Source organism: Panthera onca, chromosome C1 (genome assembly GCF_046562875.1).
Source record: "Panthera onca isolate mPanOnc1 chromosome C1, mPanOnc1 haplotype 2, whole genome shotgun sequence".
NCBI classification, from domain to species: domain Eukaryota; kingdom Metazoa; phylum Chordata; class Mammalia; order Carnivora; family Felidae; genus Panthera; species Panthera onca.
Window position 1 is genome coordinate 66921782 of NC_138346.1, and position 144179 is coordinate 67065960.

The following is a 144179-nucleotide window of genomic DNA, read 5'->3' on the forward strand; positions in this document are numbered from 1 at the left end:
TCTATGAGAAAGTACATTACTGGAGATTTTGTTGGGAAATTCCAACAAAGATAGCTCCTAACCGTAGGGATGGTAAATATATGTATTCATTTTTTTAAGTTTATTTATTTATTTTAAGAGAGATAGAGACAGCACAAGTGGGGGAGAGGCAGAGAGAAATGGAGAGAGAGAATCCCAAGCAGCTGGAAGCGAGGCTCAAACTCAGGAAACTGAGATCACACCCTGAGCTGAAAACAAGAGTTGGATGCTTAACACACTGAGCTACCCAGGCTCCCTTATGTGTTCGTTTTTTAAATCTAAGTTCAGATTTTACATTGATATCTTAACTGCTACATGTCTTCTTTTCCTCCTCCTCCTCCTCCTCCTCCTCCTCCTTCTTCTTCCATGTGATGGGCATGGAGATTTACCACCCAAATTCATATCAGGGCTGACTTATCTCTCTTTTGGGGATGACCTTAGCTGCAGAGAGATGCCTTGCTCAAAAGCACGCCCTACCTGAGGTACTCACATCCAATGACTGATCATGGCAGGGACATAAAGATCTAACATTTTGGGCTCATTACAGAACAACTCCAGTGAGCGATATTGGTTCTGGAGCTCCCTGTGAGTTGGGCTGAGGCTTCGTCAGACCTGCGTCACCATTCAACATATCCCTCTGTTCGATTGCTTTTCATCCTTGCTCCCACAGGTGTTCATACCTAATAAATATCCTGCATGTCAATCTCCATTTTAGAGTCAGCTTCTAGAAAACTCAATCTGACATTTGGTACCAGGAATGGTCCAAAAAATCAGTTAATAAGATGGAGTTTTGGAGTTGCACTTACCCCTTGGCTGGTAATGTGGATTCCTTAACTGATGCTATATGGAGCATAGACATTTCCTTCCTAAAGTAGTAGGCCAATGGGGATGATAGAATGTAAAACAATAGAGGATAGGTGGTGACAGATAAGTGCTAAAAGCAAGGAGGATGCAATTATAATGAGCAACAGAGTTAGACTAGCAGCCGAGAAATCCTGACCCACAGAGAGTTATGGAAACAGTTAATAGAAATTGGTATACCTACAAAGTAGATGGGCAACCAGCAGGGGATCTTTTCAGTTTATATCAAGGCATAGCTTCCTTCCACAGGGTGAAAGCAGAAGTGGACCCATTTAACATGACCCGTTGGGGAAAACTGCGCTTTCTACCCTACCATTCTATAGGGTCTGCCAGATTGAAGATCCTGTTCTCAGGGCACACTTTTATTAGGGGGCTAAAGATTCCCACAGTACTTAAGCTCCTGTTGCTGCCTGGGCATTTTGGACAGGGAGAAGAATCACCGTCTTGGTAGAGGTAACCGACCTTGATCATCAAGAAGAGGTAGGGAAGATGTTCTACAATGGGAGCCAGAAGGAATAACCATTTAGATGCCTCTTGGGTCTGGGTCATACCACTAGGTAAGCCACCAAGACCAGAAGAAGTGGTTGCTGAAGCTGAAGAGAATGTAGAATTTATAGTGAAAGATGGAGATGATGAGTATCAGTTCTGGTTCTAAGACCGGCTAGAGTGGCAGGGGCTGTAGTTTATTCCACTAACCAAACTCTTCTAAGTTTTCCAGAATCCTGGAAGACCTGCTTACTGAAATTTAAATGAAGCAGGGGATCTGAGGGATGGAATGTGGAAGACATAGAGCTATGCCAGCTTCAAGGGTTTCTCTTCAAAGAAGGACTTTCCCAGCTTCTGAGAGTGCTCCTCTACTATAGAGTGCCAAGTCACCCCAGAGCACTCCCTTTCTGGGGTGGACTATACCCAGTGACTGATTGCAACTCTCTGTAACGGTCCCGTCATTTTCAGCCCACCAGGCTCATAGGAGCCACTTATGCTCTGTAGCAACCGAGTGCGGGTAGCCGGGCTGGGGCTTTGTCGGGTCTGCATCATAGCTTGATTTCTCCCTCTTCCTGATCTGCTTCCTGCCCCTAGCTTCCACAAGTATTGCTCCCTAATAAACACATGGCTTGCTAACCTCCATCTCAGCATCCATTTCTGGAGAACACAACCTGCAACACCTCTGAAATGTTCCGTCCTCTCCATCATACTCTTTTTTCTCTATATATACAGGTTTCCCCCACTCTCTGAAAGTTCTACGTCATTTCTGTGAAAGACCTATACTAGTATCTGTTTTTGATAACCAAGAGAACTCTGAAGAGGTATTTGATTTTATGAAATGGCAATTACTTCTTCATGTCCTGCCATTCCAGCTTATGAAAGGTTTCATGGGAATGCTCTACTTTCAGATAGCAGGGGAAACCTGTATTCTCCTCTAAACAAACACTTATTCACCAATCTTATATCTTTATTTAAGCTCTGGACTCCTATTTCCTTCTGTCATTTGTTATGTTCATTAAGTATTCCAGGATCAATGCAACGTCCAAGAGGAACATGTCTTCCTTCTTGCTAACTTCTGTAAATGATATATCTATGCTCTTAAATCTTTTCTCTTACTTCACCTACAGTATTTAAACTCATAATCTTGTTACTCTCTCACACCTAAATAGGCTTTGAAATAACTGACCTTTTCTTCACCATAATCACCAAACTTCTATACTTGTCTGTCTAGAGGGACCCTGTCTGTCTTGTGCACCATTGCCCCCTCATTCTCTAGCACTGGGTTCTGGACAGAGTAGGTCCTCAACAACTATTTTTTGAAGAATAGGAACTGCAATCACTACAGAGATTTTTACTCTGGCATTCCCATCTTCCCAAACCAACTATGTACTGCAACCACTCTGATTCCATGATATTTTTAGATTTTCTTATTTCCCTAAGGATACAAGTCAGATTCTTTGGACTGGTCCTTAGAGCTTTGTAGTATCTGAATTGATTCTCATCTGATTGCTCATTTGTTCCAAAGGTAAATCGTCTGTTCTTAGCAATGTCCCTCTGCTCTGCACAGAAGGGGGTGACTTGGTCCTGACTCAGACTGAACCATAAAGTAGAATCTGGAATGTCTCTTACCAGCTTAAATCTTCCCTCCCCTTAAATCTAACTCCTTCTCCTCTCTTTCAGCCAGCCATCTTCCCCTCATCCGAACTCTTATAAATGCACCCTTCATTATTGTACTGCAAATATATCAGGAAACATTTTAAGTATCTATTATGTTCCAGGCACTAAACTGAAAGCCAAAGATATGGCGAGTAGAGACAAATTTTCTGTTCTCAAGGAGTCCTGTAGAGGGAGTAGGTACATAAATGAGTGCAGTGGGACTTGAAAGGAAATGTCTGCATTGGGTATAAAATAGCAGGTAATCCAGTCTCAGAATCAACAGAAAGGAAGACACATTTGAGTTTTCTCTTGAAAAACAAGCAGACAGTCATTAGAATTATGCTGTCAGGATAGGGCTGTGGGGTGTATGTTCTAGACAAAAAGGGCGTGCTGAACAGAGGCAGTGGTGAAAAATGGAGTAGCAGACAAGGTCTAAGCAGTCTGTCTTGTGGGCAGAGGAAGGGTTGAGAAGCAAAGAGAGTTTGATGGGGGTACCTGGTGGCTCAGTCAGATAAGCAGCCAACCCGATTTTGGCCCAGGTCACAAGCTCAAGCCCCGCACTGTTAGTGCGGAGACTGCTCAGGATCCTCTCTCTCCTCTCTCTCTGCCCCTCCCCTGCTCGTGTTTTCTTTTTTGTTCTCTCTGTCTCAAAATAAATGAACAGGCAATAAAGAGAGAGAATTTGATGAGCGAAAAGGGTGGAAACGCTTGTTGTACCCAGATTTCAGGCGACCTTGTGTTCACAGGGTTTGGATTTTATCTGGTGGCAGTGAGGAAGGACGATCACAGGAGATACTTTAAGTAAGGGAGCAACACGATCAAATTTGAGCTTGTATGATGTTCATACAATCACGTATTATTATTGCACTTTCAAAAATATAAATCTAGTGTCCAGAAGTAAGAAAACAAGTTGTTTGAGGACTGTGACTCGCATACAATAGACAAGGAAGGTTCCATTTTCTCTTCGTTCTATTGCCAATAGAAGGTTACCTTAATTCAGCATTACCAAACAGGTAGCATTTATATGCACCTATGTGTACACAAATAGCCTAAACACCAAATCAGACAGATTCTGCTTTAAGCAAAGTGAAACAAAACTACTACCAAACAGGTATATTACAGGATACTACTTACAGGAGACTGGGTTTGTCTTTGTCAAAACATCCTCCCAAATTTCATTTGTTTACACATCATTACTTGATGAAGAAGCTGAATAGTTGAGGAGGAAAAATGTTGTGTGTCTCCACTTAGGGATCAATCAAATAAAAAGTTAACACATCATTGAGATGATAATAATGTAATAGGCCATTCACAGGAACTGGTTTCACACAACCTTCAAGACTGTATCTGTTACACAGAGGGAGGTATTATGTGTTTTGTGACAGCTCAGTATGAAAGAACAAAGGGCTTACATGACATGTAAAAGAATGCAACAGTAGATACAACTTAGAAACCGGTTTTACTCTGCTGCAAACAAATGGACAAGATATTGTACAATATATAATAAAAAGTACAGCATAATACAAGTGCCACTAATAAAAGAAACTTAAGGATAAGACTTAAAAATGCTTATTTGTGATATATATATATATATATACACACTGCAATAAAAAGCCACAATAAATACACGAATTTCCATGTCATTCATAATAAATACTGAAAATATAAATACAGAAGACTACATCTAATATGAATAAATTATTACAACATAAGGTCCAGGTTAAGTTCTGTTGAATATTATTGTAGCTTATTTAATATACCCTTTGGCATCTTTGATGTTATAACTTATACACAAGAGAAATCAATCTAGAAACTGTGTGACACACAATATGACATTTTAGTGTAAAGTGATTGTATGTATGAACTGTTGTTTGATTTTTTTCCCTTTCAACCTTTCTAAGTGATTAAATTGGACATAACAGTAATAAAATGTCTATTGAAATACTGTTGAAGTTGAGTAAAAGTCGTAACAGAAATCAACTAAGAGATAAAACCAATCACAATGTCAAAAAATATGTTACAGTGAGTTTACCTCACTGAGTTTTTAAATTGTTTTTTTGTCAGCAAAAAAACAAAAAACCAAACCAAACCAAAAAACACTCTCAAAAGACTTCCCTTGTGTAAAGACCATTCCCAATGTCCGAATGGTTCAACACAGACTGAAGGATAACACTCAAGTCCTTTGGATTATTTGATCTACCATTACATTCAGCTCACTCGATTTCACCAGAATTTGCAAATGTTCCAAATTTCTATGGCAGCTGGAAAGTGGAGACACAGTTGACATCTACGACTATGATCAAGATAAAGATACTGCAAAAGGTGCCATTTGTCTACGCAACCAATCATACATATATATTTTAAATGGGGAAAATGCATTTTTGACCAATGTCAAATGACCTTTTCCTATCAAATTGATATACCCTGTGACACTGAGGGAAACACATTGAAATAACAAAGTGCCATTTTCTGCATTAACAGGCATTAACCAGTACATATGTATTAATAGTTCTATCTTAAGAGGCTATTACACCAGAAATGCAATAAACTAAAATGAAAGCAGATCAACTTTACTAAGACACAATAAAGGCTGAGGTTCTTAGGAACAGAGTTGTAATCTACAGGTTTTTAATTTTTTAAACTATGTCTGTACTGCAAATGTCTAGCATTTATTTTACATCAAACACTTTTGAAACATGTTTCACAAACTACGCCTCAGACTTATTTCCATAGAGGTGTCTAGAGTCAATTAAAACATGGGCCAAATTATTCAACATTCTTTACATAAACATTCTATAGTTTTTTTTTTTTTTTAAAGCAAAAAGGGTTATTTCCCCTAGTAGTTTTTGTGGGGAACAACCACACTGATGTGGCTGTCATTTCACAAGAGCATCCGAGTTGGGGAGATAAGCAGCTGTATCTGGATTGAAAAAAATCCCATGGAGAAAAGAAACATTGGTTTCAGGAGTGCTCCTCATCTTCCAGTTAGTTCTGACTCTGAGTTGGAAACAACTCTGAGCAAACAGAAGATGCTCTGAAAGCTGCAGTGCTTGGGTGCTTGGGTCAAGTGATGTAATCAGGAAAAAAAAAAAATCACCCTCCTCCCAGACTCCTCCCTTCGATTTCAGGCCTTGTCAAGGTGACAAACTTTTAATTCAGAATTCTGCTGATCCCTGAGAAGGCAGGCAACTATTGTTTAAATAGCACGGGGACAAAGGCTGGGATCAAATGGTGGCTGAGTAATTCTCTGGAGGCATTTTATGCCACAGCAGACTCTCCAAAACTAGTCACATCTTCCCCAGAAGGAGTGGAAAAGCTTGAGATTCTCATTTGTCATTTTAGGGTAAAGAAAGATTAACAAGAAGGTACTTATTTAGAAGCAAGAAGGTAGAAAATGCTCTCTTATGTAATTGTAACTTCTCAGAAAATTAAGCAAGTCAAGTCATTTGGTCCTAACTCTGATGTCTGTCACTGGGGATCTGAAATAGTCATTTTCTTGACATTACGTCCTGACATTACGGCAATGGTGAACACAGATAAAATAAAAATAAAATAAAAAGAAAAAACAATGACTGTCATATTTGTTGGAGGCAGGTTATATTATTGAGCATTGTCTCAATACTCATATCTGTAGTTTTTAAAAATCTGATTTCTTGGGAGACTTATGGAGTCATCAAATACAGTAATCATCAAAGTAAGGGAAAACCCAATGTCCTTTGAGTCTGCCAGTACAATGGCCCAAATCACCACAACTGTTGCCAGGTGCCTAGCCCACAAAGACTGGCCAAGATATTTTCTTATTGTGAGAAAAACCCAAGAGAACTGGATTGTGTTGCCAAGGAAACTGCTTTCCCTAGAGATGTTAAGAATAGATGGGTATCTATCCTGTGGGGCATGCCTGAATGACAGTCCTCCCTGGAGAGAGATGGATGAGCCAGATGACCTCAGGAGATCTCTTCTAGTCTCAGGACTATAAAATTTGAATACACAAGAATCTCAAACTTTTCATTATTCAGACGCAGTTGGCCATTGTGAGTATCCTTGAAAAGATTAAACTAGTCTAAGATACCCATTTAGCATGACTAGTCCCTAATGAATCAAGATTCAGACCATAACCTTTGGCAGTGGAGGCTATTTGATTATGGCACAAAAAAATTCACTGTGCCAACTACTAAAATGTAAAATCTATCAAGTTCAGATATTATTTGGGTATCATTACATCATCTGAGGATCAACACTTAATTAAAAAAATAATAACCTCAGGCAATTCATTTCTTAGGTTTTGATATTTAGGTTTTCCCTCTTTAGGGGAATTCAGATTTTGGTTTTATTTTATTCCTTCTTTTCCTTTTATATTTAAATACAATTTCAAAGTGGCATATAGATCTTTGAATTTGTTTTAAAGATGGGTGGCTTTCTTTGCAGCTAAGAAGAAAAGCCTGGTGACCGACATAAAAAGGAGAAGCAAAACAAAATTGGATAAATTATGTTAAAGTTGAAAAATTCTACCTAGTTTTTAATAGGTTTCCCATGTAGAGACAACAGCAAAACCATTTTTGGTGGCCACATCCCTGACAAGGGTGTTTGTGGTCTTACCTAGCATGGCAGTAAGACTTGATAAAGATCTCTGGTGACAGAAGCTCCTGGATAATTTTTAAAGAGATATTTTCTAAATCAGTTTCCTTCCAAATACTCATTGATAAATAACTTTTAAGATCCTCCCAAGTCAGATAAAAATATTAGGAGAAAGCCAAAAGCAGAAGGAAAGGGATAGCTAACAAAAAAGTTATTCCAAAATTACAACTAGAAGCATTCAATCAGGTCACATAAATTAACTTAGACACAGGCAAGGCAAATTTCTACCATAAATTTGTCTTTTCCTAAATCCTTTGAATCAATATACATTATCTTAGAATATTTAAATGGCCTCATACATGTCACTAAAATGAGTTATTGAACTGATTTGATTATCACTGTGGTAGTGAGTAATCCAAAGAAAGGAATGACATCATTAGCACATTCAATGCAAATATTGTCCAAAATAAATTCTGTCATATTCTCTTGAAACTTTAGTTCTGCCAGAAACTTATGAGATAAAATAAAATGACACACTAGAGTTGGCTTTTCTTGAATTATAAGCAAGTATAAAGTATCAAAGAAGAAACAATTTTACCCTGTATGTATTTATCACGAGTGAAAGAAAGTAGTCAACGATATGACTTACATTTTTGAAATTACTTCATTTTCCATGAAAGCTACATGTACCTGTATTTACTAAAACTCCAGGCTATATGTTAATTATATTACAGTAATTGCATATAAAGAATGAACTGTTTTAGGCTTTGAATCTGGTCGTATTCACCTTCCTGCTTCCAATTATTCTGTCTGAATTACCACCATCAGGCAGCGCGCCAAGTTAGATAGACTGACCCCAAGACCACTCACCAGGCAAAACCCAGGTCATACCAACTTTTGAATGTGAATTTCTGATAAGAAAGAAAACAAACGAACCCCCTCCCCCACTTTCACTGGTTGGTTGGAAGGGGGTCTCATGGTCTAGTATGAAAGCTGAGAGCAGTTGAAGTGAAACTTAGAAGTGACTATTTTAAAAAGTCACATTAAATATGCAGATTTGACAGGTAAAATATTAAAGAGCTCTTTTATTTCCATATTCATCACTTTTGACAATAGTCTGTCAGTCATTTTAATATAAAATGTGTCTAAATCTTAAAAATAGTTTCTTTAGCATATTACAGCTCAGTGCTTTTATTTTTTAAAGCAAGCATCAAATGATTTTTAGATAGGAAGACGTAATCGATGAGGTTGGTGGACAGCCCATATGAACACCAACTGGCCTCTGAGTTTCCACATTGTCACTGTCCCTTCTAGGTTTCAGGCTGCCATCTGCCATCTAGTTTTCTGGTTAAACTTCTAGCTGTTCAGCTTTGCTGAAACTTTATGGTTCCTGGGAGACACCACCACTTATTTATTATGCTTATATTCCATTCTCATCCCGCCCTGACACTTTCATAATTTTAGTGGGCTTTTAAATTGCTGATATTCAGTTAAATTAAGTCAATTAAATGCTTTAATGGTACAGAAAACATCTGTTGAGCAGTGGTATTTGTGCAAAGCTGTGGTATTTGGCTTAGGCATATGAGTTACTTGAGCACAAGTTAGCAGATCTCAGAAAGAATAATGTAATCAGAAGTTGCAAATTTGTGTTAGAACTAAGAGTGATTAAGGCTTTAAACTTCCCATGTTGGTTGTGGTAAGAATACATAGCTCTGGTTTCAAACTACAGTGAAGTCTTGCCTTTGAAAGCAAGAAGGTACTTCCCACTCAAGGTTGGTATTTTATACACTGACTACAGTAATGACTCTTCTGTGAGAGAATAAGGAACAGATGTCGTTTTTAGTCCTATCTGGAGAAATGGACGGCTTCATGGTACCTTTTTGAAAAGTAGTCTCTGACTTCTGAGAATGTCCACTTTCCACCTGCTGGCGATGGTTTTGTAACCCCAGCTACAAGTGAGGTGGGTTGAATGACCTCTCTTTTCTACAGGCTATACAAGGCAATACCTTTGGAATTTGGAACTATGGTTTTGCTAATTTTTTAAGCTGTATATAAATAGAAGTAAAAGTGATTGTGTTCCACATCATTGTCTCAAAGTTTTCCTGAAATGTTTCCTGGTTTATGTATGAGTCAACCAGCTCTTGAAACTATCTGGTAGGAGTTTGCTAGTATAAATTTAGTCTCACTTATAGAGACCTAACACCGAAGAAGCAATTAGCTGAAAATCTCTTTTTCATTCGATTCAGTTCTTCTAGCTGAGTCTATTTAATTCAGAAATTTCGGATAGGGGAAGAGGAAAAAAGATCATCCAGTGAGTTGCATTAATTTAGGAAAAAGAAGTATCCTTTTAGTTACAGTTTGCACACAATGAGACAAGAATTGATTTCACTTTTTCTAAGATCACATTATAAAAGCACACGTTAAAAGAATTACAGTGAGGCTTGATTATTTCATGCCACTCCTCTTCGTCATCATGATCTCTTAGAATGTGGAGTGTTTTACCGCCTCTTTTTACCACTTAGAACACTTCTTCTAACAGTCAGCATTCTATAAATATTTGTTGAAAGACAGAGTTGATACTTAGTAAATTCTAAGTATTAAGACCAAAGGATTATAAATTTGTGCAATATCAGAAGTTTGATCAAAGAGCCAATGATGTATCAAACTTCTAGGGAATAAATCATGATGTATTTTCCTGTTTAATGATAACCCAACCAGAATTTTGCCTACAAGTCACCTGTTAGAGTGCAAAAATATAAAGAACCACTTATCATCTCTTTGCTTCTTGATTGTTTTGTGGCCAATGTTTCTATAACTCCTAGTTTTTTTTTTTGGGGGGGGGGAAGGGTTATTGCTGGGCCATATATGTTTGTGAAGATCTTATGACTCTAATAAATATTAATTTCACATTTCATATGTGGCTGGAGCACTGGGAAAATATAGTTTTATCACAAAGAAAAGACTGATTTTTGAAAAGTACCTATATTACCCAACTAACAAAAGACACGAACAAATTTTACTTATGTCTTAATAATCAAGGACTAAGAGATGGGGGGTGGGGAATTTAGGTTAATCCCTTTCAGTGATTCTTTCTCCCAAAGGAAACCTAGGATGACAAAGGAAAGGCAAGCTGCTCCAGCCACTTGATTTGCACATCAATCTGGCCAGGATTATAACTGGGATTTAAGCCCTAATAAAAAGTATAGGGCTGATGCTAAAACAACAGGACCAAAGCACGAAGCTTTGCCATTGGCAGGGAACAACTAAAAAGCTGTGTGTCAAAAAAAAAAAGACAATAATTTGGTTAGATATACTACGGGGGAAATACAACAGCTGAAGGTCAGGTGTCATTGTGTCTTAGTATAAAGATCTTAAGTATCCCAACTGGCTGCATCTAGCTTGATCCCCATTTTAAAAAGCTTAGAAAAAACGGCAGCGCTCTCCTGGCATGTGGGCAGTTTTTGTTGAATAGAAGGGCTATTAATGGAAAAAAAAAAGTCAGATGGAACACTGTGCTCTCTCAGCTTTTCTGGGAAAGGAAGTAACAATGAAACGATTCCATCATTAGTATTATACGCAACTTTGACCCAACATTTTCAAACTATAGCTTTACAAATCATCCTCTTTTCTAGACCTTATTTTTAGATCATAAAACCCAATCAGATTCTAGGATGGGAAAAACATACAGCATTCATTACTGGCCATTGCCTAAAATCTCTCATTCTCCAGGGTGTGATATACATCTAGCGTGTGTTTGTGTGAGTGTGTGTATGTGCGTGTGTGCGTGTGCATTTGTGTTATAAGGGAGTGTTTTAATAGGTAATTTGTGTACGTAGTTTGTGGGAGATGTTTAGGGGTTAGGTTATACATATATGTGAATCTGGAATGGAATTCATGCTTGGAAGGTTAATCCTTCTGTGCACAGTGACTTTCAACCCCAATTGGAAAAAATAGGGAGAGAGCTCTGATTTTTTTATTTGTCCGTTTCAAGGTTAAGCATCCTTTTGGAAATGAAGCTACAAAACAGAGACCTAGCCAAACATAAGCAAGTAGGCGTCGACCTTCCAGTGAATATAAAGCTGTACTAAATTAAATATCTATCCTTTCAGAAACTGGACTGACATTCTACCCTTCACCTTTGCCCCACCCAGAGTCACTTTTTCCCCATTCTGCCACAGTCTGTGTTCCAAGAAGCTGACTGCTTCACGGGTAAATCCTTCAAGGGCTTGTAGGGTCCAGCAAATACAGCACGTGTGATTTTTTTTTTTCACATGCCTACATGAAGAACAATAGGCTTTTGTCATTTTTCTTTGGGCCGGTGCTCTTTAGATTGTATTGGTAAAAGAAACAATTTTGGAAATCAAGCACTAAAAAGTGTAACTTTGTAGACAACATGAGATACACTACCGAGATCGGAGCTAAACTCAAACTGATTAGCCCAAAGGGCTTATCATTCAAAAGGAACATCCCTGCCCTCATTACTGCTACTTCCGTAGGGACAAACCCAAAGTTCCTTTAATGTTAGTATGAACGGTTATACATTTGGCCCTGTGGTGGGGGAGAGAAAGGGCAGGAGCCAACTGCACATTGGAAGAGCTACCAAGTAAACATGTTTTCCCCAAATCAAGTTTTAGTAGAAACTTTTCCATTGGAGGACTTTCTCTAGATCAAACATTTTTAAGTTCAATTAAATAAAATAGTAATTTTTAAGGAATCGAGATCTACAATATATTTATATCCCTATTTCTAAACATCTAAATCTAAAAGACATAAGAATTAGCGATGCAGTCACTGAATAGCAAGGCATGTCCACATTTCAAAGAGGCAGAAAATGTGAAACGGTGTAACAACAGAAGGTCAAAAATATGAAACGGATTTAGCATAGTCATATTGCATTGGGAAAAAAAAAGGTAGAACACACTATTTAGTTACCTAAATTAATGTACAGGAAAACGGGATCTTAGAAGTCCTCCGACGAACCAAGTGCAGATAATCTAAAGGTGGGGAGTGCATGTTTTATTTCTATCTGTCCCCTTTAATAAGAGAACGTGAGGTAATTAGGAAGTATTCAATGCATTCTGGACTGTTCTGCTAATTGTCCCAGGCAAGAGAAATCAAAATGCTTCAGAAAAGTAAGGCCTAGTTGAGTATTTGGGTAGAGGCCCCCCCTTCAATCGGCTAGTCACTAAAAGGAAATCTCCTTACATACTCATCTTGTAGAGATGGATTGATCACGCTGTAGAAAAGGCTGGTTGCTGAGGATGTGTCTCTTCCATGTTTCCTCTGCCTCCTCTGCTTTTACCGAGTTAGGTCTTCAGAGTGGCGAAGGAAAATAGGTCATTTTCCCTTCATAAAGTTATCATTGGATGATTCCTCTATATTAATTCTATGAACCTTATAATAGTTACAGATTAAAAAAATTTTTTTCTAAATTTTTCATCTCAAAGAGTTCTCAGTCCCCACCCCTCACAAGGTACCATGAAGGGGCACTAAAGTGCATTTTGATGTAGGGGAGTAGAGTTTAAAGGTGCTGTGTCCAAGCTAAGAACCAAGATGATGCTGTTTTAAAAAGAAAGGCAATTCCTTCCACCTCCATCTCTGGAGTCAACTGAGGGAGGGCAGTGAACTAGACCCTCACCAGAGGATTGTCCTAACTCTTAACTTTAGAGAAAACTGTGTAAGGACCTGCACATATAGACTCATTTATTTGTCCAAAATAGCAAAAATAGGCCTATTTCACCCTTAAGAAAGTATTTGCAAATCTGATCAGTCATGATCATAAAAACGTGAATGGATTCCAGATGCAATCCATGTGGGCATGCTCAGTGGTGCTAACTATGCATCTTCAGCTTAAAAGAACATGCTGCTGTTCATTTTCATCAAAACATGACTCCTAACTACCATAAATAAAATACACATGGAACGATTAACTCTTTTTCTTACAGTAATTACTTTTACATTAAAAAGTCACCGTCATCTTCAGATTTATCGAAAATTAGGACTCTAAATCTTATTATTTCCCAGTCTTAGTCAACAATCTTGCACAGGCCCGATAATCCAGAACTTGAAGCTCTGATCTACACAGCTTGGCAGGTTTCACACAGTTTGACAGGTAGGCAACTGTGAGATATGCTTTTTTTTTTTTTTTTTAATTAGCATTTTCTATCAAAACAGTCTGAAATCTTTTAAAATCCTCACAGAGACTGTATTTGTGCAACGCCACAGTCGTGTGGCCTGAAAGGAGAAAACAAAATACAGTCTGGAAGATTCACCACAGTCCGGGTTTTCTTGGTCCTCAGTTTAAACAACCATGGGCCCAGGAAATCCAATTAAATACAGTGCTTTTAAATAAGAGAAGAGTTGGTCCTAGAATAATTTACGCTACTAAACAGGGACGGTCTCCACCACGGGTGATTTGATGCACTCTTCGTGCAATCTGCTTTTCTCCGCCAGGCTCAAAGAACTTTCAGCGGGGTGTTCGGCAATGTGACTGTCACCATTCAGTGTAGAGACAAACCCTTCCTGGGAGGGGCCTTTCAAGTACGAGTGAAATTCCACCTGCGGATGACTGGACCTGTGCTCGGGATACAAGCTACTGCAGGGCACGCCGCCGTCACTCTCCGCAGAGGAGCAGCACACGATGACCGAGGGGTTGGTGGCGGGGTAGTGGGAGGGGCCGTAGGCCTCTTCCGCTTGCCGGGCATAGTCCACAAATTGCTCCGGGGTCATGGTGTAAGGCACCAGCGACAGGGTACCGTTCTTAACAGGATCTCTTTCGGCATAGCTGTCGGAGATCTGGTTAGGAGTTCCTGGAATGTGGCTGTCTATTTGGTAATACAGGGTCGACGAGTTGGCATAAAAAGAAGCGTTTTTCGCGTGGCTCTCGTGAACCGCCGTGCCGTCGGAATAGCAGAGGACGGAAGGAAGAGGCACGACTTCCGCATGGGTCCCCAAGCCTTCCACGAAGCTGTCCCCCTTCTCGTCGTCATCGTCGTCGTCGTCGTCCTCCTCCTCCTCCTCTTCCTCCTCCTCCTCCTCCTCGTCTGACTCGCTGGGGGCCAAGCTCTGTGTGCTGGAGTCGGTGACGCCGCTGCAGAAGCTGCTGCCGTCCTCCTCCTCCTCCTCCTCCTCTCCCTGGCAGTCTAGTTCCTCGGCCGACTGCAGGTGCAGCACTGCGGCCTGGGGCTCGGTTTCAATCTCAAAGTTGTCCGCGATGGAATACTCTACGGAGTGCGCGACGGGGCCCATGGAGCTACTGGGAGCGCTTATCTCACCGTGGCAGCCGTTCAGCGCGGGGATTTGCTGCTCTCGGTTTTTCTCCAGTTCAAGTTTCATTATTGTGTGCAAAAAGTGAGTCCGGACACGGATAGGATTAAATTCAATTCTACCTGCTGTGTTACTACATCCTTCTTTAGTGCAGCCACATGGGAAAGACATTCGATCCACCTTGGAAGGAAGAACACAGATTAGCCCCACGGAACTCTTACAAGCCAAATAAAAATCCGGTACCTCCGGGCAACCCCTTCGAATCTGGGATTGCTTAATCCCACTTGTGCCGGAACCAATGACAATGAGACTGCAAAGAGACTTTGCAAAGGGGAAGTGAAGACTTCAAACGTAACAGTTAACCTACAGCTTTAAAACCTATATTCAAGATACAAATGTGCTATGGTTGTTTAAGTGTGGAGTTTTAGTTCATTGACCCAGCCCGTGCTTCCTTCTTTCTCCATTCTCCCCTCCCCTCCTCCCCTCCCTTCTCTCCATCCGATTATTTTTGCTCCCATTTTTTCCAAGTCCATTCTTTCCCCCAGGCTCCCTTCACTTCTACTGCATGCCGGCTCACATGCCCACTTTAAACTACACAAACTTACCCCCCTGCATCCCCACCTGCTATTTTTAATCATCTAAATTATATGACATTTTCCATACTAGCCATCCCCCCCTCCTCTTTTGCTTATTATAAAATGAACTCTTTTGCCTGCGGTGTCCAGATTGACACCACTTAGTATCACGCAGCCTAATTCGTTCTCATTGGTTTTTCTTTTCATTTGTTTGGATCCTTGGTACATGGTGCACGAATGTGTACTGCAGGGCTGTGACAGTCACGCACATTTATGACTGTGACTAGTGGACCCATGCATTTAGGTCCTGGATTTCCCCCACTCCTCCCCACTCCAGTAGACTATAAGCTTCTTGAGGGAAAGGGATGTTCATGTAATCAATATCCCAGAATGAGAGACACTGGACTCTGCCGCCTAAGTGTTTGCATTCAGCTAGCGTCACTGGACCGAACTCGTCAGTCAGGTGATAGGCGGAGTTATCAGCAATCCAAGGGCACTCCCAAGATATTACCAATTAACCTATATGCAGATCAGAGCACAGGCACCCAGAAGAATTTGCCCTGCTTGCCCCTTCTCCAGGTGCAGGGAATCTCCTTTACTACAGAGGAGAAGGCAGGCTCCAGCAGTCATCCTGGATTCAGTAAAAACTAGAGGCAGAGGTCAGAGCCAGATTCTATAGCTTTTTCTTACTCATGAATTTCTTCTCTATTAATCCACCTTAAGCAACTGTTTAGCTGATGACAACTATCCTCTCTTTTTGCCTGCCAGAGTGGCTGTTCTTATCAAAAAAAGCCAAGTTTTCTCGTAAAATAAAGACAACTAACTAATCATGGGGCATCAATGGTATAGATGTATGGGAACTTGAGAATCTAGTCCAGGGGTTGGTAAAGTCTTCTTTTGCATCTTTTCTTTTCTCTTCTTTTTTCTTTCCTTTCCTTTCCTCTCCTCTCCTTTCCTTCCTTCCCTCCCTTCCCTTCTTCTTTCCCTCCTTTCTTCCTTTCCTTTTTTCCTTTCTTGCCTCCTTCCTTCCTTCTTTCCTCCCTCCCTCTTTCCTTCTTTTCTTCCTTCCTTCCTCTCTCTCCCACTCTTTCCCCCCTCCTTCCATTCTTTTCTTTCTCTTTCTTTCCTTTCCTTCCTTCCTTTCTTTCTTCTTTCTTTCTTTTTTTCTTTCTTTCTTCTCTTTCTTTCTCTCTCTCTCCCTCTTTCTTTCTTTCTCTTCCCCCTTTTTAATAAAGGGTGAGAATAAATTATCTTAGGCTTTGTTGGCCATAAAGTGTCTCTGGCAACTATTCACTGTTGCTGTAAAAACATGAAAACAGTCATGGACAACACCAAAACAAACAAAGAAACACAAAGTGACCAGGCTTCACTAAAATGTTACTTATACAAACAGGTGTGGCAGGCCCGATTTGGCCTGTGAACTATATAGTTTGCCAAACTCTGATCTAGTCCAGCCCTTTCACTTGAGACGAGGAAACCGAGCCCAGAAAGTTTACCTGACTTGGCAATTTCACAAAGCTGGCAAAAAGCAGAGCCAGGAGTAGAACTCCGTTTTCGTAAGTCCCAGTCTTGTAATTTTTCCACCAATGTATGCTGCCTCTCACCTACCACCATTTGATACCCCATAGTTGGATCAGAAAATACAAACTCAAATGTCAGAGATGTCATGATCAGAGTGCTTGCGAAAACCCACAAGAAGCTTAGTGCAATAAATGAATCCAGGAGGAAATAATTCTGATCGACTTAGCTACGGTCGATCTCACATTGTGTTTTATACGTGTCAGCATCTTATGTATACCCATAAATGTCCCTGAATTAGTTTTTCTCCCTTGAACCATATGTCTTGCCTTGTCCCAAAGTTTTTTTCTATATGTGAGAAACTTCATTGTCTGTCACATGGGGGGTGGTGTATAATGTCTCATCTTTGGAGTCCTTGAAATCCAAGTCCTTACCTGGCACTTAATGCCTGCCAGGCTGCAGGTACACGTTTCTGGATCACAGAACACTCGGCAGTCACAGCCACAGTCCTCCCTCGATAGACGGATGGCGCGCAGCTCATGCTTTTCTTCCACATCAATCTTTTTCACCCCAGAGGCCCGCAGCAGTGCTCTCCGTTTTTTTGTTGGCAGGGGTTGTAGAAAGAAGTACTCATCTACCTCCGTGTTGTCTAAATCAATATCATCATCAGAAATGTCATCCACTGTAAGAGTGCTAGCTTCTTCAGATTCCACTGTGCCATTCTTGGTCATCTAGAAATACAAAGCAGCAAATAGACTTAGCATCGGCAGGGGCTCAACTCCCTACTTTTACACTTGATAAGAATAAAACTATTATAATTCTTTTAATGTTTACCTATTTTTGAGAGACATAGAGTGTGAGCAGCAGAAGGGGCAGAGAGGGAGACACAGAATAAGAAGCAGGCTCCAGGCTCTGAGCTGTCAGCACAGAGCCTGAGACAGGGTTCAAGCCCACGAACCATGAGATCATGACCTGAGCCGAAGTCGGAAGCTTAACTGACCGAGCCACCCAGGTGCCCCAAGAATAAAACTAGTATAAAACATCATGTCCCCGTAATCCATAAATGTTTGTGGGTCATATTATTTCCTTTTATTTTTCTCTTTAGAGAAGTCACAGGAAAGAAAAAGGAAGACATCCAAATGATAGGCTTTTAAATGTACTGGTAACAGAAGACTTAATTGGAACTTTTAACCTCCTAATGTAAGGAGCTATAGTTGTTAGAGTTTTTAGCCAGTACGATGTGAAAAAGACCAAAGGTTACAGAGGCTCATCAGTGAAAGCTATCTTTAGACTCGGTTTGTGATGGACAGCTCTGATGGTGGAATAAATGTGTCCTTGTTCAGAGGTGATAGCATCTTAGTGGAAGCCACTGCCACCTAAATCAGCAAACGTGTCCTTGAAATAACGACTCTGTCTTTTGGGCGCCAGCAAAACCATGAACTAGGAAATAACATTGTGCTGCACTGTGCTATTGGGATTCCAAACATGGTCACTCTACAGAACATTCCAAGAATGAGGGCTTGATATGAAGTCATCAGTCAGGTCAGCATGCTATCCAAAAGACAAGGAGCAGAGGGCAGTGCCGGCAGGCTCTCGCCAATGGGCAACTGAAACAATAAACTTGGCCCTCAAAGGAGTTCATGTGAACCCATGCCCAAAGCAATACCTTCTGCATCATAGCTCATGTGGACAGCTATGTCTCCTATACCCATAACTATTCTGCTTCTATTAATATGTCCGTTCTAAATGAATTTCATCCATCAGTAAACCCTGAATCAGTATTTTACTTCTCACTGTTATATCAGCACACTGAGATTCCTTCATAAAGAAGCACTTAGAAACAGACGTTTTTCTCTGAATAGGAGCAAGAAACATATCCTGAGAAACAGCACAGGAATAAATGTAGAAGCTCTGTAAGGGCTTATTTTAAATATAGAGGCTATTTTGATTCTTTAATTTTTAAATTTGTTACTTCATAAACTTCATTAATTGTAATCATCACCATGCTATTCTTTATCTTTTTTTTTTTTTTTAATTTTTTTTTTCAACGTTTTTTTTATTTATTTTTGGGACAGAGAGAGACAGAGCATGAACGGGGGAGGGGCAGAGAGAGAGGGAGACACAGAATCGGAAAGAGGCTCCAGGCTCCGAGCTGTCAGCCCAGAGCCTGACGCGGGGCTCGAACTCACGGACCGCGAGATCGTGACCTGGCTGAAGTCGGACGCTTAACCGACTGCGCCACCCAGGCGCCCCCATGCTATTCTTTATCTTAACAACAGTTCATTTATTACACAGTTAAAATACTCTGGTGACATCAGACATCATTCTCTTGTCTTCATAGGAAAAATTCCAACGTTTAGATAAAAATATTTATTATTGACCAAAAATCACAAACCGGAAAACTCTGAATACAATAAAACATTGGTTTGTGAGCATAATTCATTCCGGAAACATGCTTATAATACAAAGCACTTGATAACAAAGCGAACTTCAAGAACCACTGGCTCAGGTGTGGTCATGTGATGTCCAGCGTCACGTACTATTCGTATTGCAAGACATGCCTCATTCATCAAGTTAAGATTTATTAAAAATGTCTGCTCGTCTTGCACAACATTTGTAGAACAAGTTACTCTAAAACAGGTAGAAGACTGGTCTTTGCCCTCAAGAAGAGGAAACAACCCAGTAGCAAGTATGTATTAAAGTCTATTACAGTGGGTCTCTAAACTGTGTTTTTAAAAGCCACTAATTATATTTTTCTGAATAATTCAGAGCTTAAATCTGTGTTCTTGCAAAGATGGGCCTCCCCCTTTATTGGGTTTTGTTTCTCAGTGTGATCTGCAATGCATTTCCTTTGTTGGCATTTCTTTATGTGTGTCTTGGTTAAGCTGTTTCCATGTTTCTGTAATGTCCTGTACTAGGATGTTACTCTGACTGATTGCTATTATCATTTTTGTTAATTCTTATTTGCTAACAGAAACAGCTTTCTTCTGTGAAGATCTGATTTTCTAGGAGATTCAAATGCGTAATTACCTAGCACATACTCAATCTTCTGTGATAGGTAAAGCTGTATTAACAAACAAGAGGCATTACTTTTCCCATCTTGTCACCTTGTGTCATTTAGATTTGTTTTCACTAATTCTTGGCCTATGTGAACCTTATCAAGATTTGACTCCACAGCCCATGGAGAACACCCAGGACTTGGTTAACGTGACTCATTTAATATTTCCTTCCTATTTAATCTCTGTGTTCTTAAATTATGCTCCCTTGTGTAAGTGGTTAACATCAAAAAATAATGAAAACACTTTCATTTTATATCAACAGAGTTTGATTTTTTAAAAATATAAATGGCTGCTAACATATCAATGAAAACTGTTCGGGGAACATGAATTACCAGTTGGAATCTAAAAATTTTTAAAAATCAAACTATAGATGATGATTATTCCAAATAGAAGTGCTCTTAGAAATATGATCTGTGTCTCTTATTCCTATATATTTAAACTACAATAAAGAATTTCATTTCAAGATAAAAATTCAATTAAGAATCTAAAACCTCTTCACACAGAGCTACATACTGTTTTCACTTTTGTTGAGGAACCCACAGGGGCCCTAATCCAGATTTCAAAATATCATTTTTTTTATTAAATTTTTTTTTCTTAATGTTTATTTACTTTTAAGAGAGAGAAAGACAAAGTATGAGCAGGGGAGGGGCAGAGAGAGAGGGAGACACAGAATCCGAAGCAGGCTCCAGGCTCCAAGCTGTCAGCACAGTGCCGGACGCGGGGCTCGAACTCAAGGACTGTGAGATCATGACCTGAGTCAAAGCCGGACGCTTAACTGACTGAGCCACCCAGGCGTCCCTCAAAGTATCATTTTAATGTTGAAGTGATCTGGCAAGGTTTTCTCCTCACCTCCCCACTGTCATCTCTGCCATTTCTCTTTAAAAATTTTTAATGTTTATTTATTTTTGAGAGAGAGAGGAAGAGAGACAGAGTGTGAGTGGGGGACGGGCAGAGAGAGAGAGGGAGACACAGAATCTGAAGCAGGCTCCAGGTTCTGAGCTGTCAGCACAGAGCCCAACGTGGGGCTCGAACTCACAAACTGTAAGATCATGACCTGGGCCAAACTTGGATGCTTAACCAACTGAGCCAGCCAGGTGCCCATCTCTGCCATTTCTTTTTTTTTTTTAATTAAAAAAAAATTTTTTTTTAACGTTTATTTATTTTTGAGACAGAGAGAGACACAGCATGAACGGGGGAGGGGCAGAGAGAGAGGGAGACACAGAATCGGAAGCAGGCTCCAGGCTCTGAGCCATCAGCCCAGAGCCCGATGCGGGGCTCGAACTCGCGGACCGCGAGATTGTGACCTGAGCTGAAGTCGGACGCTTAAACGACTGAGCCACCCAGGCGCTCCCCATCTCTGCCATTTCTAATGAAGATTGGAAATACTCAAGTTCATTCTAGTCAGTTGCCTTCTCTCCCCTTCCTCACAGTTTCTGGTGTGGTATGTAGTCATTGAGAGACACTCTGCTTCCCCAGCCCCTCTTGCACTCTTATTCATTTGCTCCTTTAAAACCCAGGCCAAACCTACTGAGTTTAAATGCTCTTTAAAATCCATATATTACAGTGGCACTGGGGTGGCTCAATCAGTTAAGTGACTGACTCTTGATTTCAGCTCAGGGCATGATGTCATGGTTCGTGAGGTTGGGCCCCATGTTGGGCGCATGTGAACAGCACAGAGCCTGCTTGGGATTCTCTCTCTTCCTCTCTCTCTGTCCCTCCCCCACTCGTGCTTGCTCGCTCACTCTCTCTCTCAAAATGAATAAATAAACTTAAAAAAAAAAACGAATAAATTCTGGAGATATAATGTACAGCATGATGACTGTGGCTCACAAAACTGCTACACACTTGAAAGTTGCTGAGAGTACATTTTAAATGTTCCCATCATGAAAAAGAAATGGTAATTATGTGATATGATGGAAATATCAGTTAATGCTGATTGAACAGCATTGTTCATTGAAACTATTGAACAACAATAGCTTCAAAGGTGTGAGATGGGACAGAGCATGGTCCTTTTATTGGCCTGCAAATTATCCAGATGAGCGAATTTGTACAGGATCACTTCCTGTCTTGGTCCATAAGCAAAGAACAAAAAGTAAATAAACTGTAGGCATCTAGAGAATAGCTCCTGTATTCTGGCTTTGTCACTTTACAGGTGATAAGTAAGACTTAACTCATGATTCGATTAAATGATCTTTACCTTATTTTAGATTTATCCTACATTTGTGTGCATTTTTTTGTATGATATTAGAAGAATCTCAAGGCCAAGGACTTGGGTGTGTGAGTGTGTGTTTGCTTGCTTTGTTCCAAGAATGATAATTAAAATGAGACTTAAATCTTGAGTCACCATGTAACTTGTCCAGACTTATTCTACAATTGTAAGGACTATAACTTTCTTTAAAGAGACAGAATTTAAACATATCAATTTTACAAAGCTGTCTGATTTGTACTGATAAATATGAACAAATAGTTCGCAAAGCCCAGTAGAGTAAAACCCTTGCCCATCTAAATACACATACAGGATGGGATACATAACTGTCAGAATCAGTGGAATGATTCTCAGACTGCTTTAGGTCAAGTACAGGAAAAGGGGGGCTCAAGTGAAAGTCAGCATTCAATTCCCTACCTTTTTTTTTGTCATGTCATGTAGTGAATGAATTCCACCATAAATTCCAATGAGATGAAATTTTGGGTGGATTAAGTTCCTGAAAAAACTAATTCAATGCAAAGTGAATATGGAGAGGGAAATAGTACTGAAAATGTGGATTGACTTAAATGCTAAAAACAAAACAAAACCCCACAAAAATGAAAACACTTCCTTTTCGCAGTCAAAAGGTACTTTTAGTAAGAAAGAGTTATTACAAAGTTATTAACACATGTAAAAATGACAGTGGAAAGAAATAAGGTGAAAAAAAATTCAATTCCATAAACACTGATTACCGCCTATTATAGTGATGATAATGATGTTGAGTATGACCAACACAACCATATAATGAAAACCAGTCATTGGGCTCCATACTTTATATAGATTATCTCACCTAATTTGTACAACAATTTTATGAAGTATTTTTTTTTAATAGTTGAGAAAGCTGAAGCCTTGAGAAGATAATTTGACAGAGTCTAGCTTATTAGTGATTGTATTAAGAATCAAACTCAGGTCTATTTGACCTCAAAGGAAAAGCCAGGCTTTCAAGACAGTTTAGAGTAAACATTCTTCGAGGAATAGTGAAATCTTATACAGAAGGGAAAAAAAGATATGGTTGCAGCCACATTCCAAGAGCCGGTCTCAGTGCTGTGGCATAGCAGACGAAAGAGCAGTACAAGCTTCCTTAGATTTAGCTCATTCAGAAATGAAAAATATGATTCAGACACAGAGAATAAGAGCTCGGAAAAGAAGAAAACAGGAAACAAGCTGAAACTATAGCATTTCTTTTGGGTACCTATTTTGTGAGCATGTGGTGGTGGACTTTCTTTTCTTTTTTCAAGTTTATTTATTCATTTCGAGAGAGACAGAGCAAGCAGGAGAGGGGCAGAGAGAGAGGGAGAGGGAGAATCCCAAGCAGGCTCCACACTGCCAGCACGGAACCTGACACAGGGCTTGAACTCATGAAATGTGAGATCATGACCTGGGCCCAAACCGAGTCAGATGCTTAACCAACTGAGCTAACCAGCCCCTGCCCCTTAGTGGTAGACTTTCTAATGGAAATGCCAGCAGAAGCAGCTAACATATCAGTCTTGATTATCTCAGCTGACTTTTAATTCATTAACTCTGGCCTGAATTTAATCAGCATAGTATGCTGCCCAATTTTGTATTAATATATTATTTTTGGTGATTAGTTTCATGTGTATCTCCCCCATCACAATGTGCACACAATGAGGAGAGAGACCAAGTCTGTCTTGTTCACCACTGTACCCCAAGCACTTTGTTAACTGCAGTTCCACGGTAATTGATAAAGAAATATTTTTGAATGAATGAATGAATGAATGCTTAATCATTATGCTACACTGCCAGCCATTGTACTAGGTGTCAGGATTTACAGATGTATGAGAGTTCTGCCATCTAGAGCTTCCAGCCTGGTGGAGAGATGATCATCCAATAAATAAGATACAGTGTGGGAAGGGCAACAAAATACATGTGCAAGTTACAGAAGTAGCAGGGAGGAGGAAATGATAGACAACTAAAAGGAAGGGTAGATACAAAGGCACAAAGAAGAATTATTTAGCTCCTATTCTGATTCCATAGTCTCTATCAAGGAGAAAACCTTCAAACCAGAAGGGAGATCAGATATGTTAGCAAGGATTTAACATATAAAAAAGAGATGGGGGGGCTCCTGGGTGGCTCAGTTGGTTGAGTATCTGAATCTTGGTTTTCAGCTCAGGTCATGATCCCAGGGTTGTGGGATTGAGCCCCACATAGGGCTCTCTGCTGAGAATGGAACCTGCTTAAGATTCTCTCTCTTCCTCTGCCCTTCTCCTCTGCTCATGCTTTCTCCCTCTCTCTAAAATAAAATAAAATAAAATAAAATAAGAGAAGGGGGGACAGTGAGATAGTACTCAGCTGTTTTATGTAAGCATGCCCAGGTCCAGGCCATTCATGCTATGGAGCAATGAAAAAGCTTAAAGCTATGGTTGCTCAGTCTAATATGTGTGAAGAGCTATGGGGAAAGGAAACAAAAGATGATCAAAATGGGAGTGAATTGTTTAAAAAAAAGCTAATTCTAGGTAATATTCTAGAAAGGATTATTTAAACAGATGGTTTCTGTACATCTGAAGAGAAAGAGCAGTGCAGTGACTACTAGAGTCATCGCTTGGGTTCACTAACGAGAGAATGTCCATTTGTCAAATTAAACTCCATTCAAAATCTCAAGCTATAAAATAGATGAAAGCTGGAGTGAGATACAGAGTCCTGACCCCATGGAACCCAACTGGAATACCACTGATCTCGTTTTGAGTTTCTTGGACAAAGTTTTTTATGTTCTACACATGGAAGGACAAAATGTGAACTCATTAATAAGAGTATGGTTAGATACATGAATTTTTAGTTATCTGAGAAGTTGAAAATGTCTCTAATAACAGTTATGCTTAGCTCTTTTGGACACCAGTGAGGCTGGGAATGAGGGATGTGCCACATATACCAACAAGTTTCAGGTGGAGTTCATTGTGGCATGAAGGGGAAACTCCCTCCTTTCCTCTTGAGGATCTCTACTCTGAGAGAATACCCTGAACTGGACTTTGTCTTGTTAAATATAATTTTTAAGTCATACCTTTTTTTAATTTTATTTTTTATTTTTTAAAATTTACATCCAAATTAGTTAGCATATAGTGAAACAATGATTTCAGGAGTAGATTCCTTAATGCCCTTTACCCATTTAGCCTATGCTGCCTCCCACAACTCCTCCCATAACCCTCAGTTTGTTCTCCATATTTATGAGTCTCTTACGCTTTGTCCCCCTCCCTGTTTTTATATTACTTTTGTTTCCCTTCCCTTATGTTCATCAAGTGAAGTCATATGATATTCGTCTTTCTCTGACTGACTAATTTCACTTAGCACAATACCCTCCAGTTCCACCCACGTAGTTGCAAATGGCAAGATTTCATTCTTTTCGATTACCGAGTAATACTCCATTGTATATATATACCACATCTTCTTTATCCACTCATCCATCGATGGGCATTTGGGCTCTTTCCATACTTTGGCTATTGTTGATAGTGCTGCTATAAACAGGGGGTGCATATGTCCCTTTGAAACAGCACACCTTTGGATGCCTAGTAGTGCAATTGCTGGGTTGTAGGGTAGTTCTATTTTTAGTTTTTTGAGGAACCTCCATACTGTTTTCCAGAGTGGCTGCACCAGCTTGCATTCCCATTAAGTCATATCTTGAATGAAGACTAAGGGGTAGGCTTATCACATTTGAGTATGACAAGATGAAGTTTATTCAAATTAAAGAACAAACTTCATTGATCACAGGTCATGTTCAGCACTAAAGAGAATTCTTGCCCTGGAGATGTATAAAGTTTCGATTTACAGGATGAAGCTGAATTGATTTACCTGGGCTTTGTTTGTCTGCTTGCTTTTTGTTGCTCTTTTATTTACTATCAGTTTAATATGAACAAACAAATTGATCAAGGTCTAAAAAGCTACTGTATCTTTTAGTGTATTCTCAGGGATAGGGCATCCCCAACTTGGGAGAGGATATTATAACACATTCCTATACACCAGATAGATCCCATCTGGAGTACAATGTCCAGATCAAGTACCATATTTTGAGGTAGACATTAACAAACAGCATTATATCCAGGAGAACTTAACCGAGCTGATAAAAGGTCTGAAATCCATGCCCTAGGAGGATTAGTAGAAAGAACTAAGGATGTTTAATCCTATAGAACTGAAACACAAGGAACCCACATAGCCTACTGTCAAACATTTGCATATTCATCACTACTGCTTTCAAACAATTGGAGTTTAGAGAACAGGGACAGGATTTATTCTGTGTGCCTGGAGGGCAGAATTAGGGTGAAAAGATAGAATTAGATGGGAGCATACTGGTCAATGTAAAGAAGAACTTTCTAACAATTATAGCTGGATAAATAGAATTGGTTATCTCAAAAAGCAGTGTGCTCTGGGCATCAAAGATGTGGAGTAAGTGGCTTTGTACTGGACATATACTTGATAGAAAGAATTTTTGGTTTTGCGGTATGAGTTGGATAGACAAGGTAGTCACTAATTCTCTGGCAAACTAAAGAGAAATATTCATGTTATTTTGATATTCAGTCAAATCCTATAGTATAATTCTTCTGCTCATTAGTTGCTAACAGCAGGTGGCAAAATGGAACCAATTTAATTATGCCCCCAAAGAACCAGGAAGATTTGATTACTGTCTCAGCCTATAAGAAATTCAACAACCTGGATTCACAATGTGTCTGTGGCTTTTGTACCACCACAAAAATCACCAGAAAGGAGGATAATATCAACATACAAGACACATAAACTTTCATATGTTCCATTATCCCCCTTTCTGGTTTAGGTCAACATTGCTTCTTCTAGTGGTGGCTATTAAGCCAAATGAATCCAGCAGTGTGCTGGTAGATATTTAACAATGATGTCTCTGGGGAGAAAAAAAAAGTTCTAATATGTTGTGTTTGTCAAGTCCCATGGTGTAAATAGTCTCATCATGGCTGATTTTAAACTACTATTGGGAAGATATATGCACAATACACCTCAGTGAGCAACTTTTGTGGCTCTAGCACACCACTGGATGCATTCCATAGTTTGATAAGGAGAATCTGTTAAATCGATTACTCCTGAACCAGAGGATCAATGTGTATTGCACAAGAATATAAAGATTTGATTACATATGCTTAATTGTTCCATTAAAGTTAAAATATCAGCAGTATTTTAAGAGAACATATTCTTTAATGTATTGCATTTGCCCAGAGCTGAAGCCCAGTCTGTCAGTCTCCATCACTTTGGTTAGGTATATTTTTTCTGTACTTGTTAAAATAGGTTGTGCACATGACACAACAGGTGTTTGGCAGGTATCAAAGTTTTTCATTTGGTGTTGGAGCAGGGCTCCATTTAAGGATACATTCTGGAAGCACTGGCACTAAGTATGCTCTTGAGCAAGTTCTATGGAGTCCAACAGTGAAGTTCCATAAGGATAAATGGAGTTAAAATATACCATGGCCAGCAGACTCTGACTCATCTAATAGAGAACTATAGAACCAGGATGTGGTTAAAGACATATCCAAAAATTTAGAAACTACAGACTTGAGATAATAGCCTATGTCAACCACTTCTTACAACCCCCCAATCCTTTACATCTTCCAGAGCATGTAGGATATTTACCTAGAGGTTAGTAAATCATGAGGCTGTTGAAGGGATATGAGGAACAAGGCTGGAGGTGAAGGGGGGAGAATTATGGTGCATGGGTAAGTCACTAAGTGAATAAAGCACAGCCTTAAATATGAGATTTGGGATGAAGAAAATTTAAATAGAGAGTTTTAAAAGGTTGATTATTAAAGGAAGTTATCAACTGGCAACTTTTTTTTTTTAAGAAAGAGCATACAACCAAGCATTACTCAAGGAACACATGACTGAAAAATTGAGAAAACTATATAACCCTTGGAAGTAACTGGAAATGGTACCAGAGTGGCGATAGGCCTTTGATCTTAGAAAGGAGAAAAAGAACAAGGTTGGAAAAACATTGAGAAAGAGAAGCCAGTCAAAGCTGTGAAAGCTAAATTAAATTTCCTAGAACAAGGTAGTAGAATCCAGTAAGATATAACCCAGAGGCAATTGGAATGCCAAGGCTCTTTGAAACATAAATGGCTGCCTAATGCATTTTACAGATACATGTGAAATGGTAATAAAGGCTAATGTAATTGTTCAACAATGTGGTGCAGATGATGAAATATAAGCACTTAATTTGGAAAAGAGTACAGTATTAACATGACTGCCTTGATTACTGTGAAGAGTATGACATGTTTGAATGGGCTTGACAGGGAAGACGGACTATTCTCTGCAATGCAGAAATCTCAAACTAGTTATTTCTTCTAGGAACAACCATTTTATTCAATCAGCTTTGTGTATTGATGGTTTTTTGACAATGTTTTGAGCACCACCACCACCAACAAAAAAGACGCTTGAACCCCCAAACAGAATTGGATGTGTTCTACAAATCTAATTGCATATATTATTTCCCAACGTGTCTAATTTATAATTTGATTAAGAGATGGATTACTAAATAAGAATCAGTTTTACAAGGAAAAACTAAATTCCTATTCTTATTCTGCTTCCAAAATATTTATTATAAGAGAACATCAAGAAGTATGTAGTGAGTGTTTCTGTTTACTGATCTTTCACTATTAAGGGCCCATTGGAAGAGGTGTCATTGCATTAGTGGGTTCTCTGTTTGGAACGTAGAGAAACACCCTGTAAAGACATGAGGCACAGTGGAGGGAGAACTTCTCATTACTGTTCTAGGCTGTTGGTTCTCAAATAAGGAAAAGGGAAACTACCCAGTTCCAGGTCCAATGAATTTCCTGTGGTGTTTTATCTGGTCTCCATGGAGAGGGCCTTGGGAAATGTTTATCTTGTCAGATGGGCCTTTTCTGTCCTCACTCAATAGCCAGCTTGCTGCTACTCACAGAGAACCACCACCAGTCAAAGCCAGAGTTGAAGTTTGTCTTTAATAATCCTTACTTTCCTTTTTCAGTCCTTCTCTGTGCCAGGGACCTTCCTGCTGCCCCAGTCAAAATAATGGAATCAATTTAGCTACACTTATTTTGTATTAATGTTTCAAGACAAAATGTTACATTAGAAGTGAAATTCCAAGTACCAAAGTGAAATTTTTGGATAGTTAATGTTTTTGGATAGCTAATTTTAGATTTGGGATAGCTAAACCTTAGGTAAATATAGTTGATATTTTAAAAATCATAAAACTTAATATACTAGAGGAATTATAATTAAAGTATACAACTGTTTCTCCATTCAGTCTTCTCAGATTTTTTTTAGCAAACTAGTCCACATTACTATGATCTTTTATTAGGTTCATGTGATATGGTTCTGAGTTTCTAAATATTTTCAGTACAATGAAGCTACGATGAGATCGCCTTAGAATACCATTATCTTTTTGCTTGGTATTCATCTGAAAGGAGCAATGACATCCAAATATCTTCTTTTTATATCTTCACCAAAAGGGAAATCTGCATATTTTCACTTATCAATGACAAACCTTGGCTTGCCATAACACCCACTCGAATGACTGCCTCTCCAACTTCCAACACTAAGAACAATAAAAAGGAAATATGGGGGTGCCTGGGTGCTCAGTCAGTTAAGTGCCTGACTCTTGATTTTGGGTCAGGTCATGATCTCATGGTTTGTGGGTTCAAGCCCTGCACTGGGCTCCACACTGCCAGTGTGGAGCCTGTTTAGGATTCTTTCTTTCTCACTCTCTCTTAGTCCCACCCTTGCTCTGTCTCTCTCTCAAAATAAATAAATAAGCTTTAAAAAAAAATTAAAAAATGAATAAATAGTGGGATGCTTTTTCTTCTTCTTCTTCTTTTCTTCTTCAGCTTAGTAAAGAAAACAGCATAAAAGCAGCTGAATATAAATTATAATATCAGAATAAATTACTGCCTTATATGGAAGGTTCCTGTGGGTGTGTGGCTCTTCCTAACATTCATCACATGTATAATGTGCCTCAAAGTTCACCATAATAAATCTTTTGGTTCTCAGAATTATAGTCTCCCAGCTGTTAAAAACCACTTCACACAGTACCAAACTCTAGAAAGGTATGACACCCTATAGGTACAGAGATTGTCTTTCCCAATGCCTAGAGGGGGTGATCAATTAATTTTAGAATAGGAAGTAACAGGATAATATAACCGATTTTCTATTGAGTGAGTCAGTGTTTAACATCATTGTGCTTCTTTTTCTTCAGTACACATGGCCTCATAATTTACCTATCCCGCTGGGTCTTTGTTAAGATTAAATTAAATAATGTTTATAGAATGCCTGGGAAATAAAAATCACTTAATGAATGGCAGCTATTAGTATTGTTTGAGTTTAGAGAATGACTTTGTTCTTTGAGGAGGGTGTAGAGTTGGTTTGCAGTAGGTTAGAAAGGCAGAGGGTGGATTTCAGAAGAAAATTTAGAATTATTATTAAATTAAGCTATATGCAAAGTGATCATGAAAAACAACAATAATAGCAGATTGCTACCAAAAAAGATCCTAAGGGACTTTCAGTGAAACTTGTCAAAAATACCATCAAAGGAAATAGAGACATACTCTAGGCTAGGGTTGTGTCTAGGTTAATTTGAACAACTGCCTTCTTATACAATTGGGAACAAGGCAGATATACAAACTGCAGATATACAAACAAGGTATTTTAAAACACACAGCACACCTCTGCGCCTGGAAGCTAAAGGTACAGGTAACGCAGGTGTACTTATGGTCTTCAGCTATTTAACAAGAGGCTCTTTATGTTAAGTATCCTGGATTACCTAAAAAAGATTTCCTTTGTCATTAGATAATGATGAGAGAGCATTTCCTATATATTGATAGGCTGATGGATCAGCACATATTTAAAGATTGTCTTGGTTGATGAAAGACAGTTTCTGAGCTATGTTTCTCTCTACTTCATCTCTAATGTGGCCTGGACACCTCTTTGACATCTCTTTAATGACTCAAAAGCCTCTCAAAAATCAGTATGTCCAAAAATAATCTCATTATCTACCTCTTCCCTTCTGATCCCAGCCCCAACCTGCTCCTCTTCCCAGATTCCTTGCCATACCCTCGTCATAGAGAAAGGTACTATTACCCACAACCTGTTCAGTTTTGTAAGCCAGAAATTTAGGAATCATTCTTGACTGTACCCCTCTTTTCCTTTCAAATCCAGTCTGTCATCAGGAACTGTTGACTTTACTTCCCAAATTTCTCCCTCTGTCCATTTCTCTTCATCTTTCCCACCATCAGTCTAGCTAATCTATCAACATCTCTCCTGAACTGTGATAGCCTCTTAACTGTCTAACTCTGTATGTTCCCCTACCAACATGGCAACCCTTAACCCCAAACTATACTCACATCACAGCACAAACCAGATCTTATTATTCTACCACTCTGTACCCTGACCCACGCTTAAAACTCTTGGATGACTTTTGATGTTCTTAGTATGAAGAGAAAAAAAAATGCCTTAGCATGATCTACAAAGCCCTGTCCTGCCTTCTTCATGTATAATCTACTTCATGAATAATCTATTCTTTTTGTCTCTGCTCCAGCCACACTAGCCTTTCTGTGCTCACTGTGCTTCCTCTGGCACAAGGCAGTTCTGGCTCTGCCTGCTGCCTGGACCACTCTTGCCAACCCTTTGGCCTAGTTATCTGTTCAGATTTCAGTTCAGTCGTCACTTCCTTGAAGAAACCTTCCTTGACCTCTGGACCATATCAGTTCCCTGTTACTACTTTCAGAACCCCTTGCAACTCTCCTTTATAGCTCTTAATGAAGCTGTGAGTTTATTTTGTTTACATGATTGATGTTTTTCTTTCCTATTAATATGGAAATTCCAGGAGATAAGGGACCACATCTATTTTTGAGACCATTTGGCCCCAACCCCAGTATAGGGTGCATGACCTAGTAGCACACAATAACAAATATTTATTGAATGAATAAATAAATGATGTCAGGTAAGTTTTCCACATTGTTTGCAGTGAAGACACTTTACTGTTTTTGCGTAAAAGGAAAAAAAAAGCCTTAGCAGGCAGTCTGTTGTGTAAAATGTCGTTTGGTCAGTGAATATAAATATGAAAATGGTTAATTCAACCAAATCAAGGTAAGGTTATAAGGTTTTGCAAAAAGTGAGTTCCTAACGTTTTTTTTTTTTACCTTTAGTTTTAAAGAGTTCAGTTTTTCCTCCCTGAGGTGTTCTCTCAACATCTCCCGGTGGAGCCTCTCCTGTTCTCTTGCAAATTCACCAAGAGTGTACTGGCGCACACTGTTATGGCGGCTGGACATGCCCAGGGTGCTACCCCCTTGACTGGGCACGCTCGTGAAGCCTTGCCTCCTGGTGAAGTAGTACACGGTGACACAGCTAAAATGCACATTCTTTGTCCTTAGCCGCTTCTCCCTTTTGAGGATGGAGGAAGCTGAAAGAGAAAGAAACAGTTCAGTGAACACCTAGGGCAGCAGTCTTCAGATGAGGTGAAGAATTAAAAAAATGCCATTTGATGCTATTGAATCTATTGTCAACCCTTTCTGGCTAGGAGACACTAAAAATGTTCTGAGAGCTGGCACAGATTTCTATTTCCTTTCTTAAATTTTCCTCCAGCTGTAGTGGAGTAGACTTTTAAGTCCTCTATAATGGTAGTCTAAGCAAACTTTCAGGAAAGTTGCCAATAGTCTGTGAGTCAGTGGCAGAATTTAATTTATTTCCCCTAACATCTTAAGTTTGGATTTTATGGTTCTTCACATGAGTTGCATCATACTATAATCAGAAAAGACATACTACAAGCTCCTATATTTTGGATATTGTTTTGATATTGAGGGCCCTTGGCAAAAAAATGTCTATCAATTTTAGAAAATTTTAAAAAGCAATAAAAACCTTACAAAAAAGGTTTGCTGGCACTATGAAGACATTTTCACAACCTAAATTTAACAAAGTTTTCATCTGATAAGAACCCTACTAACTAGCATTACAGACAGTAGGATTTTAATATAAGTGTACATTGAGACAACTGAAAATGGCTATGAAATACATTAGAATCTTTATTATTAGTTGGGGACATCAAGATGTATTAAGCATCATGGAAGTTTGAGATATATACCATAGTTGAGAAAAAGAGAGGCACACATTACAAACATGAACTTTTTAGAGTTAGAAGACATGCTAGACATCATCTCACCCCGTCTATTTTATAAAGTAACCCAGACTTGCAGAATTTGAGTTTTTTTCAATGTAGGTAGTTAGTGGAAAAGCTAAACTTAAACCAACAATTCCCCAATCTGGTGCCATATTATATGATATTTCTCCATTGCAGAAAGAAAAGTACACTGAATTGAGAAAAATATAGAATCAGGATCTTATGGATCATTTCACCTACTCCCCTACCAATATGTTGAAGTTCTAACGCTCAACACCCCAGGATGTAACCTTATTAGGGTTACACAGGTGATTTTTACACAGGTGATTGAGTTGAGGTAAGGTCATTAGGGTGGGTGTCAATGCAGTACAACTGGTGTCCATATAAAAAGGGAGAATTTAAACACACATACATGGAGGGATGATGTAAAGAGACAAAGGGAGAAGTCCATGTGAAGGTGGATACAAAGATTAGGAGTATACTGCAAAAAGCCGAGATGCCTTGGGCTACCAAAAGCTGGAAATGCAAGGAAAGTACAGTTTTCAGAGAGAGAGCGTGGTTCTGCTAACACGCTGAGTTCAATCTAGTCTCCAGAATGGTGAGACAAGAAATTTCTGTTGTCCTAAGCCACTGAGTTAGCGGAACTTTGTTTCAGCAGCCTTAGGAAACTAATACGCATGCTCAGGTAGACAAATAGACAGAAACAATGCACTGAGCAAAAATCCTTGGATAGCCACCAGTAATATAAGCTAACATTTATGGAGTGCTTCCCATGAATTATCTCATTTTATCCTTACAACTCCTTGGGTTGATATTACCTGTGTCTCCATTTGAGGAAACCAAGTCACCAAAGAGTTAATAACATTGCCAAAGTCATATAAGGAGAAGTGAAGCTGGAATTTATTATTCCAAGGTCCAGGGAGTTGAACAAGGCTGAGTCTTGGTGTCATACTACTTCTGGTAGATGTCAACTGCTGCTGCTTTCAAAGATGATTTTGATTTGGAAGGTTGCATAAGCAATGAAAGAAAAGGGACTACAATATCACTTTGCATTTGTATAAGAATCTTCTTCCAAAAGGGTTCAAGTTCCTTTGCCTCATACCCTCCCCCCCCTCTTTAAAACATTCAAACCAAATACAGAGAGGCTGTTATGATTAATCACATTTCATGAATTGACTTATTCAATAAATATAAACAAAGGGCCTACTACGTGCCAGGCACTTTCCAGATGATTGGATATATTGGTGAAAAAAACCCACATGGTGATTCCTGCCCACACGGAACTTCCATTTCCAGTGATGAGAAACTCAGACAGAATAACAGACTGAGAAGTTCATAGAGTAAGAGAAATAATGACATTTGGGCAAGAATTTCATCTTCCCAACTTCCCCCTCTTCTCTACTGTTCTACTTCTCCACAGGAGACCGCCAGAAAGCAAATACTTTCAAACGTGTACACAATTTTCCCATTTATTTATGTACATGTTCACTGCACATATTTGTACTCCTGCCAGCAGAGACAATTTTCAACTTTGATTTAGAAGCTCTGATCTGCTTCATAATGGTATGTTTAAATCATCTCAAAACAGGGAAGAATTTGTCAAAATGTAAAAGATTACCCTAGAAAGAAAAATTCAGCAACCTGCCTAGTAATCTGCCACCCTATCTGACAGGCTCATCTGTCACCACCTTACAGCAGGCAAGAGCCTCTGGTTTTGGGTGATAGCCTTTAACCTTTTTCACTTTTGTTATTATTAAATGATGCCCTGAGACATTATCTTTCAAGGCCATGAATTTACAGATTAAAAAAGAAAGGTTTTAATGAACTCTTTAAAATAATTATTATAAACACATCTGGTGATTTTATTACTAATCTTTAAAATATAATTCATGGTAGTCTAGACAAATTTCATTTTTAACATTTATTTAGACTTTTAGATTATAAGGATTCTCCAGTCTTCTGGATGGATCTATTGTGATATGAATCTACCATTTCCTAAAAAGCCAGATTACTTTTTTCCAAAAAGACAATTTTCTAAGGCTTCCAGAATAACAATAGTGGCAGGTTGCAGAGTCCCTTCACCTGGGCTCTTGGCTTTGCTAACATTGTCAAAGTGTGTTAGGATTGGATTGGTGTCAGTTCGTATCCATGGGGGTTTATAATTCAAACCTGTGCTTATCCTTTTTCTAGAATTTGCATATTATAAATAGCACCGTAAAAATAATGATCGAAACGCCTATGGATATATTTAAAAGAAAGGCTTTGAAATACTATAAGATCAGCCTCCTGGGAGATATTTTAAATGTAGCTTTCCTGGATATAGGAGCCACCCACGTCTCTCTTCTGATGATTGAATTGGAGCACTAGAATGGGCCTTTATGGGCTATCTCCTGCCTCCAGGCTCCAATTTGACTAACATCACAAAATGAAGTCATAAAAAAAGAGTGTGTGTTCTTCAAGCCTGGGACAAACAGGCCAAATTCACTCAGCACATCTGCCTTAGGGAATCTGAAACCTCCCTCATATGTCTACCTAGTAATTTGTGCCCTTTGCAGAATGACTGAACTCTACTTTGTGTCTCTGCAGAGTCCAGAATTCACTTTACCACTGTGAGGTCAAGAATGAGTAAAAAAAGGGAGAAGGTGCCTTTCACTACTGCTTTGAAAAATAATTAGTCTATTTTCATACACACTAATTTTTTTGGTGTCTTTAAACTTGTTTCCTTTTATCCTATTCACAGTTACCACCCTGAAGCTCAGCGTCTAAATGCAACAGTACTCTGTGTGCTGCACAAGACCCAGCTCCTGAGAACACCACTATGGTTTCCATCAGGGTATGCTGGTTACTGTACAACGATCACATATAATGGAGATGATATTGATCTTGGTAAACTAAAGGAATAAACAGCACAGAGTGACTGATGTTAGCTATCTGCAGAAGCTATCTTTCCTAAAGCAATGCTTTGGAAATGAATGGAGAAGAGAATTAGAGAATTGCCTAATTCACAATTCCAGGATGAGAATGTAAGTAGATAAAATAAAATAATCTCTACCATAAATCACATAAAGAGTCCATGAACAGAGTGGATTAAAAATGGAAGCCAAAACTAATAAGTTTTGATCAATATATCAAGGTATCACAACTGAATCAAATTAAGCTCTAAGAAAATTCAACTGAATTTGCTTCATTTCCACACTTATAAACGAACCTGTTCATACAAATTGGAATACACCTTCAGATCAACAAGAGTATCTAGTTGACTCATTAATTTTATTTCTTGCTGAAAATAATCAAATTTGTTTCAGATTTATAAGTCAGTCATTTCTGAATGTGGTTAGATGTGTTATTCCATCTGAGATTGCCTTCTATGCATGCAAGAAATCATCACGTGTCTGGGCCTGAAAAATTGAAGACCAGATCTTAGACTACTGATTCCACTATAGGGCAGCCACTCTGGAGCTAATGTTTGTTTGTTTTTTGTTAATTTTTTAAAATGTTTATTTATTTTTGAGAGAGAGAGAGAGAGAGAGAGACAGAGAGAGACACAGAGAGAGACAGAGTATGAGCAGGGGAGGGGCAGAGAAAGAGGGAGACAACAGAATCTGATGAAGGCTCCAGGCTCTGAGCTGTCAGCGCAGAGCCCAACACAGGGCTGAACTCACCAACTGCGAGATCATGACCTGAGCTGAAGTTGGACGCTTAAATGACTGAGCCACCCAGGCACCCGTGGAACTAATGTTTGAACAGCAAACTAGTTACCCTCACAAGGCACTTGTTCTTTGTAGTGTCAGCAACTATCAGCAAAGCCCTGGTATAGCCAGAAATGCAGAGAGCAGTAAACAGAATTATATTTTCTGGCACTAAATTTAGTACATAGAAGTTGAGAGTTTGTGGTCCAGTCTGTGGAAAATATTAATTCTACCATTTGGGTCTAAATTCAATAATATACTTCTCTCTCCTATGCACTATTCTCAGAAGGAAAATACCAGATGATCTGTAAGTCTATATATTGTGTTTATTTTTCATTTATTTGGGGGGAATTTAGTCTAAGCAAAATGAGATTACTGAAATTAACTTGTTTAGCTGGTAAGTCCTGGGCAAGAAAAACTCCCGTTTTTAGAAACATACACAGCAAACTAATCAGGGATTCTGAAAGTATGCATATTGCTTCTTACCTCTTGAGGAACAAATCAAGATCAAATCAGTTATGAAGTCATGAAACCTAGCTTACAAACAGAAAAATCCGGTTTCATCAGAAATATTTTATATAAAAAATTATCCTAATAGCTTAGATATTACATCAATTTCCAATGGTTAAAGTTATTAAGATTACAAAAAATATGTCCTTAACCTTTACAAGTGACTTCTGTAAATGTTCTGTGATCATATTCTCCTGTACTTTACAGCTTGACATGATTGTCCAGGTTGGCCTTTCTTGATCAGGTGTCAACCACATGGTCTCAGACCCTAAACCACAAGAGTGAAAATGAATCCAACAGCCAAGGAATATAGGAGTAGTTTCTTTGAAAGTGAAGCCTGTTTTGCTATTGAAAGCAATCCTTCCTTCTTCTAATTCTACCCTTTTATTCTTTTAAGTTACATCCTCAAGTTTTCTGAATATACTTGCCTTAGTCATATCTTTCATCATTAAAAAAAAACTTTTTAAAATGTTTATTTATTTTAGAGAGAGACAGAGAGTGGGCAGGGGAGGGGCAGAGAGAGAGGGAGACACAGAATCTGAAGCAGCGTCCAGGTTCTGAGCTGTCAGCACAGAGCCTGAAAGGGGCTCGAACCCACGAACCATGAGATCATGACCTGAGCTGAAGTCAGACCTTAACTGACTGAGCCACCCAGGTGTCCCATATCTTTCAATCTTTTGCTCAAGTAATATATTTAGGGCAGCAGTAAATCATTCAAGTGGGAGAAACTCCAAAAGATTGATAATAAGGAAATACCATGTGGCATGAGTGAATGAGAGGCAAAATGAAAGTAAAGACTAATTGGGGATATTTTCTTTCCAACCATGAACAGAATCCAAATTACCTCAAGTATGGGATGTAAAGTGATCTATTAACTACGGCCAAATCAGTGTTACATTATTGTATATTCAGTATGTTATTTTATACTCAGTTTTGAAGGATATAACACATACACACACACACACACACACACACACACACACACACACACACAGTTATAAACAAAATAGAGAGACTCTCCCAAACACTGGACAGGCAATACTGGGATACACCCAGTATTTTGGAACTGAAGTGCTTTGCATTTCCAAAGAAGTAATCAGAACTGAGACAGAGTCAGTAAATGTAAGAAAATATCAGAATTCTCCAAAGAGACAGCAAATCATGGTTTTTTTCCTCCCCGTTTTATTACTGCCCTTTTACTATGAAATAGCATTCAAAGACAAAAATCAAGGAAAAATAGCTCCCACTTACAGTGATGCTTGTGATGTCAAATCCAAGTTTGTATCTGGCTCCCTACAGAGTGGATGATAGCTCTAAATGCTTTTCAAATTATAGCACATCTCTCTCCTTAGGCTCTGAATGTCACTCTTCCCCGTCGCAAACCAACCAAACAATCCATGTGCTAATAAAGGGACCACGAGACCACACCATATAAAATATGATAGACATACATAAGAATCAGTCATCATTCTGATTTCAGTCCTTCTGTAGAGAAGGAAAAGCTTTAAAATTCTTAGGCAAGATTAGGTAGTTTAATCATTTAGCTGCACAAATTTTCCATTCTAATATTAAGTTGGAAATATTCGCAGTGCATTGCCCTCGAGACTAATAATGTCTTTTGTGAATTGCAGCTTCTAAGTTAAAAAATTCAAGATGACACCCTTTTGTTTAAGTCACCAGTTTGCAAAAACAAAACAAAACCAAAAACCCTCTCATATAAGACTGTAAGAAGTTAAGTATTCTGTCAAGATTTATCCAAATACTGCATATGCATTTAAACAAATAAAAAAAATCAGCAAAAATAGAAATAATATAAAAAGATGGCCCTTGGGGCTGGATGACTAAAGCTTTGTTTTGGATCATGAACATGCATGTCACGTCGTCGTCCATTCAGTCTGTCAACTACATCCACACAAGCAAGCGAGAGAGCTGCACAGAGGGGACAAGCTTTCTCCTGAACCTCTCCAGACAGCTACAACCCAGGCTGCTGAGACGCTGCAAGCTGGCTTTGACATTACAGAGGTGCTTTAACAGCATACTCATCTATTTGCAATTCTCAGCATAGAAAAAATGTAAGATTTACCACCCAAGATTCTGATGTGAATTTAGGATGCCGCATATGAAAACTGTGTCTGGGTATAAACTTTGACCTCCCAGCTTTGATGTCATTGATAATTAAAATGATTAACTAACAAAGAGTGATCATTTTTCAGAACTAGCTATTTTTTATGCACACATTTCCATTTTATTAAAGATATCCCCTATGCTTTCCCCCTAATTCTTCTGAATAAAAAAAAGGAAGAAATCATTTGTTCTAATATATGTTGGATATAAGGAATAAATACTATATTTTAAAGTTATAAAATTGAAATTGAAAAATTGAAGGGTCAAAAATTTTAAAAAGAAATCATGTTCTCTTTTATATATAATCTTTTTTTTATGTTCTATATGTCTATATATATGTCTATATGTCTAATATGTCTATTTATTTTTGAGAGAGAGAGAGAGAAAGAGAGAGAACAAGCAGAGGAGGGTAGAGAGAGAGACACACACAAAATCTGAAGCAGGCTCCAGGCTCCAACCTGTCAGCACAGAGCCCAATGTGGGGCTTGAACCCACAAACTGGGAGACCATGACCTAGCTGAAGTCAGATGCTTAACTGACTGAGCCACCCAGGTGCCCCTCTTTTATATATAATCTTAATATATAGTTGACTTAACGCCCCCTTGCATTAATTTGACATTCTACTGCAAATGTGCTATGACTGCAGAGTGCCCCAGCCATCAATAGAAAACGCGACTGATATGGATGATGGTGAGTTGCCAAATTAGAACACATTTAGATTAAACTAGAGATTAAATAATACCACTTAATTGGGAATGCAAGCTGGTGCAGCCACTCTGGAAAACAGTATGGAGGTTACTCAAAAAACTAAAAATAGAACTACCCTATGACCCAGGAATTGCACTACTAGGCATTTATCCATGGGATATCCACAGGTGTGCTGTTTCGAAGGGACATATGCACCCCCCTGTTTATAGCAGCACTATCAACAATAGCCAAAGTATGGAAAGAGCCCAAATGTCCGTCGATGGATGAGTGGATAAAGAAGATGTGGTATGTATATATACCACATACATACACGTGGTATGTATGTATGTATATATATGGTATGTATATATACGTATATAGTATATATACGTATATATACATATATATACTATATATACGTATATATACGTATATATAGTATATATATGTGGTATGTATATATACCACATACATACATGTGGTATGTATGTATGTATATATATATATATATATATATATATATACACAGACACACAATCAAAAAGAATGAAATCTTGCCATTTGCAACTACGTCAGTGGAACTGGAGGGTATTGTGCTAAGTGAAATTAGTCAGAGAAAGACGAATATCATATGACTTCACTCATGAGGACTTTAAGAGACAAAACAAATGAACATAAGGGAAGGGAAACAAAAATAATATAAAAACAGGGAGGGGGACAAAGCATAAGAGACTCATAAATATGGAGAACAAACAGGGTTAATGCAGGGGTTGTGGGAGGGGGGATGGGCTAAATGGGTAAGGGGCACTAAGGAATCTACTCCTGAAATCATTGCTGCACTATATGCTAACTAATTTGGATGTAAATTAAAAGAAATAAAATTAAATTTATAAAAATACCACTGAGTGATAGACTGATTTTCATTCTAATTTTCCTTTTTCATCAAGTTAATCCCTCAAATTTACAGTAACTCGTATCATGAATTTTGTTGTTTCAATTCTCTGTTGGACAAACAGTTTTACTTCTGGTTCAACTTTGTTGTTATGGAGTACATCACTTAAATAAAATTTATAAATTCAAATCCATGCGTAACATATGTGAAACACAATGGGATATGAAAGTGTTTGCTAAATCTAGGCCATGTATTCTGCTCAGTTTTGCCCAAAGCAGATTGGAAATTGGGAATATTTTTCCCCCTGGTCCAGAAACTCATTTAGTCATCTGACATTACTGGTAAGAACTATTTTTTATAGAATTTTCATCAAATCAATTCTTTTCTCTTTTCATCCTATGTACTTTTCTTTAGATAATATTAAAATTTTCCAAGGAATCTTGAAGATTTCTACGGAGTCAATGTTCACACATGCTCCATTCACACATGGAGCATGTAGAACATATATTGTTACTCAGGTATTTATTTGTCTTCTCCTTTTTAAAGAGTATTTCTTTATTGTAAGCATATTATATTACTAATGAATTACAGAAAACATTATTATCCTGTCCCTGGACCTGGACAATAATATTTAAGAAAATAATTTTTAAATAAAGTAATCAATTAAAAATATGTATTCTAATAATTGCTAAAATCCATTGTACATATTACATCCATGAGCGTCTCAGTTCCATTAATATTTTCAGAATTATGTTATCTACCTCATAGGAATATTACCAGGAATAATTACCTTTGTAAAAAGCCTTAAGAATCACAGATGGAAAACATTACATATGCAGGGTACTATCTTGGTGATGCTGTTAAACCAAATAAAAAGCATGTTCCTTTATTATCAGTGAGAAAATAAGGACTGTCTACTTCCCAGCTTGTTTCCTTAATTTCTCATACGTGCAATTAAACCCTAAAACTTCATGCTTAAGAAACACATTTCACTACTACTAAAGTAACAGTCATTTCCAAAATATATAAATTTACACTCCCATTTCATTAAAATCTCAACATGGATACCATCTTAAGACCAAACTGTTTCTTATTGGGGAAAAAAGGTACTCGTTACTACACATAAATAATCGTAGTTCTGGCTGCAGTCCAAGATGTAAGCACTTTCCTCTGCTGTCTCAGCAATTCTCCTGATGTCAAAGACACATTAAAATAAATGGGAACCATATGGCTCTGCAGAATACTCGTACTCTTACAACGGAGAGGGCAATGCAATTCATTACCACCATCGGAGAAATATTTTGGGGACATGGAATATCTCAATGCAAAATAAAGCTGCATGAGGCAGGCCATTTGATTAAAATTCTCACACAATGACAGAGGAGACATTTGCTGTTCTTTAGCTCTGCTAACCTGTTTCTCTGCTCTTTACGTTTTTCAAAACGACCATGAGCCTCTCCTGTTGGAAGAATTAAACGGCACTTTCCACCTGCTCAGTGACTTTCCCACACAGTATTTCATCTGGTCAAATAATATAGTCCTATAAAGCCTAATATATGATGGTAATCCAGGTCAGAACATCACTTAACAATAACAAAAAACAAAACAAAGCCGTCAAAAATAAGAGCAACAAAACTTTTCTAAGATCCAGTCATTCTGGAGAGCAACACTGGATCAAAGATTATACACTGAACTTCGACCTCTGCCAGGAAGGATAAAATCTGGAAGCATTTAAAAAAAAATATGTTACTCTAAAAAGCCTTTACCATATTTATCTCAAATAGAAATCCAAATCATTGAGAAACATAAAAGGAAGAAATTCATCAGTGCTGTATTACTGGCTCCATATGTCAGAAATCTAAGTTTAAAAAAGAGATGTAGGACTTTAGAATTGGGATGAAAGATGAGGTTGGGAAGGCAGTGGGAGGAGGCAGCTGGGGTTACCGAGGTGCCTTCTGTTTCTTGGAAGTCAGTGAGTGATTTGAGATGGCTGGTAAATATCAAAAAACAAAGCAAAACAAAACAAAAAAAAAAACAAGAAACTTTTAACTATGATTTTTTTCTATAAATGTACTTTTAAAAATAATTTTAAAGTTCATTTATTTATTTTTTGAGACAGAGACAGCATGAGTGGGGGAGGGGCAGAGAGAGAGGGAGACCAAGAATCCCAAGCAGGCTCTATACCGTCAGTGCAGAGTCTGACGCAGGGCTCAAAACCACGAAACCAGGAGATCACAACCTGAGCTAAAACCAAGAGTCAGACACTTAATCAACTGAACCACCCAGGCACCCCTATAAATGTACATATTTTTTGATTGAGAATATGCTTTTTAAAATATTGCCCTTATTGTTTTAACATTTTTTTAAAACTATGAATTCTGCACAATGTCTGACATAGAATTACTACCCAATATCTAATAGAAAAATAAAAAATGTCTACTCCAGATAGCCTTTCATAGACCCTCTAGAATGAGGTTGAGGAGGTGAGTGCTCTGTCTGCACATCTCCAGGTCATCCCTGCCTTGGTACTGATACCATGAGTGTGGGTTTCTACTCCATTACCAGCTTAGCATCTAGGATACAAGGACCATATCTTACTCCCTGGGGAACTCTCAGTGCACAACACACAGCTGGGCACCTAGACCTAGGACTTAGTTGATAAGTGTTTGTTTAACAAATTAGATGGATGAATAACTGAACTCTGGGCTAAGTAAATATTTACATTTCTTAAATATATTTTCCTTAATTTTAAATGGTAAGATGACATTTAACAGCTTTCCCCTGAAGCTTCAGGATCAATACATATTCCTTCCTCCCTCCCTCCCTCCCTCCCTTCCTGCTAGTCACTTTATTTTCTCAGGGTACTTTTCAGTGAAAAAAATTATGTATTGGAAAGAGGACACATTGACCTTATAACTTGAGGGTACACATAACTTTTGTATTAGAAGCCATTTGAAATATGCTATATTTTACATATCAGAAGATCTAACCTAACAAACCAACCCTGGCATCATAATAAACTTCTAAACAATCCATCAAGAATGAGCTTGTAAGTCCAATTCTAAAAAGCAAGTAGCTGGTAGGGGGAAGAGTTACCTGAATATTATAAAATGATTTTGAAAGAGAAATCCTGCTGATAAAATACTAATTAGTATTGACCTCCAGCAAAAATGTGACTGAAATTCCTGCCTTTAGCAGTCCATCAGTGACAGATCTACAAAATGATTCTATCTCTTAGTATTTAAATTGTCATCTTTGCCTTAGAGCAGTGACTGTCCTATAAAAATAAAGTCATGTTGCTCAAGATTTATTAAATTCCTATGAAATTTTATAATATATTGGCATGTTGTAAGACAGATAATTTTTCTCTTTTTGGTGGTAGTGGTGATGAGACAAAAGCTAAAAAAGGCCCAGTTGATGGCTTCCTGAGACAAGGAGCAGAAATAAGCAAGAAGAATTCTAAAATTTTATTAAAATATAAGAGCAAGACAGAACTGAAGCCAGGCACGCTAGAACAGAAGTGGAATGAGGGTATAGATTTTTCACGTGTGGGACTGATTTTACCCAAAAGCTAAAAAGTTATCCTGTTGATGTTTCACAGATGGGGGACAAAAGACACGAGACTATTGGGTCTGAAATACACTTTACTGTTCACAGCACAACAAACAACATAAGCATCATGTTTCTGTTGGTGTTCTGTGTCCCCCAAATTGTCCCCAGGAGCAATACATAGGGATCACAGAAATGGCACACATAGTAGGTCTGCATTGTACCAAAGGCCTACTGAGCTTGGGAACCCACTGGTTTTTGGCATTCAGTAAGCAATCTTGTTCTTTGTCCCAGGAAGAGCCATAACCCCACCCCTCAAGGTTGCTTCCTACAAACATTGAGAAATAGCCCATGTAAAGAGCAGTGCATTCTTGGCATCCTCAGAAAGACAAATAGCAATGCAAAATCCTATGGAGGAGTGTCTCTGAACAGAATTTGCATTTATTTTGCTTATTCATATATCTCAAACACCTGGAATAGGGTCTGGCATACAGTAGATATTCAACACCAAGCTGTTTAATGAATGAGTGGGACTTATTGATAGGCTTCTACTCTTATTAAACACTGTAATTCTTGTGAGATGATCATTTCACAGGCATGTATATTGTAACTATCACTTAGTATGGGAAAGCAGTATGTATAACACATCAAGAAACAATCTTCCCTGCAAAGTGTCTATGAACTAAAGAGTTTCCTAAAGAATGCTAAATGAGGTATTTCGATTCTTATGAAGTATAGCATTTTCCCTCTAGATCTCTTCATAGCTCACAGATACTTCCCTTTGCAAACCTCTTGCCAAAGGAGAGAATCAGTCCAAAGATCTTTAGAAGGATTTTGGCAGCTTCCAGGAGTGGTATCAGCTACAACGTTACTATCACACCTATGTGGCTTGTAGGGAAATATATACATTCTTAGCTATCTCCTGGATGCATAGCAGTCCCAAAGGATCTATGTTGTCCTTTTCTTGGCTACTTTTGTGACACATGGGCTATTTGTTACAAGAAGTATTTTTTTTCCAAAGTCAAATGTAATCTTGGGTTTGGACTATATAAAGAAGAAGGAAAAAATAAAGAGGTTTCTTTTCCCTCTACATTTTAAGAGTTTGTATTTCTTGGGATGGAAGAAAAATAAATGAACAGAGTCATGAGCATACTGCATTTTATAAAGGCAGGATTCAACCTCTTCTACCTTTACAGGGCATTACTTCTCAATGATTTATTTGTTTTATCATCTGGAGCAAACTCAAATTCCAAAACTTGGTCCTTAGCATTCTCCACTAACCAGTTCCTCGGACCTTGTTCTCACGTACATACGGTCTTCATTGCCTCTGAGTCCAATATTTAAGTGACTAACACCAGCAAAATAGTCATCACTGACCCCGTCAGAGACCAGTGCACTCACCAAAGGGGCACCTGGAGTTTCGAGTTGGAAAAAGTGAGAAGCATAATCAATTGAAGTCAGACCCTGCCTTGGCCCCCAGACTTTGGCCTTTGATGAAGGATTCAGTAAGGATAACACAGGATGTTTTTTGAGTGTGTGAATAATCTTGGGAGAGTTAAGGAACTACTATTATTCCCAGATGGTAATGGATATAATTAATTTCCTCAACAGCTACCCTTTTTTCTTTAGTAAGTCACTGGAATTGAGAAAGACCAGAGGAGGCCGTAGGTGGCTTTGAACAAAGAATTCCTTGGGGAGGGGAAGTGCAGCAATCCAGGGGTGCCCCAGGGCAGCTCAGGGGTACTGGGAAAAGATAAAAGAGGACTTGGGGAATCTGCGGTCTAGTTTAAAACTGCATGAAATTCATTACTATAGCAATGTAATTTTCATAATGTACACATAAAATGAGGATGTTGGTATACACGTCAACTGAACTGATAGAACTGTGTGACCACAAAAGTTTGGAAAACTACTAGTGCACAAGAGGTGAAACTGTCTAAGAGACAAATGTGGATACTTTTAAAGTATTGCATCTATCTGTGAAATTTTATTTGTATGTTTGTCATGTGCCAAACATTTTTCTCATTCCTTTGTAAGTAATAATTCACTGAATCCTCAAATCAATGCAATCACAGTTTGAATGGGTAGAACTGTACAAACTTTATAAATGAAACTGAGGTCCAGAGAGGTGAAGTCATCTCCCAAAACTCCACAGCTGGTAGCAGAGCAGCCTGATTTGAATGCAGACGGTGTCAGTCCATACATAGCTCAAGTTGTTAATCTTGATGATATACTGCCTCCCTTTCTTAGTTCTAGAATGGACTAATAATACTCTTATTTCTTGTATCTCATGAACACCTGCTCCCAGAACCCAGACAAAAATCTAGAATTATAGCAATGAAAATCTAGCTGCATTATTAAGAGAACAGGGAAAGAGAAAGCAAGTTGCCCATGCCTTAGAAGCAGTTGGAAGCAGCATAAGTAATAAACCATTGTGAGCGTCTGTCATTTTTATTACCAGAGTGCTAGTGACCTGGAGCCATAAATCCTAAAGACACAGGCTTTGGAATCAGACACACCAGTAGGTTCACTGCCACTTTAGGTCAGTTGCTTAACCCCTGTCTCCTTGTCTGGAATCTCCTAGGACTATTGTGAAGAAGTTGAGTTTATAAACATGAACTTTGCTGCCAAAGCATTTAGTTCAAACCTGGGTCTGCCATTTACTTGTTGTGTGACCTTGGACAAGTTATTTACTCTTTCTATGCCTCATGTTATAAAATGGTTTTAGGGGGCGCCTGGGTGGCTCAGTCGGTTAAGCGTCCAACTTCAGCTCAGGTCATGATCTCATGGACCGTGAGTTCGAGCCCCGCATCGGGCTCTGGGCTGATGGCTCAGAGCCTGGAGCCTGCTTCCGGTTCTGTGTCTCCTTCTCTCTCTGCCCCTCCCCCGTTCATGCTCTGTCTCTCTCTGTCTCAAAAATAAATAAACGTTAAAAAAATTTTTTTAAATGGTTTTAGTAATAATACCTACTATACAGTGTTGTTACAAGAATTATAAATTAATATTTATAAAGTGTTAAACAATGCTTGGTGCATAGTACTCTATAAGTGTTTGTTAATTAAAAATAAAGAAATCAATAAATCATTCACATAATTTGAATTCACATAAATCATTTATATAAAGCAGCAGAGTGTCTGAAACAGAACGATCAATATGTGTAAACTATTTATTGGCGGAGACTAGTCCCACATGAAAGGCTTTACAATAAGAGGCTTTACAATAAAAATGTTTTATTCTGTACTTTAAATGTACAACATTCTGGGGCGCCTGGGTGGCTCAGTTGGTTAAGCATCCGACTTTGGCTCAGGTCATGATCTCACACTCCGTGAGTTCGAGCCCTGTGTCAGACTCTGTGCTGACAGCTCAGAGCTTTGGATTCTGTGTCTCCCTCTCTCTCTGTCCCTCCCCTGCTTGTGCTCTGTCTCTCTCTGTCTCAAAAATAAGTAAAAACATTAAAAAAATTTTTTTAATAAATAAATAAATGTACAACATTCTGGACTTTAACAACTGTTTTTGGGGGGTGTCCTTGCATTCATTTTTGGTACATTTTGGGCATTGAGTATCCAACATATATATCTGATAGATAATTGACATACACATATAGGGACTTTTTGAAAATCCTAGGGTTATAACTGTGAATAAGGGATAACATGTACCCCTAAGAGACAGTTAGCCTGAGGAGGATATGTTAATATTGATTTTGTGGAGAAGAAAATGGAGGCTGGGAGTGGTTCTCACCAAGGTCACAAGCTGGTGATACTCACATTCGTCTCTGTCTGCCTTCACCTGCTTTCATGTTCCTGCCCTTTCCATTTCCCCGTGGGCTATTTCTCCTCAGTTGTCAGCATGTTGACTTTCCCAGTCTCCGTTTTGCACTTTCCTTGCTGTGGGTATAGCAATTCCTGCCTTATTTCAAAATTATAGGATTTAAAGGACACTTCTTTTTACTTGTTCCCTTTACAATGAATTGATTTATATTTATCAGTCCATTCATTCATTTCTTTACTGACCCCATGTTTGTCACCATTTACTTGTGGCCAGACTACTAAGATCTAAAGATACAGGGAATCCTCACTGTTCATGGACTCCATATTTGTACATTTGCTTACCTGCTAAAACTGATTTGTTAAATAACCCCCAGATCAATATTCGCAGCACTTTCCTGGTCATTCACGGACATGCCCAGAGCAGTGAAAAATTTAGCCTCACATTCCCAGCTGAGGCCAAACAAAGTGACTACCTGCCTTCTTGTTTTAGCTCTCTTAGCATAAAAAGCATCCTTTATGCAGTATGTTTACTGTCACATTATTTGCACTTTTGGGCTTTTATTGGTCATTTTGCTGTTTTAAAATGGACCCAAAGTGTAGTGCTGATGTGCTGCCTAGTGTTCTCAAGTGTGGGAAGGCTGTGATGTGTCTTACTGAGAAAACAGATGTGTTATGTTAGATAAGCTTTGTTCAAACATGAGTCACAGTGCTTTTGGCATGAGTATAATAACGCTAATCAATCAGCAATATATACTAAATCAGGTGCCTTCAAGAAAGAAATACACTAAACAAGGTATGTATTGATCAGTGGGTGAAAACATTATGACCAGAAGCTCCCAGAAACCTGACCCTATATTCCTCCTAGGAGCAGTGGTTCAGTATTTAGTAATTTTGGGTTCACTGCAAACTTACAGAACATAAGTACCATGAATAGTAAGAATCAGCTGTATGTACTTTTTCTCTTCTCATAAGCCATTTTTCTAACAATTGATTGATGAGTCAAGTCAATAAACAGAAAGGTGACATAAAATGATATCCAAGTGCTTAAAAAATGTAAAGTGCTCAGCTGCACTAATAATCAAAAAATAAAAATAAAAACAATAACAACACTCAAGTTTCTCCCATCTAATTAGTAAATAATACAAAATTATAATCATGTTAAATTATGGTAATAGTACAAAGAGATGAGTACTTTTTTATACCACTATACAACATTTTCAGAAAGCAATTTCTCAATGTATGCTAAGAACCTTAGAAAATCTTCATCTTTTTTGAATACAAATAATTCTGAATCTAGGAACAAGCCTTAAGGATATAATCAGTACTGGAGTGCCTGGGTGGCTCAGTCAGTTAAGCGTCTGACATCAGCTCAGGTCATGATCTCATGGTTTGTGGGTTCAAGCCCCACATCAGGCTCACTGCTATCAGTGCAGAGCCTGCTTGGGATCCTCTGTCCTCCTCTTTCTCTGTCCCTCCTCTGCTCACTCATGCTCTCTCTCAAAAATAAATATACATTAAAAAAAAGAAGATTGGGGAAAAATACTGGAACCTTTAAAAAAAAGAGGATATAATTAGTGCTGGGGCGCCTGGGTGGCTCAGTTGGTTAGGCGGCAGACTTCGGCTCAGGTCATGACCTCACCATTTATGGGTTCAAGCCCCACGTCGGGCTCTGTGCTGATAGCTCGGAGCCTGGAGCCTGTTTCAGATTCTGTGTCTCCCTCGCTCTCTCTCTGCCCTTCCCCTGCTCATGCTCTCTCTCTCTCTCAAAAATAAATAAAACATTTTAAAAAAAGGATATAATCAGTGCTTTAGAAAATTATATATATCAAAGCATGTCCATCATTAAGTTATAATAATAATGACAAACTGAAAACCATCTAAATGCCTGACATTGTAGAAATGGTTGAGTGAGATGAGGCTCTATCTATATGAAGACATATTTTTATAGCCAATAAAAGTAATAAGATTTTGCAGATTTTTTTTAACAATACTAGACGATGCTTGCTATCATGTCTAGTAAAAAAATAGATTGGAAAAAAATGCTGAACAATATGTAGCCACTATATAATACACAAAGGAAATATTAGGGCAGTATACCAAAATGCAATACTGGTTGTTTCAGAGTGATAGGATTATACATTATTTTTATTTTCTTAATATGAAATTTATTGTCAAATTGGTTTCCATACAACACCCAGTGCTCATCCCAACAGGTGCCCTCCTCAATGCCCATCACCCACCCTCTTCTCCCTCCTACCCCCCATCAACCCTCAGTTTGCTCTCAGTTTTTAAGAGTCTCTTATGGTTTGGCTCCCTCCCTCTCTTTTTTGTTTTTCCTTCCCCTCCCCCATGGTCTTCTGTTAAGTTTCTCAAGATCCACGTAAGAATGAAAACATATGGTATCTGTCTTTCTCTGTATGGCTTATTTCACTTAGCATCACACTCTCCAGTTCCATCCACATTGCTACAAAAGGCCAGATTTCATTCTTTCTCATTGTCAAGTAGCATTCCATTGTGTATATAAACCACAATTTCTTTATCCATTCATCAGTTGATGGACATTTAGGCTCTTTCCATAATTTGGCTATTGTTGAGAGTGCTGCTATAAACATTGGGGTACAAGTGCCCCTATGCATCAGCCCTCCTGTATCCCTTGGGTAAATTCCTAGCAGTGCTACTGCTGGGTCATAGGGTAGATCTATTTTTAATTTTTTGAGGAACCTCCACACTGTTTTCCAGAGTGGCTGCACCAGTTTGCATTCCCACCAACAGTGCAAGAGGGTTCCCGTTTCTCCACATCCTCTCCAGCATCTATAGTCTCCTGATTTGTTCATTTTGGCCACTCCAACTGGCGTGAGGTGATATCTGAGTGTGGTTTTGATTTGTATTTCCCTGATGATGAGTGACATTGAGCATCTTTTCATGTGCCTGTTGGCCATCTGGATGTCTTCTTTAGAGAAGTGTCTATTCATGTTTTCTGCCCATTTCTTCACTGGATTATTTGTTTTTCGGGTGTGGAGTTTGGTGAGTTCTTTATAGATTTTGGATACTAGCCCTTTGTCCAATATACCATTTGCAAATATCTTTTCCCATTCTGTTGGTTGCCTTTTAGTTTTGTTGATTGTTTCCTTTGCAGTGCTATACATGTATTTTTAAATCTCCTTCTTTATATCGTTTTTAATTTTCCAACTATTATAAAATTAACATGACAAAGAGCAGATATTTTTTTTTTCCATTTTGTATTTTGAGAAACACTTCTATAGCTTTCTGAGCATAAGACAATGAAATTGTTTAATACATCCATGAAGTGGTAATAGTAAAAATGACTCATCTTATACCCTAGTACTTATGACCATATGTTTTCCATTTTCAAAATTTCATTAAACATAGGTACAAGTCCTGATATACAGAATTCCATAAATGTGTTCAGGAGCCTAAACCACTCTATAATGGTTATGAACCATTGTGTGTCATTCCTTGCCTGTCGCATCATGACCAACTGTAAGTAGTAATTCTGAGCCAATGAGAATGAGCCTGGAAATACATTAATAGTTCCATCTCCATTATCATTACCATACCAGGTATACTAATTAGTCTGTTCTTTTTCTCAAGGCACACTCACATTGATCGGATAGTGGCATCTCTGCCAAATGTGTATATAAAGACCCAGACAGTTTGAAGAGGGCAAGAGCCAAGAGCCCTAGTCTCTTTTACCTCTTTCCTCCTACTCAACACTTGGTCTTGTTCTTTAATTCCAAGCTATCTTATGAGTTCCTGCTATAGCTTTATCAAATCATCCTAAAATCATAGCTTTGTGATCTGCCTAGTTCTTTGATCCAGCAATACTCTCTGTCATACTTCTTTCCACCATATCAGACATTTTCTCTAACGATTAAAAAACAAACAAACAAACAGAAAATTTGCCTAGATCAGAACTGAATATGCCATAATACCTGTGGTACTGTGAATAGGATTGCCAGTTGTCTTACATGGGGGTCAACCCTACTGCCCAGTGACTGCTCTCAGTCCCTATCCACCGATATCTCTGTGTGCTCTGCTCCAGCACTGATAAAAGCCAAAAGCATTTTAGGCTAATGAGTTAGCTAATGCTTAATGTCCTACTTTTTAAAAAACTAGTAAAAGTGTAGCAGTATTAGCATGATGGAATTTGAGAATGGGTGGGAAAATAGCCACAGAGTCTAAGTTTCCTAGAATTTAAATATGCATGTGATTTACATATACAGATATCACATATTTATGTCTTACAGGGATATATCCATTTATGATAAGTATATCTGGTTGATTTGCTAACTTGGTTCTAGTGAAGCCAAGGTTACATGATGATAGCGGTCACCTGCTTGTCTTGCACATCAGTGCTATTAGTTATGAAAACTTAATGGGAGAGACGTATTTGAATGACACAAAAACATCAACATTACTGGGAAAGCATCTTAAGACACGTATCTTATCAAATGAATTAGAATAATTTTCCTCATACACAGATCTCTAAAAACACACAGATTACCTTCCTATGTTATTTACTTTTTCAAAGAGTTCCTCACCTTTACACTTCTAATTTATGCATCCAATTATGCATGTATGCATTCATATTTAGCCATTCACTGAATAAATATCTATTAAGTGCCTGTAACCCAAGCAATTCCTAGGTGGCTTCTGCATAAATTGTCAATCAGCTTACATATGAGCTTGTCACTGGCCACAGCTGATAAGAACAAGTAAGTCCACCTGACCCAACAGAAGACATTGTTTCTCTCCATGTTAACAGCAATTCTATTAAAACAGTATCATATGTTTACATAGATTCAGAAAACAGAATAAAACAAAACACAAGTTTTTTTTATTTTACCCTTAAGTCTGCTAGTTGCCATGTGTGTTTGGCTATGTGAGATTGGGAGCAGAAGCTGCAGGGGGAGAAACTGCTTTGCCTAATGGAAGTAGGTGACTTGTAGCTCTCAGGGTAGCAATTTGGGAGGGAAAACAGAATGGATATGGAGTGAGGAAGAGCAGTGTCAGGGAGGTGGAGGAAGGATTCTACAGAATCACGTTAATTCTGGTCTGCGATCCTGGTTAGCTGCACTGGGCCATGACCACAACACCTAGATGATTACATCATCTAACATAAAATCTAGACCCACGCAGACTAGTCTTACAGTTAGGTAAGATACTGTGTGTAAACAAGACAATATTGTCTCATGTGTAAATTACATACAAATAAGATTAGGTATTTAAAATAGGTATTTGTCCTGTGTGTACGAACAGTCTATGATGCCATGTTCTTACCTGAGCACAAATTACTCACTTGCCCTTTCTCACTTGCTCTCTTTCTTTTTGCCTCACCAAACACCAACTCCCTTATTAAAGCAACCGATTATCCCAGAGAGCAAAGTCTCAAATGTGCCTCTGAGAGCGAGTTTCTGAACACTCTGGAATTTAAAGTTTCCACTTAAAAATTCCCTCTTTTCCTGGGAGGAAAACAGAGGCAAGCTTTCGTCAACCAAGATGTCCTGTGTGGCGTTGGGGTACGTTTCTGATATTCATGGAGAGAAATGAATGAGTTTCTCCAGGTTCTGTCCACTCCTCTCCACTATGATCACAGTAAGACTTTCAAACAGAAAAGAAGAGGATGACTTCACAGGCGTCCCAGGGGCCCCGCCTGGCCGCACTGCTCTGTCAGCTCTCACTGATCCCATGTGCTGCCACAGGGCTTCTGGGTGTGTATAGTAATTCACAGGGGGAGAGCAGTCAGCTCCCTCTGCTGAGAACCCGGAGACAGTACCTCCAGGCGGCTCCTCCCACAGCTCCAGCTTAAGTGCCTGGACAGCTCTCTTCAGGATGCAGGGGCTGAATTCAAAAGCCTGCTGGGCCTAGAACACATGGGGACTGTAAGCACTCGGGGAAAACCAAGATGAACAAGACACAGCTCTGGATGAGATTACCATAAGGAACACAGAAGCACAGCAAGGCAACCATAAAAGGTGTTAGAATGGCTTTTGTCCACAGGTTGTGTTACCTTTCCACACCCTAGAATGCAATCATTGTCACCTAACAGGTAGCATGCTCCTGTTGTGAGCTAGGAGTATGCTCCACTAGCCTTTATGTTCTCAGCACCTAGCACAAGACCTAGCATACTTCCTCATGAAAGCTATGTCTTTACTCACAGAGGCCTTCTTTAACTTCCCTGGGGAGGAGAGCTGTCTACCCAACCTTTCCTCCATTCCTTCCACTCATTCATTTCCTTTCCTTCTTTTTATTTTTTTGTCAGTCCATATCCCTGTTTGATGTTATGTATCTGTCAACTATCCATCTTGACCATCAATACATATGCTTTGCTGGGATGAGGTCTTTGTCAGTCTTACCACTGTATCTTTGGTGGGTGGTTTGCTGAAGAGGGTCTGTTTATACTTCGGTTACTAGTTAAATTAACAGATATTTACTGAGTACCTACTATGTGTCAGGCATTATTCTCAGCCCTGAGGAAATGAACAAAGGAGTAAAACACAAGACCGGGTATTCAAGAGAAAATAGGTGAACAGGCCAGTCTGGGTTTAAATTTAAGTCTTGTTACCAGGAGACTGGTGTTTTATTCTGTACTCAGTGGGGAGGCTTGGAAAGCTTGTGAGCTAGGGGATTGAAGTGATTATGTGGAAAACAAAGGCATGTGAATGTTGAATAAAGCAAGACTGAGAGAGCTACAAATCTCAGAAGGGATTTCTTTCTTTCTTTTTTTCTTTCTTTCTTTCTTTCTTAATTAATTAAAAATACTGAATATTTCCCATGCAGATTCATAAGAAATCCTAGAAAAAGAGTAAGATCAAAATATTATTAATGGCAGAATTTGAGGCTTTATGATAGGCCATTGCATTCTCTCTTAAAGACAGAGTCTCAGAATCTGCTGGCTCCAGGATGTTAGTACTCCTATTCCAACAGTTACAGGTGATTTAAATGACAGAAGGAAACAATAAAGGACAGTCCTGGCTGCCTTCCATTGAAGGATACTATTGCATTATCGGTCCTCTGGAGTAGGGCATCCCTAGGTTTAAGTCACTTGATGGTTAACTGGTAATGACTGGGATGAATGCTTTAAGAGACATTAAACAAACTGAACCACAGTAATCAGCATCTGGCTCACTCAGGTGGCCCCTTTCCTAAGTTTAAGGTGATAGGAACATTAACATTAAATATGACAGAAAAATGTTCAAATATTACAAAATATATCAAAAAAGGGAAGGACACTAATATTTTTCACATGTCTACCACAGTGCAAAGCATTTTTCAAGTTTTATCTCATTTATTCTTGGTGCAGCCCTACAAATGAGATAAAGGATTTTGCAGATAGGAAGTGGAAATTGATAGCTGGTAAGTCACTTAGCTTAGTTGTTGTTCAATCAATCCTGAGAATGCAAAGTTCTGATAAAAACAGTAGCAAAATAAAGATGTGGGTGAATCATGGGGTGTGTCCTAATTATATGTGTTGGAAAAATTCCATGAAAAAAATATTCATTTAATCCAAGGTTTTTCTTTATGAATCAAAATGAGATATTCTGATGAAGAATTTATTAAACTATAAATTATTTAGGGGTGCCTGGGAGGCTCAGTTAAGTGTCCAGCTCTTGATTTTGGCTCAGGTCATGATCTCATGGTTTGTGAGTTCAAGCCCTGCTTCAGTCTCTGCACTGTGGAACCTGCATGGGATTCTCTCTTTCCTTCTCTTTCTGCTGCTCCTCCTTTCTCTTTCTCCTCCTCTCTTTCTCTCTCACACAAAATAAATAAATAAACTTAAAAAAATGATTTAGATTTCTTGAGTTTTATTATTTTTATTTTTAAATGTTTTATTTATTTTTGAGAGAGAGAGAGAGAGAGAGAGAGAGAGGGAGGCAGAGAGGGGTGGGGGGGATAGAGAATCCCAAGCGGGCTCTGCACTGACAACAGTCCAATGCAGGGCTCAAACTCACGAACCATGAGATCATGACCTGAGGAGCCAAAGTCAGATGCTCAACCAACCAAGACACTCAGGTGCCTCTGATATAGATTTTTAAAATGTAGATGTAAGGCTCTAAAGACCTAATGCAGGGATAGACTGTTCATGAAGGGAGACAGAACATTTGATTTATTTTACTTTTTTTTTCTTAAAAGGGTGACAGATTTGTGACATTGATAAGAAAATAAAAAAAGAACATTTCTTCACTAAATTCAGAATACCTACGCTGTATTCTAAGCACTCATTAAATGTTTTATGGTTTTCTATTACCATTAGTGCAATGATGGTCATATTTCATTTTGTTTCTGGGCCTGGCTACTTAGCACAGAAATTGTGAAAATACTACAAACAAGTCTTGAGTGAATGCTTTAAATTAAAAAAAATTTTTTTTAATAATTATTTATTTTTGAGAGAGAGAGCGTGAATTGGGGAGAGGCAGAGAGAGAGAGAGGGAGACACAGAATCCAAAGCAGGCTCCAGGCTCTGAGCTGTCAGCTGAGAGCCCAATGTGGGGCTTGAACTCATGAACCAAGAGATCATGACCTGAACTGAAGTCAAACACTTAACCGACTGAGCCACCCAGGTGCCCCTTGAGTCAACACTTTAAATGCCAATAGTAGTTGAACTCATCCTTTTGAAACAGGTTCACACACATTTTGTTGCAGGTGTCAACAAACTTATTCTGTAAAGAGCCAGATAGTAAACATTTTGGTTTTGTGGGCCCTCCAGTCTCTTGTAACTATTCAACTCTGTCATTATAGTGCAAGACAAGCCACAGACAATATGCAATATGTACATGAATGAGCATAGTTGTATTCTAATACAACTTTACTTATAAAGCATGATGACAGGATGGGTTTGGTTTGCAAGGATTGTAGTCTTACTGAACTCTAATTTATGAAACAGTTCATTTCTCTAAAAATATCACTTAAACACAATGACATACTCTGGTTGTCTAATAACTGATTTGTGTACTTTATCTGTACTTGTGTATTTGTGTACTTTATCCTCTTCTGCTAGACTGAGGTCTTTTGGGGCATGGAGTGCCTCTTGCTTTTCTTTCATATCCCTAATACATTAAGGGCAGGATAGCTGGGCAGTGGCAAAGGGCTTCTAGAGGGGCCATCCATCATGGGTTACAGAAATATCACTGGAATAAATAAAAGATATGTGCCAGTAAAAGTGGATTTCCACAGAATGCTAGCAACTTATAAATTGGTCTTGTTCCCACCAAAGTTAACAGCTCCCGCGAGTGAGAACATAAAAAGACTTCACTGGCATCACTAATCTCTGTTGAGGATACACATGGCACGGGCACCAGCCGCTCCTTGCACAGCAGGCAGAATCACGTTCCTGCACAGATACTGCCCCCAGCCTGAGTCAGGTGCCTCAAGTCGCAGTCACTGGAAACTGAAATTCTGAAAGTGCAAGATGCATGGCATAACTGCTGTTTACCAGGAACGTGTGATTTATTTTATCATTTAAATTTAAAACCCTCTTATGTGCCTCCTCAGAAGTTATCTGGTTCAGAAAATTGCAATAGCAAGGCAATTACAATTAAGTTATAATGTTACATAATGTTTAGTGCAGGTAATAAATCTTTCATTTTGAACATAATGAAAAAGGTACACAAATAATTGAAAACCCTGGCCCTAATAAGAAAATGTTGAACAAATAATTAGCCTCCCTGGGGCATTCATATATCTCTGTATATCCCTGGGTAGGCTTTTAATAAATGTTTGTTGAGTGAATGCATGCAATAAGGTCTTTGCTCCACCAGCTCTGAAGAACTGAAGGGCTGACTTTGAACATGCTGAATATAAGCAATTTTATGATATGAGAAATAAAAAGAAATAAAAAAGATTTCTGATAAAATCCCCATGATGGATAGCGATACAAGGTCAGTATTTCCTCAAATGGTGTTAAGGTTCACGATGAGTGAGAGATATATTCACGTACAGAGTAAATATTAAATGTCTATTTTGTCTGTCATCTGTTATCTGGGAAAGAAGGAGATGCAATGAGAGACCCTGGAGATCCAGGCTGGAGAGTTATTGGTGTCCAGCTGGGAGGAGTACAGTTCCAGGATAGGCTCTCATGGGTACCTAAAATGTATCCACCACTCACTAGAGTTAATGCCCTGTGGAGGTTGGGGGGTTGGGATGGGGTAATAGACAGGAAAAAATATGGTGGATTTCAAAATGATTAAGGAGAAGGTGGGAAAGGCAATAAAGGAGGGTGAATAAACAGTTGGAGGAAGGAAGTCAGATTTAGGTGTAGAAGAAATAAGAATCGCAATTATAAATGCTGCCTTAGAAAATGAAAAGACCGGGGCGCCTGGGTGGCGCAGTCGGTTAAGCGTCCGACTTCAGCCAGGTCACGATCTCGCGGTCCGTGAGTTCGAGCCCCGCGTCAGGCTCTGGGCTGATGGTTCGGAGCCTGGAGCCTGTTTCCGATTCTGTGTCTCCCTCTCTCTCTGCCCCTCCCCCATTCATGCTCTGTCTCTCTCTGTCCCAAAAATAAAAATAAAAAAAAAAAAAAAAAAAAATGAAAAGACCAATTCAAAATATATATGCATGCTTTTAGGATTAATGCATTGTTCACTAAGAATACTAGAATTTAATTTTTCAGGCAGAAAAGGAGACAAAAAGGAGCTTTTTTTATTTCTTCAAATATCAAAGAATAGGCACCCTTGGGTGGTGTGCCCTAGGTCTTATTTTAGTCTACATACAGAAACGATGATTAAGCTTTTGTAGAGTCTGTTGAGATTCTTTGAAAGCGAGCTTGTTTTAAACAATCAAATTCACCTGACTACAAAAGCAAACGCTGCAACCTTTCTTTTAAGTGGTTGAGAACTGAACCACAGGAAATCAGCTTGGGGTCCTCTAGATCTGAGAGAAGGAATGATTTGCTGAATGCTGCAGGCAGGGCATCCAGGGATAAAAGAGGAAATCAATGAAAGGTAGAATGCAAAATGAAGATAAATAAAGATGAAAACTTTTAAAGGGGGATAAAAGAGGGTGGTAGAATGCAACTAATGCTGGGGTGCTGCTTTAGGTTTTCACAAACCGTAATTTGATGGTTCTGGAGTTTACTGTTCACTAATCTGAAACAAACACACCCAGAGATATCTTCATTTGTCACTTGGTTGAATATTTCATGAGGAATGCCAAAGGGAGAACATGACACTCTGCATCTGATTCTAGCCTCTCTCCTGACTTGACAGGCCACCCAACGACCTTGGACAAGTCACATATCTGTGGTGCTTTGGCCGCTTCACAGAGATGGGGAGATCACATGTGCACTCCGGAATTCATAGCTTTTTGAAGAAAAAAATCATGGGAGCTTTCTTAATGTGTGTGAATGAGATGCATGAACCAGGAGATAGTAAGTACAGAAAGACATTGAAAAGTGGTGGCACACTGCTAAGCCAAGAGGACAAGAGAAGTAGAGTAGGGAGTGAAGGGCATATAATGGTGTCTCACGAATAAAGGAGGTCTGAAAGAAGAGTACGTTTGTGGTTGGGAGTGGAGACATATCTAGAGCATAGCCCCCTGGACTGATTGGTAACACGAGTCTACTACCCAAGAATGGGAGTAACCGCCAGGAGATCCAGGGTAGGGCTTACTAATAAATGATACCAGAATAGAGTTGCAGGAAATTTTGAAGGAATTCCATTGAATAGGCTGAGGTTAAAAACTACCCATTCTCTTTAGGAGAATTATTTAGGAATTCAACAATGGCTCCAAGAGGATCTGTAACTCAGTTAGTTGGCTTTAGCAAGCATTGTAAGGCACCAGGTTCTAGTGCAATTGGCTGGGGCATGTGTAATAGGGCAGTGGAGACAGGTCTACAGACGATGGGGTCCAAGTAGCAGCTGTTTATTGGCTGTGTACTTGATGGGGAGGGGGTGGAATTTCATAGCCTCTCAGATCATAGTTTTGCATCCAAGGAGGAACGAGCATCATTCCCTGACCATGTCCCTGGGTGGTGAGGATCAAATAAAGATACTGTATTCAATTGCATTTACTCATGGGAGGGTCAATATTTGTGAAAACTAAGTAAGGTCATGTGACAAGAGGAAGAAAGTGTTACTTACAGGAAAAAATTTTTTAATGTTTATTTTTGACACATAGAGAGAGAGATAGAGAGAGAGACAGAGCATGAGTGGGGGAAGGGCAGAGAGAGAGAAAGAATCTGAAACAGGCTCTAGGCTCCGAGCTGTCAGCACAGAGCCTGATGTGGGGTCTGAACTCGCAGACAGTGGGATCATGATCTGAGCCGAAGTTGGACGCTCAACCGACTGAGCCACCCAGGCACCCCTGGAAAGTTTCCTTTTAGGTGGAAAGTAGTTATAACTAATAAAGGAGGGCACCAAAAACAAAGTTTGTGTGTTGTTCCAATAATCACTGCAATGTGAAGGGAGAAGAGGGGTTTCAAAGAGAATACCAGTGCATTCATTTTTAAAGGAGGCAGAGAGGGGCGCCTGGGTTGTTCAATCAGTTAAGCGGCCAACTTTGGCTCAGGTCATGATCTCATGGCTTGTAAGTTTGAGGCCCGTGTCGGGTTCTGTGCTGACAGCTCAGAGCTTGGAGCCTGCAGCCTGCGTAGGATTCTGTGTCTACCCCTCTCTCTGCCCCTCCCCCACTAACACACACACACACACACACACACACACACACACTCTCTCTCTCTCTCTCTCAAAAATAAACTAACATTAGAAAAATATTTTTAAAAAAAAGGAGGCAGAGAAAGATATTTCAAAGAGATTGCCACAAATCACTTCTCAATAAAGCTAGGCTATGCCTACTTCAAGGGGCCAGAATGAAAGAGAACAGAACTCAAGAACACTACTTGTGGCTATACTGGGAAAAGCAGCTAGTGCAAAAGGGTTTGCAGGAGAAATGGCAAAGGATTTCAGGTAATGGGAAGAAAAACAAACTAGCTCAAACAAACAAACTACACAATGGGGAAATCAAGAAAATGCAAGGAAAATTATTGCACCTGTGAAGAGAGGAGATTGGTGGGCTTGCATCAGAGGTGAAGGTCTTCTCAGGCCTGGAGTAGAGGGAGAATATCAAGGGGGAACATCAAACCCAGTTAAATGGTTCCCACAAGATCTCAGTGCCATCGAATATTGGGCCCGAAGAAGACTGACTAACAGAAGAGCTGGGGTAACCAGCAGGAGCTAAAAGAGAACAGTGAGATAGGAGGTGAAGGAGTTCAAAGGAAGCCCTAAAGAAATAACCTCCTCTAAAGTGCATGAAAGCATAAAGCCACACAAAAAACACATGTATCTCACAAGGACGAAGGAGGCCAGTGACAAGGCTGCATGATCGTGAAGGAAGTGCAACTACAGAAGGGAAAAAGAATCTGTTCATTGCATTGGTGGGAAACGGGATGGAATTGAGGGTGTGGAGTGGGTATTTTCTTTGGTTGGAGACTATTATAAGTAAATTTACCTGTGGGAGAGAATGGTGCACACTCTGGTGAAGCCACTTGGCCACTGGGTATAAAGAAGAGACAGCAGCAGGATGGAAGTTGCCAGAACATAAGTGGCAGCAGCAGGCACCTTGGGCTAACTTGTTTGAAGGGTGGTAAAAGACCCTGCATGTCATAGCAATGAGGCAAAACAGTAGGGTTTTTTTTAATGTTTTATTTATTTGTTTTGAGAGAGAGAGAAAGAGAGAGAGAGAACAAGCAGGTAGGGGCACAGAAAGAGGGGGAGAGAATCTCGAGCAGGCTAGGAGATATCAGCATAGAGCCCAATGTGGGGCTGGATCTCACAAACTGTGAGATCTGAGCCAAGTCAAGAGATGTTTAACCAACTGAGCCACCCAAGAGCCCCAAAACAATAGGTTTTTAAATGTGTTCAGCTCTCAAATATGCTTTGGACAAGGAAATATTAAGGGTTAGTAATACATTGAAACTTTGAAGGGAGAAAGAAGACATTCATGTGCCTGAAATATACCAATCTATGTACTGTGAGGAGTCACTTAATTGTTACAAGCTTTTGAGTCAGTTACTATTAAATTCAGCCTTTAGGATTTTGCACTTTTCCTTTTGCTTAGAATATTCTTATCCCAGATGTCCATGTGGCTACCCCCTTACTTTGCATTTCTGCTCAAGTTTCACCTTCTTGGAGAAGCCTTTACTTATCCTTTCTTTCCTTGTCTTATTTTTCTTTAGAGAACTTACAACTACGTGATACATATACTTATTATGTCTCTCCACTAACACCTTGATTCTTTGAGAACAGAGTAGCATTGGTCTTATTCACTGCCATACTCTAAATGCCTAGAACAGTAGCTGGCACAAAAGAGGTGCTCAGTAAATATTTATTGAACGAAAGAATGGATCACTGATCCCATTTTACAGGTGAGAAAACGAACTCAGAAGTTTCGTGATTTGCCTAGGATACAACCAAAATGATGGGGTCAGGATTTGAAATCGGATCTTTTGGACTGTCACATTGTTTTAATTATTCTGCACGATCTCTCTAAACAGACAAATGTGGGATGCCTGGGTGGCTCAGCCCGTGGAATGTCCAGCTTTGGCTCAGGTCATGATCTCACAGTTCGTGACTTCAAGCCCCGTGTCGGGCTCTGTGCTGACAGCTCAGAGCCTGGAGCCTGCTTCAGATTCTGTCTCCCTCTCTCTCTGCTCCTCCCCCGCTCATGCTTTCTCTCTCTCTCTCTCCTTGAAAAATAAATAAAAACATTTAAAAGAAAACTAAAAAAAACAACAGACAAATGTGTCTGAAGGGCAGTGTGACATAGTGTTGGCTTCACAGTCACAATGGGATTTCGATCCTGGCTTAGCCACTATTTGTTTTCCCACCTTCTTGAGACTTCATAACTGCTCTCTGCCTGTTTCCTCTTTGTAAAATGAGAATATTTCCCCCACCGGGTTGTGGAGATTAACAAGTATAACATCTGGCACCTAAGAGAATCCTAGTGAATGGTAGGTGAGACCACTGGAGTGGACAGAATAAATAAAGGAATGAGGTGTTAGGGAAAAGGAGGAAATATGGAGAGGCAGGGGAAGGAAAGGTGAGAACTTTGGCTTTCTAAAGTATATTTGGCTTTCCTCGGGGCTGTAGGATGAACAGAAGGCTTCTTAGTTAAGAGAAGAAAACCTAGGCAGCTTTTGTGAAGAGAAAGGACATCTAGGCAGAAATTTATGAGGTGCCAGTTTAACAATGGATGAGAGCAGCTGGCCAGCAAGAGACTCTGTAGATACCATGGTACCTCTAAATGGAGGAACACTTACAAAGTTGTACTTAGGTAGGATGAGTAAGTCCAGAGAGCTAATGGACAGCATGATGATTCTAGTCAATAACACTGTATCATAAACTGGAAATTTACTAAGAGAGTAGATTTCAGGCGCTCTCACCCAACCCCACACAAACGATAACAACGTGGAGATGAATGTTAATTAGCTTGACTTAGTCATCATTATATACTTCAAATGTATACATTTTTTATTAAAAAAAAATAGTCATCAAACACATTTCGTGATCCTTCATGGTAAATGAAGAAAATCAAGCCTAATTTAAAAAAAATATTCTTTGAAATATATATATTGAATTGTACACTGTCAAAATGTTGATTTTGTGTGTTTCACCTCAGAGGAAAAAATTCAAGGAGAAAAAAGTGGATGAACCCACAGAACATTTGTAGTAATTTAAATCCCTGAAAGTGAGGAAATTGTAAGCTCACATCAAAGGAAAAAAAAAAAAAGACTGACTTTGGAGAAGGTTTTAGTAAGAAAAAAGGGCCAGCCTAATGGAAGCCCTCTGTGGTGATTCTATACAGCAGGCACTGAGGCCTTTGTTCCTTCCCCCAGGAGGCCCCATGGCACCAGGGTAGGGCGTACATATCCAGAATCCAAACCTGGGCCTGTGTTTTGATAGAGATTATTTTACCCTTTAGCTTCCGAACATACATGAAAAAGTTGAAATAAAATTAAGATTCCTCTATTAAAAAGTCTTTTATTAAAATTATGTAAATTAAAGACTATAGTCCTTCTTTCCCCCACAAAAATTCCAGGATGGTTTTCCTGAATCTTCCTTAGGATCCACGATGAAAGAAGACACAAAGTAAGTGAGCAGGACTAACAGGACAGGGTAGCTGGGACTCTGTTGTTACTGTATGTACAGGCTGGGGCAGCAAGAGGAAAGTCCAGAGAAAAATGAAGCTGACAGACTTCCTGAACCACTGGGGCAAGATGAGCCAGAAGAAGCCAGGCAAGGAGGCAGCTGCTTTTGTGGAGAGAAGGAGACAAGAGTCACCCCACTTGAGAGTGCTCTAAAAGGGAAGAGGAGGGCATCAGAAAAAGTAATGGCAGGGGACAAAAAAACTTAAGACAACAGCCATCTAGAAGTGGAATCCAAGCGTCAGAAGTGGGAATTCAGGAGGGAGGGAAAGAGCCCATGAGTGACTGCACACCCTCAAAATATCTGAGGGCTGAAGTCTCTGCAGTAGAAACACATCAAAGCACCAATAAGTGTAAAGGTAGTAAAGGGTCTGATTATATCAAAAGGCATGGGGATCTTCAGGGAGGTGGAACACCAATGGATTTAAAGACAGGAGGTCTGAGCTGGAGAACAAAGTAGAATGTCCGAGTATACCCTGGCACTGGTAGGTCTTTCTCTAATATCTTGACTTCTTCTTTAGTCACACCGTTTTAAGCTAGTCACCCAGCTTCCCTGGCACATAAGTGGGGTCATGAAGTGACTAGATTGTGACCCATATCCATGAGTAACTTCTGCGTCTTGTTCTAAAGGAACTGTTTTTTCCCCCAGCTTTTTCCTTACCGTCTCCTCACTGGCAGGAATATGAACATGGTAGCAGGTGACCAAATAGCAACCTTAAACACAAGATGGAAACTGTGCATTAAGTATGGTAAATCAATAGGATAGAAGTAACCTGAGTGCCCAAAAACAGGGAGCTGCCATATGGCAGTAGGCTGTCTATGATTAGACCCTTATGTTTTGAGAGAAATAAACTTCCATTTTGTTTAAGGGACATAATAAGCTTGAGCACAAGCTATATTCTGCAATGTAGCTAAAATGACTATAATTTTGTTACAGCAGCCAAACAAATAATACATAGACACCAAAGAAAAAGCTATTTAAATATATGTCTCTCTTTAATATATTATTTTTTTAAGTACATATTTTGACTCTTACAAAAAAAAAGTACAGACCCAGAACTAATCCCTCTAGAGATCTTTAAAGCCAAATAAGAATTAAGGAGGATTTGCTGGACAATAACATGGTGGAAGAAATACACATATAAAAGGAGGGAAATGGGCTGCTAGAATTTAAAGTATTCATTTGCAAGGAAGAACTTTTAAAATTCAATTACAGACATTCTCTTTTCTGAGTGCCACAGTAACTTCGTAAGTCATTTTTTTAAGGTGGAAAATACAGCAGAAATATAGTAGGATGTTTATTAGAAAGGAAAGAAAGAAACAAAAACAGATGAACATAGGGAAAGGAAGGAAAAATAAAATAAGATAAAAACAGAAAGAGGGGTAAACCATAAGAGCCTCTTAAATACAGAGGACAAACTGAGGGTTGCTAGAGGGGAAGTGGATGGGGGGATGGGCTAAATGGGTGATGGGCATTAAGGAGGGCACTTTTGGGATGAGCACTGGGTGTGTTATATGTGAGCGATGAATCACTAAATTCTACTCCTGAAACTAATACTATACTATATGTTAAACAACTTGAATTTAAGTTAAAAAAAAAAAAGGGGCACATTTCAAAACAGAATAAAACACCAGCACAAAGAGGGAAGTTCTGCCTTCCTTTTAGGATTTGTAAGAGTAGGGGAACATGTTCAATGATCTGAAGAAAATTCTCTAAGTAGTAAAGCCAAAGGTTCTGATGGACAAAATAAACATTCTCATCTGTAGAAACATTCAATATCACACATAAATAGAAATATCAAGTGGGAAGTCAGAATATCAAGTGGGAAAGCAAGGAATAGATGGGGCCAAAATAGGGGAAGCAAGACAACGTGTGTGAGGTGTGTGTGTATGTACACACACAGGTAAGTAGAGCAAATATAGAGAGACTGTTTAAGATGGATTGATTTTTTTCTTTTTTCTTTTTTTTTAAATATAATTTATTGTCAGATTGGCTAACATACAGTTTGTACAGTAGCTAAAAGTAGGGCTCTTGGTTTTGAGGGTAGAATCCCTATGGTTCATCGCTACCCCACACCCCACGATTTGTTTTCAACAAGAAAAGACAGAGAGGGACAATGATGAGAACCTGTACTGAACTCACATTCATACAGAAATAATATGATTTGTAATTAAATGAGACAAAAAGGTCAAACGTCCCCTCATCTGTAACACCTTCTTGGTCCATATCCCTTTTAAACAGTAACACTCTGCTTCAGTGCTGCTTCACAGACTTGCCCTTATTTCCACAGACTCATTTTATGCTCTACTGAAAACTGTTTGCACTTCCTTTCCCATCAGTGAAACTAGGAGTTCCTTAAGGGCCAGGCCATGTTTTGTCCCTTTGTGTCTTCCATTCTCATAAAATGGAAGGATACCGGCAGAAGACTGTGCCTGCTGGGAGGACAGTGAGATGAAAAGCCAGACAAGAAAGCTGGAGTTGGCATCAAGGGTATTTCAAAAACAGGACTGAGGGAGGCAAGCAGGACACAAAAAATAATATTTTGGTAGGACGCCTGCAGTAGAAGCTGCCAAGAGCACCTGTGGTCGGACAAGACTCGGCCTAACACCCAGGAGGACTATAGTGACCCAAGACCGCTTACCAAGAACTAGTATTTCTTTACTTTGGCTTCTGATTTCCAGCCTAAGATGTATCATAATGTGACCCTACCTTTATGTTCTTTTACAATGAGGAAAGAAATTAAAATAAGGTTAAGAAAAGTGAGGTGACTATGCGGTGGCCATTTCTCTTATAAGTGTAAATTTGAAGAAGAGCATATATATATATATATATATATATATATATACACACACACAATATTTTATTATATTAAGTATATTAATCATAATAAATAATATGTGTTTATTATCATATATAATCCTATCTCACATACACAAACATGGGGTATGGTAAACAAAATTTGAGGCCCTTCAATCCATAGGCAGTATTGACATTTCAGTTGTAGAAAGGAATTAAAATGTAATATCCTTCATTTAAAAAAAATGTTTATTTATTTATTTTGAGAGAGAGAGAATGTGAGGGGGAGGGTTAGAGAGGGAAGGAGAGACAGAATCCCAAGCAGGCTCCGTGCTGTCAGTGCAGAGCCTGACATGGGGCTCAACCTAATGAACCGTGAGATCATGACCTGAGTCAAAATCAAGAGCCGGATACTTAACCGACTGAGCCCCCAGGAGCCCCTGCAATATCTTTCAGGTAGGTTCCTTCTATGAAAATATGGAAGCATCCGCTGAGTGAGGATGCACCTTATAAAAACCAAATGTGAGATTTCAGTCACTGCAATTATGGGATTTCAATACTCACACTACTCACGATGGGCTTGTATTACAGAATACGAAGGAAAATCAGTCGCAATTTATCAAGGGCATGCTTACAATTTTTCACAAATTCTATGGTAATATTTAAAAGCTTTTCTGCTTTATTAACCTAGATGATTCTTAAAATAAACATCTATGTAATGTTAATCTGAACAAAGTAATTTTATAGGAAGTGACAGACATCTATGAGATACTAGTAAGTCTTGAATGGTCTATTTTATGAACTCCATTGGACATATCCTTACTTCTGAATAAATCATACTTTAATATCTAGAGCAGTGGTTTTTCAATTTTTTCAAGACTGAGGCTCCCTTTTACTATCAAAATTACAACTGCCCCATTATCTTTTAATAGAGAAATACATGAAAAGAAAAGCCACTTTGGACTGGTAATTATTGTAACTGAATATTTTATTTAACTATATGTAATAGCATCTGCATAGATTTCCAAAAAAAATTAGAAAATTAAAAATATTTATTCACTTTACAGATGTTTCATTTTTTTCTTTTTTTGAACAGTAGATGATCAGATACCTTAGATAAGTTTTAGAAGGTTTATATAGGCATAAACTCTGGCTGGATCAAATTGATCAAAAAGAAAAACTGTACAAATATAAATTGTTTAAATGCTTTATCCTGTAACATTTATAGAAAACCATATTATTAGTAATTTTTAACCATAAAGGTGCCTTTGACTTTTAAAAATTTTTTGCAGTAAAATATTTTTGCTTATGTGATTTACAGCTGACCCTTAAACAACAGTGGAACTGCACAGGTCCACTTACAGATTGATTTTTTAAAAATAAATACAGTACTTTAAAGATATTTTCTTTTATGGTTTTAATAACTTATTTTCTCTAGTTTATTTTATTGTAATAATACAGAATATAATATATATAACAGAAAATACATGTTAATCAACTATATGTTATCAGTAAAGCTTTCAGTCAACAGTAGGCTATCAGTAATTAAGTTTTGGGGGAGTCAACAGTTACATGTGAGTTTTGACTGACAAGGGGTCAACACCCTTAACCTTCATATTGTTCAAGGGTCAACTGTATAAAATTTCTAGAAATAGGAGAGGAAAAAAGTTTGGATTTCCTTTGGGTGCCCCCTTCAGATATATGCCTTTCATTTGAGAATTTTCTTTGATTTTCAATCCTTACTCTTATAGGCTCTTCATCCAACCAGAGTAGTAAGTTTAGCCTAATAATTAAATGAGTGATTTCCCTATTAAGTTTAAAAGAACTCATTAAACTCTTTATCTTTGGAATCTGAATCCTCCTAACGTAGGTGGCTGTATAACAATTCAGTGTCTTTATCAGATTGAGCTAGTGGGGAAATACCCTAGGTCAAAATTACCTATAGTAGGACAAGCCAACAAATAAATTCTAGGCTATAAGGCAAGAATTTCTGAGCCTCCAACTCTTTTCTTTTTGATAATGCTTTGCGCATTGCGAGTGCAGAACTTTATAACTGATTTAAAAAGATAACGTGTCTTCTCTCTCTCTCTCTAGTATGTTCTCTTGATATTTCTGATGCTTTCTTGATTTTCCTAGCGGCTCTGAGGTACCATATGGGTGGGGGGGATCACATGTGGCCACCAACAACCCAACTCACCAAGAAGCACTGTTAGCTCGCTAGGGTCACTACTAATGTAATGAAATTACTGTGTTAGTAAAAAAGAGTGAATGTGATCCCATACTGGTAATCTTCAGATTACAATTTGAGTCAAAAGAAGTTTAGATAAGAAGAAAAAGATATCATGGGATTTTTAATTTCACAACACAATAAATAGAAAATTAGGAGATCAAAGAGGGGATTTTCCTAATAAATCTCTCACCTACTCTGTATTCTCCTAGGAACAATCTCAGGTAAAATTATAAATTAGAAGAGATTTGGCTTTAGTTTTTTTTTATTGTTATTTTTCTTGACTTTATTGTAGTTCTTCTATAATTCAGATACACAGAATACTACCGGGACCCCATACACCTTCTATTAAAAACAAAGTCACTCTTGCTACCTTGGGTGTGATTGATAGCTTTGTGACTGTAATGTCCTAATGTTAACGATCCCAAAAGAAAGAAAGGGAAAAGTGGGTCTAAATGACAAGAGATGTGTTCCTAACATGTAATAGCACTTTTGAATACCCTCCCAACCTCACACCATATAAATAACAATATTCATAAGGATAATCTTGCTATACTTCTTTTTCCAATTTGCAATACATTACCACATCATTCTTTAGGCCCAACTCAAAATTTGTTTCCCCTTTATAATTAACCTCAGAGGATTTCACATCCCTGTGATGGCTGTTATTTCTGGCACTCCATAATCCTTCCACATATATAATTTGCTCTGTATGGACAGGGGAAAGATGTGAATGGATATCAAATATTTCAAGTAAACCATTATAAAAATGGTCTACTCGGTGTAAATGGCAATTTATTTGGTTTTGGTTCATACTGTCTTCCTGCTGCTATTGTTTCTCAATAGCAAAGGTGCCTAACTTTGTGAATTTCATAGAGTCCAATTAATGACAGAACCATTTGGGTGTTAGTTAATGTTAGCTAATGGTCATGACAATGAAAGCTATGTTAATAAAATAAGACACTACAACCTGTTGGGATGAGCACTGGGTATTGTATGGAAACCAATTTGACAATAAATTTAATATTAAAAAAAGTACACTTCAATTTCCAAGAAAGAATAAAAGACCCTCATAGTTTTTCAAGCAACTGCTGGAAGACAGCACAGCAAAAAGACCAGTCACATCTGTGTTGAAAAGTCATAGATGGAATATATTTGTTGGTATATCCTTTGTGACTGTGGTCTGTATACAAAGATCATGGAGCACCACACATTTTGTACTGTTTTTTTTCTGTTACTGTGATACATTTTCATCTACTTATTTATCCTCTAGCCAGTTTCTATAGTATTGAAGAATAGACATTGTAGCTATCTGATCATAATTAGGGTTTAACCTCCACAGTGGAAGAGAATGAAGCTGATCCAGTGGTCAGTCTGGGATTAAGCTTGATATTAACATTCAGATTCTAACTAACTGAGCTAACTGACCACAAATCAGACAAATGCTTATAGCAAAAGAGGACTGGATACAGAAACATAAAAGAGAAGTTGGAATTAAAAAAAAATACTTAAATGCAAAATATCTATGAACTATCACCCAAATTCTTTTTTTCATTTCACTGTAATGAATAGCATGTAATTATTTTTTCTCCCAAATTCTTATAGTTTTAAGAATTTTTAATGAGTTAATATTTATAAAAGTTGACAAAATATCATTTTATCAGTTAAAAAACACCAAAATTATATACCTAGGGTATTCAAAAGAATAAAAGTGCAGAAAAATTTAAAAACACAAAAATTCTCGTGAGTTCACATATGATCAAAGTGAACCCAGTGGTATTCTGGTAAATCAACTGGCTCCCCACAAAATGCATATATTTATTATAAATTTTACTTACATAAAGAATGCATAGCTCGTGATTTACAAATAATAATAAAATATAAATATTCTTTATTATAATTCTATTTAATATTTTGGTTCTCATGGAATCAAATGTCAATTGATTTTTGCTTAATTTATGTATCCATCACCAACCTCTTGTGGCAATTGACAGATATGTGTAGTTTAGATATAAATATTGGTTGACATTTTCATTTAAGTAAATGAGTGAAAGGAAAACAAAGCATTGAAGGCATATTAAAATAATTCATTCATTAATAACATGAATGACTTCTTTGCTAGGTGAGATAATTTTTGACTATTAGAAGAATATTTTTGGGACACCTGGGTGGCTCGGTCAGTTAAACGTCCAACTTCAGCTCAGGTCATGATCTCACAGTTCAGGAGTTCAAGCCCTGTGTCAGGCTCTGTACTGACAGCTCAGAGCCTGGAGCCTGCTTTAGAGTCTGTGTCTCCCCTTCTCTCTGCCCCTCCCCTGCTTGCACTCTTTTTTTCTCTCAAAAATAAACATTAAAAAAAATTTTTTAAAGAATATGTTTTCATCTCTTTATGCTACGTACAGTGCAAAAGCTATAAAAATGACATAATTTTAATTTGTACTAATATTTTTTCTCATCGCTTTCTTAATTCTACACAATCTACAAAACAATAAATTGATCATTCTAATGTGTGGTGTTCACCAATTTCCATGGTGCAAATACCCGTACCATGGCTGAAAAATTAAATTAATATAATTTTATGTTAATATAATTTTTATGGAAATGACTCAAAGTACAAAATACATACTGACAAAAGCAAAAATGCTATTTGATTATGTAAAATAACCTTTTTGGAATTAAAAAAACTGTTTTGATGGTTATAACTGATATTTTCACGTATATATCCTTAAACCTTTGAAGAAAAGAATGCAGGTCATATAGTACTCTTATTCTTCCTTACATATGCATAGTTCTTTCATTCAGAAATTCTAAGATAATTAATTTTGCTACTCTATACAAAACACAACTTTGAAAAATTGGAGAACTAATTGATTACCAAGAATAACAGCAAAAATAATGTTTTTAAGAAATGCAAATAGCATTTAATAATTTGGAAAGCATCTTGTGGTTTTACAAATATTTCCTAGACAATATAGAGGTGATTGTTATCTAAAAGAGTTAAAGGCAAGAACAAATAAAGAGTTAAAGGCAAGAGCAAGCACGTTAAATTATGGACGTTTTTACTTTTAGGCAATACATAAAAGCTGTACCACAAAGACTTTTTAATTAAATAATTTGAATGATTTTATTTTATACTTAGAAAATTAAACCACACCCACATAGGTTTCTACAAGCGTTAAACTGCAAATTTCTAAAAGCAATTCAGAACTTCATACCAGAGATTAAAAGTTTTCATTGACTAGGTCCTTTGAGACTTCCATAAGGAGGTGTTTTTAAGAGTTCCAACACCAGAGTGAAGCTGGCCATGGTCTGAATCTGGTTCCACCCCTTACTAACAGTAAGATCTTAGAAAAGTCACTAACCTTCTCTGAACTCCCATTTTATCATCTGTAAAATTAGGATTAAAAGTGGGGCGCCTGGGTGGCGCAGTTGGGTTAAGCGTCCGACTTCAGCCAGGTTACGATCTCGCGGTCCGTGAGTTCGAGCCCCGCGTCAGGCTCTGGGCTGATGGCTCGGAGCCTGGAGCCTGTTTCCGATTCTGTGTCTCCCTCTCTCCCTGCCCCTCCCCCGTTCATGCTCTGTCTCTCTCTGTCCCAAAAATAAATTAAAAACGTTGAAAAAAAAAATTAAAAAAAAAAATTAGGATTAAAAGTAATACCTATTTCAGGGGCACCTGGGTGGCAAAGTTGTCCGACTTTGGCTCACGTCATAATCTCGAGGTTCTGAGTTCGACCCCATATGGGGCTCTGTGCTGACAGCTTGGAGCCTGGAGCCTGCTTTGGATTCAGTGTCTCTCTCTCTCTCTCTCTCTCTGCCCCTCCCCCACTCACGTTGTGTCTCTCTCCCTCTCTCAAAAATAAACATTAAAAAATTAAAAAATAATAATACCCATTTCCTAGGATTGCTGTGGCAATTACATGTGTTAATGCAGGTAAAGTGTAGTAATAAATATTTTTTAAACCTCACATTTCTTTTGCCATTTGAAGAAACCCACCTTCTTAGGAGTTTGCAACAGATTTGGTGTCTTAACTGAAAACTTTGAGAGATGCTAATTGGAACGAAACAATTGGTATCATAATGCATATGTTTATTTACCAGCCATGTACTTGCTATCTATGCTGTGTGCTTCGGCAACCACAGCCCTCGTCCCCCACAATCCTCTTTCTGTTGAGTACCCTTTCCCCTCCCTAATCCCGTTTTCTGAGTATATAAGTACACATCTTCAATCCAATTGACCACATTATCTTCTCTCCCTCTCCCTTCCTCCCTCCCTCCTTTCTTCCCTCTACTTGATTTTTAAGTCTTAAGTTACTACCCATTTCTTCTAGTAAATTCTCCTGGATAACTGTTATAGAAAATTTTCCAGAAATACCTGTGCCAACACTTATTTCTCTGTCCTGATATTTACGCAAAACTCATGCTTTATTGATGTTCCGATGGTGCCCAGAGTTTAGGAGGATAGGTCCAAAAGACATTGAACACTTGCTGTGACTATTTCCCATAAATCTTACCCCGGAGTACACTCATAAAAGCTCTCACATGTTTCCATTAGGATGGTCTACAGAAGAGCTCTGCAAATGGCTGATGCTAATGAGCCCATAGATGTTTTTAAAACCTGATGTGGTCAATCAAAGGGGAGGCGGCTGCCAAGACATCCCCTCCTCTGTAGCTGTAAAGCACTTCCCGAAGGAAAGTGGCCTGGCTGGGAGGTGCCACAAGGCCTGTCTTACCCCCTCAGTCATAACAATGTCAGCACCTCTTCATCCATGCTCCTTCACTCAGAAAAGAAAATACCATTCAGAAAGAGACTAAGTGGTTCAACTTCAGAAAATTCTAAGAGGACAAAGCTCTATCAACCAAGGAATTTGAATACAAAGATTTATGATACCAGTGCAAAAAGCCGTATGCAGGAAAGAGTTAGTAAGCAAATAGAGCGTATTATCTTTGAGCTCAACCTATGCACTATTTATTGAGATTCTCTCATTTAAAATGGAATCTATGTGCTATTTGATTAATTAGCAGAAGACTTTACTGTATTTTCTGAATTAGATGCAAACTGATACGAGATGTTTTCAGAAGTCTGAAAAGTGATGCAAGAATGAGAAAGGTTGATAATGCTGTTTTCAACATTGATTATAGGAAACAATAGTATAAATTACAGGATTCAGAGTCAAAATGATGCAAAGATGAAAAGCTTATTAGCTTTGTGATTCTGGGTACCTACTTAAAATCAGTGACAGATGCTTCATAGGTTGTGCTAATTAAGAGAACACACATAAAATGTAAGTGCAATTCCTAGCACGGAATGTGTAAAGAAAGTTCAATAAATGCCAGTTATTACTGCTATGATTATTATTCTGAATTCTTACAATTTTTTAAGACTCATGCTGCCAAGAATGGTGAATATACTCTGAAAATTCTACCTTCTGCAGCAGCTATGATAAAATCTCATGTCACTTGAATAATGTTCCACTACCTGGACGAGGGGTAGCAAACAGGTAGATAGTAAACTGAATGTAACTTTAAGAAGAATTTCACTGGATTAGATAGGTTTATTATTATTATTATTATTATTATTATTATTACTATTATTAAATATAAAACCTTTTAGGAAGGAATACTCTAGGTCCACCATGCCCTCTTGTCATACACTTGGCTGCTTTCTCAGAGTTCTAGGGCTTGACTGGATCTGAAGATATTTGGATTTGCATCTGTAATCTGGATCTTTCCAGTCTTCTCTCCCACTCTATCAAAAACATAACTGTAATATGTCTCTTTCCTCTGGAGACCTACTCTCTCTACAGGTAGTTTTCCAGAATAATTATTTTTTTATGATTTTTAAAAATTTTTAAGTAATCTCTATACCCAACAGGGGGCTTGAACTCACAACCCCAAGATCAAGAGTCACATGCTCTACCAACTGAACCAGCCAGGCGGCCCTACCAGAATAATTATTAATAAAATTTGTGTTGTCCCTCACTGGAAACATCATCACCATAGCTAATACTTTTGGGCATTTACTAAATATCAAGTACAGTATAAAGCAATTTGCCTATATTCACTCATTTCAGTCACCATCAAGTTTACAATAGGGTAGTATTTTTTTCTATTGCTATTGATAGATGAGGAAGTCAAATATCAGAGATAATACATTACCTGCCTCTGAGTAGAGAATCTTTGATGAGAATCTAGGCAGTTTCAGTCCAGACATTACATTTTAAACTACTAGATAGACCACATATATGTAGATTTAATAGTCATCCCAATGGGATTACATTAATGACAAAATTTTCAGTCATATGGTAGAAGATATTTTAGGACAGAAATTCCTCTCAAAATATACTGCCTTATGCTTGACAAGTAAGGTTGACCTCACCAATTTTTAAAACACAATTAGCACATAAATGAGACAAATGTGGATATTCAGTTATAAATAACATTTCATGATATCAAATGACTATGCATTTTAAAAATATTCCAGATAAATCATTGCTGCTAATGCTTCATCCTTTTGTGAATTTCTTCAGAAATTTTCAGTTACATTATTCTTTTGTAGTAATGAGACGTTCCAAAGTGTGCACTTATACATTTCAGCTAAGTACAGCTTTGAAAATAAGTTTTAAAAATCATTAGGTACGTGAATATTCTATTTATTTCTCCAATATTTCTCTATCAATAGACCAACATTTACAACATCTTACTCTAAATATCATCATTTATTTTCACTCAGTCTTATATTGTTGTTTTTTAAGTTTTATTTATTTATTTTGAGAGAGAGAGAGAGAGAGCACATGAGCACGTGCTTATGCAAGTGGGGGAGGAGGGGGAGAGAGAGAGAGAGAGAGAGAGAGAGAGAGAGAGAGAATCCCAAGCAGGCTCTGCACTGTCAGCACAGAGCCCAACACAGGGCTCAAACTCACAAACTGTGAAATCATGACCTAAGCTGAAATCAAGAGTTGGACGTTTAACCAACAGTCCTATTATTATTAATCAAAAATCTGCCTGTTCAACAAGTAGTTTTAATACACTATACTTTAAGTATATTATCTACTTAATCAAGACACCCCCAAACAAAACCAATTAAAATAACTCACGACTTTCATTTCCTTATGTGGAAACTACAAGCCAAAATCACCAAATGGAATATTCCATTGTGTATATGTGTGTGTATGTATGTGTGTGTGTGTGTGTGTATATATATATATATATATATATATATATATATATATATTCTAATGGACACAAGCATAAACACTGAAAACACAGAGATATCCTCAAATATAATATAAATAACTCAAGCAAGGAGGACTATCAGTAGCATGTTATATTTGGATGGAATTTATGCAAATTACCATACTTTGAATATCAATCTATTCTCACATTTTCCAAATGAAGAAACAGGTTAAATGGTTAAACCACAGTCAGAGTTACTTGTAATAGAACTAAAACTACATTGAAGATCTTATAGCTCCTTGGTTGTGGCTTTTCCACTTAAAACACACTGGAGAAATTTGCAATACAGTAGTCCCATTTTCACAAATTCAACTGAAGTACTAGGGGAAAGAAATCATAGCAAACTTAAATATTTCTCTTTCACAATGGCTCCCAAACACAAGCAACTACTTCACCGATGATCAACTAAAGAGACAATATTCTACCTTAACACCATAATGGGGAGAAAGGTCTTGTGGGATGTACTGTATATCCTGCAACAGTTTACAGTGAATTTTAAAAGCACAAGAAGCAGTTTCCAATGGTGATTTTTGTAAACATCACTGTGCATCCTAGAGCCAAACATCTGGGGAAGATGCTGCTCCCTACATTTTAGGACTTGGGCACTGAATGTGTATGAAAGGATTTCAGAAGAATATTTGGCAATAACACTTGGCGATCATTGTGGACAAGATGAAGAATCTCAATGAACAGATTAAATTTAGTTCTAGTTAATGAACAAATTTGGCCTGGAAGTTTTTAATGTGCTACAGGGATCTTCTGCCTTTTTTTTTTTTTTAATGTTTGTTTATTTTTAAGAGAGACACAGAACAGGAATGGGGGAGGGGCAGAGAAAGAGGGAGACACAAAATCCGAAGCAGGCTCTAGGTTCTGGGCACAGAGCCTGATGTGGGGTTCAAACTCACAAACCCTGAGCTCATGACCTGAGCTGAAGTTGGACACTTAACCGATTGAGCCACTCAGGTGCCCCCATTCTGCCTTTTTCTATCAGGAATACAATGTTAAACAAAACAGATTCCCAAATATAAACAAATACAAAAACATACAAGTATAATCAAATCCACTATAAAATAGATCCAAATTGTGATACGTACTGAGGAAAAAAAAAAGGGTACTGAGAAAGAAAATAAAGGGGAAGAGAATAGTGGGGTAATCCAGGGACTTTTATCTCAAGTGAAAAATATGTAAAACTTGCTAAAAATTATAAAATACTTCAAACTTCCAAAAATAGTATGTATTTACTATCCATATTTAATGGATGTTAATATTTTACCATATTGACTTCAGCTTGTTACTTTTACAATATAAGCAAAGTGAGAAAGTACAGTAAACCCCCACCGCCCATTCTTCTACTCTTCATCTCTACAGGTATCTTCACAATGTCATGTATCATCCTTTCCTATGCATATTTTTACTTCAATAAAATACAGTGTCGTTTGATGTGTTTTAATTACATACGTGTATCATATAGAGCTTTGCAACTTGTGTATTTCACTCAATAGTGCATACATGTAAACTTGACTATTCAGTTCAATCTGTTATCCATTTTATCATCATATGAGCAAACTACAGTTATCCAATCCTATACTGGCCCACAGTTAATCTTTCTTTTAACTTTCAATACTGGGTTTTCTAGGTAATTGAGTCATCTGACACTCACAGTGGCATTATGAGGGTTCCTGCTTCAGCACAGGTTTGTCAATACATGATGTTGTCAAACTTTAAAATTTTGCCAATCTGGGGCTCCTGGGTGTTTCAGTCGGTTAAGCATCTGATTTCGGCTCAGGTCATGATCTTACGGTTCGTGAGTTCGAGCCCCGCATCGGGCTCCGTGCTGACAGCTCAGAGCCTGGAGCCTGTTTCAGATTCTGTGTCTCCCTCTCTCTCTGTCCCTCCCCTGTTCACACTCTGTCTCTGTCTCAAAAATAAATAAATATTTAAAAAAAATTTTAAATTTTGCCAATCTGATGATATGATACATGTGAAATGGTGTCTTTTTGCAATTTTAATTTCCCTACTTAGTAACAGAGTTGAACATCTGTTCATATTTGTATCAGCCTTTTCTCTGTGTATTATCTGTTCATATTCTATAACTTTTTTATTACATTGGCTCTTTATTTTTGTAAGAGTTCTTTTTATATTCAAATACTATTTTCTTGTCAGTTAATGAACTGCAAATATTTTTTCTAGTATGCAGCTCATCTTTTCACTTTCTTGATGCTGTATTTGATCATATAAACAAGTTTAATGTACCCAAGTGTATTTTCTTATGCTTTGTCTTTTTGGCATCATATCTGACATAAAGATATTTTCCTATATTTTTTCTTCAAGTTTTATAGTTTTGATTTGTTTTTTTTACATTTACGTACTTAGTTCACTGGGAATTAATTTTCATGTATGATATGAGGTAGGGACCTAATTTTATCTTTTTAAATGTGGCTGGCCAGTTGTTAAAAGGTCATTATTAGAACAGTCCCTCCTTTTCCAACTCAGTCTCCTCTGTCACATACCAAGTTGCATATTTAATCACCATTAAATATGAGTCTGTTTCTAAGCTCTCTTTTATTCCATGTGTTGTCTGTCTGAGCTAATTTTATGTGTTTTAACTATTTTAGCATTTGAAGTATTGAAATCTGTAATGGTAAGCATGCCTTCCCTTTTCCTTATTCTTTTTCAAAATTTTTTTAGCCCTGACCCTTCCACAGAAGTTTTAGGATAAGCTGAATAGTTTTAAAATGCATTATGTAAATTTTTAATTTTATAAAATACAGAATAATATATATATTTTTCAGCCTCATTTTCTGTCTCTCTTTCTCTTTTTGCTGCGTTATTTGAAAGTAACTCCAAGATATCTATTATTTTTCCTGTAAAACGTCCACATACATCTCTAAGAGATGAGGACTTTGGGCCTGCATATGTTGGATGGGTGATCAGGGACAGTTCCAGAACCTGAAATCTAAAGAGTCAATCAATCATGCACAGACTGTTCCAGACATGATCTTAGGGCAAGAAAGGTTTGTTATGTTACACCTGACACTAATATTACACTGCATGTTAACTAACAGGAATTTAAATAAAAACTTAAAAAAAGAAAACTGAGTCAAGATCGATGTGGCTGAATTTTTGAGATGGAGGGAAGAAGGAGGGGGAGGTTGGGGAGGAGGGCAAAGGCTCAATCATGGAGCTGTACAGGGTTTTGGAGGTCATAGTAATGAGTACATCTGAAAGCAACTTAAGGATTTAAGCAGGAAAGTGGAGATCCAATATACTCCTGCACAGAGATAAGACTGAGGCTCCAACAAGAGAGGAGGCAGAAAACAGCTGGAAGTCTCCTGAAGGGGTCCAGGAGAGAGATGAAAGACAGATGTCCTTGGCTGGCAACACAAATGGAGGTAAGTGGACAGATTTGAGACATATTTATAGAACACATGACTGTGCTAGGAAAAGCAAATAAGGAAACAAAACCAGAATTCTCAATACGTTGGAATAAAGAGCTACGCTTAATGGTACCATTTATTATGGCTCAACCTGAGGTCCTGATGCTGAATTTAAAGCAAACCAAACCAAACTAAATGAACTGTATTTATATAATGTTAGTGGTCTGACTTGGTAATCCCTTTTTTTCTTAGTTGATTCAAAGGATGGTGAAGGTGAAAGCAACTTGGATTCCCTCAAGTGTGCTGTACAGCTACTGCATAAATAGCTGCACAGCATCCAATTAAACAGTGATGTTTCTGCCTAGGAAAGCTATATATAAGCAAATGAAACCAGAAAGGTACATGCTGGGAATACAGAATTACAGTGGGGCCCTATTTAAAACACAGCTCGCCATTAGATGTATTTGGACATAATAACTGTTATATCAGAATCCTGATATATCACAATGATACCCATCAAAATCATAAATTACACAGTTAGCTTGTAAATCTGTATGTATTTCCACTGATGTCCATGCCCTTATAAAGTCCTACAATAAATGCATTCTTTTTTTGTTTGTATGGTTTAGTTGTACTAAAACAAGACAACGCTTTACAAAGCTAACTGTCATTTATCAAGTATGTAACAGTAATTGTACCTACACCAGTATAAGTCCTAAGAACACACGTTTCAGCTCTGTAAATCTCCAGAAAAGATAAGGTGTGTGTACAAATAACTACAATGTAAGACAGAATACAGTCAGCATTGGAGACATGCTTTAGTGTTAATAGACTATGAGTTTCTACAGAAGCTGAATCATGTCTCATTTACTTTTATATTTCTGGCTCCTAGGACTAGTGCAATGAATAGCAAAGAGTACATGCTTAATAAGTGTCTATTCATTCATCCATTTATCTAAATATTTATTAAGTGCTTACTGGAAGTTAGGCGTACAGAGACCTGTTCCTGACTTTGATGAGCTTACACTCATTCCTTCCAAACTCATTTTGAGTGCCCCGCTTAAAGGGAGAAGGATATATATGGAGGCAGGGTCCTCAATGACAAGAAGGAGCTGCTGTGTATGAGGGAGAAGGTGGCGTGACTTCAGTCTGACACACTCAGTGCTGTGAAATGGGAGAGAAAACTGGGGGCACCAAGCAGGATGGTAGTAGGGCAATAATGAGCAGCTGAATCTGAAAACACAGTGTTTGTCATTTTCTTTAAAACTTCTTTAAAGTTTTTACATATTTGGGGGCACCTGGGTGGCTCAGTCAGTTAACTTTCCGGCTTCAGCTCAGTTCATGATCTTGAAGTTTCTGGGTTTGAACCCCGTGTCGGGTTCTGTGCTGACAGCTCAGAGCCTGGAGCCTGCTTCAGGTTCTGTGTCTACCTCTCTCTCTGCCTCTCCCCTGCTCTCACTCTGTCTCTCTCTCTCATAAATAAACACTTAAAAATTTTAAAAATAAATAAATAAAGTTTTCATGTATTTGCATAAAAAGGAAATATGGAGTGAAGAATATGGGAGGAAAATGGTTAAAAGTCCTGGCCTCCAAATTAAAAAAAAAAAAAAAAAAAAAAAAAAAAAAAAAAAACAAAAGAAAAAAACCAAATAATGAAGTAAATGGTAAAGGGTAGAAAGATATGTAAAAACAAGAGGTGGGTGCTTTACTGGGGAAAACAAGAGGATGAGGTAAAAAAAAGGAGTTGGGGAGGAAGGACATGGAAGGAAAAGGGGTTGTGGTCTGAGTGTGGAACACTGAAATTTGATTGGTGGTAGAGCTGTTCTAATTTGTAACAATATTCTGGATGAGGCTGTGGACATAAACAGCTGACTGAAATGGAGGTAAAGGACATAAATAGAATAGAAATAAAGACTTCAGAATAGAGGTGGTCAAGGAAATATGAGGCTAATGGTTCAGTGAGCCATCATATGCCTACTGACATCATGGTTTGGGGGGAAATACTGGGATGGAAAGAATATAGAAAACCACTGCCAAAGTTTTGAATGTTGGTGAAATACCAAAAGACTTAGTAAAGAGCAGGGTAAAATGAGAGACGTGGTAAAGTTTTCATGGAGAAAGAAGTATTTGATGTGAACCTTAAAGCGGGTATAGAACTTCATAGAGATTGGGAGGCAGAGAAGACATTTCAGCCTGAAGGATTGTCTAAATGCCAGAGGAGGCAGCAATGGTTAACTATCTCTGATTCATCACACTGGATCTCTCAGATCTCTCAGATGAAATGATCTGAAAACAACTCCATTGTATTGGAATTGGACTTTACAGTGCATTCCTATGAGTATTTTCTAAATGGACCACTAACTCATATCTATCTTCCTACACTCCAAATTCTCCCAACTACTTAACTTTCATATCCCCAACCAACTAAATACCTACAGATTCAACTGCTCTATGTCTGCTGTTTGGATGGGGACACTGACCTCGTATAAGCACATCTGCAACTGGTTCCAGGTCTGATCTTCCAAGGCCATGCTAAAAGGTTCTTCTTCAACATAAGGGGATGCAGAGGGTCTGGAGATCTCTTATTTTAACAGTAGCTTTGCAGAGGTGTCTTGACCTATGCTGCTTATTTTTTCTTACTTGGTCTCAGCTCTAACTTAAGATGCTATTTTGATCCTTGTTCTTTGAATCATATTATCACAGAGTAGACAGGAGATTTTGAGGGTCACGTGACCCTACCTCCTGCTTAATCAAAGACTTCCCTTGATACGCCTGTGTTAGGTTTCTGCCTGAACACTCCTCTATTGTTTGAAAAATCAAAGATTCAGGGATAGATTGCTACATTTATCTATGGGATAGTAAGTTCTCAAAGTAAACCACACTGCTGGATAGACATGATCTGCTCCTGTATCTTAAATTGTATTTACTACTTGTAGTCTATTATTTTGTCATGTCTGAAAGCACTTAACTCAGAGCCTGTAACATAAGATATACTCTATTTGTTGAAACTGAAACTAAATTTTCAATGCATTTTAACTCCTAGGTTAAGAGAATAGGTTACTTCTAGTACAAAGTTTCATGTCAAAATCTGTTTTCTGTGGATTCTTTATCTCAAACCTCTTTAAGAAATGTGCAGTCAGTGGGACGGAAGAGATACTGGAGAAACAGGCTGACTTGGGTGCACATGGTAGCATATGTATGTCTGTGTATTCATAGAGAAAAGGGAGACAAGTAAGAAAAGAAAGAGGGAGGGAGGGAAACAGATTATAATCTCAGCCCTTGGGTAAATTAGGAATATATCTCTGAATGGTGATTTCTACTTTTAGAATATAGTTACAATAATAGCTTCTAATCAGACAACAATTCTTGGATAGAAATGAACTCAAGAATGTGAAAGTGTTTTTTAAATGAAAAAATCACAACCCTATGTAAAACGTCTACTACCTGCTTTCATATGTAGCTTAGAAGATCTATCCTTTTACCTCTTGATATTTTCACTTCCTAAATACTGTACATATATTTGTAGAAACACTGTTTCGGGAAAAATAATGTGTTCCTTTCGGGAGGATGTTTCATCACATAGCTTCTCATTACTCGTGTGAAGTGCCAAGAACCTTGAAAGGGCAGGAAAAAAATCATTCCTCTCTAGCTTCTCTGCAGCTTTCCTTTCGACAGTGCTCAAGTACAGGCTGATTGGCTATGGAGCCACAGGGATTTGATGAAACAAAGCGTTCCACAGCAATACAGAATCCAGATGCTTCTATCTCAAGGGAAGTACACGATGTGACCTTGGTTGATGGCTGGTAAGCATGCTAGTTGCCTAGCAAAACTCAGAAGTCCATGAAAAGAGGCCTAATTTCCTTATTGATTTATATTTTGAAGCTTTTATTGTTATAATGTGATGTGCTACAAATTGAATATCTAAGAATGCTTAGAATAGCATGGAATTTTTTACTACTATAGCTGCTGACACATACCAATCTTATCAATGCCTGTATTTGTAATGATAACAAAATGTTGTTACACAATATGTTAATCCCTGCAAAGTACTGAGTACATGGGATATTTTTAATTTGAAAGATGAGCTCATGATGGTGAGATTTAAATAACCACATTACAAAAAATCTCAATGTGAAACTAAATTTGGTTTCCTAATGCCACACAAATTTGATAGTCATCAAAAATCATTCTTTACTCTAAGACAGGTTTTTTTCTGAAAGTAGAGACATATATTAAAGAAACAGGATTCACCACTAATAATATTCCTAAAAGTTTAGATCCACAGATTTACATGCAGATAAGACCACTGCTGATAAGTACATATTTTAATCTAGATGAAAAAAGAAATAAAACATATTTTTAAAATTTGCATATCAATTTTAGGACTAGTGAATAATCTGAAATACATTTCTAGAAACAAGAAACCCTTTTAACTACCCCTTTCACATTAGTTAATATGCCCAGGTCTTTCATACAGTAAATATTCTAGGCAGAATTTTTATCTCTTGATTCTTTGCTTTTCCTACTATTCTTCTCCCTCTCCATAATAAAAATATGGTAAACTAAGCAGACTATTAAATGACAAGGGCATTGTTTAATTAAATCAATTAAATTTCTAAAAATTGTGAAAAATCTCTGCCAGGTTTCATTTAATACAGTTAAATCAGCAATTTAGTAAACGAACACATTGCCAGCCACCACTGATAATAAACAATGAGCTGAAACATTTTGATAAGTTTTTGGACATCATTAAATATGTCTATTTTCTTCAATAGAAAAATCACTTCGATTACACATAACTTATTAAAGCCTTTACAAGTTAGCGAAGAAACTGGATGATTTAGCGGATCACGCCATTTCAATCAATCTGCTGTCCACATACATAAACACAATTTGAATGACAGTCATCATATTAGGTTAAGTTTAAGATTTATTTGTTGAGGGAGACATAAAATATCAACAGAAATGAAAATTAATAAATACGAAAATTCATTCATCTTTTTAATACCTCAAAAAATCAAATCATTTTCAGTGCTAAGGTGCCATACCATTTCTTGCCTTTATGACAATAGAAGTAAAATTTTGTATTCTGGTTTCTTTCTTTCTTTCTCTCTTTCTTTCTTGAGAGAGGGTTCAAGTGAGCTAGGGGCAGAGAGAGAGAGAGAGAGAGAGGGAGGGAGAGAGAGAGAGAGAATCCCACGAGAGGCAGAGAGAGACAGAGAGAAGTGGGGCTCACCCGAAGCAAGGCTCGAGCTCACCCGATACGGGGCTTACTCACGAACTGTGAGATCATGACCTGAGCTGAAGTCAGATGCTTAACGGACTGAGCCACTCAGGCACCCATGTTTTTCTTAATTTTATCTCATGAGCATTTTATATACTGCCAGAAGATCTTCACAACTATTATGAAAATAATTGTGTAAGTCACCATAATTTAATGGATCATTTCCCTGCTCTTAGACATGTTACTTTTCTCTTCCCCACCTCCTACTCCCATTTTTTGATACTACCACTAACCACCAACATTTTCATTGATGTAGTTTTCCCCTCATTTTTGATGTTTCTCCCTTCAGGTAAATTATCTGAAGTACAGACTCATAGATATGAATATTATTATGGCCCTTATATTTCCCAAGTGCTTTCTAAATTTCACTACCATCAAAATAAAAAGCTTCTGCACAGCAAAGGAAACAATCAACAAAACTAAAAGGCAACCAACGGAATGGGAAAAGATATTTGCAAATGACATATCAGACAAAGGGCTGGTATCCAAAATCTATAAAGAACTCACCAAACTCCACACCCGAAAAACAAATAACCCAGTGAAGAAATGGGCAGAAAACATGAATAGACACTTCTCTAAAGAAGACAACCAGATGGCCAACAGGCACATGAAAAGATGCTCAACATTGCTCCTCATCAGAGAAATACAAATCAAAACCACACTCAGATATCACCTCACGCCAGTCAGAGTGACCAAAATGAACAAATCAGGAGACTATAGATGCTGGAGAGGATGTGGAGAAACGGGAACCCTCTTGCACTGTTGGTGGGAATGCAAACTGGTGCAGCGACTCTGGAAAACAGTGTGGAGGTTCCTCAAAAAATTAAAAATAGACCTACCCTATGACCCAGCAATAGCACTGCTAGGAATTTACCCAAGGGATACAGGAGTGCTGATGCATAGGGGCACTTGTACCCCAATGTTTATAGCAGCACTCTCAACAATAGCCAAATTATGGAAAGAGCCGAAATGTCCATCAACTGATGAATGGATAAAGAAATTGTGGTTTATATACACAATGGAGTACTACGTGGCAATGAGAAAGAATGAAATATGGCCCTTTGTAGCAACGTGGATGGAACTGGAGAGTGTGATGCTAAGTGAAATAAGCCATACAGAGAAAGACAGATACCATATGCTTTCACTCTTATGTGGATCCTGAGAAACTTAACAGAAACCCATCGGGGAAGGGAAGGGAAAAAAACCCTAAAAAACAAAGAGGTTAGAGTGGGAGAGAGCCAAAGCATAAGAGACTCTTAAAAACTTAGAACAAACTGAGGGTTGATGGGGGGTGGGAGGGAGGGAAGGGGAGGTGATGGGTATTGAAGAGGGCATCTTTTGGGATGAGCACTGGGTATTGTATGGAAACCAATTTGACAATAAATTTCATATATTAAAATAAATAAATAAATAAATAAATAAATAAATAAATAAATAAATTTCACTACCATCAGTAGCAATGTATGTACCTATGATTTATACAGTGACTTTCACCAGCACTTAGGTATCAGCAGTTTTTACTGGAGAGGAGTGCTAATCTCACAGAGATAAAATTTCTGTGATTTCATACTAACAGAATCTCATTAGTATTATTTTAATCTGCATTATTATTACTATTGTTACATGCTTTAAAATTTTGCTAATCATATTTCCTATTGTTTGGATTGCCTCTGGAGGTTATCTAAAAGATTCATATGTGTTTTTAAATTAAATATAATAAATAATATATTTAATATCAGTATTTTGCAATGTGACTTTTTTTGTTACTTCAAAACTCGGGTAATGATCCCATGTCTGACAAATAAACAATATCCCCAAAATTTGATTTTTTTTAATCTATTTAATCCACCTGGAATATATTTTGGCATATGTTGTGAGATGTGTATCTAAATTACTTCTATTTCAAACTCTAACACCATCACCATTTATTACATACTTCTTCCCTTCCCCATTGCTCTATAAGGCTCTATTCTTTTTTTTTTTTTTAATGTTTTTACTTATTTTGAGAGAGACAGAGCATATACTTTTGGGATGTGGGGGAGGGAGAGAGAGAGAGGGAGAGGGAGAATCCCAAGCAGGCTCTGTGTTGTCTGCATAGAACCTGACGTGGGTCTCAATCTCACAGTGAGAGATCATGACCTGAGCCAAAATCAAGAGTTGGACACTCAATTGACTGAGTCACCCAGGCACCCCTGTAAAACTGTATTCTTACACATTAAACTCTTATATATAACATGCTGAGACTTTCTATACTTTCCTAGATCTAGCACAGTATCAAAAAAGTTAAATTAATAATTTTCTACTATGATTTGATATCTGGAATGGCTTTTCAACATTTATACTGTCTTTTTAAAAATATACCTTTATTCTCATTAGCTTATTTTCCCAAATAGATTTTTATCATTCTATCACCTTCTAAGAAAATCCAATTGAGGCTTTTGAGACTACACTAATATTTATAAATTAATATGGAAAGCTTTAATAACTTTATTTATCTTTATATCTGGAAACATAACCTACCTCTTTACTAATTCAAAATAAACAACATTTATTTTTTATTCTTTATTTTAGAGAAAGAGAGTGCATGCAAGCAGGGGAGCAGGGCAAAGGGAAAAAGAGAGAGAGAGAATCTCAAGCAGTCTTCATGCTCAGCGTGGAGCTTGACTTAGGGTTCGATCCCACAACCCTGGGATCATGACCTCAGCCGATGTCAAGAGTCAGATGCTCAAACAACTGAGCCACCCAAGCGCCCCACAATAAACAATATTTTAAAGATATATTCAATGCTATATAATTAAAGGGCAGTATGAGATCATGGAAAAAGTGAAGACTATGGAGTGAGGTACACACATACACACATATATATCTAGGCTCAAATCCTGTGTGACCTTGGGCAAGATGTTTAGCCTCTCTGAGCCTTACATATTTCCTCTATAAACTGAAGGTAGTGGTACTTCTAGAATGGACGGAAAGAGTAGGGATAATGTATATCCCTACATTGGAGCTGTATAGCTCCAAAGCTATTAAAGCATTTATATACCCAATAAATATTAGCTATGATCATAATTTTCAATATAAAATGTGCTTAGTAAAGTTCTTTCATGTGTATTATCTCACTTGTTCTGTTGATCTTCACAAAACTCTACTGGATGATGATAATGATGTTATTACCACTTTTAATACTAAGACCTAATACGTACACATGTATCTTCTTTTAAATCAAAAACACAAGCTCATTTCATATCATCATGACATATATAAATGTATTTGCAGATTATTTACATTACACAATTGCCTTGTCCCTGAATACTTTATGATTTTTTTGTTGTGATAATTATAATTGCTCTTTCTTTATATTTTCTATTAGTTTTGCTTGTTTAAAGGAATGCTTTTGATTTTAGTTTGTTTCATGCTCAACAGTTTTATTGAGATCTTTATCTCCTTTAAAATTATTGTTTATTCTTTTGGTTTTCTGGGTTTTCACATTTCCAAATTATATTCCATGTTATAGGATTGCATATTAATAAAATCAGCCACTTAACTGAAAAATGGAAAAACTAAGACTAGTTATCTCTCATGGTATCATGATATGGTAAAATCTTCCTGTTGGAAAATAACTTTAAGAAGATCATTTAGCTATTACTAGCCAGTTTCTTTTAGCTTGCAGATTGTATTAAGAATTTTCTGGGGGCTCTGAGCCTGAGTGTCTCAGTCAGTTAAGTGTCTAACTTCGGCTCAGGTCGTGATCTCATACCTCGTGAGTTCAAGCCCCGCATGGGGCTCTGTGCTGACAGCTCAGAACCTGAAGCCTGCTTTGGCTAACACACAGTGTGACAGAAAGAGGAATCAATGAGAAGGCATACATCTCTATTTTTTCTTTGTGGGCTTTAAATATTATTCTTGGGGATAAAGAATAAAAGAATGAGTAGAAAGAAGTATAAACCGCATGCACTTACACACTTGGGAGAGTTTTGTACCCTTCTTGTCTCTTATTGCAGGGGTGGCACGTTCTTTCTCATTATAACTTAGACTTCCCGCTCCCAAATACATCTATTTTTTCCCGCCCCAGAATATCATTTCAGCTTTGGGAGGATAAATTTCTGTGTCTGGACTTGTCTTTCCCCAAATATTCTCAGTAGGGTGCTCCCTTTTAAAATTAATAATAATGAAATACAATTTTGTGGGCGCCTGGGTGGCTCGGTTAGGCGGCTGTCTCCGGCTCAGGTCACAATCTCAGGGTTTGTGGGTTTGAGTCCCACATTGGGCTCTGCGCTGACAGCGCAGAGTCTACTTCAGATCCTCTGCCTCCCTCTCTCTGCCCCACCCCTGCTCTCTCCCTCTCTCATTCTCTCTCAAAAATAAACATTTAAAAAATTAAAAAAAATACCATTTTTTCATTGAATCAGTTGGTTAACACTATCAAAATAATCCACTCCCAAAAGCAATCCAAATAAAAGCATCTACTGATACCTCAAAAATGCTTCTTTTTTTACTTAATCATGTTTTGCTTTTAAATCAATTACAGGGACAAAACAAAACTAGTAATAAAGGTTCAAAACAATGACCAAGATGATACAATTATTTTCACCGCAGAACCAGACAATTAGCTTCAGGTATGGTTTCCGTACTCACGGGGAAAATGATTAGAAGTGGATGGATTGACACTGTCCCCACTGTCAGCACTCTCGCTGCTGGAAACTTCATCATCTGATTCCCGCACAGAGGAGCAGGGTGAAGAGCCGTCAACTTCTTCAAACTTCCTCTTTAAAATTCCACTCATAGCTGCAGCACTGTCACATGTACCTGTAACAGGAACGGGAGCAATGAAGCATTGAAATATTTGACCGCTAGATGTGTAGCCAAGGTCTCCAGAGTCATTTTTATGTGTGTTTTTTTCTTTTTATACATGAGCTGAGTCTTTCCTTGAAAGGATCACTAAGCAGTTTTTTAAAAATATTTTCAAATTAACAAAACTTAAACTAAAATTAAATACGAGCAATTGACCATTTGGTTACCAACCATTTTTTAAAGACACAGCTTATTTTAATATAATTTCTCTATTCCTTTTTGTTGGCAAATTGAGAAAATCTACCTGAGTCCATGAAATCCTGTAATGAAAAAAGTGTCAATATCCCCCAAAGTCTTAAATGATTACTGCCTTACATAAAATTCATCCAGAAGAAACACAGATAAGTATGCAAAAACCTCATACTCAAGTTTTAAAATGCAAGAGCCTAATTAGCTGAACACAACAAAGCATATGAAATCGGTTCTAAATTTTAGGTAGTTTTCATTTCAATACTGCAATTAGATGAAATGTGTTCCCATGATACCTGGTTACCAAAGCTGTTGCCACTTTTTCAGAAACTTCCTAAGGCTATTTACCTGGGAAACAGCCTTTAGTGGGCAGGGGGAAAGGTGGGGGTAGTTTCTCCTAAATGCTTTCTCTAGGATGAATGGGCTTTCCTCTCTCCTTGGGCTGCCCTTTCTCCACCTTCCCCATTTACCTTGACATATGCACAGTCAGCTAAAGAGCATAAACTTTCCTTGCAGTGTAAGGATATTTCGGGGAATAACCTATATATAAATTAGCTTAGATATGTATGTACATGGTCTTCCATTGCTAAATTAGGTTAACTTAGCTAAAAGTATTACTAAGTTGATTCCATGCATTCCAACTTCTATCTCATTTACGTCAGCTAATTTTAAGTCTCATTTGAGTTCGTGAAACCGTTATCTCCTTTTCCTGCCAGAGTGAAGCTATCAGTCCTGTTGATCAAGAGAAAGCAAGACCCTTGAAACTATTCTAGATACTGCCCTCAGACATCTCTGAAGTCACCCCTTCTCTGTGAAGATCACACAGCAAGGCAACACGCCCAGGTCCCCTCAGCTGAGCCAGCTCTCTCGAAAAGTCTAATTCTGTAGTTTTTAAAGTGGGTTACTTGGATTAGCAGAATCAGCATCACTAGGGAGGGCCACTGGCCCCACTTCAGATCTACTGAATCAGACACTTCCAGGAGGTAGTGCCTGGCACTCTGTGTACTCATATCGGAGGACCACTTGTCTAATTTCTAGTCTGCTCTCCAGCAGCTCCCTTCCTTGGGGGTGTCCACTTCCTAGTCCTAGAGAGTGACAAAACCCAGTACTTAAAACCTAGTCAAAATCTCTTCTTTGGCCATCTTTGTGTGTTTTCTAGTAAAATTAAATATAGTATTAAATGTCTCATAAGGATTTACCATTAATTTCAATATTTTCCATTCATCTGAGTACATGTTGAGCTACTGGTATGTATATGCTTGACTCCTTGGGTGGAGTAGGTGACACAAAAGGGAGTAGAACATGTTCACTGCCCTCAAGGAGCAAACACCCACTATGCGGCTTCATCAAATTGAGAGTACTCCCAAATTCATGTTCTACTGCCTTGTTTTACTAAATCACGTCTTTTACATGACTTATACTAACAATGGAGAGAACAGACGCCATAAGAAGATATTGCACTGTCCACTCTTCTGAGAATAAAATCTCTACCCTGACTCTGATTTTACCACTATTCAAATTAGCATATTATTTTCTGTATCTTAAAGGTGTGAAATGCATAAAATGTGCATGCATATTGCAGATCTGAGCAGGGCAAGAGAACAAAAGATATTTTAAGTAAAGTTCTTGAAATAAAAGTAGGACAGGATATAAATTTTAAAATGGTTCACTTCAAACAAGATGCAAAGTAATTCATGAGGGAGAGCCTCCAAGACACAAAGTAATATAAGATGGAAACCCATGTTTAAAAAGTACGTTCTTATAATAAGATAGTGCAATGGGAACAGTTACAAACCATATCCGTAAGTTCCCTCCGCTCCCAGCTTCCTTAGGAAAGGCAGATTTCTCAAGAACCAAAGACATTCAATTGCACCACAGACAACAATGTTTCAATATGGTAAAGCGGTACTTGGTACTCTTCCTTGTTTGCTTCCTCAAGAATAAGAGGGGAACTTTTTGGAGGGATGACAAGGAAATTGAAAGTCTCTTTTTCTTTTTGTTATTATATTTTGGGACTGGCAAGCAATGGAGTTGAAGGTTAGATACAATTTCTGTCTACATCTTTAAGGCTGAAAGAACCTGAGCTAGACCCAGCTCAAAGGAAAGAAGGAACTGACCCTTTAGGTTGGGATTAGTATATAAGCTAGAAATTAAAAATTCAAATAATTACAGGGGCACCTGGATGGCTCAGTCAGTTAAGTGTCTGGCTCTTGATTTTAGCTCAGGTCACAATCCCTAGGTCATGAGTTCGAGGCCAACTTCAGGCTCTGTGCTGGCATTGCGGAGCCTGCTTGAGATTCTCTCTCTCTCTCTGCCCCTCACCCACCTGTCTCTCACAAAATAAAGAAATAAACTTAAAAAAATTCAAATTATTACAGAAGTGCATAACCTTAACATACATATGATACTGGTTAAGTGCTGATTGCTTGTGCAGCAAACAAGCATAATACTTGTCTAGTTGCACTGCCTTTAAAAAATATTATGTGAGTGTAATAAGAGGTCATGACAAATCATGAGGCCAAATGACCCATCGCTTAAAGGAATGTAACCCTTCATTTAAACCCAACAGTGGAGTGGTAAAAAGATCATGTGGTTTTCTTCTACATCGTCTATACTATCTCACTGGGGAAGAGAAGAATATGCGAATTTAGAGGGAAGGCCCTGTTAATAGAGAAGTTGTATATACCTGGTTTGCTTCTGTCCTGTATTGATTCAGAATTTGAGGACAATATGTGGCTAGTTAGGTACAGATGCTATAGGGAGTACAACGAATGCCTGTCTTACGGCTGCCACAGCTCCTTAAATATCCACTTATCATATTTTTGTTCCTAAAGATGAGGCATAATTAAACTTCATGGATGTGAAGCCAATGAAAAAGTGGTCAACATTTCAAATTGGCTTTATATAGCATCAAAGCCCAAAGAACAGAAGATAAATCTGGACAGGCATTAATCTGTTCTAAATGTGAGAAGCTGAAAATCTAAGCCTCAATAACAGCCATTTTAACACAGCTACTGTTTTCCAATTCATGAAACATATGCTAGTCAAGAGCATCACCATTTCTCATTTGGACTAGGACAAGAGCCTCCTAATTACTCTCTCCCATCCACTACTGTTTGCTTTAGATGTGTTTTCCAGGTTGCAGGCAGAATGATAAATCTAAAATGCAAATCTGATCATGTGAGTCTATAGCTTAAAACTCTTAAGTGGATTTGGATTGCCTTAGGATGAGTTCAAAATCCTCAAAATGGCTTATAAAGTCCTTAACAATCTACTTTACCTAACCTCTTCATCTTCATTTTGAGCCATTGCCTTGTTGCCAGTATCTTAGCTCTAATAGTCTTTCAGTTTTCCAACCTGCCATTTCTCTCTGGCTTCTAGGCCTTTTGATATATTGTTCCTTCTGATCCCCTTTTTAATTCTTTTCCCATAGCAATTACCATCTTCTAAATCCATGTTATTTATTTATATATTTCGATGTTTATTATCTATCGCTTTCATACCCTGCTACAAGATACAAGGGCAAGGATCTTTGTTTTCTTTACTGAGTACCAATGGTTTAGAACAGTGTCTTATATATTATAGATGCTCAATAAATATTTGTTGATGAATGCATAGAACCCTTCCATTTCTATACTTTAATTACTTATCAGTGTCTGTTTTCTCTGCTAGACTGAAAGCTCCATGAAGCAGAAATCAAGTTCATCTCATTCACCACTCTCTCTTTCCTCACTAACAAAATATCTGGCATTTTTGATTGGATGAGAATCAAAATGAAAGATGAAATTGACCTCAAAACGTCATACTTTTTTTTTTTTTTTTGCTTGCAAGCAGCCCAAAAGCAAATTCTAGCTAACTTAAGCACAAAGACATCTGTTGGAAAAATACTGAACTAGTTCATGCAATCTAAGATAGAGCTGAAATCCAAAATTAAAGGAATGCAGGAGTAAGGACAGCTTCTAAGGTTATGACTGTAGAAATTCCTTATCTTTTTTCTAGAGCACCACTGTTACCAGGTTTAAGTCCAGCAACTTCTCTCTATGTCTCACAGTTCAAGTTTAGTGTTCCAAGGAGTGAGTAATGTTTTCGCCCATCTTGGGTCAGGGGTCAGCCCTTTGATCACTCAACTACATGGCCGGAAGGCAAAGAGCCACACAATTAGGTACTACTCCAGAGAATCTTACTCAGAGGCCTCAATAAGTTCAATTGTACTTCAAAGCCAATATTTTCTTCTTGTCTAACACTGATTTATCCTAATTTTTTCATTCATTAATAGAGTCCATGAATTCACCACTTGGACAGCTTCCCCTTTCTCTGCACCTTCGTGCCTTTTCTATTGCCAAATTAATAACCACTTCATTATAAAACTCCAATAAGCATCTTGTGATCTTGGATCTCTGCTATTCTTCACTAACATATACTATTGCTCTCAACTTTTTATTAGATATAACCATTGTTCAGAAGTGTTGGAGCACATTTAATGAAAAAGTAGTAGAGAGTATAAATGTTTTCAAATCTCTATACACACACACATACACACACACAAATACTGATGAACTACACTAGATGTTCTATGGTTACAAGTGCAATTCTTTTGTTTAATGTATTTCTGGAAAAATATCAGAAGACAGAAGGATGTAGACTGAAGTAAGTGGGAGAGCTTCACTAAGAATGCCAAATCAAGACGCTGGACGAAAATGTACATTTTAATGCATTTGGAAGAATGACTGAAGCTAACTTTGGGTATTTGCTGGAATTATGTTCATATCACTCTCTTCTGACAACGTAAAAATTTCGTAGCTTTCATAGGTAACTCGTTGAGTTCTTACTATCCCACTTCTATTCACCTAATGTTTAACCCTGTTTTCTTTTTTCATTCTGTCCTTATTTCATAATGCTTTGTTATGTGCTGTAAGGAAATTACCACAGAAAATATGCCTTAAGAATATCATCAATCCCCAAATTCTGAGGAGCAAGTTATCTGATTTGCAGAACCACTTTGGGGTTGCCAGATTTAGCAAATAAAAATATAGGACACCCAGTTAAATTTGAATTTTAGATAAAAGATGAAATCACCTTCAAGATATATTTGTATTTATTATTTGTAGTTTATCTGAAATGTAAATTTAATTGAGTATCCACAATTTCTTCTGACAACCCTAAGGGTTGTTCTCAGCTCTGGAGGAGAAAGAAGAATGACTAGAATGTAACAAAAACATCTACATACGAAATGCCACCTACTGGGGCACCTGGATGGTGCTCCACCTGGAGCTACATTACCTGAATATTCCTGTCCTTTACCAAACAGATGAAACTGAATAAATAAAACCTGAAAGGTAATTAGGGTGAATCATGAGTTTATCAAATAATTTAAGAAAGGTGAGGGGGTGAGTACTGGTTAATAGATTAAGGGCAGGCCAGACCTATCACTAGTGCAGGAAGAAGTGAATTTAAAAGGAAGTAATTCTGGCATGGCAAGAATTTCCTTCTATGAGAATGAGGAGATCTTTTTAGTGAAATGCTACCTCCTCCCTGGCTTGGTGGAAAAAAAAAAGATGAGCTGTGAGTTCGTGGTTCATCTGACCTGGTAATTCTTTATTCCGTGGAGACTGCCGAGACCAGAAGCCTTCCATGGTACTCCCTTAGGAAAAAAGGGATACATCTGGAACCCCTCTGTTCACTTTCTTGTGGGGGCCTGGGTTTGTCCTTTGCATTGCTGCTTTGCTAGTTTTGTAGTTAAGCAAAGTGAGAGTCCTCTTAACTGCAAGGGTCATTAACAAAGACACTTTCACCTTGGTGACGTGACATACATCAAGTGGCACATTCCCCTGCATTACATGCCATGGAGGACATCTCTCCATGACTTCTCAAAGAACAAAATAATTTATTTTACGACCTCATCAAATTTTCCAACAAGCACAAAAAGCTAAGAAACTATGATAAAATTCTACTCCAAGGACTTTGATAAAACGAGGCTGCTTGCTTCCATCAGCAGTGGGCCTCAGGCCCAGGAAACACCAGTGTCAGGATTAAGTTGCATGGAAAGAAAAGCTAACTTTTCTTTACTTTCACTCAGAATGGAAAGCAATTTTGATGCTTCTTCTGGTTGCTTCACCAAATTCAAATGATGAGCTGAGCAGCACTGCAAACAGGTTGACGAAAATACTGGTGTGTGGCTCATCTGTGATAGCAGGTGGGAAAAGCCTAGCTGGCAAAAGCAAGATTATTCACAATGTCACACTTTATCAGCCAGATCGTTACTGGGCCAGATAGAGGATGAAGAGGACAGTTGCTCAATTGATGGCGTATAGGTCTTATTCCAATATTTAAGAAAGCAAAGCTTAGCAAAAAAAAAAAAAAAAAAATCATACTGTATTATTTTGAATCCTTTGGTGCAATATCTTTAATTATCCAGATGTGTTCCTAACTATTGGGATACAATTTTAATCAACTTAGTTTGTATTAGATCCTTTTCATCCCCAATTATTTTTTTAAACCATGCTTTTGAGTAATCTGTTATGTTTGGCCCTAACACTGACATTACTACTGCCCTGACACTATTCTGTTAATCAAGCACAGACTGTAAAGTCTCTGCTAAATGAGATAATCATTATTTGAAGAAGTTGGCATCAGATGCGATGCCTTAAACACGCATCGCTCCACACGTTCTCAGAATGCTTATGCATTTCTCTTATTAAAAAAGAAAAGAGGGGATATCTTTTTCCACAATACTAAGGCCATTTCTGCTTTAACCCATTTGGCAAGAAACTGACATATCTGCCTCCAAGAGGATAGGGATTTGGCAAGGATTTCGCAAGGTAAAATCCTGCAAGGTGTTTCCACGGGGCACCACCAATGTGAAAAATGCTGCTGGTGGCTTGCCAATGTGAGAAGCGCAAGTTGGCCAAATACACCTCTTGCCCAGGTGCCTGTTTAAGCCAAGAACCCTGGGGGCACTCCTGTCTAATGAATATTTTTGTTGGAGAAATGATTGCAGGGTTCCCCAATTATGTATGAGTTCCTTGTGCCAGAGTTGCCTGTGACCTTGAGTTAAAGGTCTGAGTTACTTTATGTGCTTTGGATCTCAAAATTTTTGCAGCTTGCTGATCTGCAGCTTGAGAACCTTATGAAAGAAATGAATGCTTTCCACAGAAAAAAGGGCAGATAAGTACAAATGCATGCCATCTATCCATGGACTCCCTGGTCAAGAGCCTCCACTCTGGTGATTTATCCCACTTCCTCAGCTTGGGTGGATATTCAGAACCTGGAGAAATGATTTCTTATGGACACATTAGTTCAAAGTATCAAAGAAGCTTAAGAATCTGTTGTCTCCTGTTCCTTTTACCACCAGGATCATCCACTTCCTAGAGCAGGGGTCTTTCCAACTTCTTTGGTTTCTTCTACTCTCAGGGAGACATTCCATAACAATTTTAGGGGCTCCTTTCTTCACTGTTTTCTTGGCTACCACCTACTACTCTAAAACGACTACCCCAAACTGACCTCCTCTATAACTCTGTATCTTGGTGGATGATTCTGGATTGCAGTACACTCTCCCCAAAACAGTGTCTGTCTTTCCTAAAAGGTAGTTGGAGTGCCTTGATCCATTTATAATACTGGTCAGCTTTTAGTGAGCACTGACTATGGGTTAGACTCTTTGTACCTATACTCTGTAATCTTTTTCCCAATCCTCCAAGGTTATTTTAACAAAAGAAAGCAAGCTTTCAGAAATCTAGATCATTTTCCCAAAAGGCCTCACCCAGACTTTCCCTTAAAAATATTCCCTGACCAGCACCCCAATGGGTTAAGTGATCTCTCTGCATTTCACAGCTCCCAGTGCTTATCACTCTTTATCATAATTGCTGGCTTGCCTGCCATTTTCTCACACTTGACTGTAAGGTTCCTCATGGACTGAAGATGTACTCCAGTGCTTGCTCAGTAAATGAATGGCCATCAATTTGGAGTCTAATCCTGGATGAGCTACTAACGAGTGGCCTAATTTTAAGTAAGAGGATTACCTCCTTGGGTCTCAATTTCCACTTCTGTCAAAATAAGGGGCAGACATAACTAGTGAGAATGGCTCTAATGCAATGCATTCCCCACTACCTGGTCATAAAAGCCATAAAAGCTTGGTCATATGACTCTATCTGGCAGGGGGGCCCCAAGAAGTTTTCCATGTTACCTGCCATTGAGATTAGTTACCATCCATATAAGAAAGACAGAACTTGGTTTTTAACCCCTCTTAACCCTAAGCATTGTTCATTAGTTGATATTTGGCAACATGGCATACTAGAATACATGTGAACTAGAAGCCAAAAGTCCTTTCCTCCAGGATGTTCTTTTAGTTAGCAAGAGCAGACAAAACTAACCAAGAGCATGATAAGGCTTTTAAAACTGTTGAAAACTGATCAAGTGCCCATTGTAAGCCTATTTTTCTTACTCTAACAAAAGTGCCAATGAAAAATTTATTTTATGTGCTTGCTATTAAGGCTAAAGAACAGTACTTAGCCTAATTCCTTTGGCGAATAGCAATACTTACGCATTCAGGGAAAAAAAGACCTCACATACTTAGAAGAATTTAGAATTATTACTGCAACACTAAGAGATAACATTTTTTTTTCCTCCTTAGCACTTAAGAAGTTTCTCTTCAGTCTTTTAGAAAGCTTCTGATTAAATAATAAAGTAGACTAGCGAGTGTAGATCAAAGGGTATTTAAAGGATATGATATCCTTTTCTTCCAGAAGAATCATAAGAATAGTCCAAAGGGAAAGGAACTTTGAAGACATTTTCCCCAAAAAGTACTCTAAAGTGGACATCAGAGCAAAATATGGCCAAGCTTTGAGACCATACCCATCTAAGCACTGGGATCCTGCCAAAGACACTGTGCAAAAAATAGAGGAGATTTTTAAAATTAGAATAAGTGGAAAAAAGTACTTTGGACATGCTTTAAAATGAATCACCACCTTAAGGCAAGATATAGATTTTACTACCTGAGGTAGAGAACGAGTTATTCAGCCTCCAGCTCACACTGCATTATAGAGCAATTAGTAAAAATAATATAGACTGTAAGATTAAATACCTGGGTTTTCAAGTCTCAGTGAAGGTTCTACTGGCACAGATGAAAACTGGTTCAAAATGGAAATAAGTCACATCAAATTCATACAATCTTCTAAAATTTGGAAACTCACTATTTAGAGAGGTTTCACCATTCAAACAAGTTTGACAAAAGCAGAGTCATGATACTCCTTCCCATCAATCATCCAACATTTGTTATCAATGTATACTTATCAAAAAGCACTTCTGGGTGTGCTCCTATTAAAATAACTTTTTTTAATTAAAATTTTTTTTAATTTAAATTTTATTTTTTAAAGAGAGAATGCACATGTGCAAGAGAGAAAGAGAGGGAGGAGGAGATGGAGAGACAGAGGGAATCCCAACGAGACTCCACATTCAGGGCGGAGCCTGACTTGGGACTCGATATCACGACCCTGTGATCACGACCTGAGCTGAAATCAAGAGTTGGACACTCAACCAACTGAGCCACCAGGTTGCCCAACTATTAAAATAATTTTAAGTAAAAAGTGTCGATATATTTTTTAAGTTTCTTTTGAAAAATTCTTGTGACTATATCAGTTGACACAGTATCTCTTTTTTTTTAACATTTATTTTTGTGAGAAAGAGAGGCGAAAAAGTGCACGTGCGCGCACGTGATTGGGAAGGGGCTGAGAGAGAGTGAGACAGAAAATCCCAAGCAGGCTCCACACTGTCAGCACAGAGCCCAATGTGGAGCTTGATCTCACAAACCATGAGATCATGACCTGAGCCAAAATCAAGAGTCAGAATATAGTATTTCTAAACATCATTATGATACAGAGGAACTTTAAAACAGCAAATCTGTGACACAGAGATTGTTTCATGATTCAGAGAAACAGCATCTTTACCACATGAGTTGGAATCAGACTATGCTGCAAAACAGCATTGGATCTGCAAACATTTCTTGGGCATCTACTGTGTGCCAGGCTCCCTCTATAATTGAAAAGTTCATAGTCTATGGATGAGACAGGAACTCTGGATGGAGCAGAGGTGAATAACTAATACCTTGGTCATATAAAGTCAACATGGGAATGGGAAAAAGTAGAACAAAGGCACACTGATGAAAATTTTTAAAGCAATAAAGGATATAAAATGAGAGCTTATAAAAGTACATACTGTCACAACATATGTGAGGATCTTTGTGGAGACTGTGCTTCTAGCTGGAAAAATTCAAGGTATCTATGAAGCCACATATAGTTTGAACTTTGATGGCTATGGTGACTGCCTTCTCTACTTGCCACATCTCAATAGAAGATGGTACGAGGGAGGAATGACTTTCAATAAATTCCTCATGGGTTTCTATTTTTGGAAAACACGTCTTTCCCTCATCTGCTGAAATCTAAGATGTTTCATCAAGAGCCTCTGTAACTACAGGTTTGAGCTGAACTTGTCTTATCGGCACCAGGGAATCAACTCCTATGGGTTGAAAAATCATAATATTAGCTAACATTTATAATGTTATTATGTGCTGGGCATGCATTGTACAATTTCATTCCCATAAAAACCACAGAGATGATCATCCCACGTTGCAGATGAAGATGAGGCTTACAGATTTCAAGTGTCATATCCAAAGCCACATGGATTGTAATTGACAGACCATGTCCTGGAAGTGACACAGGGTTGGAATTTAAACCTTACTTCCCAACCACTATCCTGTTCAGCTTCTTCGCATTCCACGACATACTTTGAACTCACATACCCAAGAAACTATATAATAAAGGCATTTACCTATCAAGAAAACAACAGAGTATTTTCCTGGCTGTTTAGTTGTTCCTAAATTGCCCTAAATTTATAAGGCATTATTATATTAAACAAAATTACCCAGGTTTGTTGAAGTACTTCTCAGGTTCTTTGAAATACTAATGGTATTCTTCAAAAGAAGACCAGAATATGAAGCTTTCCCCCAATACTTTGTACTAGTTCTTATTCTTACAGAGTATCTGTTGACACTAAGTTTATGGAACCAACATTCCTTCACATCATCAAAGCTCTTCAGAGTGTATGAGAACACCTATTGATCTAATGGAAATAAGTAACTCCAAAGTGTCTGAGAATAGTTAACATTCAAAAACACTTGTTTCACATGGACTGAAAGATATACTATATAAAAATACAAAGCTTCTTGTCATCAACAGCTGTGGCCACTTTAGAATGAATGAATGTCTTGCATGCCAACATTGTTGGTCAAGACACCAGTTTCTGGCATAGTGCTATTTGTAGTTACTTTTGCTTTCTCTGAGAGACTGCAGATAATAAGATGTAAATACTAATACCTCGTGAATCCACTTGAACTTCCATTTAGCTATAGCTTTACTCAGCATGACTACAGATAAAGATAGCAGCAATTATTGGAGCTTAATGAACATTTTTAAAAATAAGTACCAAGGTCTCCCTTCTACTTATTCATTTTGAAATCATTGTTTATTTTCAGGGATATCATTTAATTGTAAGATTTCTTCTCAAATCTCAGCCACAGTTGTTCTTTGTTACAGTCAGAACCTGAGGAGTTGTCTTGAATAGAACTGTTTTTCCTTCTCCTGTGAAAGGGTGTCACAGCACAAGAGCACTGCAGTGTTTTTTTTATAATAAACTTGTAAACTAAGAACCCTGGCCTGGGAGCATGGTACTAGCTTCCTTGTTATCTTAACATATACATTGTATTAGTGAATTTTCAAAGACATGAAGATTGATGGCTCAGTTGTGTTAACTTTTTTCGTATGTTACTGGGGAAAATGTAAAGTATGTGTGTCACGCACGCACACACAACTAAACGCGTTTCCGCACCAATACGTGGATTCATAAGCTTGCATGGAGATAAAAGATTGTTCAAGTAACAACTCTTCCTAGCTAGCATGGTGGTGGGAGGTGGTGAATCTCAGAGCCCCAGGATTTGAGAATGAAATAGACCATAACCTCCAAAATTGGCAAGAATAGGTATAGGATGACAATTTTTAGTCAAATGCCACACAAAAAAATTGGTCTGTGTGTTTCCTTTGGTATATCTGTTGGAGATTCCTCATTTCCCTATTAGACAAAGTATTTCAAATTCCGGTTAATGGTAGAACATGCCAGATTCTCATGGTAGCAACAAGAACTGGAGTTCAAACATGATTTTCAATATCCTGAAGATAAGAAAAATTAAGATAAATGTTATTTATTTTTTATGTTCCTATGCTTACTATACTGTGTATGTGCAGGTAGCAGAAGTTCAATATATAGGAAAAGTACGGAGTGATGTGTATCTCCCTCTCTTTGCCCACCAAAGTCCAAAAGATTTAGGATTTAATGTAAAACCAAGTTCATAAACTTGATTTTTAAATTGTTCTCAGATAAAGAGCAATTATTAACTATATTAAAAAATAATAAGTAGTAACATGGGAAAAGAGTAAAATTACAAAAAGCATATAAAATTTATAAAAAGGATATACAATTGTATACCAAAAGCATATGATGGCAATGCCATTTGGTGTTGGGGGACAGTTGGGGAGCAGTTTTAAAGTCCAATATAATGAGGGAATAATGATTCTTATACCATGAAGAAAATCTAAACTGGTTTCCACTTTGTTCAACAAAGCAGAATGATATGTACTATATTTTGCTTCCATGAAAGCAATGACTATTTTTAAGATAACTGGCTATTAAAGTTATAAACTTCACTTATTTGGAAAATTGGTTTATTTAGGACAGATTATTTCTCAATTGTTTTAGACAAAGTATTACTATAGCATTGCTATGTTTCTAATAATATAGAATAAAAATAAGTCTTTAAAATCACTTCACAACCTTATTATACTTTTCAGTAAAATTAATACAATTCTATTTAAATTCCAGAATAGGTCACTAAAAGTGCAATCATTTTGATTGTTTCCTAAGAAATGCCAGGTTAAAATATAGAAAGAAATGTGATTGTTTTGAATACTCATTTATTTTGAGCATTCTCCTTCTATATGTTATAAGTCATTTTGTTCTTGTTTCTATTTTACAGGCACCGGAAGTTCAGGAGAAGGACATATACGGTGATAATACAACTTAAAACCTAGACATGTGATTTTGAGATCACAACAGTTATTTGTAGATTTTAGACTATGTTCCATACTGCTAGACTGAGTAAAGCATATTTGCCCTAAAATCTTTTCCAAGCTTACAATATGGTCTCTAGTTTTGAGTGATGACAAAGACAGACTGGTAATCAGAATGCAGGAAATTAATTTTTGAAAAATCATTAAAGATTCCTTTGAAATTTGATATAACACCGCTTCTTCAAGTACACCAACTGCATATCCTCCAATGACTGGTTTTTACATCTCTCTATTTACTCTTTTACTTTACAAATTCATTTTGAGCTGTATTTACATGAATACGTTTTTTCCATATGTATTTAAATATCCAGTCCATGAACTTACTGTGTACATGCTGCTGAGATTTGTATGGAAGTAGTGTGGTTCCAGCTAATGCAAAAAAGACTTCAAAGTTTTGACTGAATTTGCATAGAGACATAAATTATCCAGGATATTCAAAGCCATAAATTTGCTGCAGGACATATATAGCTCTCTGGTGGCTTATGGAAGCACAATTCTCTTTATTTCACATTTATCTATTACCAGGTTTTCTCCAACCTTCATAGGGTCTCCTTTTTGGCCCACAGCATTTTTATTTCTATATTCAGAATGTGCTAACTGGCAATGGTTGCATTGAAAAGTTAGCAGTATTGGACTGCCTAAATGAATCTTAAGCTGGGTTCTTTCCTCCTCACTGTGTGCTGTCTAAACACACATAGGTTAGTAGATAACAAATTATGGACATGACCTGAGTGAGGTAAAAGGAAAATAAAAAATTTTTGTTTCAAAATTGTTGGATTAAATATGATTGACCACAAGAAAAATTTTATTTGGCTGTATAACTAGGTGATATATATCATAGATGTGATATGTGACATATGTAAAATGTATCTATACGTATTTACTTCATAATATGTAATTATATATACACACACGTGTGTGCGCACGCGTGTGTGTGTGTGTGTGTGTGTGTGTGTAAAACAAAAGTCTACAAATGTGCTGTTTGTACCAGAGGACAGCATATTCCATTTGACGTAAGAAGGTGATTATTTAAAAGATATCCCCTTTAGCTGCAGTCATTACTGAAAGTTTCAAAACAGAAAAGAGTTTAGAAGAAAATGGCAGTTTTTGCATTTTTAAAAAACTCACACAAGACATGAATTCCATCTCCTAAATTAATGTCAGGATCCAGGATAAATGTCATAATGTCCCCACAAAGTGATAAAGGGTGGGAATCTGGCCCTAAATGACTAACACAAGGTGATTTCATAAATATTTGAAGTGTCCTCTACTGTTTTAAATGGCTATGCTCCTGTTCTGGTCCACCCTCTACCCACCCCACTCTCTGTTTTAAAATAAAAGATATTGTTGCCAAACTACTAAGCCTTAATCATTATAATAAAATGAACGCCCTCTTTTCAGTGCAAAGAAAGTAATTAAGTTTATCTAAATATGTATTAGCTCTTTGTATGTAAGCTTCATAGAATTCATTTTAAAATCTTATGCAAATAAAAAAGCATAAAGCAGTAATTTCATGACTAAACATTATTTTGTCTCTTCATCTTTCCAACATAAATTTTCATACACATACAACCTGTAATATAGACAGATGCACACTTGATGCAAATTAGAATAACATTTTTCCCTATCAACATTTTAACTGCCGAATTGATACATTTAAAATTTTTAATGATGTGGATAAACATAGTCTGATCATGCTGCTTTAATTAAGTTTATTTAAAAATACATTTTGGGAATAAAAAAGCAATATGAGCAATATAAGTGAGTACACATTTGTTTGGTACAGGTCAGAATTTACTATGATGTAATCACACATTCTACAAGAGTGTGATATTTAGTGCATGGAAAAAGGAGACTTTTGTCCTGCCTATGACATTTATGAGAATCACTTTACAACCCAGACTTAACTGAAAGACAAAGTCATAGGAAGTTGAACATGCTGAGTTCAAAATAGCGTTGTCTAAAAAGTCCCAAAGAAAATGAGTAATAACTAGAAAAATGAAAGAATCATTTCCAAACTATAACCCCTAAATAAGAAATTCTTTCTTTGATACAGTGCTTAGCAATAAAATATAGAATGAAGATGATTAACACTGAAACCCTCTGTATAATGAGATGAAATACAACTTATTAAAACTGCCCTTATGACGTTTTGTGGGATATGAACAAAGAATTCCATCATTTAATTACAGATACCTCACAAGAATCTTAGGCTATGAACCCAGTTCTAATTTAAAATACAATTTTTTGAAAAATGCGAAAATGCTGCAAAAGTTTTAAGTCCTGATATTTATTTACCTAGATGTTTCAGCCCAGATATCTCTGTGCTATCAAAAACTTTCCAAAACAAAACAATTATTTAGAATCCCCAATTCAATTTTTTCTTTATGTGAAATTATTCCATTGGAACAAAACACCCATGTTTCAAATTGAAAAAAAAAAAAAAAAACTAGAAGATTTAATAAACTAGTTAAGAGAAGCTGAAAACCAAGAACACCCTGCCAATTTCCACAATGACGAAAATAGCCAGTCCTCCTCAGTGTCTTTTATAGAAATAAAATTAGGCGCATCACGAAATCTGTCACCGTACCTGCGTGCACTTTAAAGGACTACGGCACACACGCTGTAACATCACTCTGAGAAATAAAGCACACTTCATTTAACTGCTGCAAAACACTGCTGCAGAGAAGCCCAGGGCATTTTTTTCGGCCAACTGATCCAGCTTTCCACCAGCCCCGTGACCTTTGAACTCCCTTCTGCACCCCCCACCCCCTCGCTTCTGCAGTCAAAGCCTCAGAGCTGGTCTCATTTGCATAAGGCTCAGGCAGCCCTCCAGCAACTGGAACGGAATGCTGGGTAAGGAAGTGTGGAACTGCAGCTCCGCCAGAATACCTGAATCACCGGAGGGATGGAACAGGCGATGGGGAGTGGGCACGGACTTCTCTGGGCTGCCAGCATCACCGACCCCGTGTCTATTAATGGAGAAGTGTTTTTAACTCTTTGTTTTAGAGTCCTGCTTTCTCCCCCACCCCACCAAAGGGAGCTGTCAGCAGCAACTATGGTAACCAAGGAAACCCAAATAGTCAAATACTTCATTTAAATACATGTGGAAAACCAATTTAAAAATTTCATTAACTTCTCTTGTTTTTGAAACATAGCTATTTTTTTCCCCCATCGGCATACATATCGCATGCATAATCAGGGACATAGGGTATTTTGTGTTGTTGTGGTGGTGGTTTAAACAGCATTTTACAAGCATAAATATATTTTAGTTACTATACGGATACATGAAGTCACTATAGTAATTCTATAAAATGTTAACATGAGCCCTAGTGTCTTAAAGACGATCATCCTAAGCGGTGTCCAAGAAATTAATTGTTAAGAATTTAGGTCCCAAGATGCTTTTAAAACAATACAGCAGTAAAAATGTAGAGCAAAGTTAAACTATGTGTTTAAATTCAAGGATTCATGTAGCAGTAATGCTTGTCTGTCTTTGGCAAAGATGTTCAGTGTTGTGCTATTATTTGCTAGAGTTATTTCTTCCCTTGTCTGCCTACACACAGCAATCTCTCTCTTTAAAACATAAACTTCTCTATTGCTCATAAGCCTAAGAAGTGGTTATTTTCTAGATACAGAAGGTCATGTGTGTACATATTTTTATAAATATACATGAGGGTACATGTTCTTTCCTAAATGGTGAATAGATGGAAATATGCATCATCACAAAATTAATCCATTCTTCTTTTGAAAATTAAGCTAATTTGTTTTTGTCCAGTAGGGAGTGAATAATATCTAGAAAATAAAAGGTTTTATGAAGTATTTTCCATCTACCAAAAGAAATATAAAATGAAAAATAAAAGGCACACAACAGATTAATATAAATATATATTACTATAGTTAAATATAAAATGCATTGTTCTAGTAGTAGCATTCTTAACACTTCAAAATTTCCTTATTTAAAAAATTTTCATTTAAATAATTAAATATGCCAAACCTTCCTCTTTCAGTGTACAGAAAGACATCCATAAAATCTGAATGATATATCATCAATTTATAAGACATGTAAACTATTGCAGTGCAGGATTTTTTTAACACTGGACAAATAAATTTGAAGCTTTTTATTTGAGCTATTTATTAGTAGTACTCTGGTTTATATTATTTCTGCATATATAGAAGATTAGAAATTATTGGATGCATTTTTTCTTACCCATAAATTTTTAAATAGGATAAATAACTTTTCAGTTTACTATAATCATATGAACATTTCTCTATCACATCTGACTACAGCAACGATTTAATCACATTGGGTCAATTCAAGTGCATCCTTCATATTACACACTGCAAATATCTTGCAAAGTTTTTGTTTAAGGGAAAACACGCATTAGCCCATCCTAATTTAAATCCAATCAAACACAAGGAAGTGTTGGGAGTAATTTATAAAATCACTGACCTGTTCAAATAGCTGTATGTAGTCTTAGTCCTTGCACTCTTTATTCATTAGAATCCAAAATAAATTGATTATCATTTTATAATATGTGTCAGCATCACCGAAGGCACTGTTCTTCCTGGTTCAGTGGAATCTTCTTAAATTTGCCAGCCCTCTGTTTTATTGCTGGTACCGTATGCTTTATTGTTCAGCGACAAGAGCTTCACTCTGCACAAAGACTCATTACCTACTGCTTGCTGCACGGCATCAGCCTCACTGAGGCTGCCTATATGTGATCACATGGGAGTTTTGTCTGAGAAAGCCAGGCATGCCACTGACTTCACTGTGTCTATGGATATTTTTATCAGCTGAGGTCTGCTAGGAGGAAGGAATAACAGATTATGAAGCTGCTCTAAGTCATTAATGCAGCCCGACTTATGGAAATCCTTTCACAAGATTTTTTTTTATTATTATTATGGAAAACGTTTGAGCAGGCATTCAAAAGAAGTTAACTAGATTTTATTTTAATAAGAGGCTGAATAATAATTTAAGGAAAAGGAACTAGAAAAAAGCAGTTTTCTACCTTCTGCTTTCTGAAAGTACTTTTGTACAAATGTTATTAAAGAGCCTTGCTCAACTGAATGATTTGACAGTCTGTTTTAACCTTTCAGTTGCTGGTGTTTCTTTTCTTGGAGGTGGTTATTTTCGAAAAGCATGAGTGGCTGTTTCCCTCAAAATCTCCTCAATGAAAATCTCAATCACTAATAGATACTATATATGAATAAAAATAGAGTATTCTAATTACTTTTGATAAAGTAGATAAGAGGGTGAGTCTGTTATTGATGTATATAAATGAAGTAGGTGATTAATTTATCTTCTCAAAAGATGACACATTCCTAGAACAGCTGACTTAAAAGAACAATGAAGATTTCAATTTAAAGATCTAAAGGACATGTGGTTCATATCAATTCTTAAAATCGCAGTAACTTATTTTAGACAGCTAACCTCAATAAAGCATATGGTTTACCTTATCTGATTTCAGTGTTAACAAGTAGTTCCAGAGCTGACTACTCAACATTTACAGGAATTTTCTGCTGTATAGATATTCGATTAATATACATTAACATAAATATGTGTATGTATATACACACACATGTACATACACATACATAGAACACCTTTCTAATAATGTTTTTTAAATAATGAAATAATTACCTAAAATTATTTCTTAACATTTGAAAATGGATTGTGGATTTCCAAATGAAAGAGCTATTTAATTATTGGAACTTGATGAAAAAAATTGATTTCTTATCTCTTTAATAATCTGTCTAAATTGAATTGATAATTGAAAGCTTGTCACTTGTTAATCTCAGTTGAAATTTTATGACAAATACATGCAAAGTGCAACAAAGAGCACAGAAGGAAAAGTCAGAAGCACCATAAATGAAGACCAGAAAATAAATTTTCTGTATAGTTAGACATACGGTACATTTTAAAAGTGTTTGTAAATAAAACAGTAATCTTAAAAATAACAAACGTATGTATCTGCTCAAGCCTTCCACCAATAAGAAATTGTTTTCTGGAAACAATTATAACTTAAAATTTTTTGTGTCAACTGAATTCTTTAAAACTAATTTTAAGCCAGAATAGTAAGTATAGCTAAATAGTCCAGTCCTTAAATACAATGACCTAACATCATTCTTTACAATATTTTTTTGTTGGGTTAGCACTGATTTAGAATATTTTAGGTCTTAAATAAATGCCTTTTGGTGGGCTTTTCTTAACATTGAAAAATATTCAGATATGTTTTAAATGCCACCATTTTAATGCATTTGTTCCAAAATGCTCATGTTCATTTTTTCCTCTGCACACAAGATCTATGCTAAAGCTACAAAACCTTGGGGCATTAAAAGAAAAAGGGAAACAGAGTGTTCTTGTATTACAGTGTACCTCTAGGTATTTAAATATATATTCATTGTAGCTAATATCTTTGATGATGTCATCATGTTAATGTACAAGGAAATAAACAAAAGGCAGCCATTTTTCTTTTACTGCATCACTTCAAAAACAGTGAAATAAAATGGTTGCCAAATGGAAGGAAAGAATCAGCAGAAAACTAAATTACTTCCAAATCTTGGGAGAGGGAGGGCAAGGGATGTGAAATTGAAAATAAAAACTACAGGTATGTGAAGTTTGTCTGAGTGTATGTAAAGAAATAATTTACAATAAGCAAAATAAATAAATAAATAAATAAGTAAATACATACAAGGAATATAGAAATAGCTGGTAATTAAAACAAATACCAGTAAAATGAGTCTCCCATGGAAAGACTATAGTCTATAAACTTAATACATTAAATGTAAAAGCCTATTAAATCTATTAATATTAAAAATGATCTTTAAAGGTAGACAACAGAGCTAGAAAGATCTAGAAAAGGACAGAATGATCATGAAATAGTAATTATCTTTCCAAGTCTGCTACTGTCTTAAATGACGCTGGTCATTTGGTGAAATATTCTAACATCTTATGCTTTAGTTTTTAAGTCTGCAAAAGAGGAACAGAAGAGTCTTTGGAAAGCATGTCATGGAGATATATAGCAATATTTTTATAGTTCAATTCTCTAAATTGGTTTTAACCAAGCAGTGTCAACTAGTATTAGTAAAATGAAAAAAGATGATGTAAAATCTTAATGACTGTTTAAAAGAATTTTAAACACATCCTAAAAGCAGAGACAAACAGGACTGTTGGAAGCACGAGGTGATTTTTTTTCTAATACGTGCAGAAAAAAAATAGAAATAAATTTAATAACTGATATGAAACAATACTTATAAAATTGTCTCAGGATGAAAACAAATTACAAAATATACCCATCTTTCCAATCAAAATTCTGGAACTCTCTTGTCTGTAACATAACAAGAGAATTGCAGCAGAGCATTTGAATTCTCACATTACACAATGAACAATGGTGCCTCTGCTTATAGAACAGTTTCACCAGCCAAGAATTCTTAAAATTTGAAATTAGCAGAGAAACACAAGATCACGACTTAAAGAAGAAAATTCCATCCAAGATTAAAAAGATGTTTTAACTTGCTTTGTTATGCTAAAAACTGAATTAAAAAAGATGTTTTGATTCTTACTACTGACTCTTAAAAGCTTGGTTTTTCTATAATGAGAAAGAAGCATCATAGAATTATTTTGTTTGCCCTCCCCGCTTTTCCACAAAATAACCAAAGCTTATCAAAGTAAGTCAAAATATGTGCTATCCAGTTCATGCTAAATGGATGATCGTTTGAACATTCTACTGCACGGAGGAAGATAGAGGAGAGTTACTTATACCATCACCTGTTTCTCCTGGAACTGTATTAATTGGCATATATACCAGCACCTTCTGTTGGATTTATCCTTGATCAGGCTGGGTTTTCTTGCTACATTTCATCCTCTTTTACAACACATTCAGAGAAGTCAGAGAAGTCAATAAGTTATCCACGTCAGCCTCAAAATCCAGGACTAATTCAATTCAATTCAACAAACATTTATTGAGAGGTTACCATGTACCAAGCTTTGAAACAGTTGTTAAGGATATAAAAAATGAAATATACACTGTTCCCCAGAAGATTGTAGTCTCTCTAGCTAATAAATAAATAAGTAAATAAATAAAAAAATAAAAATAAATTACTGACCAAGTTATGGGAGGGTAGTAGAGACATGTTTTTTAAGGTTTGAATATTTTATTCACTTAGCATGCATTTTATGTACAATCAGTACAATTTCTGTATTTTCAGTATTGTTTCCTAAAATCAGAAAATCATTACTGTAATTAAAAACCATTTATCAAATACACACACACACAGGCTACAAAGTCTATGCTATAATTCTCATCAAGAGGTTGAATCTAATTTCCCTCATCTTTATTCTAAGCTAGTCTTAATCATTTGCTTAAACAATAGAGGCTACAAAATTGGTGTTTTGGGATGTCCAAGGTTAGATGCCTAAGAATTGTTGTCATTTATACTTGAGCCTCTTGGAACACTCTCTCTAGGAGCCTTGACTGCCACATAAGAGTATTGACTACCATAAGACCACCATGGTGAAGCACATATAGGTCAACAATCCCAACTGAGCCCAGCATTTAGCCATTCCTGATACCTGACACAATGTATAACGTGCAGTCTTAGACCAACAAAACCTATCCATCCACCAACTGGACACCAAAAAGTGATCCTAGCTGCCAGTATATGGAAAAGAATCACTTAGCTGAGCTTTTCACAAATTCTTGTCCTGTGGAATGCATATGATACAATAAAATTGTTGCTGTTTTACGCCACTAAATGTTGTGGTAGTTATTTGCCAATTACTAAGTGGAACATATTGACGTGGATGACAGAGACAACACAATAAACCTAAAAGTACACGAAACTATAATCTGATACACATATTCAGTGAAATCAATGAATTTCATTCAATAAAATGAATGCAGTTAATGGGTATATTAAAAGGAAACACAACTTGGGAGGGTGGAAAAAGAGAAGCAAAAACATTCAAGCAGTGTTCAAAGCACAGAAAGACGGAGATAATCTGAGAAGATTGTACTGCAGGAAGGGGATTTCTGAACTGATAGGAAAGAAAGTGCTTAACTAGCCAAGAGAAAAGGAATTGCCATTTGCAAAAGGGTACTTTGGGAAAAGCCCAGAAACAAGAGCTAAAGCTTTACTAACTATGAGAGGAACTCAGAAGAAATTTGGATGACAGGCAAGTGACGGGAGGTTGCAAGAGAAAAAGGAAATCTGATGATCTTTCTTGGAGTGCTCTGAAGCTTGAAATGAGGAGATTTTTGCAACATTGATGCTGAGAAGTCACCAAGGCATAAAAAGAGAGGTATGGTCAAAGTGATAAAGAAGGCAACTCTGACAGTTCGGGAGTGGCTAGACCATGGGGCCCTGAGGCCACAACAGGGAGCTTGATGAAGAGGAGATAGAAGAAATGATGAGCATCTGAACTAAAGGGATTGGGTGAGGAATGAGCAGAAAGGAATTCATCATAAAGAAAGAAGGACTTTAAAATTGATTGGATGAACCAGTCTGATCTTTTCTAGCTTTAAAAGTCAATGTTTCTATGAATCAGTTACCAATTATATAGGACAAGTAGAGAGCATTAAACTAGTTTTGTCAGGCAGATTTAGTAATTTCATAGGTATTTTAACTTGTTGGCCTCAGTTTGTCAACTTTCAGATGTTGAAAAGAAATTGTTCATATCAAATATTATTAATGTTGTGTTTGAGGGGCTGCAAAAGACTGAAAAAACAGGACCTTCCCTAAATAAAGTACGTAGAGGATAGCACTTATATTTCTTCCTGTTGTCTGATTCCTAAGTTAGGAAAACAATGTCAGGAAAAGATAAAGATGTCCTAGTTCTGTAAAGATAAAAAAAAAAAAGGTAATTTTGGATAACATATACTAAAACACCACACGCACACGCACGCGCGCACACACACACACACACACACACACACACCATATTAGCTATCAAAGTAGACAAGCCTGTTGGGAGTTCTATATTTTTGAATCTTCATTCTATCTGGCTATTAGGCTACCAGAGTAGCAGATGTTAAGTGGCCAGTGAATGGTCACTCAGAATGATGCAGGTTAAATGGTAGGAATAGTTCTATAATTGCTGCTCCTGCACATACAATATGCACATAAATCATTGGAACACAGCTGCAAAGAAGTCTTTATGCAAAGTGACCCAGAGAAGAAAGTATCCAGATTTCCCCCTAACCTTCAGTCTTTTTATCACCACAAAGGCATTAAAAAAGAGCATCTATCAAGAGAAAAGGGTAAATGAAGCAAACCTCCTCCCTGAGAACACAAAGAATACATTTATTTCTTAGTAACCATCAAAGTTAATTACAATGATTTCTTCTTATGCTGAATTAGATGTCTAACCTGGGACAAAAAATATGGAGTCAAACAGCATATGCAAAAATCAGACATGAGCTGAGCGGGTAAAAAAAGAAAAAAAGAATAATTTAATAGGATCAGTGCCTTTTCCAAGTCAATGAAAAGGTTGCATCATAGCTAAAAGGGCTATTTGGGGGTCAAGGCCCCCCAAAAAGTTTCTTATATTTTATTTCATCAATGCAAGTCTATAAATACTTGGTTAATAGACTCAATCTACTTTGACTTGTCTAAGAAACAGCTTTAGCATATTTTTTACCCGTGTTCGTTTGTTCATTTGTTCATTCACTCATTCACTCACTCATACATTTTTTCATTTCACATTCACTGAGTACTATTTGCTCAGAACTTGGTTCACTGCTCTGATAGGTTAAAGAGATGAATAAGTCACAGTATACAAAATGGCTCTCCATCTAGAGGTAGACACAGATATAACGAGTTATAGCATAATGGGATAAGTTCTATAAATGAAGAATATATAAGAACATCAAGACGAGAGTGAATAATACTATATAAAAATAACGAATAGTTATCAAGACTTACTAAGACTGAAGTGCTTTACTATATACGTATTAATTAACTCATATAACCATTGCAAAAGCCTATGAAATTTCCACTTTTACCATCTCTATTGAGACATCTCAATTTCATAGATGAGACAACTGAGATGAGACTGGCTAAGTGACTTGCCAATGTGGTGATCAGTATGCAAACCCAGGCAGTATGGCTTTAATGCTGTGGGGCTCCACTGAGAACATGTTACCTAAGGTAGTAGTCATGGTGGTCTGCACAGAAGGGGTGACATGGGAAATAAATCTTAAGGGACGAGTAGGAGTTCTTTTGTGGAAAAGGAGAAGTATATTCTAGGCAGAAGAGCTAGAATATGTAGATTCTGAGGCATAACTAATACATGTATGAAAGAAACGAAAAATTTCATTGTGAGAATGGTAAGGTTATTTGATCTTCATGGGATTGTGCATTTGGGATGCTGGGATATTTGGAACTCATCTTGGAGTCAGTTTGTACTCACAGGAGAGGTTTAAGTGGCTTGATTGTGACTTGTTAGGTATCACTGGAGAATGAATTAGAGAGAGGGCCTAGAAGAGGGGAGACCCAATGAGACTGCTGAAATATCCCAGAAAAAAGTTACAAAGCTCTGAGTTACATCCCTGGGAACTGAGAGGAAAGACATTGAGGAAGTAAATCAACAGATATTTAGCCTGGAAGTGAGGGAGAACCCTGAATCTGGGAATTTTAATTTAGGAGACAGCATGGATGAGGACACCAGTAGCCACAGTTAGAAATATCAGAAAAAGCTTAGATGTGGAGCCATTTAATAGTGAACATGGAAGGCCTCCCACACAGCAGGCCAAGAGTATAAGGTTTTAAGGATACAAAGATGCCAATTTGGCCCTTCTGTGCTCAATGCCTGGTAGAGTTGCTCACAGACAAAATCTGTTACCCAGATACACATTTCCCTCCATCACAGATAACTTGTAAGACTATAGAATTTCTCTCAGTGGCCTGATTAAAGGTTAAAAAAAGAACAAAGAGTGACTTTTCCACAATAAAATTTCAAATCTGAAATACCACCAATTGAACTTAATTGTGGTGCTCATGTATATAAAAAAGCTATAAAAAAGTGTTCTGCACAGATTAAAATCATGATCCAGATCACAAAGTCCACCTCCATGCTTTCTATTAATCATACAACATGAAGAAATACAAGAAATAAATTAGATTTCTCCTTTAGGCAAATGTTTTAATGAGCTTAATCCCGTGGCTTGCTATAAATGCTAGTGACTGGCTTCTTTGAAATGAGGCATGCATTTTCTTTCTTGTTCATATAGTCAGCTTCTTATTTAGTATTCATTATTCATGTCTATTTTTATCAAAGAGCACGAGTACATGAAACCATGATCCAAGCATGTTTGGCTCTAATTTTTATCTGTGGAGGGAAGAAAATTATACGCTCTTATTATACTGGTATATATGATCGGTGTGTACATATGGGGTCTTAGTACATACATGTTCCTTCGTATTAGAAAGTGGTGCTATTTAATTTGGGTGGTCAGGCTAAAGGACAGACATTTTTTTTCACACCTATTTTAGTGTCGAATATCAACATGTTGCAGGAAAAAAAAGCCACTGGCCTTGTAAATAAACGAGTAAAAACAAGTTTTGATACCAGTCTCAATGAACTCTATCTAGATATTCTAAGAGTTTCTCATGTGAATAGCAAACCATGTGGGATTAAGAACAGAGAAAAGTGTAAACACATTTTATTTGAATATTAGAATCCCTGATAACTTTAGCTGACAACCATGGATACTGCAGCAATTGCCACTCTTCAGAGGCCATAGCATGACTGGGATCTTTGTCTCTTTAATTACTGATGGTTATCTATGGAACATGCAATTATGATGGCTGAGAAAAAAAACTGAGCATCATATTGCTACTGTTTTCCTGCTGCTCACAGTGAGGTGACTTTAACCTTGTCTGTATATGTTTGATACATTGTATTTATACAGTGTTTCTTTGACCTAGGAAGCTGATGGCTACGTTACTCCATTTCTCCATTACTCTAATTTACTATGTTCTGTGGCCACTATGGAAACAGGTAGCAGCCATAAATTTATGGTTTAATGCACTACAAAGAGAATAAGGCTTTTAAATACAAAGATATTTCAAGAGACCACACTTAGAATGATTAAAACTTGAAATCATTGGGGCGCCTGGGTGGCTCAGTCGGTTGAGCGCCCAACTTCAGCTCAGGTCACGATCTCGCGGTCCGTGAGTTCGAGCCCCGCGTCGGGCTCTGGGCTGATGGCTCAGAGCCTGGAGCCTGCTTCCGATTCTGTGTCTCTCTCTCTCTCTCTGCCCCTCCCCCACTCATGCTCTGTCTCTCTCTGTCTCAAAAATAAATAAACATTAAAAAAATTAAAAAAAACTTGAAATCATTTAAATATGCTTAATATATGATTATTAATATAGTGTTATATGAGACAGCCATTAAAATCAGAATCATTATGACTGTATAAAAACAACAAAAATGTTTACAAAATAGTAGTTTATGAAAAAATTTACCAGAAATACTAACAAACATTATTATGACTAATATGTATGAAAGAAGACTAGAGAGGAATTAATCGTCTTTTTTTTTAAGTTTCTTTCTTTTGAGAAAGCGAGAGAGAGCACGAGCAGGAGAGGAGCAGAGAGAGAGGGAGAGACAGAGAATCCCAAGCAGGCTCTGCACGGTCAGTGTGAGGAGCCCGGTGAGGGGCTAGAACTCACAAACCGTGAGATTATGACTTGAGCTGAAATCAAGAGTCAAACACTCAACTGACTGAGCCACTCAGGTACTTCAGAATTAAAGGTCTTAAGAGTATGCGTGACTGTAAAGCAATACATACACGTTGATCTCAATATTTTAAATATACAAGCATAAAGTAATTAGAAAAATAGAATCAAAATCATGAAAATAGTTCTCTCTTGGGCATTAGGTAATAGGTGATTCTGACTTTCAATTTTGGCTTTCTAAATATTTCACAATTATTCTTCTCCCTGTTGCTAATAATACAATGTAAAATTCAATACTATTACAATTGTTATTATACTGAAATTAATTGTGCTAGAATTCATTTAATAATAAGAAAAACATTTAAAAATAAGAAGACTGTTCAAATGATTTCACCTGCTGTAAGTGTAAGCTTTTAGATATCAGGGAAATTGAACTCTGTCTCCGTATTTTAACCTTAGGCTGAATTTGGCACATGATGGCATCCTGACTACAAGGTTCCCTTAAAGACATGATTGCTTTTGAATGAAGAACAAATATCTTTCCAACACTTTCTTTAAGCAACCACACAATATGTTGTTTTTCTGAATTCACTGCTGAGGCACTACCAGCAAGTTCACCTGTCTACTCCCACTCTCTTTCTAAGTGGCAATGGACCCAAGGGGTGACTGCAGGTGGTGCAATAAAGTGTCAGTGAGTAACCCTACTTCTGACTCAACTGCTGAGCCCCACATTATGGTGAATTATTTTAATTGCCCAGAGGAGAGAGATTATATTTAAAATTTGTTTTAATGTGTGTTTATTTCTGAGACAGAGAGAGACAGAGTATGAGTGGGGGAGGGGCAGAGAGAGAGGGAAACACAGAATCAGAAGCAGGCTCCAGGCTCCGAGCTGTCAGCACAGAGCCCGACGCAGGGCTCGAACTCACGAGCTGTGAGATCATGACCTGAGCTGAAGTCGGATGCCTAACTGACTGAGCCACCCAGGCACCCCGAGAGAGATTATATTTTAACAAAAATAGTAAGGGCGCTAGAGGGATGTGATACATATTTAAAATAGAGAAAGATTTTGAGAGTTAAAAAAAAAAAATCTATAGCTGGGCACTATGTAGTTCCAGTAGAAATTTAGCAATAGAAAAAGTGAAAGGCCTGCAGTGAAACACTGAATTGGGAAAATATTAGTGTCTTCCTCCTAAGCCTTCCTTATGTTTGGAGAGTGCCTGCAATGCGAAAGTCAAGCAACTGAACTCCTGCTTTGTTGCTCTCCCGGAGACAAGTGATACTGAGACATCTGAACCTAAAACACATTGTCAGTGAATTTTGGTAGAGTTATTAATTGTACATTGGAAGGAACCAGCCATAATAGAGTGTTTCCCAGGCAACCACGTGAGGGACTACTTTCCTTCTGTATTGATCAATAAATCTTTGGCTATAAATGGGAGAGTCTGGATTTTACACTCTCCTCTTCCCTTCATCAGGTGAACTCTGAGTCCCTCTTAGAGACTCAGCTCAAAAGTGCCATCCTTTCAAGCCTACCTCCATATTCTTTGCACATGGCGGAGAAAGAGGCCATTCCTTTCTGTCTCTCTTCCATGTTTATTACTCTCTGATACATTTTGTAACACCATACTATATTAATGTTGTTTGCATTCTAGAAAGATACCAATAAACTGGGATCTAAAAGTTAAAGGCTCTGTCATACTCCTATTTATATCCGTAGAGCCTACTGCAAGCCTTTCACATTAGAGATGTTCAGTGTTGTTGAACAAGTCTTTGTGAAATTGTTTTTAGAATATAAAGTGTACACAGGCCTTTAGAAAGCTGTCTTTAGAATGTCTGATAGTGCTGGTAACATGAAGGCTGTTATTCAGAGGACAGAATTATTGTTTAACATCAGTTTGCAGTTTGTGTTTTTGGAGCTTATCTTAAAAAAAAAAAAAGATGACAAGCTGGAGGTCTTGCACACCTTTCCTCCCCCACCCCGTACAACAGAGTTAGGAAAATTGGATCAGACAGGATACCCTGCATTTTATCTCCTCTTGTAGCCCATTCCACAACTGGTAACACGTTTTCAACTTTGTTAAAATTTTCTCCCACTGATAAAACTTCTTGAGCCTTTTTCTCAAAGGCCAATCATCATTACTATTCCTTTTGCCAATAATTTTTCTCCCTTCCCCTTTTTTCCTTAAAACATGAAAAGATGTGCTTCCCACTTACTTTGCACACACTTAATTACCTAACATAGTCTCTTTGAAGTCAGGTAGATTTCTTTTGGAGTACAGATACGTGGACATCAAGAGATAGTACGGCTTTGTTAATGGGCCTTCACAAATATTTTCATGTTTTGGATCAACACATCTGCCAAACGTAAGCCATTTTAAGAATACTATTTCTGTCCAGAGCCTTTCTGTCAATTGATGGCATGTGTTAAATAAAACTATATAAGACAGACTAAAATGTCCGTATGTGAATATTACATATAGAAGAGCTTTTAATTTATATTCATTCAGCATTAATTTCACTGGACTTCAATAGTCATTAACATAAGAAATACTTCTTCAGACATTGATTGATAATGAGAATTCCCTATCCCCCATCGAACCTACAACAGATGGACCAGAAAGAAAAAGGGTTTACAAAGTAGAAATTCCTTACTAAGTTTTTGTCTATCACAGCTGTCTATTCTTTCCTCTTCAGGCAAGGGACATACTGTGCTGTAGAAAATGGTAAGATTTCAATTTAGTTATGGAGAATTTCACAGGACAAAAGAGATTTTAATGTGGCCTATATTGCACCAATTTTATAAACATTGGCATTAAATTTGTAGAAGAGAGAGCAAATGTAATTTTATAATATTTGCAGAGAAAATAAAATCCCAATGAACAGTCCAATTTTGGATTCAGTGACTATATTGCCAAAATTGAAATGGCTTTTTGTAGAATATCAAGAACACAGAACAAACAGAAAAATTATTATTGAATTAGAGAAGTAAGAAATTATTCTTGGAGAGGAAGAAGAAAGATCTCAACCATTCTCTCTTTATAAGTCCAATTTCATATGCCTTTTTAGGGGTTTTTTGCTGCCTAACTTGAATTTATTCAGCCTTTTTATGGACTTGAATCTTCTCCTGAGATGTTTCAAACAGTTTTTTTGTCCTTAAATAGCCACGCAGAATAGAAAGATCACTTGTAACTTTATCCCCTTTTACTGACAGGAAAAGTAAGGCATAAATATTTCAAGTGGCCATTTTCTTAGCTTAGAGTAATGCTTTTTTTCACTCAAGTACTCTGGCTTTTTATTATTTAACTGCAGAAATGTATTCGACAAGTGATAGTCCTTAGTACTAATATAAGGAATTAAAGTATTTCCTTATATATATTAGATGAACGGATTGTGTTTAAAGGGATGTTTCTTAGCCATAAACACACTATGTGAAAGTGGACAGTGGAGGGGCATACATATATATATATATATATATATATATATATGGCTGTCCACTTGTGTGTATATATATACTTGTGTGTATATATATATACACACACACACACACACACACACATACACACATAATGGCATCTTTTTGGTCTCTTGAATGTTTAAGCCACAGTGAACCAAACCACATCATGAACACTAGTGAAACAGTTTAGCGATTAAAGACAGATCACTAAGGGGCTAGATCTGCAAGCCAAGTACATAAGGGACAACATGTGGTTTACCATACAGACCTGCATTTCATATCTGATCGAGTAGTTAGTCAAATTATACATAATATTTTGAACTTTGCTTTTAGACAGTACTTTACCACCTGATTACTGTATTGCTTTCTTTCCTGTGAAAAACAGAATGACTTGAGTAACTCAAGCTCCGTTTTGTAGTAAATGCGGCAATATTGCAGTCAGGCTTCCGCTGGTTTGGTGGACAGTCAGCGGAGATGGGAAGGCAGTGGAGCACAGTCACAATCACTCAGTGAGAACCACATGGCTTAAGGGTAGAGGGAAAAGATAGCATAAATCTCGGCTTGGCTATAGAGTAACATGACAGAAGAGGACACAGGAAAAGGGAGAGATAAGCATCATTCACAGGTGTTTATGAAAAGTATGGTCCAGGAGGTGCCAACAAGGGACGGTAACTATCTAGTACTCTTACTACATGGTTCAAGACCATGGGTTATTTTCAAAATGGCTTTACAGCAGTCACTGAGCAATTTCCTCTGTCTCTGGAAATAGTATATCTATACTATTTAAATTTGGTATTACTATTCAAAAAATATTTTCAGAAAAAAATTCCATTCCTTCCACCATTTAACAAGGGGGAAATTTCCAGGTAAAATAATAAAAGGGTTTGTGAGCTTCCTAAATAATTGGACCTGTCACCTTTAGTCCTTAGATTAAGGATAAATAAAAACTGGTCTGTTCATTTTTTTTTAAATTTTTTAACGTTTATTTATTTTTGAGACAGAGAGAGACAGAGCATGAACAGGGGAGGGGCAGAGAGAGAGGGAGACACAGAGTCTGAAACAGGCTCCAGGCTCTGAGCTGTCAGCACAGAGCCCGACGCGGGGCCCGAACTCACGGACCGTGAGATCATGACCTGAGCCGAAGTCGGACGCTTAACCGACCGAGCCACCCAGGCGCCCCTAGTCTGTTCATTCTTTACATACAGAGTAGTCCCATAACACAGGACAAATAGGACAGTAGAAAGATGACTTAAAAACACAAATTTAATATTATTCCTATTAGCTCTTACATAAATCTTAATTTAGTTATATCCCCTTAAATTCTATTGTGTCAAAGCTAAATGGTAGCAATAGAACCTGATTTTCCTCACTAGTACAACTATCAGTTCTATTTTACATCCCTTTTACTTACTCGTGGATGACTCTGGGACACTTTCCAAAGAATAGTCTACTAATAAATTATGTTTAGTTCCTTTTTTTTTAAAAAGTCAGCTTTCCAACATTTATCTGGGTCTAATGCATTCAAATGTTGTTCAGTTAAAAAGCCTAAAATAAGATACTTAGAAAAAAGCATGTTCAACTGACAACCATTTCCTGTTTTTCCTGGTCTTTATCTATGAGGAGTTTAATATTATTTAGAACAAGGGATCTTAATGGTACACCTCTATCAGTAGAAACTAACAGTTGACAGACTGTGTTTTTATTGCTGTTTCTCTCCCCTTCACAGACCAAGCACTGCTTTTTTTCTGGTACCAGAGTGATTTATTGAAGAAAGTGGCAGAGAAGCAAAAGTTCACATATCTTGAAAAATAATGCAATTAGAAAGAAGAAACTAACACTCCAGTATTCCAATTCCCATATAAATTAACAGGCAAAATGTTTTGCTTTCTTTTTCTTTACACATTTTCTTCATTCTCTCTCCTAACAGCTTCTGACACATCGCATGCCTGTAAGTTGGTGTTATACTATAGATGAGTTAGTTTGTAGATCACAGGCTGTGGTATGGGAGTATGAAAATGCGCTCACTCATTACTCTTAGGTTGCATGCATAGATACATTTTCTGTCTTTGAGCACTACAATGCTGTCATCAGTCACTTCAGAGTATTCCTTTCAGCAGTTTCTGCCTTCCTAGAAGATTAATGATAAGGACGATCATGGCAGGATGAATAGCATTATAGGTCACCACATGTATAACTCCCTTTGGAGATGCAAAGATTTATTGAAGGGACTAAAGAACATTAGATAACTGAGTGCTTGAAAAATTAATTTCTGCATTCACAATAGATTAATAGGTAAAATCAGAGACTTTCACATACATGCTGTTATTTTTTTAATGTGGTGTTATTAATCCATTAAGTTGTAATTGACATATAACATCGTGTAAGTTTAAGGTGTACAAGAGTGTTGGTTTGATATATTTATATATTGCAATGATTACCACTGTCATGCTGTTATTTTTTTTTTTAATTTTTTTAACGTTTTATTTATTTTTGAGACAGGGAGAGACAGAGCATGAACAGGGGAGGGGCAGAGAGAGAGGGAGACACAGAATCAGAAGCAGGCTCCAGGCTCTGAGCCATCAGCCCAGAGCCCGAGGCGGGGCTCGAACTCACGGACCGCGAGATTGTGACCTGAGCTGAAGTCGGACGCTTAACCGACTGAGCCACCCAGGCGCCCCCATGCTGTTATTTTTTAAGTGAACAAGAGAGATCTGGTGGTTTGGGTGATTGGAGTGAATATATGTATATTCATGTGAACGTGTGTGCGTGTGTGTGTGTGTGTGTGTGTGTGTACGCACGCACATGTATATTTAGGTCATAATAAAACTTAACCTTAAGCTGGTCATCTGGACTGCTTTTGTGCTTTCAGATAACTCTTCATTAGCAACTACAAATTTAAGGACTTTTCAGGTTCAGGCTGGCAAAATATTTGTATGAGCAGGTGTGAGACTGTGAATGAGTAGTGTATAGCCAAGGGTGTTAAAATTCAAACTCTTAAAACTCAGCGTGCTGGCTAAATAAAATAAGGGTTGCCACATATTCTACTCTGTAATAATTTTTCTCCCTTAACTTTTCAACTCTCCTGTAGTTCTTTTTTTTTTTTTAAAGACCATTAGTAGCTTAATAAATACTATTTGTATTGTTTTATTCTCAAAACCCCTTAGTGATACATGGAACTCTTCAGGTTGAAAAAAAGGGGGAAAACAGGACAATTTTAATAAGAATATTAACTCTCTCTGACTATATTGCCTCCATTTAGCGAACTGGAAATTAACTAAATAAGAAGGCAGCTTCCATTCTCTTCACACCTCTAAACATAACATCAAACTTTAATAAATGTGGGCCCAGATAGTAAGAGAATTAAATGCAAGGCCCTAAGGGCAGAGGTTTCTAGGAATGTGCTTATAATAGAGTTTCACCTGGGATTCAATTAAATATTTAGTGAGAGTGGCTGAAAGGAAGGCTCTGTGCTGAAAGCCGTGGGGGAGACGGATGAACACGACACAGTTTTTGTCCTCCAGAATGTCATGGTCGATGGCAGCCAAAACATTTAACTTAGAGTGTGTGGGTGGATGTGGTGGGGGGCGCCCTCCTCTTTCTCCTCTAGCTACAAACCTGTTTATATTTGCACAATTCTATCACACTTTCCCTCTTTCCTAGGATCAAGTTATCTTTTCTCCTGTTTGAGGCCAATACCTCTATGTGCCTTGATCCCTACTTCCTCTCTTTTCTCGGAAATTGTACTATAAATCAGTAGTCAACAAGTCTTCTCTGTAATAGACTAGATAGTAAATATTTTAGGCTTTTGCCAGACATATGGTCGCTGTCACAATGACTCAACTCTGTTGTTGTGATGGGAAAGCAGCTGTAGACAATATGCAAACAAATGGATGCGTCCGTGTTCCAATAAAACTTTATATATGGACATCAAAATCTGAATTTCATAAAATTGTTATGTGCTGTGAAATGTTCTTCTTCTTCTTATTTTTTTAATCACTAAAAAGCCCTTCTTTGTTTGAGGGCCATATATAAAGAGCTAGTGGCCAAATTTGGCCCTCAGCCTTAATTTGCTGACCTCTGCTATAACAGATCGCCATTCTTTTTTTCTACTCTCTTCTCTTTAGCCTATAACTGAGAGAATATTAAAAATATTTAAAAAGAGAATATTAAAAATATTTAGCAGGGACTCTGGGCACTGACTAACTACTCTGGATTCTGACCACTCAGAATAGACAAACCAGCAATCCAGATCTGGGACCAGCCATAAAAAACTAGTGGGTAATCTTGGTGTAAATTATCAGCCCAGATCATAGGCTTCTCATCTCATTCAAAGAAAAACCCAAAACTCTTCTTGCCCTGCTGTCTTGATATTGCCCCACTTCTCTCTTCTCTATACCCAGTATTTTTGAAAATTATTCTAATTTAAAATCTCTCATCTAGTGGTTAATAAGGCATCTGCTCCCACCATTCCTTTAAAACTGACTTTTCCAGAAGAACTTTCCCCTTATCTTTTCCCCTTTTAAAAATACTCTATTTCCGGGGCACCTGGGTGGCTCAGTCAGTTAAGCCTCTGACTTCCGCTCATGTCATGATCTCACATTTGTGAGTTCAAACCCCGCATCGGGCTCTGTGCTGACAGCTCAGAGCCTGGAGCCTGCTTCAGATTCTGTGTCTCCCTCTCTCTCTGCCCCTCCCCCACTCACATTCTGTCTCTCTCTCTCTCTCTCTCTACTTCTCAAAATAAAAATAAACATTAAAAAATACTCTATTTCCATCACTTGCATTAAATTCCTCTAGTTATCTTCCACCTCTCTGACTTGAGGTGTTTTTTTTATGTTTATTTATTTTTGAGAGAGAGAGCGAGAGAGAGAGAGAGAGTATGAGCAGGGGAGGGAGAGAGAGAGAGGGAGACACAGAATCTGAAGCAGGCTCCGGGCTCCAAGCTGCCACCACAGAGCCCTACGTGGGACTCAAACTCACGGACTGCGAGATCATGACCTGAGCCAAAGTCAGACGACCAACCGACTGAGCCACCCAGGTGCCCCTAAAAAAGTATTTTTATGAGGACGCCTGGGTGGCTCAGTCGGTTAAGCGTCCGACTTCGGCTCAGGTCACGATCTCGCAGTCCGCGAGTTTGAGCCCTGCGTCCGGTTCTGGGCTGATGGCTCAGAGCCTGGAGCCTGTTTCCGATTCTGTGTTTCCCTCTCTCTCTGCCCCTCCCCCGTTCATGCTGTGTCTCTCTCTGTCTCAAAAATAAATAAACGTTAAAAAAAAATTTAAAAAAATATTTTTATGTTTATTTTATTTTTGAGAGAGAGAGAGTGAAAGAGAGAGAGAGAGAGAGAGAAAGAAAGAGAGAGACAGAGAGAGACGTGTGTGTGTGTGTGTGTGAGAGAGAGAGAGAGAGAGAGAGATCAGGGGAGGGGCAGAGAGAAGGAGACAGAGGATCCAAAGCAGGTTCTTAACTGACAGCAGAAAACCTGATGCAGGGCTCCAACTCATGAATGATGAGATCATGATTTGAGCCAAAGTCAGATGCTTAACTGACTGAGCCACCCAGGTGCCCCCCACCAATCTGACTTTTGATTCTTGACTGCCATGGTAGGTTCCCCTCCATCCAGCCCTCTCTCCTGCAATCCTTCCCATGCAGTATTCCCCAGCATTTCTGACCCACTGCTTCCTGTACCCTGTTCTTGGCTTGACAGTCAGACCCATTCTCACGGTTCGATTTCTACTTTTATGTAGGTGACCTTCATGTCTACATTTCTGATTTTGACATCTCGCTGGATAGTTAGACTCATTTCACCACTTGGATTTTCCTGAGGTGTCTTAAAGGCAGTGTGTCCAACAATGAACCTGTACCATTACCACCAGACATCTTTCTCTTACATCCTGTGTCTTAGCCCAGTAACACCACCCCTGCCGCTAAAGTCAAGAAACTTGGAATCATCCTCAGTGCTTTCTTGCTCTCACTCCTAGTTCTACTTATTTAGGTACTAAGAATAACTGACTTTCCCTCCAAATGTATCATCCTTCTGCCTCTTCAGCAGCATCCCTATTGCTGCTGTCCTACGTCAGGACTTTTTTGCTGAACAGGACTATTTCACTAGTTTAGTTACTGGTCCCCCCCTTCATACTGCCACTAGGGGGGCAATCTAAACCAAATGTAATCAAAGAACTCCCCTGATGAACTCCTAAGTGACTCACTGTCAGGATTCTTAGCATGGCACCAAGACTCCATTACCTGGACTCTGCTTCCTGCCTCAGTCTTATCTTCTATCAAAACCTGTGTGTGCATGTGTATGGGTGTGTTAATTATTATTCCTTAGGAATAGGTAACTGAACATAAAAATGCAACTATATACCTCGTGTCTTTGTACGTGCTATTCTTATCACCTGAAATATCTCTTCTTTTCTTCATCTACCTAATAATGCCCACTCATCTATTAAGATTCAGCCTCTGAATTTGTGAAACTAGTCTAAGACCTTTCCTCATTGTTTCCATTTCATTTACCAAATTGTATTGGAAATACAACCTCTCTCTTCTGTAACCATCACCATTACTGAGTAAACAAGGTATGGTTTGTCATCACCACCCCAGCTTCTCCTCCAGTATCTGGTAATCAGGCCTAGGTGAAGAACACTTGGCAAGCCCTGGGAGTTAGACTGCCTAGGTTCCAGTCCCAGGAGCAAGCGTACTTGCTCTTTGGTTTCGAGCTTATACTTTGAAGCCTCATCTTTAAACTGGAAACTGAATTCATTCTTGAAAAAAAAAACTTATTAAACATATACTATGGGGGTCTCTGGGTGGCTCAGTCAGTTATGTGTCTGACTCTTGACTTAGGCTCAGGTCATGATCTCATGGTCGTGGGACTGAGCCCCACATTGGGCTCCCTGCTGGGAGCAGAGCCTGCTTAGGGTTCTCTGTCTCCCTCTATCTCTCAAAACAACACAAAATAAAACAAAACAAACAAACCAACAACATATGGAATCCCTGGGTGACTCCGTTGGTTAAGCATCCGACTCCTGATTGTGGCTCAGCTCATGATCTCATGGTTGGTGAATTCAAGCCCCACTTGTATTAGTGCAGGTAACAGAAGAGACAAACAAAATAAGTAGTAAAAAGAAAATGACTAAATAAAATATACAGTATATTATATAGCGGTAAGTGTACAAGGGATGGGGAGTAAAGTGAAATGTAGAAAGTGGTTGGCAAATTTTAAATGGAACAATTAGAGAAAGCCTCACTCAGAAGTGATATTTGAGGAAAGACCTGAAGGAAGTGAGGAAGTGAGTCATGAGAATAGTTGGGGTGAAGAGAATACCAGAAAGAAATAGTAACTGCAAAGGCTCTGGCATGCTCCAGGAGTAACATGGAAGCAAAATGTTGGAGAACAGTAAGCAAGGGAGGGAGGAGGTGGAGGGGATAAGACCAGAGATTTGAGCAAGGTGATCAGGGAATAAGAACAGCAGGAGACAGTGCTATCATTTGTAGCCCATTCTAAGACTTTGATTTTCACTGTGTGTGAAATAGAGAGTCACTGGAGGGTCTGGAACAGAGGAGTGAAAGACCTGATTAAGGTTAAAGATGACTCTGGTTGCTGTGTTGAAAATATACTGCAGCAGAGTAAAGGTTGAAAGATGGACAAGTTAGGAGACCACTGCTGTTATCCGGATGAAGGATGGTGGTGGCTTGGATCAGGTGAAGATGGTTTACTCCGAATATATTTTAGTGTAGAGTCAAAAGGATTTGCTGGATGTTGAATGAGGGAAAAGAGAGGAGACACCTTGACTCTAAGGATTCTTGCTTGTATCGTTTCAAGGAGGGTGTTAGCACTTTGTGCTGGGAAAGCCTGCAATAGTTTTCCAAAGGATGGGGCAGAACAGAAGTTCAGGTTCAGCCAAATTAACTTTGAGATGTCCATTATATATTCAGGTGGAGTTGTCAAATGGGTAGGTCTATCTATCTATCTATCTATCGGAGATAAAGGTCATGGAAGGATTTTAAGCTAAAGATAAAAATTTTCCATTCAACAAATATTTAAAGCCTCTAGACTATAAACACTATAAACAGAGAAGAGACATATTCTGAGGACTGAGTCCCGCACACTTCAATGTCTAGTGATCGGGAAATGAGGAAGAACCAGCAGAGGAAACTGACAAGAGCCAGCAAAGCTGGTAAGAGGAAACCAGGAAAGTATGGTTTCCTGGCAGCAAAATAAAGAAGATTTAAAAAAAAATAGGGCAAGGTGCAGGAGGGAGTGATCACTTCTCTCAAAAGCTACTCATGAGCAAAATAAATGAAAGACTTAGAATTTACAATTAGATTTAGAAACATGGAGGGCAATGTGACCTTGACAAGCAGTTTTGATAAAGTGGTAGGGGCAATGCCTGACCAAAAAGTGTAAATAAGAGTTTTGCTAAGTGGGTGGATAGAAATGAGGCAGTAGGTAGAAGGAAATGTAGAAAAAAAAGAGACTTTTCACTTTATTTATATGTTCATAGAGATGATATTATAGAAGAAGATACTGATAATATAAATATTAAACCAGAGAGGGGTATCTACGGAGAAATATCTTTGGGTAAGCAATAAGGAATGAGATCTAGTGGATAAGTTAAGAATAGAATTCTGTTCTTGAAGAGAAACATAAATAGGTCATCCATAATTGACAAATAGAAAGTAGAGATAACCATGGTAGGGGGGGACCTATGAAAGTTCTCTTCTGCTTCAATTTTTTCTGTGAAACAGAAAACAAGATCATAAGCTGATCTTTAAGATCATGGGGGAGGTATTAAAGTTTTGTCGTAGGAAGAGAGAATCCGTAGGGTGGCTGAGTTGGTTAAGCATCCGACTCTTGATTTTGGCTCAGGTCATGATCTCACAGTTCGTGCGATGGAGCCCTACATTGCTCTGTGTTGACAGCAGAGTGCCTGCTTGGGATTCTTCTCCTCTCTCTGCCCCTCTCCTGCTACTGCTGTCTTTCTCTTTCTGTCAAAAATAAATAAACCTTAAAAAAAGAAGAAGAAGAAGAGAGAATCTGGATAGGTAGGGACTAGATAGACCTGGAAAATAAGAGGACTAGTGGCTACAAACAAGGCTCAGGTGAAATTAGTAGTTATGAATTTAAATAGGAATAAATCATAATAGTTGCACTTTTTTTTTCTAGTCATGCTCATTTTTTTCTCTAGTCATGTTCAGCTGGAAATAAATATGAAACCGGCAGAGTGTTAGATTGAACTTGGACTGGGGTCATGCCAGCAAGAGAGGTGGGCGAAGGGACTTGAGGGTAATGAGTTGAGTTACAATGATGGACCATGGAATCTACTGTAGTTCAGGAGGAAAGGAAGACATGAGTGGAAAGGTGGTGGGATCAATGCATGGTAGGTCTTAGTAGGGCTGAAAAATTACAAGAATCAAATCACTAGAAGTAAGGAGCTTCTCTAAAGATAGGAATTAGTGGTTGAAGAATGGGCTACTTGAGACTGAGATCATGGAAGGAATGGGATTATTGGTTATAAAAAGTTGTATGGTTTGTACACAGAAGGAAAGTAAAAGAAGACACTATTGGAAAAGGTAGTCATAAAGCTACTACTGGAAAGATCATCTAGGTGGATATTCACATAACCAAGAATTATGAAGGTGTGATGTGAGAGACAAGTGTTACAATCTCAGGGAAGGCAGGAGTGACACAGGGCCTGTGGATGACTGTGTAGGAAGATAATGATAGTTTGTACCTTTCAGGTTGCTGCAGATTAAAGGAGATATGAATATAGAATGACTTAACAGGGGGGCACCTGGGTGGCTCAGCTGGGTAAGCGTTCAACTCTTGATTTCAGCTCAGGTTATAATCTCACGGTTCATGTGATCGAGCCCCACATTGTTGGGCTCTGCGCTGACAGTGTGGGGCCTGCTTGGGATTCTCTCTCTCCCTCTCTCTTTGCCCCTCCCCATTTGTGTGTGCTCTCTTTCTCTCTCTCTCTCAAATAAATAAACATTAAAAAATAAATAAAGTGACCAACAGAGTACCCAGTCCATAGTGAAAAGTACCAACTTTTACTCTCCTCCCGTGTCCATAGCTGACAATTACGCTGCCAATACCAGAACATGACTCATCTAACACTGAATGACAGGATGAGCTTTGTGTTGCAATGGATGTTTGGTTTTCTCTCCAGATTACTGATCAAGACAGCTGCAGGGTCTGGAGTAGGGGGTGGGCTTGAGAGCACCACAAAGTGAAATTCCTGTGATGAGACAATTTTAGTATATAATATACTTGAATTAACAAGGAAGTCCATGTAATTATGATTTACCCACTTACAGACAAACTAATAGCCCTTTTCTCTTTTAATTAAATTTTCCTTGAGTGACCCTGCCCAACATGCTTATAAATGAAAGATGTGGGCAAGCCCAATGATCAGAAATTTTATGTGAGAACACTGGCCTTCCCAGCAAAGTGATTTTTCCATACTTCAGAGGACAGTATTTTTCATAAAGTCTTCATAAACCAAGGATGTGGGCTCTCTTATTACTTTGTCATCATGCCATGAGAATTAACAGGCTAGACTCTTCATTAGAAATAAACACGGTTGCTTTTTCACATTTTTTTTGTATTTATTGAATTTCCATATTTTTTAGTGACTCTTACTGTGCTCTTGAAGATTTCCCTCTGTGTATCTGGCTCGCTTGAAGACAGGTTGGCATTGTAGCCTAAACTTGCAGGGAGTTCTGAGCTGTTCTTTTTGGAATTCTCTTAATATTCCTGTTTTCCTAACAGATCCAGAGTGGTAGCCCAGTACTTTATGACATAGCCATAGTTTATAAATCAGCACTTTAGTAAGCATACTTTTTACTTTGTTATGAAGTGCTACAAGTTAGATTCCTCTGGAAATACCATTTTGTTCTGCTCCCAGCTTTCTATTTTAGCAATGAACAGCTAGAATTAGAAAGAAATAGTTATTATCAAGATCTGCAGGGGCTTTTGAAACTGACTTCTGCCATTGCTGGATACACAGGAGAATTTTTAATGTGTAATTTCTCCATTTCCTCTTGTGATTTAGTATTTAGGGACCACAGAGAAAGAAAAAGATGAGGGGCAGACAGACAAACAGCAGGAGTTTCCACGATTCTGGAGGAGACTAAAAGATGTTTGGGGAAATCGTTAAGGCACTACGTTAAGATGTTAAGGCACTATGAAAATAAGGTGTGAAGGATACTTCATTTTCTCTTGGTAGGATCTTTGAAGATGTCTGTTTCAATATTCTTTTACAGAGTTTGTACTGGGTGGGGACAACACATAGCAGTATGTCTATCCTAAGGCTCTGAGTGGAGATGGACTGATGAGGGGTATTAGCTTGATCTAGCAAGTGTGAAACAATAGCTTTAACACTCCATGTGGGAATGTCCTTGGGATTCTGTTTAAAGCTCAGGCAGATGTGGAATCAAAGAATGGTAGCCCAGGAAGGTCCTGTAAAAGCTCTCTAGCTCTGAAAACAAATGACAGAAAATGGTAAGGGAAAGTAGACCTGGAAGAGTGACTTGAGAGGTAAAGGAAAATAGGTTGTTTTCAGGAGATGAGGTGGAAATAGCAAGATTATGTGATAACCGCAAAAATGCAGAGAACCTGTGTTTGAGGAAAAGCTGACCACTGCCCATTTTATCAAACAGCTGTTCCTGGCAGAGCTCCGAATCTAGTGCAGAACAACTGACGAGAAAACCTTTTTTACCTATATAGAGTGATGGTGGCATCCTAAGACAGTCAGTGAACGAGTGCTGGGGACAGGGAGAGAGTAGGACAGGTAGGAATGGGGACGATTCAGAATGGGTTGGACCAGATTTCTCCAGTGAAAATGTATCTACATTAATGTATATAGAGAAACTTAAAAGAATGTGTGCCTTGACAGTGATCTAGAAAATGAGGATGGATGAATCTTCATTTGTACTCAGCAAATGAAGCCATTTTTGGTTTGTTCTGTTGTCAACAGGAACAATGTAAGCACATTTTAGTTCACATTTATGTGAAACATAAAGCAAGTTAGAATGGCTAGAATTTATCTGTCCCAGGAAGACAATGGCTCTTAGCTAATTCTAAACTGTTGGCACTTAATTGAGCTGTTAATACCATCCCCACTCAATTCAAAATAAATTGTCCACTCTGTTCCCCTTGATTTTCTTTGTCCCACAGGACCACATCATAATTCATCCACAAGCTCACTGATATATTAAATTGCTCTTCAAGATAGGCTCTTATTTACAATAACATTCTACAATATCAAAGTAACATTTTGCCTTCTTTCAGTTGGCATGCATTTCTTTCTTTCTCTTTTCTGTTTTTGTTCATGCGTTTCCAGTGACATTTGAATGATTGGTGGGTTTTTTATTAATGTCTTTGTTTTTGCCCTCAAATCATGAACAATGATCAGCATAGTCTGGGAAGAATGTTTATCATTTTACTACATGTTGAATTCCTTGCCAAGGCTAAGGTTATTGAGCCAGATCTTAAGAATGCTCACGGTTCTACATGTAATAACAGTTTAATTGCTAAAGACTTGATATGTTTCCCATTCTAAAATGTTAGGATTCTTCAGTGAGGAGCCACAGACTACAGGAAAACCATGGGCTGGGCGGATCATTTTTTTACTCCGCACATTTCCAAGGTCATTTTGATGATTATCTCAAGACATCAATACAAATGTGAAAAGACACATCATCTGTACCATATGGACTACAGAAAAACTGGCCTCCTTCAGGCGGCCATAATGATGAATCTTCATTGTACTCTAGAGCCTGTGTGGCCTTGTAGGGGGTTTTAATGTGTAGCCTCTATCTCGTTGTCATGCTAGATTGTGTCACACTCCCCACCCCTTTGATTCTTCCCAATTTGAGTGCTAGTGAAGAGATGTGTCTTTCAGCAATTTTGTGAAGATTTAAATGGAATAACATAGAAGAAAAATGTAACAGCTCATTCAGAATAATAATGTTATGTGTAACTGAGAACTACCACATTTAAGCTTTAATTAAGGTTGAGTAAGTAAGTAGGGTGTATTTCTTAAGGAAATCAAAGAATTGACTAACCCCTAGCACTATCTATGTTAGAGAGGTCAAGTTCTCTATTCACCTAGTTTCATAAGCAAACAATTGCTATTAACTTGGATTAGTGGACTAGAGATGTAATTTTTTTCTTTTTCTTTGTTTAGTGTTCATTTATTTATTTTTGGGAGAGAGAGAGAGAGCTAGCATAAGCAGGGGAGGGGCAGAAAGAGAGGGAGACACAGAATCCAAAGCAGGCTGCAAGCTCTGAGCTGTCAGCACAGAGCCTGATACAGGGTTTGAATTCATGAACTGTGAGATCATGACCTGAGCCAAAGTCATCATGATGCTCAACCGACTGACCCAGGTGCCCCTAGAGACTTAAACTTTCTTTTTAAAAAAATTTTTTTAACGTTTATTTATTTTTGAGACAGAGAGAGACAGAGCATGAATGGGGGAGGGTCAGAGAGAGGGAGACACAGAATTTGAAACAGGCTCCAGGCTCTGAGCTGTCAGCACAGAGCCCGATGTGGGGCTCGAACTCACGGACCATGAGATCATGACCTGAGCCGAAGTCGGCCGCTCAACCGACTGAGCCACCCAGGCGCCCCAGGAGACTTAAACTTTCAAATTGGTCTTGTAAGTTTAAATTTCATTTACTATCTTGACTTTCAACTCTCCCAATTAAATGAATAGATTTTAGTTTTGAGTCTTGGAAATCCTATCATATTTTCACACTAAAAAAAAAATGACAATCATTTCTGGTCCTAGCCAGATTTAATAGGGTTCTAAGATGTAGACTTCACAACAATTCAGCCTCTATGGGCACAGATTATAAATGAAATATTTTCACAATAGGAAACACCAGCTCCAAGTTATTCTTTCAAGGCTTTTCAGGCAATCTCAATATAGCTAAGAGTAGTTTAAGTAGCCAGAGTCAAAAAATCAAGAATGCAAAAGGTAGTTTCCCTTAAGTAAGCCATAAAAGTCTTTAGTAAAAAAAACAAAATCATAGACATTACCTCAGTAAAACAATTTTTTAAAAGTTAAAAGGATAGGAAAGTAAGCAGAGGGAAAATATTTTTAAAAGCGAATTCCCTTTTTATTTAGACTGGAACTGAAATTCCTAAAGGAGTAGATTTGAAAAATGTCACAAATATGGATCGTATTAATTGTTGACATCATTCTGGCCAAACCTTTTATTTAAAGATTGCCCTGTCCAGAATAGATTCTTCATAGAAATATTAAGATTATCATGATTAAATACATCACTCTAATGTCAATAAACACAACAACAACAACAACAACAACAACAACAAAACCAGAGGCTACTTATAAGTTTTATGTACTTACTCATATTTATGCATCTCTTAATTTTCAGGACATAATGATTTCAAAACAGTTTAGACTCCCTTTGCTTGAAAATAATAAATGTTATGACCTGGTGAAGGTCTTACATTTTATGACACAATACTTAAAAAGAAATCTTCTTTGCCATCTTTGTGATAAGACAGATTTTGGGTTATGAATGAATGAAGTGAAAATAACATTTTTTTCCTGTATAAATCTAGTTATAAGATAAACACAGTTATACAGAGTAGTTTGGAAAATTCAAAGTCAAATCAAATTTATTGGCCACTTTCCCTTGTGTCGGGCAGTATTGTTATCTAATTTGCAGAGTATCTTGGAGAGGTATGTGTTACTAATCTCATTTTACAACCGAGGAGGAATGAAGCAGTTTTTAATGCTGTAAATGGCAGAAATGGGACTCCAATCATGTCTTCAAACCCCAAGGCTGTAGATTATCCATGAAACTTCAGGAAAAGCAAAATTCTGGATTAGTTATTGCCAGTGAATATTTTGAGGGAATTTCTACCTCATTTTTGCTTATGTAGGCTTCCTATAGCAGTCTGAATGCCAAAATAAGGCAGCCTTAAGGGAAGTAATTTAGCAAACCAAAAAAATTATCAAGGGCAGGGCAGAGGAGGAATTTCTGAGTTCCACATCACACTTCTCTACATATTTGCATGTTTTACCATGAGCATATGTTATTTTCACAACAAAACAAAATAAATTAAAATTTAAAAGAATAACTTCAGATTTCAAAACAATACGTGTAATCTTTTGTCACTTTTGTAAAATGGTATATTACAAAACCATGTTAAGTATATATATGTATGTTAACCCAAATGTTAGTGGTGGTTACCCCTGTTTTTGTTTTAAGTGGTTTTAACATTTTTCATAATAGTATTCTTAATAGTTTTCTGCACACCTAGATCTTTTTTTCTTATCATTATCGTAATTTACTTTTATAGTCAATAAAAATTCTACAAAAATAAATGATTTCCATTTTGAAAATAATGACCTTGACATACATACTGTTATTTTCTGGGTGGAATTTGGGTACCCTCTGGAATATTTCAATAAAAACTAAAATGAGAAATCATTGAGAAGCTGGGCATATTTTTAATTCTATGGAGGTACTTAATAGAAAAAAGAAATACCTTTCATACATATATGAAAGGAAGCTCAACCTCTCTACTAACCAGGAAAATGCAAATTAAAACTCAGACACCAGTAAAACACACACACACACACACACACACACACACACACACCCCAGATTGCCAGATTTTAAGTCCAATAATATCCAGTGTTGCCAAAGGGCTATGATAGCAGGATTTTGCCTATATGGTTAAGGAGACAGTTCTTTTGTTCGGTAATTTGGCAATATCTGTCCAAAATTTCTAATGCTAAAACCGTTTTTAAATTTTATTTTATTTATTTTGAGAGAGAGGATGCCTGTGGGGGAGGAGCAGAGAAAGAGGGAAGAGAGAGAATCTCAAGCAGGCTTTGTGCTCGATCTTAAGAACTGAGATCATGACCTGAACTGGAATCAAGAGTCAGACAGACACTTAACTGACTGAGCCACCCATATGCCCCTGCCCAAACTTTTAGATTAGCAATTTTACATCTAGGAACATATTCTTTGGAAATACATAGGTGCTTGTTGTAGCACTATTTGCATTTGTATTTGTGAAATTGTGAAAAGAGTCTCAAATGTCTTTCCATACAGAAGTCGTTAAATGAGTAACGACACATTCACAATATGACAGACTCTGCAGGTATTAATATGAATGTGGTTCACCAGTATGTTCCAAAGAAAAGAACATCAAGGTAGCATTTTTTACTGTACACAGACAGGTTTAAGAGGACACATGGACAGCACTGACTGTGCTTACCAATTACAAGGGGAGTAAATCAGAAGGAGATACAACAAGCGTTCACCTGTCGCTTCATATATATTTAATATTATTTGAAAATACGTTTACAGTGCTTATGAATGTACCTCAAATTAAAAAACAAGCAGAACACAGCTAAAACTGACTTAAATTCTGTTCTTTTTTCTCAGTCCGTTGGAATTCCACCTTGGAAAAAAGCACAAGTAATTAACTTTCTGCTTTGTAGTTTTCCAGGGCTCCAAATTATGGATGGGTTGCAATACTGTAAACTTCTTCTCTTCCCCCACCTCCCCTTGGGTAATAAAGATAGGTACATGTCATAAACCACAATCTAGCTACACATTATGTTATTTGAGGACGATTCTTTGAACTCATTCAAATGTGCTTTTACAGATCTTTAAAGGCTAATAGTTTAAGATATTCTTTAAGCCAAGATAAAACTGCTAGAAAACAGTTCTGAATTTTTATGGTGAAAAAACTGTTTAGAATAAATCTGATTTGAAGAAAACATTGCATTGGGCATTTGGGTAATATTTTTATGCAGAGTACCTGCATTACAATGGACAGATCTGTGAAGTAGCGGATTGAGTGAAAGGAGCAGGGAGTCGGGCAGATAAAGGATAAGTTCTGGTCTTCCACTTCACATTGTGATTTTAGGCAGGTTACTTAACATCTGTGAGCCTCAGTTTCCTCATCTGTAAAGTGGGGCTGATTATATGTTTTACTACATAAATGTAAATCCTTACCACATTATTGGCATCCAATGTATATCATTTAAATTTGGTTCAGAATTACACAGTATTTAGCAAATCACCCAAGGTAGACTATCAAATAATGCATTTCACTTTAAATCATCAATGATTGATTCCTGGGTCCATTTATCTTTTTAAGATTAATAATATTCATTCTTTAATTTAAAAAGTAATAAATGTTAATTAGGTTGATTTTAAGAAATACAGGTAAAAGAGGAAAAAAATAAAATATCTCCTTCATCTAGTCAACTGGAAAATATTTATTAAGTGCCTATTTAATGTGCCAGGACCCATGCTAGGCACCAGACACATAGATAAAACAGATTTGACCACTATCTTCATGGCCATTGTTTAAGAATGTTTGAGAATTAAATGTTTAAGAATTAATGTTTAAGAATTAATTAAAAAATTAAAAACCTAGAACAAAAGTGACAACAACCCCAGATACCTATCTATGCACTCCCAACCTTCACTCTGAATCTTGGACTCCTTGGACTATTTAGAAGAACACCCTGACATTATGCAGTGTCAACGTATATTAAAATCTCTTCAGTATCTTCCTTTTCTTTATGCACTAGGTCTCATCCCATCTTGCTTGTTCAAGGACACTGAGGCAGTAATTATTTCCTTCTCCCATGTCATTAATTTCTCACTCTCAATTGGATCATTTTCATATAAATATGCTGTTATTTCTTTCAATAAAAAAAATAATAACAACTTTCTCCTGACACCATTTCCCTTCCAGTTACTGTCCTTTCCTTTGATCCTTAAAAAAAATTTTTTTAAACATTTATTTATTTTTGAGAGACAGAGAGAGACAGAGCATGAGCAGGGGAGGGGCAGAGAGGGAGACACAGAATCAGAAGCAGGCTCCAGACTCCCAGCTGTCAGCACAGAGCCCGACTCAGGGCTTGAACTCATGGACTGTGAGATCATGACCTGAGCCAAAGTCAGATGTTTAAGAGACTGAGTCACCCAGGCACCCTAGCTTCCTTTGCTCCTTTTTGTGACAAAACTCCTTGAAATAATTATCAATGCACACACTAAGTCTTCTCTACCCATTCTCTCTTAAACTCTTTCAAATTGGGCTTGAATTCCACCAGCACACTAAAATTGCCCTTATCAAGGCCGTCAGTAGTCTCCATGATTGTTACAGGCAATGGCCAATTCTCAATCTGCCTTTTACTTGACCCATCAGAAGCAATTAACAAAACCAATCACTTCCTTCTCATTGATGCCCATCCTTCACTTGTGACCCATGGAGCCACATCTTTTGGGTTTTCTCTTGCTTTACTGGTTAGTCTTTCTCAGTTTCCTTTGGTGGTAGTGCTTTTCTCTTCCTATCTTAATTAAACTGGAGAGGATCAGGTCTCAAAACTTGGCTCTTTTTAAAAAATTTATATTTACTGCTTTGTGATCTCATGCTTCTTCATGATTTTACATATCCTCTATATTCTGAAGATTCCCAAACCTATAAATTCTGTCCAGACGGCTGTCCTCTCTGCCTGGAACACCAATGCCCAGGTAACCCTTGGTTACCCCCTCCACTTCTTTCCATTTTTTTGCCTCTCAGTAAAATCTGAACTGTCTACTTTATTTAATCTGTATTTCAGATTCCATTTCCCCAGTTCTATTTTTTTCATATCACTTTCTAACATACTATATGATATTCTATATTTTATACAAATAGAATATATTATTTTATGTAATATATATACATGATATGTATATGTATACATATACCATAGTATTGTATTAGTTGCTAATTTTCTTTCTTCTTTCACTAGAAAAAACTCCTGGAAGGCAAGTATTTTGCTCTCTTTTGTGTTCAAGGTCCTAAAATAGTACCTTGCACATAGTAGAAGCTCCATCAATATATATGGAATGAATGATTTAAAACCACTGATTTTATTGCAAGTTAAAAATAAGCTAATGGGACACCTGGGTGGCTCAGTCAGTTAAGCATCTGACTTCAGCTCGATCTCACAGTATGTGGGCTTGAGCCCCACAATGGGCTCTGTGCTGACAGCTCACAGCCTGGAGCCTGCTTCAGATTCTGTGTCTCCCTCTCTGTCTCTGCCCCTCCCCCCACTCATGCTCTGTCTCTCTGTCTCTCAAAAATAAATAAACATTAAAAATTTTTTAAATAATCCAAACCCTGCTACTTAAAAAAATTATTTATTTTGAGAGAGAGAGTGTGCACGTGTGTGTCAGGGAGAGGCAGAGAGAGGGGTGGGGTAGAGCGAGAATTCCAAGCAGACTCCATGCTGCCAGCACAGAGCCCAATGCAGGGCTTGAACTCACGAACCATGAGATCATGACCTGAGCTCAAATCAAGGGTCAGACACCCAACAGACTGAGTCACCCAGGCACCCCTATATTCCTACTATTTAAATCAACTTTTAACTTTCTTAGAACATCAACAGAATCCTGAATAAAATGAAAATAATTGAATTTGATGGTTAAGAAGTGTGTCCCTTCTCCAGGTAAATCAACCTTTTTTTTTTAATTAATAGAAAATAATATATTTGACCTTTTATAGCTATAACTAAATGATACTGAAAATCTGGTAATAATTACATTTCCAGGGGTGCCTGGCTGGCTTGGTTGGTAGAGTATGTGATTCTTATCTCAAAGTCATGAGTTCAAGCCCCATGTTGGGCATAGAGTCTACTTGAAAAAAATAATAATTGCACATCCAGTTTCAAATTCTGATTAAAATATAACATCAATGTTTACAAGATCTTAGGTAAATAATTTCAACTAATTTTTACCTCTGTCTTTAGTAGTGTAGTTTAAGTTGTAAGTTTAAGTTCTAAGTGTAGTTTAAGTTATAAGCCTTTTGCAACAAGCATTTTCTTCTACGAATTAAAAAAAGCTGGCCAATTAGATAAAACTTTCATTAATGAAAAGAGTAACAATATAAGAACCTAGGAAGACCTCGGAGACAAGGACAGGTCTGCCCTGCAGTCCAGGTTGATGTCTGGCACAGTCAGGGAAGATGGAGGAGACAACCGGGTCTAGTGCAGGGAGAAGAAAATCCCAGAGCCTCAAATTAAATGTGAGCCAACTGATGTTTCAGCTCTTCCCGAAAGCCAGATAAATGTCACCCTCAGCTTACCCAGGAGAGGACACAGCCACACAACATATTTCAATGGCTAATAAGACCCAACTGGTTGTTCGATCTGTGTCAGAGGAGTTTGAGAGTCCACTGCTGTGGACTGAAGCACAGATTCCTGACAAGTTTAGAAAACTATCATTCAGGAGAGCCTGGGTGGCTCAGTCGGTGAAGCAGCCAACTCTTGGTTTCGGCTCAGATCATGATCTCACAGTTTTGTAAATTCGAGTCCCATGTTGGGCTCTGTGCTGGCAGCGTGGAGCCTGCTTAGGATTCTCTCTCGCCCTGTCTGTCTCTCTCTCTGCCCCTTCCCCTCTTGCGCTGTCTCTGTCTCTCTCAAGATAAATAAATAAAACTTAAAAAAAATTAGGGGCCCCTGGGTAACTCAATCAGTTAAGCATCTGACTTCCACTCAGGTCATGATCTCACAGCTCGTGAGTTCAAGCCCGTGTCACACTCTGTGCTAAGAACTCAGAGCCCGAAGCCTACTTCGGAGTCTGTCTTTGTCTCTCTCTGCCCCTCCCCCATTCTCTCTCTCTCTCTCTCTCAAATATAAATAAACATTAAAAACAAATTTTTTAAAAAACAAACAAAACTGTCATTCAGATTAATCCTGAATATTCCATAAAAACTTGTCAGTATCTTAAAAAGTATGACTATTTCTAAATAATGACTATTTCAACATAAAAATCTATTACTAACAGGGAATACCACAATCATTTGCAATTAGAATATGCAAGATAAATTTTGTCCATTGATTTGGCATTTTTTATTCAATGTCTTAAAATTCATTTCTAGGAATTTATGCAGAGAGAACAATCATGTATGTATTTAAAGATTTAACTCTAAGGATCATTATGAATAGTAGGAAAATATAAACAACCTCACTGTTTAGAACATAGTATAATATGTATTAGTGTAGTACAGTATAATATGATATACCTATACAGTGTGATTTTATCAGCCATTAAAATTATGAAAAGAGGTTCATAATGTACTGACAACTGAAAAAAGCAGCTAATGTTATATTATGAATTGTTTGAGTCTTTTCATTTAAGTATTAGATGTTTATATACATATATACACACATCTATTATATTTCACTATATATATTCACAACATATATACAAACAAAAATTTGTGGGTATGGTCTTCTTTTTTTTTAATGTTGATTTATTTTGGAGAGAGAGAGAGAGCACAAGTGGGAGAGGGACAGAGAGGGAGACACAGAGTCTGAAGCAGGCTCCAGGCTTTGAGCTGTCCACACAGAGCCTGACGCAGGGCTGGAACTCATGAGCTGTGAGATCATGACCAGAGACGAAACCAGTGCTTGACTGACTGAGCCACCCAGGCACCCCTCCCCCTCCTTTTTTTTTAAGAAAGTTCATCTAATTCTCAAAGGCCTGGTTTTCAACACTTGTAGTTTCTTCATGTCATTAACTTATATAGAACAATCCCATCAGTGATAGTCTGCAATAGGCAAACTAATTTTCCAAAGGAAGGAGTAGAATATTAGGATTGTTAGGGTGAAGTATCAAAAGTTATGGAAAAGAATGGGCAATGTGAAAAATAGTCTTTGACAACTTTAATCATGGCCCCAAGGCTGTGATAGCTGTATTTCAAAACTGTCTGCAAGGACTGTAGTAAACAGATTTTCAAGTTCTAGATTTGGCCAAGACTTTGGACAAATCACTTGACTACACAAAGTCTCAGGTTCCTCATTGGTAAGAAGACAGTTCTGCCCTCTACCTATGTGACCTTGATTTTATGATACTGTATAGACATCTTGAAAAAAAAATCTGTACAGGGGAATAATTGACTGTCTACTCCACTAGTGTGGCGAATGTGAGCATTTACCCTAGACCTGGGGTTTGGGGGGACTTGTACCTTCACTGAGTGCACCATGGAGGGATGGAAACAACTGCTTACATTGTTTATGACCCATGTACTAAGAGTAGAGAGAGCTGCTGAGGGGCATGAGATCTGTCATGGCCACATGTGAGCTCAGCAGCCATTGTATCAATATCCATGGTCTCTGTAGGCATAGATGACCTAATTCATCTTTGTGCCTCATGGTGTGTGTCAGCTGGGCTAGATGTCCATGGTGCTCTAGATCTGTGAGGAGAGGAATCTGTGCCATAAAATGGGCAGAAATGTTCAGTGGGAGGTACCACCCAGTATGTGGTAGGCAGACCTCCAATATTAAGGTCATCTTGAAGTACCTAAAGACAAACAAGAGAGGCATTAAGACAATCTGTATAATGTTCATGAGTCACTGAGAGCCCAAATCCTAGAAGTTATGTGAAAAGTCGTCGGGTAGAGAATAAGGCCAAAGGACTCCTCCTTTATAAACTCCTATAATCTCCAAAATGTGCATTACACAATAAGTAAAAGAACCTGACAGTCCTTTCTCACTGTCCAAAAAATCCATGGGGTAGAAAGCATGTGATTATCTACCAGACAATGAGGTAGAGAGAGGCTAGAAGCTCTAGATAGGGATTGAACTAGTATTTGAACTCTGAGCAGTAACTTACCCTTCAGATGGATATTCAAGCAGAAGAGGTTGATTGTTTGATGGACTATACAATACTCCAAATTCAAGCAGTCAGGGCAATATAAGAGGTTATTCTTTGACATTTTCTTTGGAAAGGCACACTTTTCAGGGAAAACCCCGCCATATAAAAATACTTGGCTTCTTAACATATATGCAAAATGTTCCTGTGATACTATTTCTAGATGCATAAATTACACAGATATCTAGAAACTATGTTAAAGATAAATACAGAAGGACTACCAAACTACCAAGCATGGAAAATGGATTGTCTCTTCCAGGAAGGACCAGGCAGCTAAGTTGTCCCTCTGATTTACTAGAATCCAGAGTTCAGGTTTAGAGATTTAGACTAATTAAGTAATTCAGAATACAGCAAGAATCCTGTAGGGACAAGCCAGCAGGGATTCCTGTGGAAAACAAAGAACTAGTGCAATAAAACTAGAAAGATCAACGAGGTGGCTTGTGCAATACACGGGGAAAGTCTGCAT

The 144179-nt window shown here is 37.7% G+C and overlaps 1 protein-coding gene across 1 annotated transcript; it reads right to left on the reverse strand.

Moving 5' to 3' along the window:
• Positions 1–5808: 5808 nt before the first annotated feature.
• On the reverse strand, positions 5809–106822 carry CSRNP3 (cysteine and serine rich nuclear protein 3). Its single transcript, XM_060621335.3, is given in 6 exon segments — positions 5809–15042; positions 17390–17686; positions 32396–32655; positions 90294–90464; positions 106458–106475; positions 106478–106822. Coding segments are annotated over 6 exon segments (1857 nt in total). The 5' UTR covers positions 106527–106822; the 3' UTR covers positions 5809–13980.
• Positions 106823–144179: the final 37357 nt, after the last annotated feature.